The 144,179-nt window shown below is 45.4% G+C and overlaps 1 protein-coding gene across 1 annotated transcript; it reads right to left on the bottom strand.

The window, feature by feature from the left end:
• Nucleotides 1-24,693: 24,693 nt before the first annotated feature.
• Nucleotides 24,694-122,315, bottom strand: Mb21d2 (Mab-21 domain containing 2). The gene is made up of 2 exons (XM_038345585.1): nt 122,067-122,315; nt 24,694-27,510 (listed from the first exon to the last, which is right to left on the bottom strand). The coding sequence occupies exons 1-2, from the start codon at nt 122,275-122,277 to the stop codon at nt 26,246-26,248; spliced, it is 1,476 nt and encodes a 491-aa protein (XP_038201513.1). The 5' UTR covers nt 122,278-122,315; the 3' UTR covers nt 24,694-26,245.
• Between the last annotated feature and the right edge of the window lie 21,864 nt (nt 122,316-144,179).

The following is a 144,179-nucleotide window of genomic DNA, read 5'->3' as shown; positions in this document are numbered from 1 at the left end:
ACTCTCAGATCTTCAGGTAGTCTTTATTAAAATACAATTCAAATACCACTACACACAGTGAAACCCTGTCTTGAAAAAAGAAATCAATCTCAATGATGGTTATCTGGGGATGAAAAGTTACCTGTTAACCATCATCAATTGTTCCAGTAGAACAAAGGTTTCACTTCAGTGGTACTGGTCTCTTTTTAATAATATCTGACTCAACAACCATTATCTGACCAGAAACCACAACTTCTCAATTCAAAGTATTGTATGAACAGTCCTGGTCGTCTTTGCTTCCCTCTGAAACTTCATGGGCTGCCCTTGTTCTTGCCACTGTCTTGAAAACATTTGCTATGAGAGAGTTTGCCTTGAGTACGAACCTCAGTGACCATCACACAGATTTCTTGTTTTGAGATTGTTGCTTTATTTAGTGCTCAAAATAAAAGGTTTCAGTGTGATATCCTTCATAAGCATGTATGCATTATTGTACTTTGCTCCTGTGTTGCCTGCATTACTCTCCCCTGTCTATGCTCTGACCATCTAGCTGGCCCCTTCTCCCTCTCAGACCCCCTCATTCTGTTTTCACACCATATGCATGCAGAGACACAGCACACACACACACCTTTAAATCGAGATTCTCTACATGAGAGGAAAAGTTTTCTCGTTCTTCTTCCTCTTTCCCTCTCTGCTCTCCTTGCCCTCCCTTTAGACCCTCCCTCCATCTTATTACCCCGTTTATTTTCATGTTCTCTGGCATTTAAATGTTTAAATATTGATTCTGTGGTAAGGGAGAGAGTGAGAGCAAGAAATTGTTCTTTAATACTGATAACTTATTTCCTCACTATGAACACATTAGAGCATCTTTTCTATGCCAAAGAGCCCATGTTTAGTTGTATATAAAATCTCTGTCACTATAACTGGTAAAATAAAACATAGCCTTCTGTTAAACAGAAAAAAATGTATCTATTCTGTTTATGAGAGAACGGTAACAGTTTTCATTCTGGGTCTGGTTCTCTTCACTTAGCATGTGATCTCTGCTTCTACCCAATTTTCTTCAAAGAATAGGACTTTTTGCTTAGATCAAGTAATAACCTCCTGATTTTCTGCAAACCAAACAAGTCTTCATTTTCTTTAAAAAAAAAAAAAGGTCCAGGGTTGGGAGCCTGAAGGGATGGAATGCTTATTGTGCAAGCATATGGACCCCAGTTCAGATCCCCAGGACCCACATTAAAAACAAACACACAAAACTGGGCATGATGCTTCACCAAGAGTCATACAATTCTAGTAAAATGGCATTGCCAGGCAAGGAAAAACTCTTTTGAGTTGTGGGCCACAGGGTCCAAGAGACTCCTAGAGCAAATAAGCTATTGCTATAGCCTTGGGTTGTCCCCTAGAACTTAAGAGAAACCCCTATTGTTGAAGACACGACACATCTGGACATAGGACGTAAAGGAACTGAGTGTGAACTGACCTTGAAACCTCCTCCCTAAAGAATAGCTGTCATGCTATTAGATGGCTCTATACAAGCTGCCAAAGGAGAACAGCAACCAGTAGTCCTATCCAGCTACAAAGCCTACCAACCACATCACTGACTAGCTTGGCAAGATATGCCCTATGGTGCAATAGTGGCATATATAACAGAGGTAACCACAGATGTCTAATGGACTTAAGACCCACTCAATAAGGGCAGCGGAGGGGGGTATGCCTACTACTAACCAAGTGCGAGTGGCTGGAGAGACCATAGACACTAGAAAAGAACCCATTATTTCCACTTTCCTAAATAAATACAGTTTCTGACTGCATTCTAAATGCTTACCATTCTGCACAGGTCAGTTCTCACCTCTCATCTAAGAAGCTTTTTTCATGTGGCCGAGAATCACAATTGGTCAAAATGCAGATGACAAGTGATTGTGGTGCCCAGGCCCTATTGGTACATCTACAATGCAATCCCCACACCCATGACTGGGGAACATCTCAGAAGACAGAGCAGAAAGATTATAGATCCAGAGACCCAAGATACCTGCTGTGAGAAAGTCTTCTAGGTATGACAGTGAAATCACAGTAATATATACATATGTATGTTTATAGAAAAAGGGAAGAGTAGACAAGATGTAAATAGAGTACTCATGTGTGAAATTCACAAAACAAAATGTAGAATGGCTTCTCCTTGTCATTTTTCTCAATGCTGGGAGGCCAAGATGGAGAGTTCTTTGTAGGCCAGTCAATTGGTGACCTCTGGGTTCAGTGAGAGAGACCTTGTCTCAAAAAGCTGGAGAGAGAGAGAGAGAGAGAGAGAGAGAGAGAGAGAGAGAGAGAGAGAGAGAGAGACCCACACACAGAGAGACAACACAGAAAAGAAGGGAGGGAGGGAGGGAGGGAGGGAGGGAGGGAGGGGTAAAAGGAAAGAAGAAAAGGAAGTTAAGAAATGAGTGGGTCACATCACGATGTATAATGTGAAAGAAGACACATTGAATAAATAAAAAATAGTTTAAAAAAGGAGAGAGAGAGAAAGAAAGAAATCCTCCCCCACCCCCAACCTTATCCTCTGTGTGCTCTAACAGAGACTCTCGCCGGATGAGAAACTCAGGTGTTCCTCTGCATCCTCCTAACTTCTAACAGCTCAACTGAAGGGCAGCACGTACTGGAGCCTCTCCCTTTCTTCCTTTACAACTCTGTATGGAAACCAGGATACAAAGTCACCCCAAATTGCTGCTGACCTCATGGCCACCTCCCACCCTCCTGAATTCCCATGGCACCTTCTGCGTTTACCAAACACAGTGCTATTTGTTTCTATGTCTTAATTTGCCCATTGAGCAGATAACTTCTCATTAGATGCTCCTCAAGTGTCTGCCCCACATCAGGTAAGAAGTAAATATTTGATGAAAGAGTAGTTGTTCCTAGTCGGGAGTAGTGTGCACGCCTTTAATTTCAGCCCTGGGGAAGCAGAAGCAGGCAGATTTGTGGGTTCGAGACCAGGTTGGTCTACAAAGAGAGTTCCAGGAGAGTCAAGGCTTCATAGAGAATCACTATCTCAAAAAGAAAAAAACAGAGAGGAGGAAGGAGAAGGAGAAGGAGAGGAAGAGAGAGAAAGGAAAGAAAGGAAGGGAGGAAGAAAGGGAAAATAAAAGATAAAGGGACAAAAAGAAAATTTTCTGTTCATTTGCCATAAATCTCTATCTTCCTGGCAAAGCTGCAATTCGGTCTCCAGAACACAAAGTTTGCATTTTTCTATTTTCTTGATCTTGACTCTTTTCCACTCTGCCTTCCTATTTTCATCTAGGATTGGAGTGTCGAGGACCTCAAAACGCCTTCAGACTCAGTAAGCAGGAGATCGACTGCTACTCTGCTGCCCCCTAGAGGACCGTGGGCAACTCCAGCAGGCTTTGTGCTAGGGTATCATCCAGGAAACCTTCAAGGGTCTGGGTCTGGAAAAACAGTGATTCTTGTCTCTGGAAGCTGTTGTAGGCGATGGTTACAACAGCAGATTAATCCCCAAGGCTGAAACACTCCCTGTGTATGGAGATAATCTCCCACTTGTTACTTGTTACTTGTTACTTGTTACTTGCAAGGTGTTGCAGTAAGTTCATACTGCTCTTTGTCACTCTCTGGCCAGTTCCTTTCTGGCTAATCATCAGCATCTTTAAAATGATGCTTGATCCCAGAAGAAATACAACTGAAATTACATAAGATATAAATTAGTCTTTTGTCTTTCTAAACTTGTGCTTTTTCTCCCAGCACAGACAGTCATGATGAAGTTATATAGATGTTTATAGCCGCTCGACTCTCTAATAATATTCCCCGCTAGATAACACCTATAGAGAATTCTAAAGTTCTGTACCGAAAGGGTCTGTTGCTGCAAAGGCCTTGAGTATTACTATCACTGGAGCTATATGATTTAAATAAATGTGTTCCAATATGTATTACAGAAAAACAGAAGTCACAGTCTATATATAAAGTAGAGACATTTTTATGCCAGAGATTCCCAATAAAGCCTCGGAGAAGCCGGTTCGTAATGCTAACACTCCAAAACGAAGAAAGAAAATTCAACCCAAAGTTTGATGTCATCTAAATTTTGAATTAGTGTAGGTGGCGTTCATATATATATATATATATATATATATATATATATATATGGAAAGAATGTTCTTAAATCATAGGTCAGATCTAAGATTATGTTTCGTTTTACTCAAATGAGAATGTCACAAATTTAGAAGTCATGCTAATACATGTCCTACCCCAAAGGGTGTCGGGTATTAATAAAGCAACACTGAAGAGATTGAAGGGAGCACATTTGGAATAAGACACTTTGTTCACCCCGGGATAACCCACATACATCCTTCATACAACCCCTTGTCATGTATAAAAGAAACAACTCCTAAGCAAACAGGTTCATTAGTCTTCTTATTGCCGTGATCAAATCCCTGATAAAAAGCCATTTTCAGGAGGGTTTACCACATGTCATGATGACAGGCCATCTGAAGGCAAGGCATAGCATGGCAGAAGTTGCAGTGTGAGGCGCTGGCAGTGAAGTGAGAGGCTGCTGGTTCACATCTCTGGGACATGAAGGGGAATGTGAGCTCTCTGCTCCTTCTCTCTCCTTTCTCTGTTCTTCCAGCCTGGAGCCACAGCTCATAGGATGGTTCCATGCATTCTGGGTGGGTTCCCACTCCTCCCTGGAAAATCCTTCACAATCAAACTGTCCCTCCTTAATGTCCTAGGTTTCTCGTAATCCAATCAAGTTGGCAATAAAGATCGGTTATTACATTTAAAGATAAACAGATTGGCACAGCACTAACAAAGCCTGGGGTGCGGGGGCATGAACTAAGAATCAGCAGACTCAGCAAGTGAAAAGCACCGCTCAAACAAGCACAAGACAGAGGAAGCTGTAACCAACAATCCTACGGGAATTCAAAATAGCCACATACACATTTTCAGATAGAAAAGAAGAGTTCAAGTGGGAAATTTTAAAGCCCATGACAAAGGCAAACACGGAAAAAGAGAACAGTGAACTAAACATGGATGAAACCTAAGAAAGATTGGAAAATAGAAACTATCTCAGAGAAAACTGTATTTGATCTATCTATCTATCTATCTATCTATCTATCTATCTATCTATCTATCTATTTGTTTTGTTTTTTGAGACAGAGTTTTTCTGTAGCTTTGGAGCCTGTCCTGGAACTAGCTCTTGTAGACCAGGCTAGCATCAAACTCACAGAGATCCACCTGCCTCTGCCTCCCAAGTGCTGGGATTAAAGGTGTACGCCACCACCGCCCATCAAGAGAACTGTATTTTAAGGTGCTCAAAATTACAAATTTTGTTGTTTTGTAGCCCTGACTGGCCTGGATCTTGCTCTGTAGACCACACTGGCCTTGAACATACAGAGATCTGCCTACCTCATTTTCCTCAGTGCTGGCATTAAAGGCATGTGCCACCATACCCAGCTCAAAATAGTAAGTTGAACTGAAAACTAAAATCACAATTTGACAATTAAATTGAAAATATTATTTATAGTGCCATAAGATTCTAGTACAGAAATAACTCTAACGAATTTATCTTAGCTTACTTTCCATTGTCATGATTAAACACTAGCCAAAGTCAACTCAGACAGGGAGGGTTAATTTCAGCACACAGGCAAAAGCCATCATCAAAGAAAGGCAGGGCAGGAACTCAAGGCAGGAACCTGGAGATAGGGACTGAAGCAGAGGCCATGGAGAAATCTTGCCTACTGCCTTGCTTCCTCTGGCTTGCTCAGATACTTCTCTTACACAACTCAATCACACCTGCCTAGATGCCATCAACCATAGTGGGTAGGTTCCTTTTCCATCAAATAGAAATTAAGAAAAGGCACCAATAAACATACCAAAGGTCAATGGAGGAAAAGCCCCAAATGAGATTTTCCTTCTCCCAGCTGACTCTAGTTTGTGGTAAGCTGACAAAAATCTAATTAATTTACTCTCTGACTTAACTTCAAACTGCAAATCTAGCTGCCAGAAATCTAAGGTCCTGCAAATGAAGAACAACATCATGCCTGTAGGTTGGAAAAATACAATGTTTAATTGTAAGCCTTTCACAGATTATTAAATATTCTTTTCAAATTACTTTAAAGTCTTACCAATTTTCAAATCCCAATCAATTCAAGGAAACTTTTATATATTGTGATAAATGATATTAGATCACTTCAAGTAAGTTTTGTGTATGGGTGAGAATCAGCAATCAGTTCTAAAACTTACATGAAAATGAAAGAAAACCGAGAAAAGTCAAGGACATTTTAGGATGGGTTATATGTCTAGAGTTCAAGCCTTACTTTTTGTTTTGTTTTGTTCTTTCAATATTTGAAACAGGGCTTTCCCCTAGAGGGAGTGGCTCACTGAATCCCAGCCCTATCTGAGGAACTATTGGCAGTAAAAGGATTCTAGGGGAGGGTGGGTCATTTTTTTAGGTTGTGGTCTCTGGTGGATTACCCTTGCTTTAGAGGATGGTCCCACGCCCATACACACACTGGTAGCGCTAACTGAACTTGGTGGGATATGTTAAAACCACAACGCCATAGTGACGAAGCCTGGACCACTAGTACATGGGGAGAAAAAGCAATCGCATACATAATAAAGTGTGTGGGTGTGTGTATGTGTGTGTGTATGTCTGTCTGTCTCTGTGTCTGTGTGTATGTCTTCCAGGGTGATTGTTTGTGTGTAACTGTGTGTCTGTCTGCATGTCTGCGTATTTGAGTGTGTGTGTCTATTTGTGTGTTTGCCCCTGTGTGTTTGTGTGTGTGTACAGTGATCATTTCAAAAGTACCCATGCAGTACAGAGGAACTACATATAAAAACAAAGAAATAAGAAGCACTTAACTCCCCCTCCCATTCAGAAACCCTGACTGGTCATATCTTATTCAGATCTTGTACAAGCAACTACAGCTTCTGAGAGTTCGAGAGTGCAATTGCCCTGTAATAGCCCAGGACTTACAGCGGTCTTCACAACCTCAACCTCTCCTGTTCTTCCCACAGCCTCTTCCGCGACATTCCCTCAGCCTTGGCAGGGGACATGTGAGACAGATATCGTTAGGACTGAGAACTCCACAGTCACTTATTCTCTGCACTCTAATCAGATTTGAATCTTTATAGCAACTGCAGGGGGAAAAAGGCTGCTGAGATAACTTATTGGGGAAGGGAACTTGAGTGCAGCCAAATCTGATGACCTTGTGTTTAATCCTTGAAATCCATGTAACAGAAGGAGAGAGTTGTCTGGTACAAGTTTACCTCTGACCTCCACACACATCTGTGGCAGATGCGTGAACTCAAACACACATGCACACACACGGATGGATGGATGGATGGATGGATGGATGGATGGATGGATGAATGGAAGGATGCAAAATCCATATAACATGATGAGGTTATAAAACAAACAGAGGTCTCATTTCTCACTGGCAGAGCATAAATCAGTGCCACACTAAAGATCACTGTTTGGGACTATTTAGTGTGCACTGACTCACACATTCTATTTCTAGATATACACCGAAGAGGAGCAAGTGCATATGTCCAATCAATGCATGTACAAAATGTACACAGCAGCTTTATTTTTAGCCATAAAGAACTGTTGAAGTAGGTTAAGGCTACAAACAACCCTAATGTTCCCAGATGGACCACAGCTGCCAAGCTTGTAAAAACATCATGGTGCTTTTACAAGGTAATATATGTAAAAGACCGGTTTCAGCTATGAGTTCAGGAAGCCATTTCCAAGTGGAGTGAAAAGATGTGTGTACTTTATATTAAAATAGAAGCAAGAATGTCTACTTAGTAAAACACATCCTTGAGAGACTAGAAAGGGAAGACACAGAGTAGAGACACTTAAAACACACGACTGAGAAAAACCTACTGGCCATGGCCTGCTTCCATGCCCAGGCAGTGAAACTCAAGTATACTTTGGCACAGAAATGTTAAAGGTAAGCCACAGGGTCACACTTTGTGCTTGTTTGAGAATGGTTTACACACACACACACATATTTATTAATTAAATATATACATTAAGCTTTATTTATTAAAACATAAATTAAATATCATTATATTTCCCCTTTTTGTCTAAAATAAAAAAGAAGGCTATAACTAATATAAGAAAAACTATATATAATATATATAGGCAATAAGTACATATAGGCAATGTATGTGTATATTTTAATTTTATGTACATCGGTATCTTGCCTATTTGTACATCTGTGTGAGGGAGCCAGACTCCTGGAACTGGAGTTACAGGCTGCCTGTGGGTGCTGGGAATTGAACCCAGGCTCTCCTGAAGAGGAGGTAAAAGATGAAGATGGCTAAAGCCATCTCTCTAGCGCCCCTGCTTGCTTTCTGAATGGTTTGCTTCACAGGAAAGACAGCATGACAATCCCAATTTCAGCAACTGCAGAGGAAGCAAACAGTTTTTGCTTTGTGTATAAACCTGAATAGTCTGAGAAGCAAATGAAAAATAACTGTGACTTCATGTTACATACAACCAGAAGACAGCCGTGAGCATGATTTGTGTGAGGTTCTACCTTCTAGAAATGTAACCTGTACAGAACATGCATGGTGTGAGCCGGGAATCAGAGCGGGCCATCCACACACTAACCACATGCTACCCCACCGTACCAACCGCTGCTAGAGATACTGCATCAGCTCCTGGGGTCGACTGGGTGGGGAGGAAGAGTGAAAAAATGCTTATGTAGAAACTCTCTTGGAGACTCACATGTAAAGCTAATTAATGATCCATTTGAAGATTACAGCATTCAGCCCACCAGGATTAGTGGTTTCTAGCTCAAAGGAAAGTTTGTCAAAAGAGCTTAAACCTGGCTTACTTCGCCATTTTCATCGTTTAGGCAAGCGTATTTGCCAACTTAACCAGTTGAAATAAGTTTCCGAGAAGCTGCGAAGCAAAGAACAGCTCTCCACATTAGCACTGCCCCGTGCTGGCGTAAAATGCTCATTAAACGGCTGAAGCAAGGAGATGGTTTTTGTCTCTCTGATTCCTTAAAAATCTATTTAAAAAACGTTCTCTAAAAATTCTAATGTAGCCCTCCTACAACATGGCATCCGTCCTGTTGGCTCTAATGAAAATTCCTGTAAGTATTCAAGGAACAGATCATTCTTAATATTTAAAGCTTTGAAAATGAATTTTTAATGGCCATCCAATTAATTTCACAAGGCCGGACTTACACCCTATTACACGCCTCTCCACAGCTGTCATAACTAGCAGAGAATGCATAATAGAAAGAGAACGAAAGCCATATTTGCAGTGATAAAAACTACAAAGGAAAATGGAAAATTTTACTGAAATCCTGACAGAGAGGAAAGCTGCTCCATGTTTCTGTGAAGGACCAGGAGATATAAAAATATCAATTAATTCATTTGAAAAAGTAGATTTTAAATATCTGGGGTAGTCAAGATGAGGTTTATAGAAATAAAGCGATGGCCTAATAAGTTTCTTCATATACTAAAATGTATATGTATATATATTCAAAATACAATAACTAACTGCTAATCCATAAACCAACTGAAACAAAGCAGAAGGAAGAGTACATTGAGCTATATGATGTGTCCCTCAGAGTGTAACACTACACAGTAGTGGGGGAAAGGCAGACATAACAAGTACTGGGAGAAAAAAAACCGATAAAGTAGCTACAAAATCAGTAATCATCCATGAAAAGACCGGTAGGCTTCAGCAAAAGCATCAATGACTCTGTCTATGCTGAGACACAGCGGGCACCAGATGAGGTACAGAGCCGAAGGGTGACCCATTCTTAGTCACTCCATTGTCCTTTAGGTGGTCAGCGGGGCAACAGCAACCAAGGACATGTGAGAAGACTAAAAATACTCCTTCTGACAAAGGTAGGAAACGCCATGACCTAAAGTCGTGTATATACAGAGAAGAGCTGCCAAGTCTGCTAAAAGAGGGGGGGGGGGGGATGTGAAGTACAGCCAGTCAACTGTCAAGTAGAAGCAACTGACCACAAAAGCCTCCGAACATGAGGATCACTGGGAAGGGCAAAGACAATCAGCGGTTTTTGAAGTCACGAGGCAGCCTCGGAGAAGCAGCTCCGTGGGTCGGTCCTGCCTAACCAGGTTTTAGTGGTGAGACCAATAAAATGTCACTGAGTTCTGAAGCTCAGAAAGATGCCGAGTCATCGTACCTGTCCTGCCTTCCAGTAAGGAACTCTAACAGCCAGCTTTAAAAGGGGGGCACAAAATAAAGGGAGGGTGGCTGGCGCATGATTAATAAAAACTCGGGGTCAGAAATTGGGGTTCAACCTGAAGATCCAAAAAGCAAAACAGCCGGCCACTGGCTCTTACCTCGACCTCAGTCGGAAATGGTGATCCTGCCTCCTGGAATCTCAAAGGGAAACTGTGTGTCTGAGAGCTGTCTCCTCCACAATCCCCCATTCTATATTCCTCTCTAGGGCTGGGATTAAAGACGTGCACCACCGGGATTAAAGGTGCGTGTCACTGTGGATACTGGGATTAAAGGTGTGTGTCACTGTGACTACCGGGATTAAAGGTGCATGTCACTGTGGATACTGGGATTAAAGGTGTGTGTCACTGTGACTACCGGGATTAAAGGTGCATGTCACTGTGGATACTGGGATTAAAGGTGCGTGTTACCATAACCTGGTCTGTAAACCTGACCAGTGGGACTGTTTTACTCTCAGATCTTCAGGCGGTCATTATTTATTAAAATACATTTGAAATGCCACTACAGGTGATGATAAAATTTAACACTACAAAATATAAACTACAAGAAAAACTGTTAAAAATAAAATATTTTTATTGTATCTTAATAGTTGTACACAGCAAGGTTCTTCACAAGCTTCTGGGGAACAATAGACACCAGTGGTCTCAGCCCGCACTGTTTCCTGCACGAATACCGACCTGCCAGGGAAGACAGGCCTGATATTACCATGAGTGAGAATGGACCACAAGATATACAACAACACCCATTTCAAGAGTTTTATTAATAAATAGAGGGGAAGTGGAAAGAGAGTCTGCACAGGTCTGTCTGAAAGCAACGTGGTAAGAGAGATGGGAGCGGGCATGTCTGACTTTATTTAAAGGCCGTTTAGCACATGTGCAAAGGATCTTTCGTAGCCACGTCACACATAGATTATGTGACCACACTGTACGTACATTACACAGGGCATAAGGCCATAGGGTGACTCGGCAGTTTGCCTGAATGCTGATAGCACATGTGCGGCCATGGAACCCGGAAATGCAAATGCCTGGGGTGACTAAGATTCTGCCTGAATGCTGGCGGCCGTGGGACTCCAGATGTGATGGAAATAACAACAGTGCCCCCTGGTACAATAGTGGCACGATTGATAAGGAAGTAACCAGTCACTTTCTGATTGTGTTTCCAGCCTTCTCCATAGGAGAGATTTCATTCCTGGTACTGTAAATGCAGTAAAAATTCAAGGATGAGAAGGTTATGGGCTGGGTGTAGGGGGAAGCTACTGTGTTTTGCTAGTGGTAGTGCTGTCAAAATGCCCTCTAAATCAATCTATCTATCTATCTATCTATCTATCTATCTATCTATCTATCTATCTATCTATCTATCTATGTATCCGACTCATTTGGGTATCTACTATCTGTAGTCAGAGAAGCTTCATTATGCACCGGGTAGTGGCTATTGCAGAGGTTCAGTCAAAGCACTGACAGTTAACTCTCAGGGTTCAACCACAGATGGGCCATCTCTTTCAACCTCCTCTATCCGAGGCTTCCAGAACATTGTCAAAGACGAGGAAGAAAGAATGTGAGAGCTAGAAAATCCCTATGTGTGTGAAATTCTATCTTCTAGACGAGACATGGCCGCAGGACCCATGACCTCACACGCACCCTATCAAAGAAGCTATTTTGGGGTTCATGATTACCGAGGGAGGGGAAGTCGTTTTTCTTTGGGGGTATGACCACAAGAAGACTGCTTAATGCCATAATTGAATTTTAGAAGTCAAATTCTCTCGATGAGAGTAATAGCTCTTGATCCCACAATGTGGACCGGAGACATCTTAGGCTTGAAAGTAAAAAAGTCTGGAAGAGGAGCAAGATCAGCTCAAGAGAACACAGAAGCTATCTTTGAAGAACCCCTACTGCACATGATAGGAAGGACTTGATCACCAACCTAAAGAAGGGTCGTGGCCTTCATTAAATCCATCCTGAAATAATGCATGGAGGAACTGAGAGGGTGTTGAAGAGCAGGGCAGGCACACACTTTGAAAATAGCTCATTACCAAACAGGCAGGGAAGGAAAGTAAGCCTCCCAGTGGAGAGAGATGAACAAAATCTTAGGTGAAAAAAATCTAAAAAGTGCAATTACTTTTTTAAAAGTCAGTGTAGATACTAGGTTTGTGCTTAATAAGATGCATAAACCAACTCAGACTTACAGAAAAACATCAACTAAACCAAATGGAGTAGCATTCTGTAAAAGAATCTTCAATGCTGTCAGGGTCTAAAAAAACCACAGAAGGACCGGTGAATTGCAGCAGACAGCAAGAGGCTGAAGCAGCATGACCATCCACATCAGTCTGATTGGGCCTCTGTTGTCAACAGACGTGTACAAATCTGAGTGCAGTGTGAGTATAAGCGAGTCACACACACAAGCAGACATCCTTTGATTTTGATAGAAAACATAATACGAAGAAATTAAGAAAGAAAATAATTTAAAGAAAGAACAGAAATAAAAGCCTGTCAATGGAAATAAAGTATGATATATAATAAATAATAAAGTTTCAGAAAATAAAAACTGACACAAAACCCTCCACAAATAAAAATTATATATATTGAAATGATATTAAAACAAATATCACCCTTTCTCTTACCTGTAGAATTTAATGGCAGACATAATGATCTATGCTATGATATGAAAGTAGAGAGGAACATACTGGGGAGAGGGAATTCCCATTACCTAACATGCTCTAGTATGGAATTTTAAGGTTAAAGAACACCAAAACATGTGGGAAAGGGTTAAAAAAAATGAAAACTTTTAAAATGGCACTCAGAGAAAAATCAATGATCAATTTCAACAAATGGTTTTAAGTTTCTGTTCTTGACTGTTTTTTTTTTTTTTTCTAGCTTGCTTCCTACGACTGTTGTAAACTCTGTGACCAAAAGTAACTTAGTGCATCACTGACAGGAACCTGGGCAGAGACTGAAGGTGGGAGCTGGAATGGAAACCAGGAGGAACCCTGCTTCCTGGTTTGCTTCCCCAGGCCTTTCTTCTACATTGCAGACGTACTGGCCAGGAATGGACTACTCACAGTGGCCACAGTGAGTCCACCCTCAGAGTTTAATTAACCATCAAGAAGAGACTCCCAAAGACAGAACAACAAGCCAATATGATGGAGGCGATTCCTTAACCAACATTCCCTCATTCCCTCTTCCCAGGTCTACCCTTGTGAGAGATGACAAAGAAAGAAAGGAAGGAAGGAAGGAAGGAAGGAAGGAAGAAAGGAAGGAGGGAGGGAGGGAGGGAGGGAGGGAGGGAGGGAGGGAGGGAGGGAAGGAAGGAAGGAAGGAAGGAAGGAAGGAAGGAAGGAAGGAAGGAAGGAAGGAAGAAAGGAAGGAAGGAAGGAAGGAAAGAAAAAAATCAGCTCAGCTGCTGCGAGATGGACAAGTGCTATCAACTGCTACCAACACTGTTCAGTTGTGGATTTGAGGAACTGACGCTGGTGTGACTGACTCTACAGGTGTGTGCACACAAGCGTAAATTTTCTAAACTCTTGAGGAAAATTCTATCTGTACCATCTAAGGTAGATTCTGCCCAAATGTGAAGTGACTGATAGTGTGTGTATATGGGCATATGTGATGTGTATATGTTTATGTGTGGTGGTGGTGGTGGTGTGTGTAGTATGTATAGTGTGTATGTGTACATTTGTGCAGTGTGTGTGTGTGTGTGTGTGTGTGTGTGTGTGTAAGTGCACGTATGCATGTACGGAGGTGCACTTACCTATGCATGAACTTGTAGGGGCCAGAGTAAACTTCATATGTGTTCCTCCACTGTGCTCTACTTTCTCTTGTGGAACAGCCTCTCGCTAACCCAAGAACTCACCACTTCCTCTATACTGGCTAGCCAGCAAGCCTCAAGGATTCTCCTATGTCTAGTCCTGATCCCCCAGCTCTGGGGTTACAGATACAAGTGACCAGGTGTAGCTTTTGTATGGATACTTGCACGTCAGCACTTTATCCACTGATCCCCATCTCATCATTGTATATGTCAAGCTGTGTTGGTTGTGTTGTATTGTACTGAGTTGTGTTGTATTGAGTTATGTTAACTTTTGTTTATTTGTGTTGTTTTGAGTTGTGCTATGTTGTATTGAGTTGCACTGTGTTGTTTTGTATTGAGTTGTGTTTGCACTGTGTTGTTTTGTATTGAGTTGTGTTGTATTGAGTTGCACTATGCTGTTTTGTATTGAGTTGTGTTGTATTGTATTGAGTTGCACTGTGTTGTTTTATATTGAGTTGTGGTGTGTTCTATTGAGTTGTACTGTGCTGTTTTGTATTGTGTTGTGTTGTATTTTATTGAGTTGCACTGTGTTGTTTTGTATTGAGTTGTGTTGTTTTGTATTGAGTTGCACTGTGTTGTTTTGTATTGAGTTGTGTTGTGTTGAGTTGTGTTGTATAGAGTAGTGCTATGTTGTGTTGTATTTAATTTGAGACAGAGTATCACTAAGTTGCTTAGGCTGGCTTTCACACTCTAGTGGATGTTTTTAATTTCACAACCACACAGAAGACTGATAAGACAGTAACTGTAAAAATATTTTTGTTTCTGTAATGTTTTGACATAGGCTAAGAAAATTTTCTGAATGAGAATTGCCCTCTGTGACTATTATTAGACCTTGAATGGCTTTGGAAAATCACCCTTTCTATAGATTTGATTTTTTAAAAAATAAATCCCACCAAAAATAATACAGCAAAATAACTCTCACATGTGCACCTGACTCATCAGTAAGGTCATTTGGGTGACAACAAACATCTCAAATACAGCCAAGTTGCTTTATAAATGTCCCATTCATTAAAAGCTAAGCTAAGGGAGGCTCCATCTCTACATGCTGCCCCAGCTGTATTTATGAAGCTGGTACTGCTGCTGAGACAGTATTCTTCAGACCTGCACCTGTAAAAGATGAGCATACCACCAGACGGTGGTGGTGCACACCTTTAATTCCAGCACTTGGGAGGCAGAGGCAGGCAGATCTCTGTGAGTTCAAGGCCAGCCTGGTCTACAGAGTGAGTTCCAGGACAGGCTCCAAAGCTACAGAGAAACCCTGTCTTGAAAAACCAAAAGAAAAAAAAGATGAGTATACCTCCATTTCCTATCCCATCCCCTCACTCCTTCATGCCCCTATAAAGTCCCCTTTCATGTACAAATCTTCCCTAACCATCTTGACAGTTCAGCCACATTAGCCTCTAAAGCCTTTCCTTCATATCTAAGCCCAATGCTAAGTTCATCTTTGATAATCACTGTTACTGATTTTTCATTTGAACTTTTCAGAATAGTTCTTTTGCTGTTTACTATATTTCCAAATTCATAATTAATACCTCTGCTTACATTCTTTAAGTTCCTTGAAGAAAACACTGCATCTTTATATGTGTCTGTATATGTGTATATACTTAAACTATATATATATATATATGGATATATATATATATAGTGTGTGTGTGTATTTGTGAGTGTGCATGTATATATGGATGTGCATATATGTGTGTGTATATATACATATACACATCATATATACAAATATATGATAAAGTGCATGTACATGTGTGAGGGTGCACATATGCCATCATGTACACATGGAGGCCAGAGGAAATCTCACCTCCTACCTCATTTGAAACAGGATCTCTTGTTCCCAGCTGCATGCCCCATGTTAGGTGGCCTACGAGCTTTTAGAGATCTCCTTTCTCTGTTGCACATCTTGTCACAGGAACACAAGGATTATAGACATGTTCTACCACACTCAGCAATATGTGGGATCTGAGAATTCAACTTCAGGTCCTCATGTTTCTGTGGCAAGCACCTCAGCCACTAAATTTGCCACCTACTTCCTGAAAAGCTACTTCTTGATGAATATAGGCCATACCCCCTATAGGTAATCAACTGTTGCTTGATTAGCTGCTGACAGTCGTTTTGGCAGCTCTAAGCATAAATATGATGAATGGGGATCTATAGAAAGGCTCAGTGGTATTTCGACACTCACAAATGCAATTCAACAAGCATTTGCTAGGCATGTGTTCACTTTTGCTTAGGCTAGACACAAAGCTAAAACTACTTCTACCCTAAGGAAAGCAAAAGTAAGTTAGAATGCTTGACTACAGTGACTTTCAACTATAGGCAACTGTATCCTCAAAGGGCAGCTGACAGTGCCTGCAGATACTTTTTTTAAATACATGTGGGATATGTAGGATGCTACTGACATGTGGTCGTCCAGACAAGAGGACTGCGGAGAGCACAATAAATACGCAGAGCCGTCATTCAGGTGAAGAGATGCTTGACTAAAAACCTCAGCTGTAGCAAACGTGAGCTACCCTAAGTTGGCATTGCAGTGTCAACTGATATGTGTCTTTCAAGTTATGAAGTGTTCACAAGACTTCTAATTTTTTTATCTGAGCATCTAAGACTAATGATTGTTTTCTACCTCCAGGAGACTGGAAACCAGTTCTCTCCTTTAAGACTCTCAGGTTTTTTTTTTTTTTTTTTTAATTGGGTGCTCCAAATATTTTTCAAGTGAATAATTAAGTATTGAAGGATTAGCATGCTCCTCATTTTCTGGTATATTAATTTGGCATTTGTATCCTAGGGCCCTCCTATCTACCAAGTAAGCACACTACCACTGAGCCTCGTCCAAAGCTCTCGTTTGATTTTTTGGAAACAAGTTACCCATTCAGTAACCTAGAATGGCCATGGACTTTTGGTCCTCCTGCATCAGCCTCCAGAGCAATTGGGATTATAGGCCAGCGCCATCTCTCCTGGCTAGAATAAATACCTTTAAAACCCATGTCGATGCATGCTTTTTAATAGTCATTGAAAGAAATGTGGCTCTTCTCAGAAAGTTCCTATGTTCTTCTGTAAGGAAAATAAATGCAGTGCTTCCCTGAACCAAAGGACACTGGCAGCACACCGTGGGGGACTCTGTCCCTCAGGACTAAAAAGGGACACACTGAAACATCCACGAGCAAAACTGGTTTAGAGACAAAGTGACAGGTGAGTTCCATGGCTAGACAGGGGTAGATGGCCGCTTTCAATTATGAAGTGCTCTGGAACACAGATACAGGACAAAGGCTCTCATTTTGCTGAAATAAGCTAGTGACACACCACCTCTTAGGAATGCGTGGCTAAAGACGTCTGTGTGGTGGTCTATTTCTCAGGACTGATTTCTTCCCCCACGTTCTTACCCCTTTCCACAGGCTAAATGTTCCACAAGGCTCCAATCCTTTTCAATCTTGTGGGAAATCCATTCAAGCCTGGCACAGACTATATGTGTCAACTAAACGGACCTTTCTTTTTGAATCGTTTCCTTCCAAGGCATTCTGTTCGGAGAACCACTTAGGCCAGTGGTTTAAGCGGTTCAACCTCCCTACTGCGGTGACCTGTTAATACAGTTCCTCACATTGTGGTGAACCCAAACCGTAAAATTATGTTGTTGCTACTTCATAACTGCAATTTCTCTGCTGTTATGAATCATACTGTAAATAGCTGGTGTGACCCCAGTGAAAGGGGTTATTCTGCCTCAAAGGGGATCGCAACCCCCACATTGGGAAACACGGATAGAATGAGGAAATTCAGACATTCCCTTCAGTGTTGGCTTGCCCTTCCGTACAGGTGACTGATTGCTGATGGCATGGACTGCGGCAGAAGGGCGATTGGAAGCAGGAGGACAGAGGGGGAGAACGCAGTCTGTAACTCACTGAAAACCCCAGCACCCGTAGTTTTCTTATATAAACTCCAGAGGGCTTGTCAAGATAATTTTGGCGGGATAATGGGCATGCTTAGAAGACAAATTTTTTTAAGAGGTCATGGGAAACTTGGGGGGGGGCGGTGGTGGTTGGGAGTGTGTGAAAGAATGAAGAAGCTGAAACATGAGGGTGTAAGATCTATCAAAAGATTGCAGGGAAAAAAGGAAACAGGCAATTTCCTGGACAGATTTGAGAGGGACCTCCTAATTCACCCATGTCCCAAATGGCTATTACCTGAAAAGACTATGAAGATTGAGACTGGGCATAGATATAGGGAGGGAAGCAGTGGGCAACTGGGGCCCAATTCATCCAGGCTGAGATCATGCTTATAAAGACAAGGGAGTCATTCTCAGACCTGCCCAGCTCTCTATTCCTCTGCCACACTTTGTAGGTTTCCTCCCGAAGACATTAGCATAGAGGAGAAGGCCAGAAGGTGAGTGTGACCCAGAGGAAGGTTTGTCCTGGCTGGACTCACGCTGTGATCCTGTCAGAGTCACAGGGTTTTGATGGGAGACATTGTCCCCAAAGGTCTCCACCGCAAGGTGAGCACATGGGAGGTAAAGATCAAATTTAAGTCAATTATATATACAATCTAGCCACTGTCACGTGATCCCAAATGTGACTTTTTTTTTCTTTTAGAATTCCTATATAGAACTCAACAAAGGTGATGTGTGAATTTGTCAAGATCAATGCGTTAGCTATATTTTAATGACTCCAGAGCTGCAAAGCCTTCAGTTTTTCAGTAAAAGAATCCTTTTGTAAGCAATGACTTTTAAAATGTCACAAACAGCTAGGTGGAAAATACAGAGGGATCTTGTTGTACTTGTGACAATGGGCCTGACTCTGGGGAAGCTCTCTACACCATATGTCACCAAAGAGCAAAGGCTGGATCAAGGTCTCATGGCTAGATCCTATCCAAGGGATGCCTGCCACCTCCTTCCTTCTCAATTCACCTAGAGCCATGGCCTGAGTCTGCAGATTCCACCAATCAGCCCAACAAAGACTGCTATTGTTTAATCTTCTCTGTGCCCACCTTCCGTCCAGGGAACAAGTTTCCCTCTGCAGCCAAAAGTTACCCACGGGAAGGGGATTTTTAAAGGTCCACAAATCTCACCCCTCGGTTTTCCCATGCAAGTGAGTGGTAGAGAGGGGAAACAGTTGCCTCAAAGTCGTAGAGCAGATGAAGGGACAACCCGTGCTCCAGGTGGCCCAGCTCATCTGCACTGTGGTGTGCACAGGGCCATCTTCCTGACCTTCCCAGCTACTGAAGAACTCTTTTTCTAAAGCTTCCCATTCTCAGAGCTCTGGTCAGAAAAATGTAAGAAAATATTTTGGAAGTATCTGCCCATCAACCACAAAGGATCTGATGTTCAATTTTACTTTCCATAGTGAAATGGGAAGTCTCTGCAGTGTAATCCCTTAAGCAAGGACAAGTTTGGTTCACACCAACAAGTATTTGCATAAATCTTCCAAGAAGGGCTGTGTGGAGAATCAAAGAACAAAAGTTAAAAACAAAATTGTTCTACAAGCTAGCAATGCTTAGCACAAGGAAGGCCAGCTCTCCCGAGGACCAGGCACTTATGCTGCCATTGAAACTGTATCTCACAGTCTTTAATTTGAATTAGGATCCCAATTCTTAAAGCCATGAATGTAAAAACATAGATTACAGAGTGTAGAGGCAAAGAATTTAAAGTGTGAAGTGTCTCTCAATGTTTTCAAGAAATGCTTGAAATTTGTTAAGCATCCTATCTTTAAGCCTTATGATAAATACACCATTTTAAGACTGCAAGGTGGTATATTCACGTCTTTCATTTTTATATCAAGTTGCTGGCTGCCTCCAGCTGTACTGAATCCTTAAATGCAACTCAGACCCTTACCTACACACCTTTTCTTCAAAAACACTTGTCCCCTTACATCTTGAAAGGAGGAATGCTTTGTTGATAGGAACCTCTTTTTTATTTCACTTCCTTTGTCTACACTGACAGTAGAGTCATTTTGACCATTTCCCTTCCATCAACCAAAAGTTTCATGCAAGTGGTTATTTTTCTCCTCCTTGGATCATTCAGTGATACATTTCTCCAGAGACCCATCTGTTCTGCTGATGAAAACACTCTGAAAGTTTACCCAAGACTTATGCTATCCGGATGCAGGTCCCTATGAATTATATTAAGCAAGTGTGTGTTAAATAGTAAGACTAGATTCAAACCTTAGAGACATCATACATAGGAAGTTTTAAATTTCTTTTTTAGAAAGATTTATTATTTTCAGTTATGTCTATGTGTGTGTGGAGGGGTACGTATGTGTTCGTAGTGAAGACACCGGAGGCATCCAGAGGTACTGATTCCCTAGAGCTGGAATTACAAGCAGTCATGAACTGCCCAATGTTGGTAGCAGACACTGAATTCTGGTCCTCTATAAGAGCAGTACATGCTCTTAAGCACTGAGCCTTCTCCTTGGCCCCAAAACTTTTAAATTTATGAAAAAGACAAGTAAGTCTAAGCCCTGACTCTTCCATGTACTTATCTGTTAACTTGAATAAGCTACCTAATTTGACTTAATATTGGGATGTGCAGTGTTCAGATTTTGGGATGAAGAAACAGGCTCATGCATGCAAAGGATAAGGCAAGAGCTGCTGTGGGAGAATGCTCTTTGTACACTGTAAAGATTTGTTACTTGTGTTGGCTTAATAAAACCCTGATTGGCCAGTAGCCAGGCAGGAACATAGGCAGGGCAACCAGACTAGGAAAATTCTGGGAAGAGGAATTGCAGAGTTGGTCACCAGTCAGATGCAGAGCAAGCAAGATGAGAATGCCTCACTGAGAAAAGGTAACAAGCCATGAGGCTAAACATAGACAAGAATTATGGGTTAAGTTGTTAAGAGCTAGTTAATAAGCCTGAGCTAATAACCAAACAGTTTATAATTAACATAAGCCTGTGTGTTTCTTTGGGACTGAACGGCTGTGGGACCTGGCAGGGCAGAAACTTTTATCTACAAAGAACTTCCATAACAGGTATGCCTGAGGTGCCAGTGCTGCCCACTGGACATATCGCTCCAACTCAATGAGATTCTTAATTTTAAAAAAAATGCTGGGAACATGAAGACTTCAAGCTTTTAAAGAAGTGGGTTTATAGATCTAAAATTGAGATTTTTTGGAGACTGAGGCAATTTAAGCTTGCTAGTAAAAGTGAGGAGGAAAATAAAATCTCAAATCCTCTGTTTTACAGACATGAAAGCAAAATGAAATCTTATGGCTTATTTTATGCTCTCACATTTAACCCTCTTCCTTAATTATGTGATAGAGTTGACATCAAGGGAAACTGAATCCTTACTAAAGCCCCAATAACAGGCTATGGATTCTAGGCAGAGAGGGGTGACCCAGATAACAAATGCTAAATCTGAGGTGCTGTACCAGGTTACAGATGAATTATGTCCTTAAGGGTCTCTGTGTAATAATGGGTCCTTTGTTGTGTAGTTCTAGTTGAGAAAGGGCCTCATACAGAAAAAGCTGGCCTCTAACTTGCTATAGGGACTATAAGATACCTTATTTTTTAATAATGATCACACTGAGTGGATGCAAGAACACCAAACAGCTAGACCATCGCCCTTCCAGGTGACTGGCTGTTGGGCTGTGCTACTCTACAGTATGGTGTAAAATGCTGCTTGATCAGGCTGCACCTTGCCCTAGGTGCTAGGTGGCTCCATTTTAAGTGCATATGCAGAGGCAGGGTGACTCTGCACCATCTATACACGAACAACCTCCAGCACTACCCAAGAGGCACAGGATAGTAAAAAAACAAATCAAAACAAAAAAAAACTTATTTTTAAGAGTGAAAGGGGTGCAACTATAAACTTCTCCCAGCGCACTGGAGGGGTGTATGGGCACACTAAAACTCCATCAGGGAAACCAGGCCTGAGAACGTATTGAAAACACTAGACAAAGGAAAAGGCTCCACCTCTCTCATCCGGACCCCCAAGGATATTGCACACCGTGATGGTCAAGGACCCAACTGATCTGTCAACACTTGGTATGTGCTTCAAGGGGCTGACAGATCTCCCACCTGTCCCAGCTTCCGCCCTGCTCAGCCCCACTACTGATACAGCCTACTCAAGTTGCCACATGTCCACCCTCAAATTCATCCAATTGGACCCAGCCCTGTCTTTCACCTTTATAACCTCCGTGGAAGCTCTCTTCTGTAGCCTAAACTCAAGTCTGAGACTCAGCTCAGTTCTGGCTCCATGGCTGGATTTGACAGCATTGGCAGCAGCTCCCCCACCAGGGTTAATGATCTGATCTCCCCTTATTCCCATGAAGTCTGTCTTACATCCCTATCAGGATCCTGTTTCTGCTTCTTGGTGAGGCGTTTTTGGGAGTCTCTGAACTCTGTGGCCTCTTTTTAACTCTAACAATTTTCGAACACACACACACACACACACACACACACACACACACACCTTACACGTTGGGAGTGTAGAGAGCTGGTCCAGTGGTGAAGGGCACTTCCTGCTCTTTCTGAAGAGTAGAGTTTGGTCTTGTTCTCTTCCTGCTGTCTCAGATGTAGAACTCTCAGCTACCTCTCCAGCATTATGTCTGCCTGTGTGCTGCCATGCTTCCTGCCATGACAGTAATGGACTAAACCTCTGAATTGTAAGCCACCCCCAATTAAATGTGTTCCTTTGTAAGAGTTGCCATGGTCATGGTGTCTCTTCATAGCAATAAAAAACCGTAACTAAGACACAAGGTCAGACCCCAGCAGCCACATCAAGTGACCCACACCTACATGTTTGTTATCTTCAGCTCCAGGATAACCAATGCCTCTGGCCTCCATAGACATCTGCACTTGCATGTACAAACACATACATAAATGCATAATGTAACATTTTAATATTTTAAAAAACTGAACTTATTTTAAAAAACAGGAGGGGGACATGTCTCTCTGCAATGTAAGTATCTGAACCAAATAGCCAACAATGGAGAAGAAGGTGTTACAAAGTCAGTGTGAAGAAATGTCCTGTTGGTGACAGAAAAGAATGCATGAGTATGCCCAGGGTGACATAGGAGTGTTGGCTCTCACACTAGTCCTGGACACCTCCTCCCTGCTCCTCATTACCTCTACCCCAAAGCAAATTCAGCCATGTAGTTCCATGTTTTTTATTAACTTCAAGAATAGACTGCCTTTAAAGGGTGTAAACTTGAGTGGCCCCACTACCTCTGAAACCAACTTTTACTTGTATCTGTAGCTCATCCTCTTCAGAGGCAAAAGGCAGAGGGCAGAGAGAAATCTACTCTTGATATAAGCAAGACTCTGCCCAATTAAAGAGCTAAAAGTCTGTTGAGTAATAACTTGTAAATGTCTCCAATTAAAAATAAAATCAGCCACATGTAATAAAAGTATGGCTCCAGCCTTAAGGACTTCCTATTTCATTTGAAATATAAATGAGATAAAGCAATCGTCCAGGCTGCAGAAAGGCAGCCCGGTGGGAACTCAATGGAATATGTTTAAGGGAACAGTATTAAGCAACATTCCATACATTTACCCTTGACCTCAGTGTCTCCGGTTTGGGGCCTGAACAGGAACTCTGGAGATTAAACAAAGGGTGCTGAGATTACCAACACCCAGAGGTCTTTGCTCTTTTCTGTGTGAAATTTAAATACTGTGATCTCCACTAAGAGTAGATGTGGCGAAGGGGGAAAACATCAGAATTAATGTGCTAAAACATTATGATGCCTGTAATGAGTATTCTGAAAGCCTTTATGTAAAAGCATTTAAGATGAAGCTAACTGTACTTGAGATGTTGGTTCTGGACAGTACAATAGACTTTAGAGCAATGGTTTGGGACTGTATTTGCCCATGTCAACTGTATACCTGACTTTTGTTTGAACCTATCCGATATAACAATGGCTAAAGTAGATAACATAGACTATGATAGGAATCAATGAAATCGGCACATGCCCGCTCTAAATACACGGATAAAAGGGTACGAATCCTTCAAAGCTATCCCAGAAAGAAAGGGACACACACCATCCAATACAGCTCAGCTTGGTGTATTTGACTAAATATGGTGATGAAATGAACCTAGCTCAAAATTGACTAAAATACTGGCAATGAGGAAGACCACGTAAGAGAAGAAGCCTTGGGTTCAAGGTTCTGATCCATTTCCTACAGTGCTATCCGACGTCAGCTGCCATGACAGGGTGATACCTGTCCGTACCAACATAAATCAAATGCTTCCTCCTCCGTATCTGGGAGGAATATGTGCTTCTGTCCTGACTCTCCACAGGGTATGTCCGCAGATGGAAGAAATGGGATTGGATGGCACGCCTTCACATTTGAGACTAAAGAAATGTTGGTTTGTATCCACTGGCTTTTCCAATCAGGAGGCACATCTGGATCCGGGAACCAACTCTTTAATGAGGTTTAATGAGCTGTTTAGTATCTGTGTGGAAGTGTACATCACCCGGAACATGGGAGGAAAGAACACAGGCGTCTCACTATGTAGACGTCTAGACTAAGGCAGGGGCTGTACTTCCTGACCTCTACTGCACTGCTAAGACGAAAGCCATTTCAAGCTGGGTGTGGGGATATATAATTGATATGCCAGCACTCAGAGCTCAGGCTGAAAGATCTAGTGTTCCAGGCTAAAAAGAAGGGGCTTCTTAGTGCAAACGGGAAGGGAAACGTGGAGGGAGAGAAGAGGGAGAGAAACTTTGAGATTGCAAAAGAATAATGACAGCAAAATTCCAAGGCCAGTTGTTTCTTTTTTATTTTTGTGTTTGTCTTGAGATTGTTGATTTATAAGCATATTACATTAATTCCCATGCAAAACTCCAAGACCACGTATGTCTGATTCCAACTGGCCAAAAATCCAACCTATGAGTCTGAACGTTCAAGACCAAAGCCACGGTGTTGCCTGACTTTTCTGTTAGCAGACATCATGGGCCATCTCGGTCAGCAGGCCCGTCAATGATTCAAGCGCCACCACCTGCCTTCCGTTTACATGAAAACAGGGGCCAATGCCCCACAGCACCTAAATCTGGTAAATCGTTTCAGTCAGAAAATAGGACTCCTTTATTCCAACACAGCCACTTAGGTATTTCCTGGTTCCTGCTCTACAGGGGAACCTGCTTTGAACAGGCATGGTATCTTTAATTCGGGGCTAATTCGGCCTGTCAGTTTCCAGCAAGGTCTCAGGAGAAATAAAGAGACTTTTAAAAAGGTGAGGGGAAGAGAAAAATCTCTAGAACCCCAGAAGAAATAAATACAAAGACACCCACTTTGTCAAGTATTATCTTCCCAAGCTCTAGCTAGACAGTGAACAGGTATAAAGCATCAAAAACTTCCCTTGGTAAGGCAGGAACCAGAACTACCAAAGAGGGCAAAAACGGGACCCACAATTAAAGGAGAACTAGACAAACGCAGAGACCCATTCTATCGACCCAGAGAACTGGACTAAATGAAAAGCGACAAAGCTTCCAGAAAGGATGTTAATGTACACTGAAACACACATTGCAGCTATGACAGTGGCGAAGACTTCATTAGTGCAAATAACAATTAGAATGGTGTGCTCCTTAATAGGATTTAAATAAGGCTTCAAATAATTACAAACACTAAAACTAACATTTGGAAACCTTAATTCTGTTTGGAAAGCTATCAAATCCTCCCTCCAAACCATCCAATGTTTGCTGATTCGAGGACAGTTACATTCAATGAGGTTGCTCGGAAACACAATGTGCATCGTTCTCTCTTGAAAGTTTCCGATCCGGTAGAAACGGGAAACTCTTCTGATCAAAGAAAGAAACGCAGCCAGCATGCACAGGGCCTCCAGGTTCTTAGGACTCGCAGATACCCATCTCAGTGAAAACTCAGGAGGTCAAAAAGAGAACAAAAGCAGAGAAAGGGTTTGAATATGCAAGAAGGAAATGTGTTCCCCCAAATCCGCCAACAGATCCACACGGAGTGTGAGGCAGAAAGCAAGAACGAGGATTCATGGGCAGTGTTGTCTATATGGCTCAAGTTCTCCTTAAAAATGACACCATAAAAAACAACAACAACAAAAACCATGTGACATTAACTAGAAAACAAACAGCAAAATCAGGCAGAATATGAAATAGTAATAATACTGTTTCAGAGCCTGCACCATCCTGCAGAACCAGGAAACTTAAAAACATGTCCTTAACAAATCCAATGTAAGCTGGATATGTAAAAACAGAATGACAATATCACAAACCACACTACACGTTACGGAAGTCTTAGAACCAAGAGGAAGAAGAAAAAAATGTCAACAAGTCACTCAGAAAAATTTATCATCGATTCTGAAATGGGGCCTCGTGACGTCATCGGGGTTAATAAAGACCGAGATGGACTTCCCCGGATTCTCAGTCACTAGCTGCTGCAGTTTTTTTGCCAGGCGGTCATCAGGCTGATTGGGGTCCCCTCCATCTGACTGCGGGGAGGGGATGCTGGTGGTGCTGCCCCGCCGCTGCAGCTTCAGGGTCAGCCGGTTGGCTGCCTTCACGTGCTCAATGGCGGTGCGCAGGTGCTCGGCGGGATCTGAGCGCACGGAGGACAGCTTCCGGGCATGGAGCATGACCGTCTCCTCCGACAGGTGCTCCAGCATGTTGCACTGTGGGATGAAATAATTAGGGCACATCTTGTTGACCAGACAGTGCTGCAGGTCGTCAATGAGACCCAGCAGAAAGTGGGCTGCATAGTCTTCCTGAGCCAGGTAGCTGGCTGGGAGTCGGTCACAGGCCCATAGCATCATGCTCCGCAGGTGATAGGGGCTGATAGCCTTGGGCCTTGACAGGAGTTTGATGATGATGGCTTTGCAGGCCTGGTAGGCTTGCATGAGACTACCCGAGATGCATTTCTTCAGCTGTACCTCGCTCCTGGCAAAGGACAGACGCCACTCATTGTCCTTCTTACCCTTGTAGGAGCAAGCTGGCACCAAATAGAAGCCACTGATAACCTCTTCCTCAGTAATCTTCCCATCCCAGAAGTGATTCTCCATAAGCCAGCTCTGGGCCACTGCGGGCCAGCCTTTGAAGGACACCACAGGGACGATATCGTACAACATGCGACTGCTCCCCACGCCCAGAATGATGGAGATGATGGTCCCGTTTTTTTCCACCTTCTCCACCTTTGGCATCCCTCGCTGGGGTTTCTTCTGTATCTCTGAGAGGACAATGCTGATGGAGTCATAGAACCAGTCAGCCACTTTGGTGGGAGAGAAGAAGTAGTTGGTGGCACCGTTGATGTGATCGGCGATTGTGCAGCAATCTTTCCACTTACTGATCGTGCCCTCATCAAAGAGCCGGAGGCTCAGCCAGGAGTGACACAGGGCTGAGTGGCGCATATCAAGGGTCACAGGCTGATTGCGGTCATGCAGCTTAAGGGCTGGCACCAGGAGGGTAAAGTCCATGTCGTAGTCAGTGCCCCGGGCATAGACATTCAGCTCATCCAGGTCCAGGTCCACCACACCTTCTCGGACTCCTCCGGAGAGCAACAGGTACTCGTTAGCCACCGGAAGTTTCTGATCTAGCTTCTGCACCATTCCTAGGAACAAAAAGAGAAAAAGACTATTACAGGAAGCACACGGTCAAGGTGCGTCAATAGGAAAAGCTCCAACCTCCATGAAACACACGGGCACAAAACCAGACCTCAGGCGCTGCACAGACCCAGCTAACAACACTGCTGAGGGTCTGCCCTTTCCCAGGTGCAAGGCTCTGTGGGATCATCAGCATGAGCAGGAATACCACTTGGGCATCACCCAGGCTCCTCTTCCCCAGCCATCCCCCTGAGGAAGGGACTTTCCACACGCTCAGTCGTTCGGGCTGAGAGCTACCATACGCTCCAATCCTCTTGACCTTGCACAGCCAAAACTCAACCCCATCTCATCTCATCCTGTGTGTTTCTCGCCGCTGTCCCTGTTCCCCATGCTGACACCATCACGTGACGTCAGCCTCAGGTTTTGACAAGGCAGTCTCGTTCACCCCGTCCTTCCCCCAGCGTGGACAGTTCTCAGTGTGACTGCAGAGACTTTCAAAGGACAACGTGTTCCTACCTCTAGCACATCGTCTGACCTTTCCTCATGGCACCTGCCCAGAGTTTACAAAAGCCACGGAGCGCGTGGCTACAGTGACTTTGTGGGTAAGTCAAGGCAGTGTTCTGAAACAGCACCGGGGGCAACAGTTCTTTCTCACTGGCATGTGTGATTTCTACTGACAGTAATAAACTGAAGGCTGGGAATGCAGATCGGGGGAAAGGGCTTTGGCTAAGCATGTGCAAGAAGGCCCTGGGTTTGGGTCCCAGCATTACAAGCACATGCATAAAGTAATAAACAGGCAAAAAATGTAATTTCACTTAAGAAAATCCTTCATGATTTTGGAAATTGGTCAGAGGAAGAAGGGAAAGAAGGGAAAAGGAGAGCAAGAAGAGCAATTAATATATATATATATATACACACACACGTGTGTGTATATATATATTAGTATGCTATATATGTATGAGTGTGTGTATGGAAAGATCATAATGAAACCCACTCTTTCATACAGTAAATACACTAGCATTTTTTAAGAAACAAGAATCACTGATGAAGAAAATGGGTGGTTTTATTAAATCTCACTCTGTCAATGACCAGAAAGATTTTGATTCCCATCGTTGGTGTGGCGGGTGGACTCAGTCATTGACTTCCTCTGCCTCACACTCAAGTCAGGAGGCTGATGTCAGGAAAAGCACTCTGGGACTGAGCTGTGTCTCCCCTTCTACCTGCCCTTCCTAGGCTCCCTCCCAGGGGTCTATGCTGGAATGTTCTTCAGTAAATATCCCTAACTCTACCACAGAGGTTACTTCTGAGGTCCCCCAGCTGTGACACTGCCCCTACCCAGGCAAGCACAGGTTGAGGACCCCCAATTGTGACACCTCATCCTACCCAGGCAAGCAGGGGCTTCACTAGAAACCTCATAGAGGAAGTTTATCTTCCTTTCAATATGATTGACGAAAGCCAAATTAGCAACATGTAGATAAATACCCACATCGCAGTTGTTACTGTGTTTTAATATCAACCTCTTTTTGTAATGCAAAAGCACTAACCCAGGATTTAATAATAAAAGGATCAGACTGAGCCCTCTGATTTCCAAGTATGTTACGAACTCTGCTTTGGAGTCTAACAGCTTTTTTCTCTTTTTCAAAGTAGGCTTGCGTGAAATATAACTAAAAGTTCCCTTCGCCTGCTGGCCACTTGTACTTAATGTACATATCCCTAGGGGTTAGGAAGTGGGAGTGTGGTAAGCTAAAAACTTGCTTTTGCCCTCTGCTGGACTGGGGAAGTCGCGGCGTTTACCAGCTGCATACACCCTGCCTGCCACATAGGAGGCAATATAAAGTGTTGGCTAAACTCTAGAATTCAGGAGTTAGGCTGGTTTTGAACACCGCTTCTCTCAAAAGATGCAGAACTTCAACAGCCCAGGGAGCGAGCTTGGGGCTTCGTTTCCTATACTCTCAGAAGCTGGGAACTCACTTGCTAAGGCAACATTCATCTTGTGATGCCTGCACTTCCATCTGGCCTTTTTGAACCTGCTAGCCTGCAGTTCTATAAAACTGTGGTTACAAACCACAGCACTATCCACTCCCAGCAATCCTCTTCGCAAACTTGTCCAGCTTACGTTTAAGCCAAGCTGAACTGGTATTGGCTATCATATCAGACAGACTGCCTGGGGCTGGGAATGGACACAGAGGGCGGGGTAGGGGGAGTTCACTGCTCCAGTGGATGGGAGGTTGGTTACACAAAAAGTGCACCTCTGAACGGATTCACTTTTGCTATTAGTCACATCTGACCTCAGAGCAGAGCACCAGAGGAGGCGCCAGCTTTCCCGAGTTGGCCCTCCAGAGAAGCACTGGCTGCTATTTATTCCTAAGAAACTCTACAGTAAGGCCATCTTCCCACAGCCCTTCAGGTCAGTGATTCTCAGCTTTCCCAATGTTGCAACCCTTTAACACAGTTCCTCCAGTCGTGGTAATCCCAACCATAAAATTGTTTTTGTTGCTACATCATGACTGTAATTTTGCTGTAATATTTCTTGGAGATAGAAGTTTGCTCTATGCTTTGGCTTCTTCTTACTGTGTAGTTTCTACTGAAGAAGACGTTAATGTTACTCTTGACAGACAAGAAGCCCTTAAGTTTAGGGAGTGAGCTCCATGCCACCTTCAGAACATCAAGTTAAAGAAGAGAGGTAAGCCCACCTCCCTAAGTCCCAGTGGATAAAATCTGCCACACCACACTGCTTTAGGAAGTGATTCAGTTCAGAACGGCCCCTGTTGAAACGGAGACCTTAAACCAAATTAACTCCATCATTTGCATACAGAGTGCTAGACTGTTAGCATCATAGCATTAAGACACACCGTCCTATCTTCAAAGCCGCCATTTAATAAATACTACGTAGGTAAGTGGTATCAGTGTCTAGATAGAGGGTCCTTTAAACACACACACATACACACACATGTGTGTGCACAGACACACATGCACACACAATGCTGGAAAACAGTTGTAAAGTTTTAATGTCTTGTAACTATAGTTACACGAGATACATTTATCCTTGGTTAGGTACATAAGTATCTTGTATGATCTCAGAATATTGCTGGTTTGGGATAGGTGTGCTACCACTTTCTTGTCTTCAACTCCTGTGATGCACACACAATTAAACAAACAGAGCCTTCTCCGATCAGTGACTCTTAATGATGGGGACAGTGTGGGATGGCAGTGACAAAGCCCTCTGAGACTCTGAGACACCCCCTAGGGTGACAGTGGCCTGGGCTGATAGACAATGAGGACATGCCTGTGAGGCTATCACAGCTTCAACTCTACAGGAAGACACACCGTTGTCAAGCTTATTCGAGATCCCAAGCGGCATCCTTAGAGGTGGGCGGGGCTATCTTTTTCTAAGAGCATCACCATCTACAGAATTCTTAATGGTACAGTATGTAGGTTTTGGCATCTCTCATTCATATCCAGAAAATCATCTGTCTGGGGTCTCTGTCTGCCTGTCTTTCTGTCTGTCTGCCTGCCTGCCTGTCTGTCTGGGGGAGGTACATGGGTGGAGGGGAATATAAAAAAACCAAACACCCAGGATTCTGAGAAATAACTCACCGAAGGCTTAAGTGACACAAGGGAGAGCACTGCCCTCTTCTCGTACACACTACAGAGGTCAGAGGTCACATGCATACTGGTCTCTCCGTGACAAGGACCCAGCTTGACTCGAATGCAAAGTGCCTGGGGGAGGAAGCAGCCCAGCTTTCCTGACAAAGCACTGGCTCTGTACTTTTGCTGCTGGAAGCTTTACTGTGACCTTGGACCACTAACAACAGATCATATCTAGCCATATCAAGAAAGAATGGACCCAACTGGCCTTGAAAATGCCATTACTATTCCCCCAATCCATAGACTGCACAATGCTGAAAACACAGAGGGCCCTGGTGGGGCCACCCAGCTCTCCAGCCATCTCCTAGTCACCGCTAACACTCTCATTATGGTAAAATTGTATAAGCCAATGCGTCGGTTTTATTTTGCACAATTGCTTAGACAACTGCCCGCAGCTTCACTTAACACTTTAAAACTCTGATTAAAACTCCAGGCAGGGCTAGGGTCATGACTATTCAGTAGTGTATATCTAAGAGAAGGAATACCGAAAAGATGTCCCCTCAAGGAACTTCCTTGGTCTTTGTCCATTTTGACCCTGGTCAATAAACATGAGTGCTGGGACCAGAATGAGAGGCCTGGGAGGATGTCCTGGGATTGTCATTTACAATTTAGATGAGCCTGATAAGATATTTAACCTTCCTGAGCTTCCAATTCCTTATTTAAGCAAAGACGCAAACCATCATTATAGAGCGGATGCCAAGTATCTAAGCGTACAGCCGACGTAATTCATTTTACTCGTATGTGCTCCCGTTTCCACCACCTATAAGCACAGCAAACCAGACTCACTCCATCGAGTGGTTTTGAACATCTCATTAAAGATATCTAAACAGAAGCCTCAAGCACATTCAAGGCACACAAAAGATTAGATGAAGTGAAATGAATCGTGTAGCCTCGCCTGTGGATATAACAAGACTTCTGCTGGCCCAGGGACGTGTCCTTGGGTGGCACCATGCTGGTGGACACGTAGTTTGGCAAACAGAGGGCGAGCTGGATTTAGCAGTCCGCCTGTGATCTGTGGACTTGGAAGCTAACGATAGCCTTTCAGCACCTATGATAGTGACGGGCCGGCTCTGAGGTGTCCTCTCGTTCCTAAATCAGGTAGTAACAAAGCACACCTGGCATGCAAATTAGCGGAGCCAATGAAAGCTAAGCCATCTCTAAGTCCAGCAACTCCTGGTAGTCAAAGTTTTATTTTCCCATGTCTATGACAGACTTCGGAATCGGAAGACAACCGCTTGCGCAATGTATCATGTCTTTCAGTCAGTTTTAAAACCTCATTAATTACACCACGGCTCCCAGAAGGGCTGGCAGCATGCATGTATAAAACGGTGTACTGTTGTCAAAAAGTCAAGTAGGGTAAAGGGAACAAAAAGCTTCGCTATTTCATTATTTTCCTTTCAAATTGAAGTTCCGAAAGTCGGTGGCCTTTTCAAAGACTTCTAAGCTATTGTAGAGAGCAGGAGGGTTTCAAGTATGTAGGTGTACCATGAGCATGATTAAGCTCGCTTTTCTTAAAATTGCAAAATAACGATTCTAAGTCTGTAAGGTACCCACGGTGAAACACAAAGCACACAGCTTGCAATTAGCGGTCGGTTGCTCAGTTATCAGTCAGCCAGTACCCCAGGAGTCCAAACTTGTACAGGGACACACGTCAGCAGCACATTCCCCGCTTAGGAACACTGAGCTCAGTTTGGAGGAAACCCAAAAAGCACAGCTTCTGTAACTCAGAACTTACAGGCGAGACTCGCGAGTCTTGGCTTCACACAGCCATGTTCGAGAATGAAGAACACTCATTCCCCAGCAGCAAAGACAGCAGAAGAAAAAGCCAGTGTCAGCGTGGTGCCAGTGACTACGTTAGAACAGGAAGATGGGGCGAAGACCACACGCAACACGGTCAAAAACCTCATCACAGAGACCTTCAGACTTAAGTTAGCCGGTCCAGCCACCTCTGCATAAGAACCAGGAGGCCACTTTCCACTGCTTTCTCTTGGGGTTGTGTGTGCAAACTAGTTAGTCACTCTGAAATGGGAAAGTTGAGCTTAGTGGGGAAGGAAAAGGACTCAAGACTTGTTTAATTTAATCATGCATGGGACATAAGTATTACACCCACAGACACTGAGGATGGCTGGGTCAAGAGAAATGGTCTCCCATGCATAATGCTTGAGGTTTTGCAAGGAAGCCAGATGCTGGTTGTATCCATCAGGAGAGCTGAGAATGTACTGGGTAGTAAACGCAGCATCTCAGAGACTTGAACAACAGTGTTCTGATTTCCAGTCCTAATAGGATTGCCAAGGGTAAACTGGGGACTCTCCTACCCTAACGCAGGACAAGAGTGGATGAAGCAAGCCTACCCAGAACTGTCCCTCTACTGTGAAGGAAACCGAGCCACACAAACACTAGGAGGAGATGGAGGAGTAAGGAACGGGAAAGCCCGCTATACGATATCCCATGCTGCCTATGCAAAGTGGTCACTGCTCATCAGAGAGGCACCCAGGTGTAGCTGTGGCCCAGGAGAGGCTCAGGTCAGCAGACTTTTAAGTTCCAGGTCACATGAAGTGGGGGGGGGGGTACGCTAAAAAAATTAAAACTACTATTGGCTAGTCAAATAACCTTACCTTAATATCAATTTACTTAGGAACATTTTCAAATATATGCAATGGCGAAGAATGTTCAAAGAATTCTATTTGCCAATATCACTTACTATCCTATTTTTCTTCTACAATAGCTAAACATCATATAATTTCACCCAGAACACTTCAAGACATCTAGTGGATAATGACCAGAGAATCCCATATCCTGTGTTGTCAAACTAGACAAACTGAACGGGGATCTTGATGCCTTGCTGTGCCCCCAGTATGCTCCCCAGTCCTTCTGCAGCTGTGACAGGCAATTCCTGCCCTGTGACAGTTTCCCCGCTTCTGGTGCCTCCTGCTGATCCAACCACACCAGAACGTTCAGGAGCCCATGCCCACAACACAGCCTGGGAGGCGTCCTCTCCCCATGTGGGAGAGGATGGGAATCTCTGTGATTCTAGGATGAGTTCTCACAGCTTCCTAGAGAGTTCAGAAGGTAGCTCCCGCCCTCCTCAGCTTACCCATCACCTGGCTGGCTTTTCTTCCTTCTCAGCTGCTTCCTGCCCTGGTCCCAGTACTGCCACAAGGAACTGACACCTCTCAGAGGCCCAACTGACTACAACAGCAGTCATACAGGCCAGCAGTGATGAGCTACTTATTGTATCCACTTAGCACAGGGAATGTCTCCCTGCTGTAAGCCTTACCAAATGAGACCTGAGAAAAACTGCCCCCAAAGGTCACTGGGCTCTCGGATCAGCATGTGTGTGTTCAATATGTTTTAGTTAGCATCTTGTCTGTTTATTACTACCTTGTGAATGATCTCATTCTGCTGACCAGTCAACAGCATTGGATTTTCTGGATCGTTTTCAGAGCATGAGGAGTTCATGTCCTCCTTAGGTAAGGGTTTCACGTCCTCCTTAGGTATGGGTTTCATGTACACCTTAGCCATGGGCCATTCTTATTTAAGTATGGAATGAACTGTGGAGAGTAAGCCTTGCAGGGTGTGTGTGTGAGGGGGGGGAGTGAGGGAGGGAGGGAAGGAGAGACAGACAGACAGACAGACAGACAGACAGACAAAGGGGGCAGCTTTCAGCTTGGATCGGCTGTCCCCGTTCCTCTGAATTCTGTGAACGAATTCCAAACGCACATTCCACCTCTCCATTTTCTCTCACGCCAATTATTAACTATTCAGTGACCCACTGGGTCCCCTCTGTCTGTTAACCGATGCATCTGCTAAAACAATGTAAGTCCTGCAGATATAAACTGCACAGATGAACAGATCATATACCCTGGAGTGAGCTGCCTTTGCAGAGGATGATATTGGTGGGTAAAATGCTCCAGAATGACAGTGTCAGTCTGTTTCACCATACTGTCATTTTCCCACGTCATAATCAATTGTATCTCATCCATATCCCCAAGCAAAGGCATCAGACGGACAAGAGAAGCCCATTAACAGAGCGACTTTGAAACAGTCTAAAGCCACAGCCCGTTAATGGGATGACTAGGGAATAGTCAGAAGTCACGGAAGCACCACCTCTCGTTCTCCGATGGCTTCCACTCTAAGTCATTCCAAAGCACCAATTCCCAACCATCAGTCCCAGAAAGTGCTAAATGATTACGGTGTGATCAAAATTCGAATTTCCAGTAACCACCAATAGGTGGCATCCGTGCTCCATCCATTTACTAAGCAGTATCGCTGGCTCCCAAATCATCAAATCCTAAAAGAAAAGCTGGAGGCAACCAGAAACTTACTAGAAGGAGATGCCCCTGTAGGGGTCAGTTTAAAACCATCACCCTCGATCTCGTAGCTTCAGAGAATCTAGATCAGTGTTTCTCAATCTGTGGGTGGTGACCCTCTTAGAGGTCAAATGACCCTTTTGCCTCGGTGGCCTTAAGACCATGAGAAAACACAGATATTTTACATTATGTTTCATAACAGTAGCAAGATTACAGTGATGAAGTAGCAATAAAAGTAATTTTATGGTTGGGGGCCACCACATCATGGGGGGTCACAGTGTCAGGAAGGCTGAGAACTGCTGTTAGAGATGCCGAGGTCAAGGGAAACTCTCTGTCCAGAAAGGCAGCAAGCTAGGCTCGGATTCCTGAGGTGTAAGAACACAGGTTGTTGGCTCCCATTTGCTGAAACTACACTTTCAAAAGCAAAAGGGACCAAATAAAGTCTCCCGCGCCAGCCAGGAAGAATGAGATTATGAGAGAGGAGAAGCAGCAGCCCATGATGCTGAGACTTCAGAAGCCCGGATGACTTTAAGGGGGAGACGGTTTTCTAAGCAGGCTTCAGTCCAGCTTAGTAAGAGCACTACTGTCCGACACGACTGGCTGGGGCCTTTTCCACTTGTGCTGTGGATAGGCCTATGGAAAACGGTGTTTCTCACCCAGCAAGTGAAGACACAGGCTCCTGGATGCTGAGCAGCAAGCCAGGGCACGCTCACCTAGCTCTTTGACCTCAGTTAGACTGAAACTAATGTGTCCTCCCCATCATTATTTTGAAAGAAGGAAGGAAGGATATGTCATCTGGGTATCTCACCAAGGTGCCAATGTGTTTTACAACAATGAGTTCAAAGATCAAACAGAGAGTGAGCATCTATGGATGGTATTCCTGTTATGTCTATACTAACTCTATCCAGAGGGCCAACGAGTCCCTATTATCCAGGGAAATAAACACACATCACTCCTGGGGGGTGGGAGCTGCTTTTAAGTGTTAATAATCATATATTTAACAGTTATTAACCAGTTTTCTATATGATTTATTAATAAATACCCTGCCTTTACTTTTAGCTCAAATACAAATATTCCCTACTTGTTTCTAAGCAAAACGATATCCTAAGTTCCTCCAAATTAAAACAAAACTGATGAAGTTAATGTGCTTTAAGACTTTCCACAGCGTAAGGCTGGAATGCTGAAGCTCAGACTAGGACATGCACGCCCACATCTACAAGCTAAGTGGGAGACGGCCAGACAAGCTCCCAGGGCAAGCGGTCCCAGGAAAAGGTGCCTGCGTAACAAAGAACAGAATCGTTTTCAAGACAGAATGGGCCACCTGATAATTATGTTCACTATCAGGAACAAAACATACTCCATTGTTTGAGTTTGAAGATGCTTGCATCAAAGGAAGTTAGACTACGGAAAAGAACCAGCGAGGCCCCCGATGGAGGTGCACTGGTGCAGGTTAGAGGCACAGGCGATCCTGGAAGATCTCAAACCCGCATCTGCCGCACGAAAGCAAAGGCCAACCCGAAGGCCACCCTTCTGATGCTCCCTTCTGATGGGAAGTGGTATGAGAGCCCAGCTTCTCTGCACTGTGCTCCCCAACGGATGAAGAGCGGTGGCCACCATTCCAGCCAGATGCCAACAGTGATTCTGAGAGGAGCATATACCCACGGGTCTTCGACACTCCTGTCATCTGAGCCGGCAACAAGCTGGAGATCCCAGATTCCAGGGAGTGGCGCTTAATACAAACGTGCGTTGCCGACACAAAGAATGGATGAGTCTGTTACTGGAGCCAAATCTGACTCCCGGTATTATTACCAACGGCCATGGTATATATCATAGTGCAGGAGCACACAGCCAAAGGTTCTGGGAGCAGAATGCCAGTCTAGGACTGGCAACTCAGGGCTCTTTCTCTCAGCAGCCATAAGGCACTTTTAAGCTCTCTCTCTCTCTCTCTCTCTCTCTCTCTCTCTCTCTCTCTCTCTCTCTCTCTCCCCCTTTCTCTCTCTCTCCCTCCCCCCTCCCCCCCTCTCTCTGTCTCTCTCCCTGTCTCTCTCTCTGTCTCTCTATCTCCCTGTCTCTGTCTCTCCGTCCCTCCCTCCCTCCCTCCCTCTCCTCCTCCCCCTCTCTCTCTGTCTCTCTCTCTCTCCCTCTCTCTGTCTCTCTGTCTCTGTCTGTCTCTGTCTGTCTCTCTGTCTCTCTCTGTCTCTCTCTGTCTCCCTGTCTCTGTCTGTCTCTCTCTCTGTCTCTCTCTGTGTGTGTAAAACTTTTGAGTCTCTATGTTTTACCTCAAAGGGCTGAAACACAACCTTTCAGGAGATGTGTGTTTCAAGCTGTCAAATACAGAGGTTTCTCCCCCAATTTTTAACCAAAGTTTAACTGCACAGAATCAGGACTGTGAGAGCAGAGAGGCTACTCTCTGAATTATGGAGAATATAAGAGAGACGTTTGGAAGCACAGGGAAAAACAGAAGCCGCTTCATTTGTCGCAACTGCGAACTCACTCCCACCTCTAACTTCCCAGGTGTCCATTTTCCTTTAGAAGGGAACAAAGCCATGTGCTTTGCCAGGGTTTCCCCGGTGGTTATGTTTGCCCTCATCTTCATCTCCTTCACTGGCCAGACAGGGGCCAATCCATCGTCAGCCTGCACAGAGTGCTCTGCTGAGAGTCCTCCAGGAGAACTGGCGGAACACTCTACCCTGAAGATGGGTCAAGGAGTATCAAGTGTGTGGATTGGCAGCACAGCGATAGCCTGTGGGGATGGCACAATTACAGCACCAACCTTGACACCAAAGACGCCACGGTTTGAATCGTCCAGCTCCAGCCAGGTCTAGAATTTCCAAGGCCATCAGCAGCCCAGGAGCTGAATTCTGACCCAAAGGAGTAAATACAGACATGCACCACATTCACACTGGGCATGTTTCAATGCAGTTAAGTAGAAAAATGAGTACAGGCTTGAGAAAAGTCACTGAAGGAGATAAACCCTGCTGTGGTCTAATTGTGATGCAGAAATCCAAGATGGTGGCCAAAGCACCCAGATCCATTTTTTTCTCATATAAACGTAACAGCTTCCAACTTTGAGATAAAAACTCGCTCTTGAAATTCTAAATCTTGAAAGGGAGAGGAAAGGGCCTGGGGAGAAATCCTCCAGCAAAAAATACTGACAGTTTTTGTTCTAGCCACTGGAGGATGCATTTTCCTCAGTCTCCACTGGAGGGCGCCCCTTCCTAACTTTTCCTTACAATTGGACAGGCTCAGGCCCAACAAAGAGCCTGAAAAACTCCTAAAGGTTTGACATAATTTTGTATAATTCATACGTGATTTTACTGATATGCTTTGATAAATGTGTCAGGATACTGTGCTTCGTGCTGGTGAACCTGACACCTGCATGCAGTTTGCAGCAAACCCCCTTTAATGGGCTGTTGCCGATTCAGGATGAAAAGAGGCCGAGGGAAGATGCCCAACAGATAATGTAGATGGCGTCAGCCACATGTTCTGAATCCGGGAGCACAGACAAGCCTCAAATTCACGTGCTTAGCAGGGTTTGGATAAACTATTTAACTGCAGTGTGTGGGGGCTACTGTGTGCAGGTGCACATGTGTGGAGGCTGCTGTGTGTGGGGGTGCACATGTGTGTGTGTGGGACTGCTGTGTGTGCAGGTGCACAAGTGTGTGTGTGGAGGCTGTGTGTGTGGGGGTGCACATGTGTGTGTGGGGGGCTGCTGTGTGTGCAGGTGCACATGTGTGTGTGGAAGCCGCTGTGTGCAGGTGCACGTGTGTGTGTGGCGGCTGCTGTGTGCTGGCACACGTGTGTGGAGGCTAGCGGCTGATGTCAGGTGTCCTCTCCAGTCACCCCCACCTTAAATAAGTTAAGACAAGGTCTCCTGCTGTCCATGGACTTAACCAATCCTCTGGCTGGTGAGCTCCCGAGACCTCCCTGTGTCCAGCTCCCCAGTCCTGGAGTTGGAGATGGGCAGTCACACCTGGCTCTCTATGTGGGTACAAGGGCTCTGGACTCCGCTCGGTGGGTGCGAAGCACGTTACTGGTTCCTCCCCAGCCCCCACTGACTTTTCTCTAACTTCAGTTTCATCATTTCTAAAAATATGGAGTTAATACTATCGATGTCACATGGCTTCTGTCAGACTTGATTAAAAGTTTCATAAAGCTTCTTGTACCATTTCTGGAGCTTGGAGGATGCTGGGAAAATAAGGAATTTCTTTGTTGAATATGATTCTATTCGTACTACTCAGGCCAATTAACAACACTAACTTTTAGCATTAACTGAACATGCGGGTTTTTCCTGTGTGTGTGTGTGTGTGCGTGTGTGTATTAGCTTATTTTCTACCTATTCAGTCAATTCCCTTCTCTTCTGTGCTGCATGGGCTCTGGCTTGTGCCACATGCATGGTTGTGCTACAGAATTTGTTAGGATCCAACTTTCTGGGCCTGCCCCTAGACTATCTGCTTTGGCGGGTCTGCATTTCTAGTAATTTCCCAGGTAGCAGAGGCTGCCAGTCAAGGACCACACTCCAAGGAACCCCGGATGAGCATGGCCGCAGAATTTAGCATCAACTGTGGGACAGAATGGAAACCAGAACAATGACCTCAGACCGCAGCCCTAACCTTCCAGCGATTCACTGTGACAAGGGCAGGCCTGGCCATCCATTTCCTCCTTTGCTCCGTACGGAGGAGTAATATCTAGGGATGACGTCAAAACAGAGTCGAAGAAGGAGAGGGATAAAGCAAGACATAAGAATAAAATCGCTGGGCCTGCTGTGCTGACACGGGACAGCACAGTTCTGGGAAGAGGGGGACAGGAGATCCAGGAGTTCAAGGTCATCCTCTCAGGTAGGCTAAAGTTGCCCTATCTCAGAAGATGAAGGGGAGGAGGAGAAGGAAAAGAAGGAGAGGGAGAGAGAAAGGAGGGAGGGGAAAGAGAAGGGGGAGTGGAAACAGATGGGAGAGGAGGAAGAGAAAGCAGCCATTACATTGCTGTTCTTAGTGTATCTTGCCCACTATATGTCATCAAAACACTGCACCTAACCACCTACCTAAAACACGTGCCCTGGTCCTTAAACCAGCGCTTGAGCAGGGACTGGAGCTCCTGACACCATGGTCAACACCATCGCCCCACCTGGGGCCAAGAACAAGGCACTTCCACTCCACTCCAGAGAGCACCCAACAGTGCCCTGAGAAGCGCCTGTCTCGCCCATTACCAGTCGCAGGCATCAAGAGCGCCCAGCTTCTGCCTCCTGCGCAATCGTATTTAAACCCAGGTCACTGCGCAGTACCATTACCGCTGAAGGTGACATACCTGTCATCATGAGACGGGTACACCCGAGTCGGGCATCATCGATTCAGCTGTCAAACATCTGACATCCTGTCTCTGAAGTGTCTGGTCTTCTCTACAGACGCCAGTGCTGTTGGATGTCCCTGTCACCCGCCAGCTAGAACCTCACAACTCATCAGGGACGGTGGCAACGCCCCCAACTGGCCTCTTCTCCCATCGCCAGCACACAGCATCATCCCCAACAGGGCTTCTGAAGGACAGGCTCCAGTCAGAACACAGCCTGCCCACGCCTTCTGGCTGTGCCCCATCCGCGCAGCCTAGACCTCCCACGCTCGTGCCCATCTCATTCCATTCCTTGTCTAGACTGCCCCTTATGTGCCCCCTGAGCTGCTGTCCCAGAATGGATTCCCCCAAAATATGCCGTCCAATCAAGCACTAGCTTGGGTATTCAACCTCCCAACTTTTTTTTCACACTCTCTTTTGTTTTTAGTCTTTGTTTTGCCCTGTATCCTTGGCTACTGAAATCATGCTAACTCTACCTCCTGTAGAAGCCTTTTTCTCCTAGCAATCTACCACCTTTCTTCTCTGCACAGCACTGCGTAGGATAATATCTTACAAGATTTACAGTGTGACAAAACCATGCATTTCGTCAGGATGGAGACTGCTGCTCTTGTGTTCTTAGCTGTTGGTCCTTGCGTCCTACGAACAGCCTGTCATATAACACGAACTGACGGGGACAGGATGGGAGAACTGGGCAGTTACGTTAACACGCTTCAAGTACTGCCACTTCATATCCAACTTTCTCAAGAATGCTAAGGTTTTGTACAACCAAGGAATAAGAGTAAACAGAATGCACTCAAACACAACAGAACACAGCCCCCCCACCCCCCCGAGAGTGATGCCCATGGTCTCCCTAGCCAGGCTGCACCCAATGTTCAGGGAACTGGTTCCCTTTTCTATTCCTTCTATCCTTGTCCCCAAATTCCAACATCCAAGTCTTTTTTCAACAGGCCATAGTGTACGGATATTTTGTGTGTCTGTGTGTGCACGGGTGGGTGTCTGTGTACTAGAGCAGGATCACAGTATGTAGTTCTGATTGGGCTGGAAACTCAATGATACATAGACCAGGTTGGCCTTAAACTTACAGATATCCATCTGGATCTGCTTCCTGAACCTTCAACCAACTTTTAAAGGTAAAGCCCTATGTTGGCGTGATATTTATTTGTTAGTATTTGCTAATTGCTTTCGCTAGTTTTCTAGCTGTAAATTTGATCGCCGATGACCCAATCTTTCCAACAAGCTACATTAGTTTGAGAATGCAAGCTTGCAGAACATGCAGACGTCAGGACATTGCCCACTGTAGTTTTTGCATAAATGCCTGGACCACACTCCACACAGCCAGGGAGAGAAGGCACATCAGCTTTCTTCACAGCCCCTCGATGAAATTTCCTTGCCTGTGGGGTGTGCAGGGCAGCTAAGGTTGGGGGGGGGGGTGAGCCTCTCTGCTAGAAGCTGTAGCTTCCAGAAGGAATGATCTTGATTCAGACCGACTAACCCAAGCTAACAGGGGCACAGAGTGGCCCTGAGTTTTCCTAGAGAGCTGAGAGTTGGCAGAATGCTGATGCCAGAGCCAATCCTGGCCCTCCCCCACCCGGGCTCCTGAAGACGGAATGAGAGTGGACAGAGACAAAGAAAGGGAAAAGGGAAAAAAGTGTGGAGGAGCTTTTTGTGGGGGTGGGGGTGAGACAGGGTTTCTCTGTGTAGCCCTGGCTGTTTTAAAACTCACAGAGATCTGCCTGCCTCTGCTGCCTGAGTACTGGGATTAGAGGTGTGTGTGCCACCACCTGGCCATGGAGGGAATTACAGTACTTTACATGACTGGAGCATATTACATGCCATCTGAGGTAGCACATACAAAAGTCTCCTGTTTGACATTAGCTTAAAGAACGTCAGGCTTGGTGGTTACCAAGTTTGCCTCAGGTGACTATTGGAATTCTGAGTCTAGAACACGGGCTTTACACTGTAATAATTTCCAAACAGTGCCCAGAGCTAGGCCTCCCTCGGAGCAAGCTGAGCAACAGTGGATGTAGAAGATGATATGGAAGGGAAGAATCTGTATAAGCATGGCAGCGTGGATGGAGAGTCCTGGCGGTGGTGATAATGTTGCCTCCTTCTAACCCCCCACTATTTATTAATAAACAAAAAAGGGGGATATAGGGCAAAAGGGGGCCAAGGAAAAACATTAACCCTGATGACCCCAAGACCAGAGATTGAAACCCACCAATCCCTGAGCTTGCCCCAGAGTCAGATTGCAGAATCTCACCAATCCCTGAGCACAGAATCCCACCAATCCCTGAACTCCCCGAGCTCAAAATGTCACCAATCCCCGACCCTGCCCCAGAATCAGGCCACAGAAATCCACCAATCCCAAGCCACCATGGAAAGCTCTGCCCCTCCCCCAAGAAATCCTATATAAGGGTCTATCTATACCCTGTTTGTTTGCTGCTGTTTCTCGCCCTAGGCAGCCACCCTCCTGGATTCTTCCTTCCCAATAAATCTCTTGTGAGGAGTGTTGTGGAGTGTGACATTTTCACCCGAGCAGAGCCCACGGTAGCAACTAGGCTGCGGCAACGTTCCACTAGGGGAGCAGAGCTGTAACACTTGCACTGGGGAAACCTCTCCCTGGAGCAGGGCTGTATGTAGACTGTGATGGTTATGGTGACTCTGTGGTATTTCTTGGCAACCAACTGCCGGATCCCTTTCCTTACAGTCTGGGCACTTCAACCACTCCTAGCTGCCTCGTGACACCAGCTTCCTCTTAGGTGTCCATTTGAAGTGCGAGCCCCACAGCTGACTTCCTTCTTACCTCCCTCCTTCCTTTTTCTTTCACAGAGGTATCAGCTTGCAAACCACTGCACTGTATCAAGCTACCCACCTCCCAGTTCTGCCTGAGGCTGCAGAAAACTTCAGGAGAAAACTCCATCGGTGCTCACCAAAGATCTTCCCTATACGGAGCACTGTGGGAGGAGGGGCCCCAATTCCCTACCTCTAATCACTTCAGGGCTCTCTAAAAGACTTCCTTTTGGCCAACTTTCCTCCCTTGTTCAACTAATTCTACCCATAGGCAGACACGCCAAAGCAGAGCACAGTATCTGAGACAGCAGGCCCTTTAGCCAGTGCTCTACAGACAAGCCCTGGTAAGCCCTTGGTCCAAAGCAGGACACCTGGGGCCCAGCCGCACAGACCAGGAGTGATGTCAATTCTACACACTCCTCTGCTTCTTTAACTGCCAATTAACTTCCCAAACAAAATGGCCTGTCATTTTCTGACTTTCAAAAGTCTCTGAATAAAACATATGCTTAGTTTTCGGTGTTAGAACAGGAGAGAGATGCTATGTTTAAAACATATAATCCTCTGAGGCTGGAGAGAGAGTTAGCTGCTCAAAGCCAACACCACTCTTCCAGAGTGACCCAACTTCACATTCCAGCAACCACGGGGGCAGCTCACAATCAACAATAATGACAGTGTATGTAAAAAGGCCGGCAAGTGGCTAAGGTGGAGTCCTTAAAAGGAAGTTGCTGTTGGTTCCCGAGAAGTGGTGTAGAAAAGTATTACAGCTGAGACCCCAGGAAAAGGACACAAGGGAAAGGGTGAGGAGCAGTGAGAAGAAAGTGGGTGTGACCCAGCTGGCATGGGGGGCCACCCAGGAAGCCACTCTCAGAATTAAATGCCTGAGCACAAAGATGATTTAGAAAGAGAGTGGCTAACGACTGGATGATATAAAAAGCTGGCTCTTTGTGTCTGGGACATATTGGGTACACATTCGGTAGTTATGATTAGCTGATATAGTCATGATGGTTTAAAGTCACCTCCAAGATAAATATGTATGATAGCTTTTCATATATAAGTGTATATGACAACCTACCCAGTGTGTCAGTATATTAAAATAAATGCATTATTTCCTTTTCATATATAAGTATATTATTACCTATCTAGTGAGTCAGTATATTAAAATAAACACATTATTTCCTTTTCATATAAGTATATTATAACCTATCTAGTGTGTCAGTATATTAAAATAAATATATTAATTAACTATTTCCTTTTCATATATATTATAACCTACCCAGTGTGCCAGTATATTAAAATAAATACATTTATCAATTATATTTTGATGGCATTAGAGATTGAACCTAAGGTCTTGAAGATGCCAGGCAAGTGTTCTACCATCCAGCCATATCCCCAGCTCTAAGTGGACACAAGAACAACAGTTAGATAAAAACATGAGACTCTCACCAAAGTTCAAGTGGTTGAATACAATCCACACTTTCATTTCTTTCCTAGGACTAATTTTGTTGCATTTTCTATTTTAAAAAACAATGAAAATGTATTGGTAGAAGTCAGACCCACAGACTGAAGCTCAGACTCTTCCAACAGATAATTTCTCAAAAATTCAAGGGTGCCAGGGAAGTCATTGTCAAATGGAAAGCAAGGTCATCTAAATGCCGCCGTGTATGTAACTGATGCAGTATGAACCGGAGCCAACCCCATGGCGCTGTGACTCCTGAGCACGGAAATAGTGATTTCAGACCTCTCAAAAAGGCATTCAAAACCCAAAGACCCCGTGCTGCAAGGGCAGGGCACATGGAAAGTTTCTTTGGAGTGGTTAGAAAGGAAAATGATGGGCATTAGATTTACAGCCACCTGCAGGCGATGAAGGACATGTCACCTCTGCCAGAGGATGCACAACTGCTGATGAAAGTGTGCATGTCTGACAGCAGCATGCATCCCACCAGCATCCCGCGGCCGCCATGCAAAGCCCACCATGATTCAAGGAGCTCCTTTGGCTTCGTTTGCACACACAGAGAGAGCCACAGTCAAACTCCACGACCCGCTGCCCACGCCCACCAACCCGCCAGTCGAAGGGTAAGTCTCCCAGCAGGTTTCCTTCAAACAACCACGCACACACGTCTCTCTGAACGATGCTGCAGCCCCCAGATATTCCTGCCCACCCAATCCTGAACTCTTAATGACGGTCCACTTAGGGCCTGAAGGGTATTTTTATATTACTACTGTCTTCGGGATGTCTCTGTTGATATGAAGCAGTGGGGCAAACTTGAGGATAAATGATCACTCATGTGACACAGCCTGTGATTGGGTGTTTGAACCCAAGTGTCTTGACTCCCAAGGAAACATTGGCTCACACACAGATCACACCAGTGAGTGACACGAACCTTCTACCCTGCCCCACCCATTCCTTCCTGCCATCTTTACAGCCCCACTGCTGTCTTGGGAGACAGCAGAGCCACCCAGCCTTTCACATTCCAGGGGTCCCAAAATGAAAGATGCTGGGAAGCCACGGGCAAGCAAGGAGGGATATTAAGCCTGCAGACGGGATTTTCATTTTAATTTTTTAGCTGAATTTCCTGGCTTTACCCCCTCATTTTGCCTGGAAACACTACCAATTAAGTTCACAATTAAGAAAATGGAAGTTAAAATGCTAATTACCACTTAATCCCCCAAATGTGTTCAACTGGAGTTAACTCTCACAGCAGCAGAGAACACCTGCCCCTCGTGGGGGAGTTTATGGCATCAGAATTGAGCATCTGGGGATTAACTGATATCAAGGTGGGAGATCAGCTAAGAGGCCAGAGGATGGGAGAGGCGGCCAGGGCGCACTGACCGTCACTGAGATGTGTGGATGATTTTGTTCAGTTTCTCTCCTCTTTCTCTCCCACCCTCACAGTAGTTTCTAATTCCCCACATCCAGGTTAATATGCTATTATTATTCATTGGCAAAACAGTAGCGGCTGTGAGCCTAGGCACCACTGGAGAAGCTTTTACCCGGAAATATGTGATCTGGTTTTTAAATTTATTACCCATCACGTTTCTACGTGTAAAGTTACCAAGAAACAATTACATGTGCCAACAACCAAACAGTACTGGTCCGGGGGAAAGTGGGTGGTGGCTATGCCTCGGCTCCTTGCTCCTAACAGAAGCAGGTTCTGAATTTGGTTGAAAAGAAAAGTTCAGGACATCCTGGAGTCATTTACTTTTTGTTTTAAAAATGATTTTGTTTTATTTTATGTGTGTATGCGTGGGGGCTCCATGTATGTATGCGCACCATTTGCACGGAAGAGCCCGTGGAGGGCACCAGATCTCATCACAGATGGTTGTGAGACACCAGGTGGTTGTTGGGAATTGAACTCAGAACCTCTGGAAGAACAGCCAGTGTTCTCAGCCTCTAAGCCATCTCTTCATCAGTCTTTCCAGCCCCCTAGTCAGTCAGTCTTTCTTTCTTTCTTTCTTTCTTTCTTTCTTTCTTTCTTTCTTTCTTTTTTGGACAGGGATTATAGTTCAGACTGGCCTAAAACTCACTATGTAACCCAGACGAGCCTCAAACTCACAGCTTTAGCCTCCAAGTGAGCAGTTCTCAACCTATGGGTTGAGGCCTCCTGGGGGGGGTCCACACTTGGGTTGGGGGGGAGGCTTTCACAGGACTCACATACGAGACAGCCTGCCTAAGAGTAGTCACACAATACGATTCCTAACAGTAGCAAAATTACAGTTATGAAGTAGCAAAGAAATAATTTTATTTCTATTATATTATTATTTAATTATTTTATTATTGGGGGAAGTCACCACAACACAAGTAACCGAATTAAAGGGTTGCAGCATTGGGAGGCTGAGAGCCACTGCTCCAAGTGCTGCAGTTCTGTGAGACACCACACTCAGCTCACACAGCAGCCTTGGCAGCGCGAGGGAGAATTCAGATCTAGATGGAGACTGGAGAACGGACTTCATTCCTGCTGTATCTTTTGATGCGTCATTTGAATACCTGCCTAGATGTTATCCTAACAGACTGAACAGCCAAGGCAAAGGCTTGGGTTGGTGACAATAAAGCGAGAAGGCAGTCTCAGAGTGATGGAGACCACAGAGGTCAAGAAAAAGAAAGGAGCAAAAAAAAAAAAAAAAAAAAAGGAGAAGGAGTGGCACACCCCTGATGAGCCAGCCCTTTATCTGTGGCTACGGGTGGCCCTGTACGTTCTATGGTTTTTGTTTATTTTTAAGGGCTAAATGTGAAGGCAGGAGTGCCTCAGGCCCATTTACCCACAGAGCATCTTAGCTACAGGTGAGAACACCAAAGGCCATGGGGTCTGTGGCAGAAGGTCACAGAGCTGGTGTCTGAGCCAAGAGCAGACTACGGTCCTCTCTTAACTCTTCAGCCAGGGCTCCCATACCCCAGTCAGCTGATACCGTGCTGAGAAGACAGAACGTGTGAAAATCCAAATCCTTCCCAGGGCAGTCTGGCCATCACACTGATGGCCACATCAAGCCTTCCTCTGCTTTCCACAAGTCTGCACCCAGCAGCTATGATGGGGCGTAACGGTCTGGGTCCGACAAAAGTCATAGCTGACACATTTGTTAAGTATGCATTCAAAATTAAAGTCAAATTTCATATCTGAATTTCCAAACTGAATATCCTAAGCTTTTCCAAGGGCTTTGACAAAACACATTTAAAATAAAGTCAAGATTACTTTGAAATTCTCTTTAGAACAGATTCAACTTTAATGAAAAATCACATAAACATGGATCTGGTTTACGTTCAAACCAGGAGGCAGGCGTGGTAGCCAAGTCGTATAATCCCAACTACTTAGAACTGCAGCCGGAAGATCACTGAGCCAAATTCAAGGTTATCTTGGGCAACATAACTACTACTTTATATTTCATATAAAGAAATAAATAAAATGCAATAAACGTTTTAATTATATGTTTGTAAGTGAATGCGTTGGCAGATGAAAAAAATTAAAACAAAATTATATGCCTTGTTCCTTTCACCTGAGGACATTCCATCCACAGTTGAGTAACCGTTTCTAGAAAGATCACCGAGACCCCTCTCTGTTGGAGTTCAGCAGGGATTTGTCTTCATGAGAAACGAGAGAAGAAATCTCTTGCCGGGACACATCCGGATTTATACAGAGTTTTGGAGAGTGAGAATAAACTCGGATCACAGAGGGACTTTATCCCAAGATTTCATCCTTTAAAGCGACATGAATCTTCACACTCGAGCCTTTGTGAACATAAGATTTGCTGGATTAAAAAAAAAAAGTCAAATAACTAAAGGAAGCTTAGGAGGTAAGAAGACCTCAAGTAACACGACAGAAACTCAAGGCACAAACCAGGGGCCGGCAGGAAATGAAGACGTGAGCTTCGTGTGCGCTAAACTCTCTAGAGACAGGCAGGAACCTAGAACCTCTCCCAGTGAGCCCCACCCCAGCCGGAATTAGCTCAGAGAGAAACACAACACACATCCATGGATATCAATAATCTCACGGGACAAGGATGAGAACAGAAAACCTGTTACACAGTTTTAATGATTTGGTTGAAATAGGTGGTTTTATAAAGGAGTATTTCTGCTCATTTGTGGCCCAAAGCCTCTATTTAAGAAGAAAAATACAAAATTAGATCTTTATGATTTTCTTTGCTGTTACACATTTTAAGCCTTGCATGTCAGATCCGTGTCTGTCTTGTTTCCTCCGACCTCTGTACATCACCCCTTTCCTCTCCGTGTGATCTGCTCATCTTAGCAAGCCCCATGCTTTAGGACACACTCACATTCTTTCTCAACACCGAAGAGAGCTCAGAAAGGCTGCGAAGCACACAACACAGTTCCTCGGGGTTCGTCCCAGCCCGGGGCTCTCTACCTGAAAAAGCTCCAAATTGGTTGACGGCTTTGGTCCTGCCCTGTGCTCTGCTAGCACATCCCCCAGATACCTGCCCGTCTCCCACTAGCATGGCAGCTCTTGAGAGGGGCCCGGGAGTGCTCCAGATGGCCACCTCCTTTATTTCTGGCACACCACACACGTGTTGAACGAATGAGAAGCTGAATGTTGTACCAAACAGAAGCCTGTGCGGGGGTGCAGATTGTCTCAGGCAAGTTCTTATGCCACAGAAGTGAAGGAAAAAAAAAAAAACAGGACTTGGAAGAGACCTTAAAGCCCATTTTCCAGAAGCCAAGGAATCTTGGCACAGTGCCCCATTTAACATAAAAGAACATTTCGCAGAACATATGAAAGAATACTAGGAAAAGCAATACTGTCTCCTAAGGGTAAAGCCTCCAGACCACACAGTGTGCAAGTGGAATTAATACTTCACAAGACAAATTTTATTTGGCTTTTATTAGTGGCTTCAAATATGTCCACCTATTACCTGCTGGTGTCGAGTTTCGTGGGCTCAATTACTTAGTATGCAGATGAGACGAGAGTCCCCCATCCCTCTCTGTTTCACTAGCCTTTCGATGCTCATTAGTACCTCCAACAGAAGGCAGAGGAAACACAACTCCAATTTATCAATGTCAACTGTTGAACCAGCAAATCGCATCAGTCCCGCCCCCTCATGGAAGTGTTTGGACAATTCTGAATCAACAAGATGTTGGCAGCTGTGTTCCTATGGTTCAGTAATTGCATTGTTTCCTACTGTGCTCTATGGGTTGTGAAATGAATTTATTAAATAACCCACACAAAAGAAGAGTGTGCCGGGGGCTAAGAAAAACAGCTCTGGGCTGGTGTTGGGATCTCGTCCTTATCATCTCCCACTATGACCAGTTAGTTGTCTTGGCTCCAGTTTCTGTAATTATCAGGCTCTAAAATTATTTGAGAAGATGGTAATTCTGCCTCGGGCAGCAGGGAAACAGTTATCACCTAAAACAGGGTGTGCATTTTTGCCCACACAGAGATTTGACGATTATATTCTCTGCAGACTAGAAAATAGCATGCTTACCTTCAGGCTCAAAGCACGCCCTTTAAGTTCAGGAAAATATGACAAATAGTGAACCAAGAGCCAGAGAGGACACATTAGAACCCTAACTGAGCACTTTACTACTGGAAGGTGAAGGTTAGAGCAGAAACTGGGACAAGGCACACGGGACACGTGAGCCTATGACCAAGGGATCCAAGCTCAGGTGAAACCCGAACCAATTCTATTGTCCTGGGTATGTCTGAGAGTTGACACTTGGCTGGTTGTCCAGATTAAAACTAGCTGTTGTTTTTCCACTCTGACACACGAATGTGTAATGGGAAAAAATTTCTCAAGGGAAGATAAACTTTCTCAAGTGAAAAAAAAGACTTTCTTGGAACACGGCCACCACTACAGAGTGAAGGATTTAATTCTCCTAAGACTCAACCGCAAACCTGCTGAAGTTGACACACACCCATAAGCATTTGCTACTATCTATAGGCAGAGGAATGGCTCCAGCCAGTACCCTGACTGCTGACAATGTCCCTGAGCTTTGGACCTTCACGATCCTAAAAGTACCAAGTCGAACGAAAGATATGTGACAGAGAGCCCAGTGTGGTCAAGCCAGCATCTACCCTCACTAGGCTGGAGAAACCCAGTGAGACAGGACGGTAGGAATCATGATGGATCGCTTGTCGACAAAGTGGAACGGCTCACCAAGACATGAAGGCAGCAGTGAAGAACCAGGACCTGATAACAAGTCTACCTCACGTGGACTCTCAGGTGCTTTGTGTTGCAAAAAGCCAGTGTAAAGTTTCCTCCTGACTAACAGGCGGCCACCTGCAAGGCACTCTTCTGCAAACGTGAAGGGCTCTGCTTTGTTTCCCCCAATGCCTACACAAAGGCAAAATAGCATGCGCACATGCAAATCCATGGTGGGAAGCGGTGTTTGGGGGTTATGAGCTGGATAACCAATCTGCTTCATTTTCTAATGAGGACACGCACAGCCAGTGGCAGGGTAACGGTCTGCTGGTTTGTGCCACCGAGCACAGGCTGAGAAGCAAGAGTGAACACTTGGTTTCCACCTAGACTCTGCCATGGACAGGCCGAGGCTCCAGTTACTTCAAGACTGGGCCCAGGAAGCCCGGGTCCCTGGTCACAAGGTACTTTGTCGAGTTATTTCCTCATGGAGGGGAGAGGGAAGAAGGGAGGGAAGGGCTTTCTATCATCTCTCAAGGTTTCTCTTATTGTCCGTTGTAGTCAATTGCCTTCTCGGGTCCCAGGCAATCTCTGATCTCATTTGTGGGGATAATTTTGGGATTTACTGAATAACAACGCCTGAATGGCACAGCATGCAACCTTGTGTGACTGCCTTCTCCTTCTGTTTACCATGGTGTGTTCCACGTTGGTGACTCATCATCGCTTACCTGCTTACTTCTCTTTGCGGCTGAGTAGTGGCCCACTGTGTGCACGGAAGGCAATCTAAGCACCACCTTGTGTTGCTATTCCGACTGTCATCAATGTTTGCGTGCGGGCCCTTCTGCAGCTCGAAATCCCACTTTTATAGGGTAAATACTTGGGGTGCGGCGCGGCAGTGTGTGGCGCAGTCAGGTTTTTTTTTTTTTTTTTAACAAAGTGTTACATTATCTTTTCAAAGCAGTTGTAGCATTTTTGCATTCCTACCAGACATGTACAACCTGGCTAGCGTGCCGCAGCCAGTGACTCATGTCACTGCAAGGAACCGTCCCTTCTACTGAATCTTCTACAGCAGAGCCCCTATGCTGTGCAGTGTGCAATGTCCACCTACACGGCACCAAGCGCCCATGCAAGGCAGACACTGGATTCGGTGCTAAGAGCCTTCTCCAGCCTCGTCACGTTCCTCCACAACACTGGACAGGAGAACAGAACTCCTGTGTGCTCAGGAAGAGCCCGCCATGGTTTCTGTCGGGTTCACAAGCCCGGAGTCCCCTCTCGCCACACGTATTGCTGACGTCGCTGTTCTAGCACGGACAGCTGCACGTGTGTTCACGCTTATAGATAAACAGGGTGGTACAGAGAAACAGCACTGACACGACCCCATTCGTGTTGGCACCTGGTGCATTCCCTTTAAGAGATGTGTTAAGCACACAGGAGAGAAGTTTTACCAGAGGCGAGAAGAAAAGCAGGTGCCACAGCCAGCACTCTGGCTTCTGTCTAAGCGGTTTAACAAGTAAGTAGGCGGCTCTCATGGGACCATTTCAGCTGTAATTTTATCCAGAGAAACAGTTTCTGAGTGCAGAGCTTCTCTGATTGCTAATACTTAAAAGATGTGTGTGTGTGTGTGAGTGTGTGTGTGTATGTGAGTGTGTGTGAGTGTGTGTATGTGAGTGTGTGTATGTGAGAGTGTGTGAGTGTGTGTGAGTGTGTGTGAGTGTGTGTATGTGAGTGTGTGTGTGAGTGTGTGTGTATGTGAGTGTGTGTGTGAGTGTGTGTGAGTGTGTGTAGTGTGTGTATGTGAGTGTGTGTGTGAGTGTGTGTGAGAGTGTGTGTGTGAGTGTGTGTGTGTGTGAATGTCTGTGTGTGTGTGTCTGTGTGTGTGTGTGCACGCACGTGCACGTTAAGAGGAAGAGGGTAGCCACCTGAGAAAGGAGGACTGCAGATCCAGCAGCAGGTATCTGTAGTCTGAAGAAAACACTGGCGCATCTCCTCTTAAGGCTGCTCTGGGTTCCACTCCACCCTTTCCCAGCTCTCCCCCTGCAAGCTAATTACCCTTCCATTCAGAGCACCCATCTGTCGCCACCTGAAACTTGACCTTCCTTGTGATGGAGCTCACAGCTCAGCAAGCTGCCTTCTTCCTAACTTGCAGGCTCTCCTGCACCACATACCTCCTTCACAACTAACTGGCTTCAAGAAGGAGGTGGCTCTGTTGCCCGACTTCTGTCTGGCCAAACTGTCTGCCTGTCTGCCAATTAAGGGTCACTGGAGACCAAGCTACTTGCTGGCTCTATCTGCTTTGCCACGGAGAACATCACGAACAAAACCAGAGCAAGAGAGATGCCAAATCTCAGGCCCATTCACAATCAGGAGCCCTGCTTTCACAGCTGACGCTGGCGCCTGCAGGGTCATTACAATTCCAGAACCGCTAGAATGGGGCACAAAGTCACCAAGAGTTTTCATTCTAAGAAATGGTGTAAGGGGGCGAAATGGCCTGTATGATGCAGATGAACTACTCTGGAAAGGTGCTACAGTGTGATGGAGCCGAGCCAGCCCCAGTGACCTTCACCTCCAGAAGCCCAGGCCACGTGTGATACCTCTCAGTGAGCCAGACTAGTCTGTGTGGCAAACGGGTGTATTGAAGAGCTAGCGGGAGACTTCCCTGGAATCACTGCAGAAAGCCAGTCGCTAGGCTGTGAGGATGTTTACCCTGGCAGTTGTGGGTCCTTCGGCATTTGAGTGACAGCAGTCTGGGCTTTCTGAAACCCTAGCCTTTCGGGTTATGCTAAATCAGAACCAGTTTAGCCTCCTCCTAACACTGGGTCCCAAGAACTTATGTGAGGTAATAGTCACTTATTAACCCACTGTGTTTGGGGTAACTGTTAGTAACTAACTAGTATAAAGGCAGGGAGCCAATATGGAGTTTTCTGGCTCATAGTGGTGTGCCCTGGTGATACCACCTCCTCAGCATTTCAGACGGCTGTAAATGGAGCAACCTCAGCTAACCGAACCTCTGTCTCCTAAGTTAAAAAAAAATCTCAAATGACAGACACCATCAATCCTCTAGCACTTCAATGTGAGAGATGAAAAACTGCGGGTAGACACACTCTGAATGCAAGAGAGTCCAGTTATTAACCTCTTCCTTCCCACACTGGGATGCCGTGACGATCAACACGGTCACAGATGAGCAGGCACCTGGAAGGAGACACAGGCAGCAGCCTGAAGCAGCAGAACTTGAGGAAAGGAAATGGCACTCGGGCTATCCAGGTCAGCTAATTAAAGTGGCCCTGCTGGACTCCATCTTCTCCCTTGCAATGCTATTGCTTCAAGCTCCTATCATCACCGTTTGTTCTTGAAAAGGCTGCGAGCAAGCACAGCTGAGAGAGGAAAATGGGCAAGGAAACAGCTTCCACAGTCTTTGTGCGCCTTCAACCTGTTTCAGCGCAAGAAACCACTTGGTGCGATTGTTAAGAACCCGCAGAGGCTCTGATGCATTAATGCTGGGGAAGGCGCGGGGGATCAGTATTAACCAGAGCCCCACAGATGTCTGGTGAACATACAAATTTTGAAACGCAGATCTGAGCAACATAATGACCACACTCACTGACGTTTGTTCTTTGCATCAGGTTGTCATGGAAACCTACATCTGGGACTTCATTATGTTTACTTCTCCAAGCACCTGATGTCAACACACACAGACACACACACACACACACACACACACACACACATACTTTCTTTCTAAGGACAGTTTGCCATCAACTGAAAACCTCAGCGGTGTTATGGCAGGTGGCATTATTCCACACTGATTACAAATACCACATGGTGTGCGTACTAAAGATTACGTCTACCAGCAAGTGGAACTGTCTCTCTCTTTTTTTTTCAGTCACTGGGGTAAACAGGCAGTTGCTGACATCTCCCCAGGAGAAGGCACACAAGGACACGCAAAATATCTTTAAGCCAGGCATGGTAGCTCAGTCTGTCATTTCAGAACTCAAAGGGCTGAGGCATTGAGCGTCGCGTCAAGTTCAAGACCAGCTTGGGCTGCAGAGTCAGACTCTGCTCAGAATAAATAAACAGACAAGCAAATACTAAATAACTACAGCACGGCTCTTCAAAAAAGGCTCCTGCAGCATCGTTCTCAATAAACAACGCTAAAATTCCTCTTGGTGTTTATGCACCTCTCAGTTTTCTTCAGATTTCCAACTGAAATTATCCACGGGCTGAACTTCTAAGTATCAAATAAATGGCAGTTACAGCCCAGGCCGGACCTCTGCCGTAGAAAAACATTTACTGATAGGTGGCCCACCAAACACGAGCAGGGGAATCCTCTCTACACTTCCTCGGGTATGCAGCATGTGGAGACGTGGGGCAAGGACTTCAGATCCATCCTGGGGTGCTGGAAGCTGTATATCCGCAAAGAGCGTGACTCTTTAGTGTTGAGCAGGGCCATCGTTGTCCCAGTGAGTACTTTAAGACATTGCACAACTTCTTCATAGGGTGCTTGGCTAACTGTACTTCACCCTCCAGACTTCTCCGTGGAGGTTGGTTAATCCCATCCTCCCCTGCATGCCTGCACCACTCACTGCACAGAGCCAGTTGTTCCCTGCGTCTGTTTGTCTCTACTGCTGGACCTGACTACCGGAGGCCAGGGGCCCCAGCTCATTCATCTCAGGTCTGGCGTACCGCCCTGTCTATGGTAGTGTGGAAGCAGCTAATACAAATACGGGATCGAAGAATACTCAGAGTCTCTGGCTTAAATTCAGTCATAACATAAATAAGGACCCAAGCCCAGAAGAGAGGAGTGGTTTGCCCCAGCCACAACAAAAAAGAAGAAAAAGAAATCTTTTAAAGAGACAGACAAAACCCAGACTCTTGTCACCTAGCCGTCATGCCACCTCTCTGCACGAGCTGTTCCCGGGATTGAAGTCCTTGTCTTCTGGCACTCTCTCCAATGAACTCAACTCACTCTTTCCCTTCATTCTTGCCAGGACTCGGTCCTCAGCAGATCCGTCAAGCCTAGAGCAGGTGTTTTGGTCTGCTTCCATTATCTTTAGAGTCATAGTCCTTCCTTTGGAGAATTCACTCAAAGCAGGATGCACTCAAACCCAAGTTATTTTATTAAAACCATTTGCCCCTTACTAAGGTACGAATTCCCCGAGAGTAGAAACCATGATCCTTGTTCATGTCCACTCCTTCTGCCTGGCACAGGAAACCTATCTCAAGTTTTGTTGAATAACTCACCCGTTGAAAGAGAGAATGGCTCTACAGTACAAACACACTATCTCACGATTAACACAGATACAATAAGCCCACTAACTGTTCATGCATGTTAAAAGACATCTCTTGTTTATGTATTTGGAAAACTTACTTTATAGATAACATGTAGCCAGTGCTGAGAGTCAGACCTAGGCTTCAGGTTAGGAAAAGTCTAGAATGTCATTGTCTTTTTGTGGCTTCATATGAAGTGTTCGGCCTGTGTCAGAAGAGTGAGAAAAACCGGGATGCCACAGGGCCTCTTCCCAGGAGTGGGTGGAAATCCTCGCCGGGCCGGGTGGACAGCCGCTTCCTAGCACAGGGACAAGTTTCCAGAGCATTATTCGTATCTGACTGTGACATCTGCAAATGTCACTCAATTTAGAGAAAAGCCACTCACATCTGCTGCACAGATTCCAAAAAGAAACGGTGACAAGATGATGTGACACTGTAAAACATGGCAACTGTCTGTTAGCTCTAAAGCTAGTTAGACGCAGGAGGACTCATTTCCCATCTTAATTCCAAATTAAACACATCATCGGATCACTTCAGCTACTGTCTCTTGCCTAACCCAATTCTGTTACAGAACTGACTCAGCAGCCTTGATCCTCAACTCGTGGTGAGAAATCCAACCTCCTTTAGGACATCAAAAAGAAGAAAGCATTTTTTAAAAAAGTACTCTTTTGGACAAAAGCCTTTGATTACACAATGTTCTTAGCACATTCCTGGTGAGGTATTCATCACAGGCTCCATCCTCGGAGCTTGAAAAGAATAGCACAGCGCTCATATTGGAGCATCTCTGGGATGTTGGGCTAAGGCCAGAGCGAAGTCAAAGCGTTTTGCTTTCTGTCCTCATTTGTGTTAGAGTGGGTGGAACTGGGTTGTAAACCAAAGGACGTCATTATAAACCTTGCTAAATCCATCCCTGGCCCTCAGCTTCTTTAACAGTAAATAAGGACGTCATTCAAAGGGCCCTTTATCACTGTTGGCATTCTGTGTTTCTAACTTTAACTCCATGGAACCCACAGAGAGAATCTCAGAACTCATTTCCAAAATAGCCAAGAAGGGACCCAGTGTCCTTAGAGGTCACCCTATTTTACCACGGCCATAGGGACTTAAAGCCTGCCTCACAAGGACTTCTAACACCTAAGGGGATTGGAGGGGTAGTCTGTGCCACCCTAAAACTCATACTGAAGCCCTAACTCACAGTATCTTAGGATGTGGCTATATTGGAAGACAAGGACTTCAGGCGACATGATTAAAGTCAATGTGAACTGCTTGGGTGGGCTGTAGTTCAATCTGACCTGTGTCCCTATAACAGGAATATTACGCACAACGAAACACCAGATACACACAAAGGAAAGACCATGTGCAGACACGGTGTAAAGGAGGCTGTCTGTAATCCAGCATCCCCAGTGCTCTGACTCAACACTTTCAGCCTCTACAAAGTTGAGGAAATAAATCTGTGTCACGCATGTCACCTTGTCTGTGTTTTATTATGACAGCCTTGACAAATAAATATAATACTGAAAAGGGACTGCCTATTTGGATAAGAATGTGTCATGCTCGGCAATCTCGCCCAGGTCTCTCCTTTCTCAGACGGCTCCATTCTAAAGCTGCCACAGCATGTTCCCAAAGTGTCTTACACAGGGGTACTATCTGTGATGGACACCATGACGTAAGCAACTTGGGGAGGAAAGGATTGCTTGGCTTACAATTCCACATCATTGCTCATCACTGAAGGAAGTCAGGACAGGAACTCAAACAGGGCAGAAAACTGGAGGCAGAGGCTGATGCAGAGGCCATGGAGGGGTGCTGCTTACTGGCTTGTTCATACCTTGCTCAGCCTGCTTTCTTATTGAACCCAGGACAACCAGCCTACCATGGGCTAAACCCTTCCCTACCAATCACTAATTAAAAAAATGCCCTTCCAGCTTGCCTACAGCTTGCCCCATCTTATGGGGGCAGCTTCTCAACTGACGCCCCTCCTCTCTGATGATCTAGGTTGTGTCAAGTCAACATAAAACTAGACAGCACAGGTGACAGTGTTACTTAGCAACTAAGAATGGTGACATTGAGCTCACCAGGTCCATAAGCCCTTAGCCACCTAGACCTTTTCCCCTTAAGCAAATGCAGATCATACAACACACACACACACACACACACACACACACACACACACACTCACTGATAACACTTGGTTGGAACAGACATCCTAGGATGTGTTTGGATGAGAATGTATCACACTCATCTTGCCCAGGTCACACTCAATATAGTTACGAGGCTTGCAGAACCCATTTTAAATTAGGATGACAGCATTTCATTGGCAAACTGAAAGCACATTGAAAATGTGCGTTGTCTGTACCGGAAACTCAGTCTGCATTTGTTAAACAAAGAAGTTACAGACTCGCTGCTCCTTCATTCTAGCCGGTCAACAAGGTTTCTCCTGAGAGTGTTCTCTATAGCTACTACTCTCTTAAGGATTCTTTTCTACGCAAAGAGACGTCTGAAGTCTGTGTACACGGAAAGACTCTCGTACGTAAACATGCCTGTTTTTCAGAATAACACTAGGCAATAGCCCAAATGTTGGCTTTTCAGCCTGTCTCCATTCTTGACTCATGATCACACTCAACGCTGAGCCCTTGGACGATGTCTTGGAAGGTGGGCTCAAAGGCAAGAACAAAATAGTTCACTGAGCTGAAATACCCCAGGCATAAAAAGCATGAAGAGAGCCCCCCAAAAAACACCTGAAGCAAACCTTGATGATCAGACCCGAGGACCTTACCTGGGTGATTCTCAACACTATTCCAAGAATAAGTTCCCATTGCCTGTTACTGCCGCTCTGACTTGATTCTCTATGTGTCAATGACCCCTTAGTTATTATCTAATTTAAGAAGCCTGCTGAACATTTTCAGAGTTAAAAGAAAACATCGGAGTGGTAGCAGGTATCTACAAATCCCAGTCCCTATCACTGAGCCCTTGCTTTGAACCACTAGCGCAATGAGAAACTGCAGCATTCCAAGGCACTATTCAGTCGTTCTTGTGGCAGCTCCCTACCACTGCACAACACAAAGCTCCCAGCTTTGAAACGTGTTAACCATAAATATTTCTTATTTTTCAATTTCTCTAAATTGAAATTTTAGGAGATCAGGCTAAAGGGAGTAGGCAATTGGGAGGGGGTGTTTTCTCCTGACAGGTTTCTCTGTGTAGTCTTGACTGTCCCGGAACTCACTCTATAGACTCAGCTGGCTTAGAACTCAAGAGCTCTGCCTACCTTTGCCTCCTCAGCACTAGGATTAAAGACGTGTGCCACCAATGACTGGCTTGAGACATTTTTTATTTGTACTTTCTCAGTAGACTACAATAGAGTCCCTGTCTGGGGCGTCCATCATCTGAAGGCCCGGCTGGGGCAGAAAGAGCCATTTACAAATCTTTGAATGAAGAGCCAAGTTTACTGCTGTTGCTGGCTGATGTCTTTGTTCTTCACTTTGGGCTTCTGTGTGACTTGCTCACTTGCCTCAGGATGACAGCTGTCTTCCCACAGAGTAAGCCATCGAAGAGCACCAAGGCGAAAACCATGGTCTGTTAGGACCGACTTTCCCAAGTCACACACTGTCACTTTCAATTCTTCTGCTCATTATAAACAAGCCAGAAAGTCTCATCTAAATGAAGAACAGGTTGTCTTTTGAAAGCAGAGTCAGAATCTGCATATATATGTATGTATGTATTTATGTATGTATATATGTAATATATTATATATATAAAACACAATAATGTTCAGTGTCTGTTATATACAAAGAAGAAAATAAAATAGCAAAATATATACACCACACACGTCCCCCCACCCAACACAAATAAACCACTACTTGTCTCTTTTGAGAGGGATACAGTGCTGTGGGGGGGGCAGATGGGACAAGGATTCTGAGGGACAATGCCGGGAGGATCCACAGCGGTGCTGGACGAAGCTGACTGCTCCACAGTTCTGATTATCAGCCTACTGTTAGAACACACTTCTCAGGAGGACAAGAGGCAAGGGAAACAGGTGATCCCTCCAGTCCTTCAGCACATACACGCTTCTGGATCAGTGTGCCTTCTGTCTGGATGCGAAATGGCACTTGACCATATGGGAAGGAAGTTCCATCCACAGGACATTGGTCTGTCTAGCTCCCTCTTCCTAACCCTGTTTCCTTTCTGGTAGACACATACCTTTGGTGTTCCTGGCTTTAAGATGGACCTCCGTTTCTCCCTGAATGTCTATTCATATTGAATGTGACAGTGTGACTGAGAAGGCACTGAAAACAAATATGGAAGTTTCTAGAAGCATTTTGTATATGCGGGTATAATACACAAGTATTATTCATTCAGATACAGGCGCAACATGAAAACATTCTCGTGTTCTAGGATTCCAGCATCAGGAGGGAGTGTCCCCAAATCACTGGAGGAAAGAACGTGCCTCAGAGGGGACCAGCTAAAGTATCACTCTACACAGGAAACCTCCATCACCTCCCAGGAGCAGGAGAGCATCCGAAAAGCCCATTCTCAATTCTTTATCACATTCCCCTCCCCTGCTTCCCCTTTCTACTTGTCTACACATGTATGTATATACACAAGCACATTCATCACATACATACACACGCACAATAAGAGCATAAAAACCAATTCCATAAACCTCTAATCATGCAGGAAACAGAGACAAAAAAATTCTCATTCTTGAGAAATCTTTTTTAATGTTATCTTGAGCCCTGTTGAGTTTTTCAAAACCCCAACAAGCACTGCGAGAACAAGTATCAAAGTCCCCCGCAGGCACAAAAGTCATGATGGGAAGGTAGGCAGAGTCACTGCCTGGGGTTTTAGAGAGCCACCTGCAGCGTCCCCCTTTTTAAAGAGTAAAAAGGAGAAAGGCTGAAATTAGAAACACAGACTCATCCGACACTTTCAAAGCCAAACACGGGGCCCAGAAGAACTTTGTTCAAAAGGAAAAAGGAAACCAAAGCGCCTTTATTAAATTCAACCAGCAGAACTTTGTGCTTGCGTGAAAAGCAAAGGCCTTTTCCTCCCTCTGCGGCTAAGGCTCAGTCTCTGGAACCCTTTACTGGGGAGATTTGGTTTACAGCCCAACACCACCAAGCTGGAGCCTACAGCCATCAGCCAGGTGTTTTAGCAGAAAGTTTCTCATAAGGGCAGGAGACAGGTGAATCCCCACAGAAGGACGAAGGGCCTGCTGAAATTCGTACACAGGTAGACCTGTTGTAGAATATTATTTTAAGGGGTGTTACTTAATTCATGCTGCATTTGTTCAACTCTGTGAAGCTGTGCTACTGAGCCTGATGGCCTAATAAGGGAGAGACAGGAGAGAGAAATGGGAGGGATTAGAAGGCAGGGAGAATAAGCAGGAGGAGAACTCTGGGAGGAGAGAGGTGGGGAGTGAGAGGAAGCAGCCAGAGAAGGAGGAGAAAGACGACAGCACGGGTCAGAACCCAGCTAGCTACACAGCAAGCCGCGGAATAAGTCACTCCTAGGTCTTTCTGATGTAAAACCTGCGTTCTTTTTTGGATAGAAGTGATGTGCTGATTTTTATCTTATAAGCTACTTTCGACAGTGTGTTTCTGTCAGTTTTGTTGATAATTAAGAAGATCAGCATTATGGCAGCCAGTCATTATTAGATCCAGATATGCAGTATTCACATTTAATAATTCCAAGACAGGAGGTATTGTACAATGTTCTAACCACCTAAGGCCTTTGCCTGTTCAGTTGAGGATGTTCATCTGTTCAGTGGCTGCCTCTCCGAGACCTGAGTGTTGTACTGGAAACGATACTCAGGAGGTCTGTGTTTCAGCTGTTTTACTCTTTAGGCTTTTTCAGGGGGCCCACTACCCAGCTCCCAAATAAATCACACATGGAGGCTTATTATTACTTATAAATACTTCTAGCCAACCTTTCTTAACTTAAATTTATCCCATTTTTATAGTTTTGAGTGTAAAATGTCCCCCCACAGGCTCGTGTGTTTGAACACTTGTTCCCAAGCTAGCAATGCTGTTCTGGGAGGTTGTGAAACATTTTGAACACAGCATGGAGCTGGGGAAGGCCGTCAGGGCCGGGTCACTCACAGGTATAACATGGCCCTATTTCTGTTCCGTTCTCTCTGCTCCCTGTTCAGTCAAGATGTAAAGAGTTGGTGCTCCACACTCCTGCTGACACAGACTGACCTGTTCTCTATCACCACAATCCCTTTCCTGCTGTGATGACCTGCCAGGCCTTAAACCATGGATGGGGCTGGAGAGATGGCTCAGAGGTTAAGAGCACTGACTGCTCTTTCAGAGGACCGGGGTTCAATTCCCAGCACCCACATGACAGCTCACAACTGTCTGTAACTCCAAAAACTGACACCTTCACACAAATATACATGCAAGCAAAACACCAATGCACATAAAAACAAACAGATAAGAACACGGGCCAGAATAAATCTTTCCTCCTAAAATCATTTCTGTATGGAGAGATAGGATAGACAGTGGAGGATACAGAAAGGCCCTTGATACACAGTGGAGGATACTAGAAGGCCCCTGAGCAAGGAAGAAGGCTGAGCAAGGAAGAGGACTGGGTTATGACCTCGGGTGGCTGAGACTGCCCCTAGGGAGCACATAGGTGCTACCTGCATCACACCAGAAGCAAATTCAAACAGAAGCCTTATGTAAGCAGGAGAGAGGTGTCTGAAGTGGAGCTGGGCCAAGTAGAGGCAGATAACACGAATGAGAGGCATTCCATGGCCCCGGATCTACACAGCGAGCATCAACCTCCTCATTCCCAGCTGCCTATCGAACCGGAGGCCTAGAAGCCCACTAACTCATTTAATCTGTGCATATTTAGTTACATGCCGAAGGATAGTGTCACCATGGGACACATTTTTTCAGTCAAATCACTGCTATCATGTACACAGCATGCTGTTCTGGTACCCAGCGCAGTGTGCTACAAAATTAATGCCATAAATATGGTGGGCTTTATAGACAGAAAATCATAGCAGATATGTAAACTTTGTGTCTTCTTAAATGGCCGTAACCAAAAGAACTGAGCTCAGACCTCACTGTTATCTTTAATAAAACAAAATCAAATCATGGTAATAATAAAAGGGGATATGCTGCAGAACGCAGGTGATTCTGAGCCCCATCCAGAAGAACCGTGGCAGGGTGGAGGAGGGGAGCCCTGAGGATGGTATTAGCAGTATCAATCTCATTCAGTAATCCTATGACAGGGAAAAGCCAATGCAAATCAAAAGCCATTTGGGCCCTGGAACCTCCCTTCGGGGTTCTTTGGCAAATGCTCACTGTCCAGGTTTCAGAGGCTGTGGGATTCACTGCTCATGTTTAGTTCAAGTAAGGCCCTTCTGGGAATCAGGACAGGACAACTGACAAAAGGCCCCTACCCTTGGGCACCCTGTCTTTGCCTAACAGAAGCCTTACAGGTACTGGAAGGAGCTTTATGCCACCAGGGTACAAGAACACATGTGGCCATTCTTTCCTATATACAGAAGGCCAGTGCCCATCTGGTCTAACCTGCAGTACTCCTTTTATAGTTAGGGAAACTGAGGCTGGGAAGGTTGAAGGTGCTCACTCAAGTAACAGTCAGGAGAGTCAATAAAGACTAGCATTTGTCTGAGTAAAAGAATAGCATGACTCAATCTTAGAAAGTCAAAGGCTCATTCCACACCTCCGAAGCTGTTAAAGAAGTCTATCTGTTAGAACTGTTGAAGGCTCTACAAACCACACTAGGGAAAGAAAGCACCTCACTGCTATTGACAAGTCCTGCAAGGAGGCCGATCAATCCCCCAGTGATGGGCAAGTGACAGTTGGGCATGGAGGCTTGTACCTGTCATCCTAGTACTCGGAGAGTAGGAGCAAGAGGATCCATGGTTCAATGTCATCTTTATTAGTTAAATTCAAAGACAGCTTAGGCTAAATGTGACCCGGTCTCAGGAAACACGAAACAAACAGACAGACTGGCAGGCAGAAAGACAGACAGACAGACAGACACAGACACACACACACACACACACACACACACACACACACACACACACACCAAATTACCATCTTTCCTTCTGCCATAGTGAAACAAAGGATTTGACACAGCTCTGCCATTACCATCTGTTTCGGCCCACAGAACAACGAAGAGTCCTAGAATTCCCAAATAATGCAAGAAGGAACATTTGCTGATAAAATCTGAATAGAATAAAACTCGCAGAAATATAAACATTTCTATCTGGGCAACAGTAAAGTCTACCAAAGGAAGTGTGCACACATACACACAAACAAGAAAGCTAGGCCGGACTCTCTTAGGCTAGAGGCTGTGATAGAAACCCTGGATTCACCTCCCGGCTCTGTCAGTTACCAGTTATGGCGCCTAGACATCACCTTGCTGAGCCTTGCTTTCAGCAACTGTGAAACAGAAATGACCGTTTCTTTTCTTATCTACAAGAGAGAAGAGTCTCCAGTCCTGGGTGCAGGCTTGGAAGCAGCCAAGGCCTCCCTCCATGCACCAGGAACTTCCTGAAACTCAGATGTGTTTGTGTACTGAGACCCCCAAGACCAACATGGATTAAGCCCCTATCCTCCCCACTCTGGTACCCATTCCTCTCCTGCCATACCATTTTACCTGCTGATTATAAAATATGCTATTACTGCCCTGGTTTCGATTTCTGCTCAACTTTCTTCTTCCTAGTTCGACTGCCTTAGCCAGAAAGCTACCCGGAAACAGCCAGCCCTAAGGGACATGACCAGGCTTTCTCATTTACTTTGCCCCTGCCTCTATAATAGGGCCTTACATAGCACCCATCAATACTCAAATTTATTCTTACCTTCAAAGGTTGGATATCTGAAGAGAATGCTCTTGGTTTCTGTTGTCCTAAATGTTAGCCTGTGATTTACTCTTCCTAGCTAATCACCCTGCTTTGGTAGTGTGGCTCTCTCTGCCATGGCTGTTTCAGATGCTGAGTGCCCTCCCCTGAGTCCTACACCAGGCTCCCAGTGTCTCCTCTGCTGCAGTTCCTACAGCCACTTCCACAGGTTGATGAATCTATCAGCAGATACAGCTCAACGGACATTGTGCACCCTCTGTACCTTTGTCTACCAGCACAGCTGCCCACAGAGCCAGTGAGAAGCCCCTAGAGAGCAGGTGGATGCAGGTAACATTTCTGTGACACAGAACCCAGATTTGATGGCCAGGGGATCCAGTGGGAGAGGAAATGCCTTGGTGAACCCTGGCTGTGTGTGACTTCCCCGTATGCACTCAAGCTCATTCCAAACTCTCCCTTCACATTCAGCCATGCTTCAGCCAAGCAAAAGCTGAAAACAACACAGGAGCCCTTTGATGTGAAGGCAATAGTCCCTGTCCAGGCTCCCATCTCTCTCAGCCAGGGCTGGCAGCCTCTTTACCGCTTTTTCCTCCAAAGGAGGCCAAGAATAAAGCTCAGCCCCTCTCGCTGCCATTTGGCACTTGTACAACTGGTGATTAACAGCCTCTTAAACAAGACCACTCCTCGACTCATTGCAGATAGCTAAGCGAAGTTGATTCAAATGTAAAAGAAACACGTCTTCACTGTCCCATTTCCTTGGTATTGCACTCAGTGACAGAAAAAAAAAACCAAATAATAAATAATAAAGAGTAAAGGGAGGATTATCAGGTGACTAGTGCACGCTCTTCCCATGAATCATCTGCTGAGTCAGGCTTTTTTCCCTGAGTTAAGAGTTGGGGTACAGGAACTTAAACAACGTTCATCAGTTATAGTCATGAGGACAATGTACACTCCAAACCCAGACAAGACCCTGAATATCCAGAGGCTCTCACTTCCACCTCTCACAAAGCATTTTCTGCAGGAGATGGCTTGTGACCGTGCATCAGCACCACCAAATTACACCATGTCTTCCTGCCACCCAGTATCCTTGCCTAAGCCTCACCGTGAACCCCTGTCTCCAGAGGGTTGCAGGTGACGAAACCCCCAGCCAATGCCTCTTCAATCCTGCATCAGCTTCACCTGCTAATGACCTTTTGGCTTGAAGGCCTCTGCCTTCCCACAAAGCACTCTAAAGGGACTCCAAGAAAGGACAACACAGAGACAGAAACGCCAAGTACCACACTGGCCCCTCTACTACGGCAGAGGCTAAGAAGAAGCAATATATAGGAGCCCACACCCATTTTGTTCTCTAGAACAATGCTTTCCCTCAAATCATCCTAATATTTCGATTAGATGATCAACCCTGTAACCTGTCTGCTTTACACGTTATCATATTTGCTGCATAATTCTGTGATTTATGAATGTCATAAAACTGACACATTATCTCTTACAAATTCACATAAGTCTTTATCCTATGCATGCCTCATGTATATATAACAACAATAACAAAGATGTAGTAATAACACAAAACAGTATTTATCGAGTACTTGTGAAGCTTAAGGCACTTCATATATATTATTTCAACAAATCTTCATAAAAATTATACGATAGAGGCGAGCAGTTTCGGCGTTCAGTTTGTTTTTATATCTAAGTGCCTGCTCTATTCCTCTTTTCTTTGTCCAAACTACAGACCACTACACACAAGTCTTCATCATGGGACTACCCACTGCAATCCCTAAGCCAAATTCACAACATCACATCTCCTAAAAGTGTGGTTTTGGAGTAACTGTGTTTTCTATTAGAAACATACCAATATTGTCCTAAGTAAAGCCATGTTCAGAGCATGAAGTGTTCAGAGCCCAGAGTACAGGCACACACATTGGTGCCCCCAGAATCCAAAGCCAGGGGCCACCTTCCCTTCCTGCTCCTCACATCACAAACTGAGGCTGTGGGCTTTCTTGGGATTTCCCATCGTTTTTCTCTTCTATCTGTTCCAAGCCTAAGGTAAACATACTGATTCCTGTGAACACTTCAGTAACACCAATGTGTACGGGCACACTGACTCCTATGAATGCCTCACTAATGCCAGGATGCTGGAGCACACTGGTTCCCAAGAACACTAACACCAGTCTGCACAGGGACACTGATTCTTGTGAATATTTTTACTAACACCCGAGTGCATGGGCACACCAATCTCTGGGAACACTCCATGAAGATCAACTAATCTGAAACACTACAGACCAGGCTGGCCTCGAACTCGCTGAAATCTGCCTGCCTCTGCCTCCCGAATGCTAGGATTAAAAAAGTGTGCACTATCACTGTTTGGCGTTCATCAAATGATTTTTAAGAATCCCCTGACGGACTCCAGTTGGGCAAAACTTATCACCACATTGGAGCAGAGGATCTGGAAACACCCTAGAAGCAGCTGCTCTGAGACTTCCTTGGTCTAACTCAAGGGAGTTGAGAAGGACCTACACCCCCGTTAAGTCTTCAAGTAATCACACGATCATTTGGCAAAGTAAGATCTGTTCTCAGAGATCAGCACCAATTTCCTGAGCATATGTGTGTGTGTGTCTGACACCCCCCACTACAGACAGACAGACAGACACACACACACACACACACACACACACACACACACACACATACACACAGTGACCTTTATGTAAGCTGCCGCGTCTCAGCGATGTTGTCGGTGCACACACAGCTACAGTAACGTAACGCCATTCACCACAGCATCCAGAGTCGATGGCACCCTTGCAGGATCAACAATCCCCAACTCAATACAGGTGACCAGATTCTTCAGAGCCATAGCAACCCCTGAACCTGGCTGACAGCTTCCTTTAGGATGCATAGAACACCCCAAGCTGTTTGCGCAGTACTTTCCCCTGGGGGACCGGAGGTGAAAACGACTTCTGAGAAACTATCTGAAAAATGTAAACAGTTGCATTCATCTAACACGAGCTTTGGAAATGACAGCCAATAAGGGCAGGAAATGATAATACCCAAAAGAGAATTCAAACATAAACTCAATTTAAGCTGAACTTGGAAATTCTACCATGCTCAAAAATAAAATAAAATCAACCAAAATATGGCCATGTCTATAGCTGCAGCATTAATGCTGGTGGCAGTGTTTACTTTCGTCAGCCAAGAAGTGTGCTCTTCCATCTGGTCACATACCCAGCATTACACACATATTTTAAAGTTATTCAAATATTTCACTTGTGAAAACAGAGAGGTTATTCCATGTAGGCAAGTTTGGGAGCGGTGGAGTGTTAAATATGCTACAGAGCTCCTGCTTAACCCGGGAAAGTGACGTTTTTTCTTCCAGCCTGCCAGTTAAATGCCTACTTCGCTTCCTAATGCATTCATACTCTTCCACAAAGCCATGTGCTGACATTTTGTGAAAAACACTATCTTACAAGTCCCTAGCAGGGAGGGGGAGCGGGAAGCACAACCCCTCACTTTCAAGGCAGGGCACAGAGAAATCAACTTGGCTCAGCAGCGAACTCTCCCTGATGTCTAGTTTACAGGGTGTGAGAAGGTGCCACGCAGACAGCTCGGGAAGAAAAATGTCAATGTCCCACCCACCGCTATACCCTGCATGCCATCATTCCAATCCGTCTGCCAAGGCGGACCCACAGGTCTAATAGCGTAACTTACGAGGGAAACCAACCATACCTGCTTCACAGGAGGAGTTCACGCCTGTTACCACTGCAAACCTGGTCAAAAGACTACGGTTGGGGAGAGTACAGGCCCTAGGGTGGGGTAAACCAACTGCTGTCGTCATGCTAAATGGTCATGCTGTCCAACTGCCCACTAAATATTTCTGTTTATACCCACAGGTTTGCACTGCCCTCAGTTTTGGTCATATTAGTTCCTTTTACCTAGGGGAGCAGTTACTGCAGAGACTGATGTGTGATCAGAGACGAGTATAAGTAACTGTACTAACTGTACGTGCTGGCTGGGGCCGGGCCGTCTCTATTAGCCTCTCCCCAGCCAAGGCTGGGTAACAGCGGAGAAGAGTGGACAGACAGAACACGTTGGGAGAGCGGGAGGAGAGCTATAAAATGCTGATTTCTGGACATGCGATGGCAACTGTGCGCATCAACTCACGCAGCCGCTGGTTACCTGCACAAGATGAAACCCGTCACAGTTCCAGTGTAAATGGTGAGGCGGGGCACCCTTGGCAGGGGAACTATTATCAAGAATGGCTGCTGAGGGAAGGAGAGTCTTTCTCCTTTGGGGTCATGGTTGTTGGCAGGTTGCACACACCTCAATGGATGGTTCCAAACCTGTACACATATGAGCAGCAGTAACCGGGCTCCAGGGGTTATTAATAAGAAGGAACACAAAGAGAGCATGAGCTTGGGATGGTCCTAGAGTAGGAAGCACTAGGGGGACCGGAGGGGGGTAACAGTGGGGAGATATGATCATACATTGTATAAATGCATGATATTTTCAAAGAATAAAACTTACTTTAAAATTCCAACCATGTTATAGTCCTGTTGCCATTTTTCCTTTTATTCATAATATTATATGACCTATTTTTAAATCATAATTTATTTATGCTTATTGTTTCTTATTTTCCCCTCTTCTAGAATGACTGAGAGTCAAGGCAACAAAAGGTCTCTTATTCTAAGGTGTAGAAAACAATTCCTGGCACAGGTTGGAGCTAGCTCAGTCAGGACAGAAAGTGCTTGTGCTGCAAACCTAAGGCGTTGGGCTCAATTATGTGGATCAAGCCAGGCACAGTGACACACGCCTGTAATTCCAGCCTTGGGGAGGAGGACTGCTGACCAGCTGTTGTAGCCTGATCCCTGGGACCCAGCCAGTGAGAAACCCTGTCAAGAGAAACATAGTAACCAAAAAACAAAGACTCCTGATGAACAAGCAAGCTGACCTCAGGCCTCCATGAGGAATGATAACAGCGGCTGTTCTCTGACCTCCACAAACATGCGTACACACATATCTATGCACACAGCACAAAGCAGCTCTTTAAATATTTGCTGAATGAAAAACTAAACTGACACAAACAGAACTAGTGCATCACAGAGTAACTTCTCAGACTCCACTAAAACAAAGACTGGGTGTGGAGATGCCATCTCCCAGAGGCAGACGTCACACTACCTGAAAGTGCTAGGATGTCCCCAAACAGGTAAACAAAACAACAGAGACACAAGGAGACTTGGGCAGGGTGTATTACAAGGCAGACTGCAAGGGAATCCTCCTGCGGACTCTTCAGATGGATGTGCAAAGCACCCAAACACGGCACCCACCAATCACACCGCTCAGTTACTTATGCTGTATCATGTACGTGATGACCTGGGCACTTTCTATGATGGGTGTGGAACTCCTCTATATCCCAGAAAACAGAGCTGCCTTCTCTCAAGTCTCTACTTGCCTCATCCCACCCAGGGACACACGTCTGGAAACCTTTGGCCCGAGGCACAGCCCTTCCCAGTGTTGAGTCAGCTAAGCAACCACAAAGGAGTGGGAGCCCCACCCGGTTCTACAGCACTCCTGTAGCCCTAAATCTACAGCTATTTTCAGCAATCCACGGGTGGTAAAAACGATTCACGTGGAACAGAGCACAACACCAGGGTATCTAATTCACAGGTCTGTGCTAAGGAAGCCCACAGTGGTTTCCTTAAGGAGCACCGTAACTTTGTCCCCAGGAGGCATATAAACATATCTTGTCCACTCTGGCTTGTGGCGTCATGGTGGAAAAGAGCACAGTCTGCAGTTAAACCAAGCTTGTCAATCCACTGGGAGCTGTACAACCTTTGCACACTTTCTCCCGTATCCCAGGAGAGTGATAACGATTGTGTCTACACAGCAGGGTAATTATGAAAACCAATGAACTCCAGGTAAATCTCATGGGACTATGAACACAGAGAACTCTCCAAACACCGCTCCTAGAAAGAAAATGTAGTCTGTTACCAGATGAACCTGGAATCCTAGGCCAAGCGAAAGAAGGCAGACAGACACACGGAAGACTGTGCACAGCGTGAGTCATGAGTCTCCTAGACAAGAAGTTCAGAACAGACAGATTCTGTCTTAGACGACTAGAAACTTCCAATTGTTGGTGCCAAAGACTGTTGTGGGGAGGAAGGAAGAGGGGGTGGTGTTAATAAGAGTGGGGTGTTCACAACAGTCAATAGACACTTTTATGGATACGCTAGAACTACCGTTCGACACTTTAGCATAAAGAAAGAAATGTTTTCAAAGGTAATATTCTTCTGTGAGCTACGAGAAGGCAATACTCAAATCTCCTCCCAATGCGCCCTGAAGTGTCCAAGACAAAGTAAGACAAACTAAATGTCAAATAAATCAAGTATCCAATGACAGATGTGGAGCCAAAGTTTTCTAGGAAATATCAACAGACTTGAACTGAGGAGCAGCTCAGAAGAACGTATGGCCAGCACGGGCAAAGTTTTATCCCCCGGGCATTTGGAGTAACGCCAGCCCACACTTGATTCACTGTGGCTGGGGTCAGAGGCAAGTTCTGCCAACAGTGGGAATGATCAAAGCAGAACAAGGTTAAACTCATTCAGGGAGAGAAAAGACGAGAAACCTCCCTCACTGTTCCCCCAGTTCACAGTAAGGGACAGCAGTGGCTCACACGGCATCCGTGCCATGCAATCAATGTTCCAGCTATGAATCTGAATGAACCGGAAGGAGGACTGTGCAGAGAGAGCCATTAGAAACAAACAGGCTTTTATTTCAAAGCAACAGTTTCTTTGCTTGGACTGGCAGTGAACAAAAAAATTCTTAAATACATCCCAGTGCTTGGCTGAGCCGTCCTTGAAACCCGTCCCATATACGTGTTCTCAGGGTCATTCTCTCAGCTGAAAATTTTGATGGGGGAGAAAGCAGGCGAGGAAGAAATGAGGTAGAGTTTCCAAATAATGAGAAGGGTCTCTTTTGATAGGAAAGAGGAAGCATTAGATTGTTCCCTCCCACATTTTCTAGACTCTGCAAACTATCGACACAGAAAAGTTAAACCAAGGAGAACAAGGCAAAAGCCAATGCCCACTTGTCAGGAAAGATGACAGAACACAGGGTAAGTAAGAAAGCTCACAGCAAAATCCTGAAATTGTGCCTCGACTTTCCAGCACGAGCCCCGGCAGGTCCCTGTACAATCTTTCCGCCATTTTTCCTGCAGCGCCCACTGCCCTGGGTCTGCAGAGGTCTGGATGCCTGAGGGAACTACTCTGGGTTTGCCCATTCTAACTTCATGATGACCTGAAAAATCTCAACTCTGAAGAGTACTCCCCCTGCTCCTCCACTGCTAGAGTTTGGGGTGGGGGGGCTCCAGATCATCTCTGATTTCTTTTGACTACTTATCCTTCCCATTATCACTGTCCTGAACACAGTTCTCATCTCTTTCCCACAAGACCATTGTCATCACCTGTGACCCTGGTCTCTCTTCTACCCAGGCCCAGCATTGTAAATATACAAATTATGAACAAAGCCCACTCTCTTTAGCCTCGCCTTCACATCACCAAACCCACCTCCCTGCTTCCGGGCTCCCCATACCCTCTCACTAAGTCCCACGTGCTCAGCAGCATTCTCTTCCGGGATGGCTGGTAGAACTCCGGGCACTCCCCCGATAAGCACTGTTCTACATTAAGGTAGTATTCAACAATGTGACTTTAATCATCATACACGTCAGAGGTTCACAGCAGACATAACCACATCTTATCTGCCACACCCTCCCAAAAGCCTATGATGGGCCAAATAGCAATTACCACAGTGTTAGAGATTTCCCTCTGAGTTCTCCTCAGTAAGTGCACAAAATGGTGCAAGAGTCAATGATTCTAAGAGGAAACAGTACCTGCAAATGTTTGTTTTTCAGCTATGCTAAATGATTTACACACATTTGTGAGTTGTTATTATTTTTTAACCTTCAAAATAAACTTTCAAGTGAGCATCTTCATTTTATAATAAGGAAACTAATGTTCCCATTCCTGTCTCAGAGTTAAAAAAAAAAAAAGGAGGGGGGCACCAGGATTAAAACTTAGATCTGTTGACTCTGGAATACACTCTTCAATATTCAAGTCTTCCCACTACTCCTCCCCTTCCCCGCCTCCTGCTCTACCATTCCATTTAAAAGCCAGAAAATAATGTGCCAGAGAACTTGTACAGCAAGACAAAGGCCCAGAGATAATGTCATGTTTCCAGCGACCTAAGCAAGTCAGTCAGGAGAAGTTTGCACCCAGAGGTGGGGCCATGCCACTCGTGACACCCATCGCTACCTAGGCAAACAGGTCAGCCACCTGCAGTGGGTCCTTTCATCCCGCAGACCTCATGGGGCTGGGAAGAGAAAGCCCAGCAAACGGGAGACTCAGCAGAGGAGAGTCACGAGCACAAACAGTTATGGCTGAGGTCGGCCAGGTGTTTTGTTTTTCTGACAACTGTCCCTCTAATCAGGAATAAGCGTGGGAACTGGGTCAACATGAGACAGAGTAAGCTGGGTGTGGTGGTGGGTCGGGATACAGACCAAGAACAGAGATGTCTGAGAATTCTGAGTGCTTGTGGGAAAAAAAAGAGTCTTGTGACCTCGGTTTCTTCAAAACATGGAATTTTTCTTGGAATGTGTTTTCATGCTCCTCCCAGGTGTAGCAGCTAGGAGTGAGTTTAGTTCAGCCGTTGTTAGTCATGTGCCTCTATGGGAAAACATGTTTGTTGCCGTGGCGTGGCTTGTCCTTGTGACTGAACACCTCACTTATGCGATTCTTCTTAACTCTGGGGGTTTAAACTGCCAGATGCTCTGAGTGAAGTTAGCTATGGCATGAGACTTTAGTCGGCCTCATTGCCAGATGTCGCTCTTGCAAACTCACGCTGCCAACAAGGGCAGTAAACAGTGGTTCACAACTGTAACCACAGGACTCCAGGCTGAGGTGGGAGGACTGCAGGTTCAAGGCCAGGAGTTACACAGTGACGGGGTGGGGTGGGGTGGTTATTAGTATCGTTGTAGAACATATGCCAATAATGATGCTAACAGATCACAACCTATAGAGTAAACAGACAAGAAAATGAAGTACAAGCATTGATTTCGTTGCAGCCGCCATGACAGCATGTTAGTGAGAGAGATTTAAGGGAAGACAAAGGAAACACAAATGGCCACGTGAGTGACTGGATCAGGAGACCTAACTGATGCCCTACATGTCTAACCAAATGGAGCCGCTTTTGCGGTATAAACCGAAAGGCCTGCTCAAAGCGAAGGAATTTAAGGCCCAAACTGAACAGCCTCGGAAATCTCTGGGAGAAGAGATACTTAGAAAAGATGCCATGGGGGAACAAAGAACAAAGCATTTTTATCTGAATCCCAGACAATTAAATGAACCTGCCAATTCTATGGGCAAGATGGGCTTTAAAGGACCACCATCATGTTGGGGTGCATTCAGCCAGTCAGTCAGTACTCATTAGATGCCAGAGGAGAAGTCGCTACAGATTTCGGAACAGGTGTCTCCAACCCAAGCCAAAAGGAGCCAATGGCTGCTCAGCTGCTGAAAACCCAAGGGAAAACACTCTTTACTTAACCCTTCCAGTATGTCCCTCTTGCCTAGCTTCTGGCCTTGGTTCCTCTTGCATAAACCCATGGCATTAGTGAAAGGCCACAGGAAAGTAGATGACCAAACCTTACTCCTCCCCTCCAAAGACAGAAATTCCTCCTCATCTGTCACTCAAACAGGAAGGGGGAGGGGGACACATCCTGTGGGAATTCGGCCCTTCTAGTAATGGATCAAGCAAAATCTTACAAAGTAAGGTTTGTAAAACCATAAAATCGTGTAAAGGTAGGACCAATCTGTACACTATGAAGATGTGTCTTTGCCAAGGTGACTTCTGATTGGTTTAATAAAAAAAGCTGACTTCCAGACAGGGACACTGGAAGGAAGAAGGACAGAGTCTTGGGAGCTGTGAGAGATGCAGACAGAAGCAAGTGAACGTGCCGTGATGAAGGAAGGTACAGCCACATGACAGAGTAGATAAGAAATACGGGTTAATTTAAAATCTAAGAGTTAGCTAGTAACCAGTCTGAGCTATCAGCTAAACATTTATAGCTAACAGCAAATCTCTGAATGGTTATTTTGGAGCAGGTTGCAGAGACTCAAAGAAACTCCGCTCACAGAGAGAAGGTAAAGGAGACATTCCCTGTATTTTTGGACACCCTGGAAATGTTCCTGACCTCATAGCCACATTACAGTCTCCCACCTTAAGGTTACCAAATCAAACCAAGTGTTATGAGTCCTATCTTAGCCCTGGGGGTATCTGAGGACTAACACAACGTGCAAACAAAGCACTCACAAATCACACCATGCCTGCAACACCCAGGTCAGAGTTCACTTCGTTCTCCGCAGGATTCCCACCATCTAACATACAACCTCTCTTGCTTTCCAGGCACTAGACAAATGCTGGAGAAAGACAGGGATGACATTATGAGTCAATTAGCCCTAAGGTGTCTTCAACTGTAACTTATCAAGGCAACAAGGAGGTCCCCAGGCCTGTCTTGCTACTGCTGACACCTGTGTGGAGATTTTCTCCACGAATGCTTAGTGCAGAATACAACACACCTGGAATTGTTATTCATAGTGCACAGAGCCCAAGTCTGGACAGAGGAACAATTGGTGAGCTGGAATCATAAGTACAGGCTTCTACCTGAGGTGGGGAGATCAGAATACACATGGAGGCCTCAAAAGAGGAAGAAGAACCTTTTGGAGTCATTCATGAAACCCTTTATTTAAGGTCAATTAAATACATGGGGGGGGTGTTCTGAGGGCTCCTAATCTCAATAGGCAATGCCTGTCAGCAGACCCCAGCACCATCACAATGAAGAACAGGGTCCCAGAGGGATTCTGGATTGATCCTTGAGCAACACTATACAATTAAGAATAAATCTATCTTCAGCTCACTAGGAATAGCAGTAAAACAAGCCTGGAGAACAAAACTCACTTTCCAAACACAAATTAAAGACAGAAAAACCACAAGCCATCCTCCCTCTGTGCCAGCCTGTTTTAAGTTACAACACGTTCCTTGCTCCAGCATCTGACATTCTGCATATACACACCAACACACACACACACACACACACACACACACACACACACACACACACACATCATACCCTAGTAGAATGTGAAAACGACAGGCACATCAGGAACTCGAGGAAAAAGGCTGGTGAAAAAAGAACGAATAAAGGAGAAAAGAGAGAAAGTTATAAGAAGACATTTATTCTTAGATGATGGATGGTACTCAAGAAAAACATATAGATGAGAGGTGGAACCAGAATGAGACATTGAAGATGTAGGGGACAATGTTAAAAAAAATTAGGGGCTAAAATACGCCAGCTAAAGACTGCCTGCAAAAAGACATTTAAGTAAGATTGAAGCAGAAAATGCAGAACAGAGCCTAACACTTCTGGCAGACTCTGTGAACCTTGGACTGCATAAATGGGGGGTAAAGAAGCATCCCAGATTCTGGAGAATCAAGCTGGGGATCCCCTAATCTATGCAAGTCCTGATAGCAAGTAAGTCTGCTGGAGATTTGGAATGATTCCTGGAAGCCAATGAATGGCGCTACCCCTTCCAAGCCGTTCCTCCCACAGCACAATGGTTCTCTGAGCCAAAACCCTGCCTCTCTTTCACTCTTGACTCTGCCTTGACAGGCCAAGAGGGCAGCAGGGGCTCCCCAGCACAGCAAACCAGGACTTTCCACCTCAGGCTCAGACATGCTACCAACCTCTGGACAGACATTCACCCTGATGTGGAAGACTTTTCTTTTTCTTACGTCATTTCTTTTTTTTAATATCATAAAGACTGATCTAGGAAACAAATACATTTCAAAAAGAGTAAAGTCATTACTATGCATAACAAATAAAGGCCGGAGGTTATTGATTGTGGCAATTTGGGAGCACTTGGCATGGGGTGCCGCTCCAGTTCACGGAAACTGAGAGAAAACACAGTCCGCATGGCATATTAAATGCAGATGGCATGGTTTCAGCATGCAGGCAGTTGCTGACTGTGCACAGCTAGGCCTTGTGTGGTGCCAGCCTGCCCAGGAGCCAGCTCAGAAAGCACCACCCAGCAGAAGTGGGGAGACTGGACAAAGTTTGGAGAGGAAGGGACAGGGCAGTCTCTCCACTCAGGTCTCTTGGTTGGAGGGCAGCAGAATCTCCCAGGCAACACGACACATCTGAGATAAATCCACAGACACGACAGAGGGACTCAATCAATATTCTAGTGAGAAAGACCGAAAGGCCAATTCTATTTCTTTCTCTTCCTTTATTCTGCTAACAAAAGCAGACTGGTAAACAAATGGCAGAAGCTAATGATTTCTAAAGTGCTAAACGGTTCACAAAAAAGAGCATTGGGGGAGATGCCGAACGGCTGAATGTAGCTCCTACTTGGAGTGGGCAAACAAACGACTTGGAGCAAACAGCTTGACGTCCTTCAGCTTCCCCTCTGAAATGTACCTGAGCAAGCAGCGCAAGGACAATCCACTTCAGAGCTCGACATCCATGCACCTGTTAGCCTCACTTGGCAAAGTAATTTGTCCCAAGTCATAAGCAGGCCAGAAGTTCCTGAGCTTGGAAGAAAGCAAACTCCAGGTGACCTGTAACTGGAAATCTAGTGAAGAGGCTGGAAGTGGCATCATCAGAAACATGACATTTTCTCTCCCCCCTCCATCAAAGGAACAAGATTTATATAAGATTGTTATTTCATACTCATGCATGCTAACTGGAATGATGCGGGGAGACTTAAGCCTACGACTGTAGAGAGCAAGGAAAGTCCTAAGTGAATATGTATTGTTTGGTATTAACTGCCCGTGTCAAAGTCCAAGGACCCAAACCAACGGGAAATTAGTAAGGTATTCCCCATATGGATCTGATTTGGAATTGGCAAGGCCTTCTTCTGGTCCAAGTGCAAATATTGATAGTGTGTGCAAGAAAAAGTATTGAAAAATGATCAATCAGTGTGTGCAAAACCTACGAACTTCAGTTTCCTCTTCCCAGATGGTTATAGCCTGAGTCTGCTACCTACAGAGACTATCTAACTCCTCTCTGTATGGCACAAAATAAACCCGCTGAGGCTCTGGGCTGCTGCACAGTTGAAGGCACTCCATCAGTGTGTGCATGACAAACCAGACCCCAGGTTGTCTGTGCAAGTGTCTGCCCTTTCTTCAGACCCTGGACACTCCAGTCAAATTTCCAGGCCCAAGTCCTGCACGATACAATATACAAATTTTTTTTTTTTGATTTTTCAAAAAATTTCCCAAAGGTGCTATCTAGTTATACAATGTGCCTCTGAGAAAGCAACCCTAGAGATGCTTCTCAAAGATGAAGTAGCTATTTGGAGGAAAGACTGAGAGTTAAGGAGTCAGGTTCAAAATAGTACAGTGGTTGAGTTGTGTCCAGCAACAAAGCTGCATCCAAGCCTTAACCCCTCCTCTCCATTCTAGAAGTGTGAAAAGTGTGACAGTCTTCATAGAAATCAATCCACGAAGATTCAATAAAAGTTAAAAGAATTTTTAAAAATAAGAAAGGAAGGAGGGAGGGAGGGAGGGAGGGAGGGAGGGAGGGAGGGAGGGAGGGAAGAAAGAAGAGAAAGCTAAAAAGAGAAAAAGGAAGAAAGAAAAAAGAAAAGAAAGAAACAATGTAAGATGCAGGCATACTAAACTAAGGAAGGCTGAAAATCCAATGATTTGCAACATAAAGAAGGGGATTTGTAGACAGAGGACTGCCTTGGTCCATCTGGAATAATATCACAAAATACACAACCACAAAAATGCTTTATAAACAGGCATGCACTGCTTACAGCTCTGGAAGCCGGAAAGCTCAATTCCAAGGCATTGGCAGATTTGTGAGAGCAGTCTGGGGAGGGCTCACTGCTTCAAAACCAGTGCCTTTTTGCTGGGTTGCCACACAATGGGAAGGAAGACAGTTTCCCTGGGGTCCCTTTTATACAGATCCTCATTCCACTCACAAAAATGGAGTTCTCAAGATTCGAGCATCACCAAAGCATCTCTTTAAGATGCATTGGGCTTGAAATTTCAACATATGAACACAGAAGGAGCCAGAAACACTGAGGTTACACGAAGTTCATGTTAGGATAGAAGAAAGGCTAAGGAGATGCAGCTGTGAGGTGACAACTGTCATGGGCTGCCACAGACTGACTGTCTGTGACCACGGACTGACTGTGACCATAAACTCACTGTGGCCACGGACTGACTGTCTGAAACCACAACTGTCTGTGACCATGAACTGACTGGTTGTGACCACGGACTGACTGGCTGTGACCACGGACTGACTGACTGTGACCACGGACTGACTGGCTGTGACCAAGCCAGAAAAGGAAGCAAGAACTCTAAGGTCTTCAGAAGAATAAGCTTGCCATTCATTCCTTGACTTCAAACTTCTAGTTTCCAAATATGTGAAAGAAAAAAAGCATTTGTTAGTTTTTCCAGCAGCTGGGGGAAATTAACGCACATGAAGGCCTGGACTGGCAAGCGTTTCCTGAGCAGGAACGGGGAAGCACGAAAACTAACCTTGAATCTGAGGTGAAGTTAGAAAGCGGTTCAGTTTTTTACCATTTTAATTCATTCATAACATCATTAAGCATGCACTGGGTGCTAAATATTTTCAAAAGTTGTTCTAGGCCATAAGGAGGTAGGGATAAAGAGGACATGCATAGTTTGTGTATGTCATGGCCCCACCAAAAAGCCCTGGATTAAGATTTTAATCCTAATGGGGATTGTATTAGGAGCCTCGGGAAGGTGACTAGGTTACAAGAATAGAGCCTTCATGGAGGGATTACAACAAGAGAGACCGAGAGAGTGCCCCTAGCCCTTAGGGCATGAAAGAACATAGCAACAGTGGTCATCGCTGAGCCAGGAAATGGGCCTTCACCTGACATAAGTCCCTTGGTGCTCTGACCTTGGATCTCTCAGCCCCAAGAACTGGGAAATAGAAGTATCTATTGTCTAGCCTACCACCCCCAACCCCCAGTGTGACACTTGGCAGCTGTGAGAGTTCTGAAATGTCACTCTCTAACCTCTCCCCTATGGAGTTCCCAGGCTGTCCAGGGCACGCTCACATGTCACCGACTTTCATTCCCATAGCAACTGAGGCAGCTGAGCAGCGTCAAGGGGGCTGAGGGCAGGCCCAGAGGTTACAGCAAGTCAGCAGCTCTGCCAAGGTTGGCTCTCCCAAACCCAGGCTGCCAAAACCCTCCCTCCAGAGTGCTGGAGTTTTCCTTGAAACCCATACAAGGCTTTCTAGGAAAATGCTCAGCAGAAATAGATAAAACACATCCCAGTACCGAGAATGAACGTTCCACTAGACAGAGAAAAAGAGCAGGAGCTGCCTGCCTTCCCCTTAGGAACACCTCATGAAGGACTGAGACAACTGCGACCCGTGCGCTGGGCTCCCGACTTAAGGGCCACAAAAGAGCTGAAGCTGGAGGTATAAAATAGGTGTGATGGAGCTCAGGGCGCAAATATGGCCCATGAGTCTGTTCTCCACCACACCCATCCCTGCCCTTCTAGCCTTGTACTTCTTCGCTTAGTATATACAGCTGTCTGGGTCTTCCACCTTTAAAGAGTTCCTGATACGAATAGTGATAAAATCAATTTGGAGCCTGACCCTTGGTTACCAATGGACTTTTCCTCAAATATCATAATTAAGTTCATGATCATATACCCACACACAGTCACACACACAATTAACACACACACACACACACACACACACACACACAATTAAAAATAAATCTTAAAATCAAAAGCAACTGTGGAACCAAGTGTGGTAACACATGCTTCTCCTTATAGCAAGGGAGACCCAGGTACAAGGGGTATTGGTTGAGCCTAGGCTACATACACAGCAAACCCATCTCCAAATAAGGCAACTGCAAACTTAAACTGTTATTATTTTTATATTGGTGTTTTACCTGCATGCATATCTAGGGACCACCTGCATGCCTGGTGCCCAGAAATGCCAGGAGAGAGCATCAGAGACCCTAGAGCTAGGATTACAGGTTGTTTTGAGATACCATGTGGGTGCTGGGAATTGAACCTGGGTCCTGTGAAAGAGCAACAAACATTCTTAATCACTAGCCATCTTTCCAGCCCCAACTGCAAACTGAAACTGCCATATACAAGTGGAAGTAAGAACCCCCTTCTGCTGAAAACAGGGGCTGGAAAGATGGCTCATGGGTTAGGAGCTCTTACTGCTCTTGCAGAGGACCTCGATTCCATTCCCAGCAGCCACATCAGGCAGCTCACATCTGTAACTCCAGTTCCAGGGCATCTTGCGCCCTCTTCTGGCCTCCAAAGACACCTGCATGAGTGTGGTATACATAAACACACACAAGCATACACAAATAATACACATAATTAAAAAGAAACTTTTGAAAACATTACTGGCAGTCTGTTCAATTTTCTAGAATTTAAAAATAAAAATATAAGAGCAGTAATCTCTCTTTCTCCCATTAAGGAGAGAACTGATGCAGAGTACAGGAATATAAATCTCTCCCTTGAACCTGGCTCCTAACTGGTCCCTGTTGCCAGATATTCTGTGGTAAAAGCACAGCACTTCTTGGCATGCATGCACACACGAACACACACAAGCACATTTAACTCTGAATTATAGAGTAGTTTCTTTTTTCCAGGTGGCCAGGCCATCAATGAATTCTCGATTAACTAAATTGTTTTGCCTGTCCGTGAAGACTGCCTGTTTTTTTGAGGCAAAGTCACGTGAAACATAGGCTAGAAAAACAATCTGTTCTCGTGTCAGGCCTTGGGTAACTTGGGAGAGAGAGCCGTTATCTCTGGGAGAGTTAATTGGCCTGCTGCATGGCTGGGCTCTCGGGCTACTTCTTACCTCCGGCCTCAGACACTCAGAAACAGACATCAAGTCCCATGTGGGAAAAAAAAAGCTGGGGGAGAGGAAATGAAGAGGGGATGGCGAGGGCTGCTTCCCTTCCCTCTCCCTTTTGTGCAGGCGAGCACACAGATGGCCCAAATCCTCAAGTTGGAGGAAAATAATAAACCCAGAAAACACCACATAACAGGTTATAAAATAACTGACTTTCAAACATGACCTCGTGACCAGAATAAGACCGTTTAAGCAACAAACAGCAGATCTCAGCCTTTTCCCAAGTTAGAAGCACCAAGGGCAATGGGAACAGTCAGTCTCTCTCTCTCTCTCTCTCTCTCTCTCTCTCTCTCTCTCTCTCTCTCTCTCTCTCTCTCACACACACACACACACACACACACACACACTAGAGGCTGAGGCTGATAGGCAGTACTTTGCTAGTATTTTACTGGTCTGAGCAAACAGCTCACCCTGGCTCACCTGCCAGAAGGAGACTCAGGGTGGGGAAGAGTGACTCGGGGATCCAGACAAACAGGGAAATCACCAAAGGTGGAAAGACAGGACTCTGGAGATTTGGGTACTGTTGTCTTCATTTTATTTCTTGAAGGGGGAGAGGGAGGGTTCCAAAACACTGGACCAATGGCTGCTCTAGCCAGAGGACCTCAGGTTCTAGTCAGGGAACAGAAGCGTAGTCATGCAGGTAAAAGTGACAGATCACAGATTCTCCGACAATGTTCCGTTCCAGGGGAAATGCTAAGTTCTCTGTGCTCTGGGACCAGAGTAGGTTCTGTGACTGTCTGAGGGGCAGAGTAATGTGGGGGTGTCACTTGGCTGGCTCCCAGGCTCCAGACTCAAGAAACTGGCAGGTTCTACTTACCTCTCGGAGTGCCCAGATGCTAGATACAGAAATTCTGAATTAGGTTGCTGTGCTTCAAGAAAGGACAAGGCGATGGTGGGAAGGAGGGAGACTGGAACCAGTCCCACCCAACGAGAGCAATTACAGGCCGTCCATCCCTGGGTCTGGATAAATGCCTGACCCTCAGAATCACTAGGTTGTGAGCCAGTTTTTATACACTAACTTCACTGGGACTTGAATAAGACCTTTGTTACTATCTCAGTCTTCAACGACCGAAAGCCTTATGTGTTGACAGTTTGGTCCCTAGCTGCTGACACTAGCTGGACATGAGGGAAAATTCAAGAGGTGGGGTCTAGTGGGCGGAGGAAGGAAGGTGGGCCATAAGAGCTTGCCTCTCCCTGAAAGAGCTCCCAGAACCCCAGATGCTGCCTCCCTCCTCCCGCTCTCCCCTCGCATCTGTCTCCACTTCCGTGTATCTCCAAGCCGCCACGACCTTTCTTCTACCATGTGCTTCGGCCATGCTGCTTTTTATAGCAACGGGAACACGTGAGCACAGGCTGGGACATCTCTGAAGATGTGCAGGACTTTCCTCCTCGGTCTTAGGGATTCCATCCTGGGTACCACACCGTTGCAGCCCCAACAACCCTCATTCCGTGAACTCCCGCCCTTCTGTGGTTCTCCACCTCCTAGCTCATCCTCACCCAGGGAGCTGAGTTCTCAAGTTAGCTGGGCTGGACACAAGGCTTCATTGTTGAGCTATTCAGAATCTACCTTTCCTTTAGGCTTTAAAGCAGGCAAGAGGCAGCTGAGCAGGCAAAGAAAACCTCGGGAAATGGAATTAAAGGCAATGGGCACAAAACCAGGAAAGGATGGAAACCGAGGACCCGGGTCTCACCTGACTCATCTGAACAAGCCAGCTCTACCCAGGAACTGGGCACAAACCAAATACACTCAGGTTGTTCAGGTTGGGTTTTCTAGAAACATGCTGCTGCTCAAACTAATAGCCAGTTAATGGAAAGGAGTTATCAGGAGTCCTTGTTTGTTTTTTTTCCTATTCCTAATTAATCAATCATCAGTAGAAAAGAAAAGCATCCTAAGAGAGGGCTGTAGACACAAGGTGAAAATACAAGAAGGCCTGCCTGACTTTCCAGTCTTCAAAATGAAAGACTCTTCTGCGCTGTGTCTAGGGAAGGGAGGATCATCAGCACATGTGAGGCTTGTCAGTGCAGCTCCCTCAGGCTCATCCCTCCCACAGTAACACAGAAAGAAGCTGATGTAGCTGAAGGGACACATAAGTCAACTGCCATTCAAGTATCACGTGACCTGACAGAACCAATGAAATACGTTTAAGAACAATGCCACTGACTGAAACTGTATCTGGGAAAAAAAGCAAGTGACTGCCCAGGCTACAGACTCCCTGTTGAAACACATACCCCACATTTCAGAATGAAAGAAGAATGAGAAATTGTGTCGGGGCTGGATGGTGGAGGAGCAAACACAGTGTAGTGAAACGGGTCCAGAGCTTGGAGCTGCCCGATCTGAAGCAATAGAAACTCTATCCTCTACCTCCTTAGAATAGACTCTACACAAACTAGTCAGAGCCCCACTAGATGGCTGAGCCTAGCAGGTGCTAATGAAAGCTGGGGTTCCTGACTGGGCCCCAAAAGAGTGAAGGGCTTGCCAGGCATGCACAGCACTCAGGAAAACACCAGCTGCCTACACTCACACCAGTCTTTTCCTGCTTTAAGGCTGACTTGGCCTTGAACTTGAAGCTGTGCTCAGCTTCACAGGAAGCGTAGGTACTTGCAACAGAGGCCATCAGTTAGCCTATTAACGCCTGCATAGACCAAAGCAACAAGGATGCTGGCATCAAAGAGAAAAACCCCACTCTTTGGGCCCCAGTGAACACTGTCTACCACCTACTGGAGGGAGCTATGCCAGGCATGTGAACTGCAGGAGAGCGCGGAAGTCAGAGAACCTGCGGCCTTCCTGGATATTAGCGTTGCACAGGACGGTTTTCAGTGGGAAACAGATTGTACATCTACAATGTTTGGTGGGATCACGCTTACAAATGGACAAACGGACTGACAGACAGAAGGACAGACAATATGGTGAGATACTTAATGAAAGAAAAACAAAAATAGAGGCTATACAAGGGCTGGAGAGATGGCTCAGCAATAAGAGCAATGACTGCTCCTTTGGAGAACCTGGGTTCCATTCCCAGCACCCATATGGCAGCTTACTCCAGTTCCAGAGTATCTGCTGCCCCCTTTTGGCCCCTGTAGGCACTGCATGCACAATGGTACACAACCATACACGTAAGAGCAACACCCATACGCATTAAATAAAAATAAGTAAATCTTTTTTTAAAAGGAAGTAAAAATGCAAATTAGAATTACCATACAGATGTGTCAAGAAAGGATTGTAAGTCTCTACTGAGGCTGTTGTTTCAGGGAAACTGTGGGTGGGTTGTAAATTTTTAATTTTTCATTAAATTTGCTGTTTATATAGCAATAATACATAAAAAGAAAATATTTTTGTTTCACTGAAATCTGGAACAAAAATGGAAATGTTAACAAATATACATTCGTATATTTTATGGATACACAAACAGCATACTAAAATAAACTTCAAGAGACAACCAAATGATTAAACATTAAAGCTGACTTTCCCTCTGCACATCGCTATTAAAGAGTAATTAAGACTTTCCACTGAGTTAAGCAACCACTTGCCTAACAAAGTTGCCATAATCGTGCACAAACGGGGCAGATGGAACCTGATGAGATGCAAATAAGGCCCGATCCCCACACGGATTTATGGTTTGCATTCTGAATGTCAGCAATCCTTCCCCAGAGATGGACGCGCTGCTACATGCATCTATGTCTCATGTGTTTCCAGAAACCACTAAGCCTTCTAACAAGGAGGCTGGTGACATGGGACCCCGTCCTGGCTCCACCAGTGAGTGGCTACATTTCCCTAACAAGTTGTTCAACTCTCTGCTCCCCTTTCCCTCACAGGTAAACTAAAGGTCCCTTCCAAACACCTCTAGTGGCAATCAGTCCACGGGGAAAGGTGTGGGGTTGACATCACTCCCTGCTGTTCCCCAGGCATGGCCAGCTCAATACCTCCCTCTCCTCCTGAGACCTGTTCCTTGATAGCCACGCCCCTCTTCTGAGAACAGGTCCACGTGGTCTGGGGCCCAAGAGAACCTGGCTCCCATCTTTAGTTCCTGCCTCTCCTTTACCTCCCCGTTAAACACCAGCCCTGCTTCATTTTTGTCTCCTACTTATCGCCTGGATCTGCTCTATTTTCTTCAGAACTGCAGGCTCTTACTGTCTCTGTCCTGAACTAGGACAGCACGTGCCTGCCCTGTTTTCCTTGATACTGTGCTCACACTATTCCCGACCACATTCGCTGCAGTTTTCCCCCAAAACACAAGCCTTTTGCTTAAGTCTTTACGTGAACACTGCTATCAGGGTACTGCCCCATATCCCAGGTTGGTGCACACAGCTCTTGCTTCCTGTTCCTCTGTCTCACTTCCCCATGCAAACTAAAGAACAGCAGGAAACCATCATCCGTGGGCCCTGTGGCTTTTGAACGTGTCTTCTAATGAGAATGTCCTTTCTTCCAGTCTCCTTAGGTGGTCTGGCTTCGTTCTAGCATTCACTGGTCCTTCAGGCTCAGTTCCCTCTTCCTCGGGCCCCAAAATTAGAGTCACTGATTACTACGGCTTGAATATAAAATGTCCTCTGCATGCTTGTATGTGAATACTTGATTCTTAGCTAGCAGCGGTGTTTGGGGACATCGTGGGACTTTAGGGAAGGAAGCATGGTTAGTGAGGACAGCCAATGATCAGAGGCCTTAATGGTTATTTACGGCCTGGCACCTCTCCTTCCCGTTCTGCCAGGATGTAAGATGTGGTGGCTGCTGGCTCTTGACACTCCGGTTGCCATGACTTCCCCAAATGATGGGCTGTACCCTCTCCAGTCCTTCCTCCCTAAGTCACTTCTGTCAGGAATTTTGCTGCCACTAATGAAGAACCCTTCTGAGTCCTCTCAGCAGCTGGCATTTATTCCCTGAGATTCTGAATGTTGTCTGAGTGCAAACTGAGGGGAAGAGGTTAGTCCTCAATGACTCCCAGGCCCCAGAAAAACATCTGTGTGAACGGTCAGTATGGTCAGTACGTGCTTACCGATGACACCACAAAGAGAGAGAAAGGGGTAGGGGATCTGAGGTCTGCTCAAGACCCAACCCTACAAACGAATTATGTTACCAAGACCCTGAGGACTGCATATGGGCCTCTGCTAGACACGTTTTCTTAGTTTTCTAACTTAGGCGATGGAATAAATCCCCATATGTAATCATAGCTATTCTTCTGCATCAAGCATGATTACTTTCCAATCATTCCAGATGGCTATAAACATCAGTAAAGGAACATCTGTAACTATCTAGGTCATACTCTTCACCGAAAAAAGAAAAAAAAGGAATAAACTTTCAAAGCCAAGATATCTGATAGTAATCCCAAGACCAAAATCATTTCAGACTAACTAGCTGCCCTTCATGAAGAAGGTCATGCACATTCTCTAACACCTGACCAGCATCATCTGAGGGAGTTCATGCCACGCCCTCTTCCCTAAGCTCCGCCCATTCCAAAGGCCAGCTCATCTGTGAGCTGTCCCTGACCATCTATATCGGGGGCTCACTGTCTTCCCACCAGACTTCACACAGGCATCACCCCCACGGTCTGCGCAGCTCCTCAGTGAATTCTCGAACACACTCTGTGTGTGTGTGTGTGTGTGTGTGTGTGTGTGTGTGTGTGTGTGTGTGTGTGGTCACATACTGCCTACGTGCAAATCAGTCACCTGTCACAGTGACTCAGTGTTTGCTCAAGATATCTATCCCAAACTCCTAGCAGATCTGAGATGTGTCTGATTAAAAAGTAGAGTAATTAACCACTGAGTGATACCATAGCTACTCAGACTTGGGGTGGGGACAGAGGATCAGGTCAGCCCACCAGCAAGTCAACTAGACTGATGCCTGCGTTTTACACTTCTTTCTTTCCAGAAGTTGCCATGTCTAAGATCCGGAGTTTATGTTTGTTGCCAATACACTGATGGGCAAAGACACAAATGTTGAAAAGTTGGGGCTCCCAAATTACTTTCTGCTATCAGCTTGATATAAAACATGCCACACAACCCCCAAGGCCAGAATGATTTTTTTTAAAAAAAGTACCACTAAGGGAAAGAGCTGGAATCTTGTATATATGGGGCCTAGCAGAAATCACATAGAGCCGTGGAGACATGCCTTTATCTGTCTCACTTTATTTCCTGTATGCCAGGAGGGGACAGGCTCCCCACCATCCATGTGTTTCCACCCACACTAATGCCTTGCCACAGGCCCAAGTCAACAGAATCAAATGGCTGTGAACCCTATGATGGCTCTAAGCCCACGAGTAATAATAAATCTTTCTTCCCTTTGAGCTGATTACTTTGGGCATTTGGTCACAATAACAGAAAGCTAGCTAAGATAGACACAGACGACACATACACACACACACACCCTTCACATCGCACCTGGAAATAAACAGTGCATCATGGGAAGTCCTGACACAGCAGTCCTGGACAAAGTCCCGGGCTCAGTGGACTCTGACCCTACACAAAGGCCTCAAGCAGTTTCCCCTCGTTCTTTGCAACACCAGAATGAAGACCGACCGTGAACTAAATTATTTCAAAAGGCTTTTTGACTCTGTGGTGTATTGTCTATTTCTAACTCCTCTTCCCCTAGGCAAATCAGTGGCCAGACTGAGTCATTTGAAAAATGGACACAGATGAACGCCTTTATAGACCTCTCTCGCCTTAGTGAGAAAATTGGACAAGAAATAAAAAGCTTAGCGATTTCTTTGGTATCAAGGCTTTGCCTGCTGCCATCTACAGAGCAGACGAATTCAGCTACACCTTCTGCTCCAGTCTGACCTTTCATGAGAAAAAAACAAAACAAAACAAAAAACAAAAAACTTATTTATCACAGCTTTGAAAAACCTCTATTAAGTGAGGGTTTTGAAAGTCTATGTTTATAGGAGTTATGCCTATGGACCTCCCTGTGAAAATCCAATTGCTGGTTTTATGCTGGCCACGTGACGAACACTGTGCTAAACAGCAGAATTTGAAACGACCCTCCCTTCTCCCCCAAAAAAGCAGCTCTCTATCTGCAGGCTTCCTGGGTCCTTGAACTCCAGGGTGGCAGCAGGTCAAGACGAAAGGCTGCAGGTCCTGAAGTGAGTGATGCTTTGGGAGTTGGGGTGGGGGTGGGGGCAGGACACAGGAGTCTCTCTTTGCTTTCAAGCATCTAATAGAAATACTTCTATGTCCTGTTCTATACACTGAAGATTCCAAGGTTCCCTGCCCAGGCACACCTCACCGGGACACAGGGTACATGGGCTACTGTCTACGCTGAAGCCACTAACACCAGAGCTGGCCAGCACCAACAACCCTGACCAAGGTGTCCAAAGGACGAATAGATGGAGAGGGGAGAGGTGCAATGTTGCTCCTCAGTACTGGCCAAGATGGAAGGCATTTGAGCAGACAAAGCTGAAAACGAACATCTCTTAGGCCTGAGAAAGGCCGTCCTTTCTTGCTCCGTGCCTCCCTCTCCATCTATTGCCTCTGTCTGGTCCATGAACAGCATAAGCATTTCTGCTAGAAAGCCAGACTGGAGCACAGCTCAGAAGGACGTCAGTCATCACGTGGAAGGGTTGAAACAGCAGCACCAAAGGCTGTTGTTGGAAATAAAAGTAGAATTTCTAACTCATCAACCCCACGGAGCTTCCGACATTCAGAGACACCGCTCCCAGAGCAAGTAAATCTTTAATTGATTAATGTCATAAACAATTAAAACCGGTTTTCACTGTGAAGACTACCCACAACAAAAAAAGATCCAAACTTCCTCATAAATCCACAAAGCAGTCAGTGTTGACACCTGGCCCTAGGCCAAATTCTTCACATGCCAAATCTGTCACCAGAGGAGAGAGAATGGAGAAGAAATGTGGAAGCCAGAGCACCTATGTCCCACCGGTACCCAAGGCAACACCAGCAAGGGACTGCAGTAGGTAATAAAGAGAAAATACACTGCTCCATGGCTGTTTCCCAGGACCAGAGACAGATGCTGAGCTAGGGCTAGAAATCTTCAAATTAGAGGAGCTCCCCCAAATGAGGAGGAAGAAAGTCAGAAAAGGAAGCCTTCTATCTCATCTTTAACTGTCTCTACCTGTGGGTCTCCCAGGAAAAGGATGGCCCAAGGCAAAATGTCTCTGCAGCAGAGGCCCATCCCTCCCAAAGGAGCTGACAACTAGCAGAATTGTCTGTCTGTACGACCTTGTACCATCACCAAGTCCTCCTGCCAGGGGAACACTGATGGCACGTCTGTGCACTCAGCCACCCCCTTATTCCATGGGCACACCTTTCACTCTGTTTAAAATTAAGTCCTAACGAGTTAAAAGTTTAGCATCCCATTGTTGGCAATAGGCTAATATAGGAAAAATATAAGCAGGAAAATTTTCCATGTGTACTTAAAATAACTTGAAAATTGGTTACTGTATCGGAGAGCAACATTTGGGAAGAAATGCAGGGTCTTCTCATTTCCTGAGTCGTAAAGATATAAACGTGCATGTGCAACAGACAGAGGTGAGACCTGCTACGGCAGTGAGAAACACCCTAGACTAGAAAAGCCTTCAATCCAGTGATTCAGCACACGGGTGCTCTGTACCTCAGTTTCCCCATGTTAGCTGTGGGAGACAGGAGACGAGGGCTCCTAAGGCTCCTTCCAGCTGAATGTTTTATAGTTCTAACAAAACTGGCAGCTGCCACCACGCCCACTGTGGAAATAAAGAAATTAAACTTGCTAATAATACACAAAAGACCCTGACTAGATGCTCAGATTTGCAGTAGTATGAAAACTGTACTGGCCGCCATGAAGTCCGAGCCCTCTGCCAGTTTCTAGGGCTTCTGGAGGAAGAGTAGCCTCTCGGCCAGGTCTTTACACAGAAGCAGGTGAAGGTAAGGCTGCAAATTGACCCAACGAGAAATGAACACATCAGTCCTACACAGACTATTGGGGAGCATGGCTGCCACATCCATCCTGCACAGACACAGGGTGGGGATGGCGGGCGAGGCAGCACTGGCTGACTGGGATTGGCCAGCTCCAACTGCAAATACTTCTGTAAAATGCTCACTGGGGAACTTCAGAAGTCAAGGAAACACAAAGAACCAGCTTCCATCCTCGTCCTCAAAGGACTGGGTGCTGGCTGTCATCCGGTGTGACATCTACACATTCTCCTGGCTTTATGAGCCATAGGACCCAAAGGGACTGTGAGTCATAAGGAGCTTCGCCTCTTGGGGAGAACATTTACACCTACACGACTCCCTGAAAGATGCCAGGGAGCAGCCCCAGAGCTCTGACAGCCCTGTGCTCCACACCATTACGCATCTCTAGTGCCTACCTTGCCACAACACAAACTAAGTTTCCAGGTGAATGAATACATATGCTCCTAGACGAAGTCCAAGGACACAGGGGATATCAGGGTGCATTAGGCAACTTGTGAAAATAAAACAGCAGGAAGGTTCTGTGCCCTTTCAAGATCAAATTGGAGCCCTATTGTGCAGAAGCCACACACCAGCATCATTTGACTCCCAAGAACTGCTGCTGATGCTGTAGATCGTGTATAGTTACATGTCAACGTGGAGATGTGTGTTCATTAGAGGGGTGACTTTCCTGGCTGGAGATCCCTCAGTGTTGTTTTATTGCCCTGTCAGGACATGAAGCAGCCCTGCATCTGCCCTGTTCCAGGGCCCACTGCTACACGGGCCCCTCAGTACTTCCTTTCCTAGCAGTCTCCTGTCAAGGAATTAAATCTTCGATGTGTGCTTACTTTTCATTTGTAACTTTTAAAAATTATATTGGCAAACAAAATGCAAAAAAGAGATAGAAAACCTAATGTATAGCCTCTTGTGAGTAGAGACATGGACACAGACACATATTTTGTAGATGAGCAAAGCCAATATAGCTATACCGAGCTCGGGAAGAGCAAGGAATCCAAAAGCTGGCTTCAGGTCAGTTCATAGCTACATCTGGTAGTCACTGTCAGGGACAGAAATCCTTATGCATACCTCAAAAGAAAGGAGTGTAGAAGTGGACCCTCGAGTGGACTTAGAACACCCTCTGTCTCTGCCACAGGAAGGTCAGTGATTAAAATCGAAAGGTCCTGGAAAATATAATGACGGATCTACTGTCCAGACGCGAGCCTGCGGCTCTGAAGCTGAAGGATTCCTGAGCAGTCACTTGACTTGAGAGAGGTCACCCCTCACCTGGCTTCCTCCAGCCCCTTTAGCAGCATCTCCCTAAAGATGGACAGAGGAGCCTGGTGTCAGCTTTTAAAGGAACTAGGCTGCATCCAGGGTGGGCTGTTGCGAATGTGGATGGACCCCTACCACCCTAACAGACCTGGTCTCTTTCTGAGGCTGTCTCTGGACATCTGAGACTCTGACGGCAAAAGACCTGGACTTAGGAGTCACAAGGACAAAGTCTCACTCAATGAGAGCCAGGTTCAAAGTCACTGGGGATTTTAAACTGTCAGATATTTGGGATATCTCCTTGGCTGTCAAAGTCAGAGGGTACTGCCCATGCGTGCTGTTAAAATTGTGTTTTAATACTGGGTAGAGTCCCAGTACTCACATGGTCCCAGCTACTTGGAAGGCTGGAGGAACTGGACGGCCTGGTCCAAGGAGATCAAGACCAGCCTGAGCAACCTAAGATTACCCTGTGCAATAAATAAATAAAATGGAAAATAAACGGAAGACTGCATTACTGCACTGTATTGCAATTCATGGTTACTGTTTATCTTTAAACCAGTCAATTACGGGCCAGGCACTCTGCAGCTCTCCTACCATTCCCTATTAATCCTCGTTCCCTCATTGCTACACACTGCTGTGCAGTCCCAGGGAACTCCAACAGGCTTGAAAGTGGAGATAAACAGAGAAATCCACAAGTTTATAAGTCCGTCCTTATAAAAGTCAAATAACTCAGAGAAGGAATGGAGTCTCTCTCCACGTGTGTGAGCACACATTCCTCCTCCCGATGGCTCTGCCTTCCTCACAGTGCCCACCATGGTGCCCTCCAAAGGGAAGTAAGCTGGTAAGTATCCGGTGAGTATCTGAATGAGAAGACAAATGTCTGAACCATTCAGATAGGAAAAGTCCAAGTATCAGACCCATTACTGAGAGGTAAAACCTGCTTCAGAAAGATTTAGTGCTGGGTAACAGCCCAGGAAGCAATTCTCCTGCTACATCTGGCACCATCCAGACCCTTAAAAGATAATTATATATGTTTTTAGAAGACTAGAAATATTTGAGAGTTGAGATAAGAGCAATAAATATGATTCAGGGAACAAAAAACCAGTTCTAGCTGAGAAATAAAATCCTACGAGCAAGGGTTAGATTAGACCGGAGGCATCCTTGGGACTGTCTGCACATTCCTGGTGACTGCAATCGGGGGCTCCATTCCAATGCTCACAGTAAATCATCCACAACTGGAGGCCTCGATGCTGGACCAACAGCAGAGTCCTGAAGGTCCTGAAACACAGTTCATAACCATTGTTGCCGCCACAGCTTACTACCGTTATTTCTGTTCCCCATCCCAGCATGGGCACATGGGTTTGAACGCCCAAGTCTTCCCCATGGCCAGAAAAAAGAGCAGCCACAGCGATTGGCTTAATTCTACTAGCACGAATAAATGTCAAACGTGTGACCTTTATCATGCCCTCTAGGCATGGATTATTATAATACGAACACTGATCAGTCCCAGGGGCGTGCACAGCAGGCAGACTCTGAAGTAAGGAAGGACTTCCTAAAGGGAAAGGTAATTAACTAGACAAAGGTTCCTTGAAAGTCCCCAAACTCTCCGGCTTGGAGATCTCCCAAACATCCAGGTCCCCTCAAATGGCTCAGCAGAGGTCCTGTCTGGAGATGTGAAGAACAAATGGCAATGCAGTGTGTGTAACCCTGAGTCTAAGATGTTTAAAGGCCACAAGGCCACAGCAAGCTGGGATGGTGCCACACTGACTCTTTCCTGGAAGTAGCAGAGCTATGAATTCCAACGCAAATGAAACCCATCCCACCTTAGGCATCGACAGTGGTGAGGGGACCAGGGCACATGGGGAGTAAGAGAAGACTGGCTCAAACTCGAGCAATGCTCACACTTTGAAGAATTCATTTTTTTTTTAGACTTTAACTCAACCAGGAGCCCTACTAGCTAGATTATTTTCATAATGTTTTTATGTAGTCTTGACCTTTTTGTGATAAGATGGGAGTTTTTTTTTTATTTTAATCACATTTTGGCCATGTGTGATGGCATACCTATTTGATCCCAGTACTGGGGAGATAGAGGCAGGAGAATCTCTGTAAGTTTAGGACCAGCCTGATCTACATAGTGTGACATTCTCTCTCTCTCTCTCTTTCCAAAAAAAGATACTTTATTAACATTTTTTGAGAATTTGAGTTTATAAACAATTTTTTACACAAATTGATTTCTATCAGGCTTCAAAACAGAAAGGACAAAAAAGAGGTCAGAGGTATAACAAGCCCAGTGGTAGTGTATGCATTTAGCCAATATAAGACCCTGAGTTCGAACCCCAACAACACCAAAACATAAATAAAATTAAAGCAACCAATTCCAGCATTTCTCTGGTATTTCCAAGCACACATAAATAGCAGGAATAATGTCATAAATACCAAATACACACCCACAGGCTGGTGCTCACCCCGACAGTTTACCACACTTCCTCCACATATCAAAAAGATAAACACCTACAGATACAAGTATTCTCCCCCTCTCCTGTCTTCAATGAAGCAGCTCCCATCCTGAAAGGTGTAGGCCACACTCCCCACAACCTTCTCATACTTTTACTAGTGTGTATCCATAGACAACGGATACTACAGTCTCGTTAGGCAGATGAGCCAAGTATCATACAACGTGCTTTTCTGAACTTGTGCAAGACTGCATGTCTGTTACCTCCATCCAACTCAAGGTTCACGGTAAGCAGCTGCGTGAAATGATTAAGTGAACCACGGATTCTAAGAAACAAGTGACTCGGGCTTCACATTTAGTAGACGGTGCTCTTCCCACTGGAGCTCTCAGACGGACTGCTGAAGGGAGGAGACCGGAGACTACAAAATCCTCACGCAAAATCCCACTGTGCTGCCTCCGAGGACAAAAGACAACCCTCACCATCACCGCTATCTCTAGATTTTTCACTGCGCCAACAGGACCAGAAGGAGGAGGGTACTGAACTCATGAACTCAGTCCTCTGATTGCTTTAAGATAAACACCAGTCTGGGGAATGTGGCATTTCCTCATGAATCAATGTGACTTTCTTTTGAGACCGGGTCTGGAACTCACTCTGACAACCAGGCTAAGTTGTCTGTCTCCTTGGCGCTGGGACTAAAAGCATGTGCCACCAAGCCTGGTCAAGGCTTGCTATTTGTGCTATGGTCACCTTAAGAAGGGGGGAAATGCGGCTTAATGGCTAGAGAGTTAGCTGTGCAAGGTGCAAAGTGTTCTGGAGATGCACTGCACAGCAATTGCTACTATCAGACTAAACCTGTCTCCCGAACACTTCAAGCATTCTACCCAGGGTTCCACAGGGAAAAGTTAAATTTAGGAATAAACAGAGACCCACAGCTTACCTCTGAATTAGTCTCCCTATTTTTATATCTTTCCATTTCTCTAAACTAAAAGGTTTTAAATAAAAGCAGTTTAGCACAACAACAACAACAACAAAAAAATTCTATTTCATCAGTGAGTGATTGGGGCTTTTAAGTAGAAATGAAACTGTTGTTTTGTTGTTGTTGTTGTTTGTTTTGTTTTAGGTGCTAACAGTCCTCAGACCAGCTGTCCTCTGATAGTTCTAGAGCTGGCAAGGTGACGGACAAGTGCTTCTCCAACGGCAGTATGGAATAGAGTCACCTTAGTAAACTGTTGAAATGCTGACCTCAAAACACTGTATCCTAACTAGCTCCTGGGTAAAGCTGCAGGCGGACTACACATGAGGAGTGCAGGACCAGAAGGCAAGCAAACTTCTGCAAAGGGAAAAGTCAGTGAGTTTAATCAGTTTGCTCTAGAGACCAGTGGCCACAGACACTACCAGCCAGGAGGAATCTTTCACCCCTTTGCCTAAGGACCAGCTAGCACCACTCACTCAGTGGTAATCTACCAGAGAACACCGTAGCAAAAAAAGAAGAGGAGGAGGAGGAGGAGGAGGAGAAGAAAGACACTAGCATCAGGTTCATTTCTTTGGAGACAGCCTCTTATATTTAAACTCATTAAATAAAAATAAAAACTTCTCTAACCAATCGGATTCTGCTTCTAATCTAGTACACAATGGCTCTTCAGGAAAGACTTAGTCCAAAGGGTCAAAGTTCAGAGCCCTGGGCAAGTCTTGGGAATCATTAAACTGGGAGAAGACTAAAAAAAATGAAAAGGAGTTTGAAAGAACAAACCACCTCAGGAAAGGTTTGCAGTTAGAATCTAAATACCACGTGACTAGGAGCTGGTGGAGCTTTGGGGAAGACTGGACTGTGGAGAGTCTGACTTCACCAACGGAAGAATTAGTTGATTGAGATCCATTCTGATTTTATTGCTGGGAGATGATAGAGACTCAGGAAGGGAGAAGTGGGTCCGTGGGGCCATGCTTCTGGGGGACATAGCTGGTCCCTAACCCGATGCTCTCTGGCCCCTAAACAGCTTCAGTTTTCTCCACATGCCCTAGCATTATGTTTCAACTTTGCCTCCAGTCCACAGCCAGGGAGCAAGCGACCTGTGGGCTGGAGTCTCAGAAAGTGTGAGGCAAAATAACGCATGTTCCCCCCAAGTTGTTTGTACCCGGTATTTTGTCAAGGTAACAAAAAAACCAGCGTAAGACCAAACAGATTTCACAGAATGAGGAAATAGATCCATTTAAGCATGAACACTCCTACTCAACTGACCTTAAAAAGCAAAAAAATGAAGTATTTCTACTCATTAAAAAAAGAAGCCCACGCTGGGCGGTGGTGGCGCACGCCTTTAATCCCAGCACTTGGGAGGCAGAGGCAGGAGGATCTCTGTGAGTTCAAGACCAGCCTGGTCTACAAGAGCTAGCTCCAGGACAGGCTCTAAAGCTGCAGAGAAACCCTGTCTCGAAAAAAAAAAAAAAAAAAGAAGCCCACAAAACCACAAAATACGATTTTTGTCTCCTAAAGGATTACAGTCACCAGGCTGACTTAGCCAGTCTTCTGAGCAGAGATGTCTCTGTTTTATACTGAACGTGCTTACAGAACAGAGTCCAGCCAGGCGGTGGTGGCGCACGCCTTTAATCCCAGCCCTCGGGAGGCAGAGGCAGGCGGATCTCTAAGTTTGAGGCCAGGCTGGTCTACAAGAGCTAGTTCCATCACCAGGCATCCCCATTTAGTGAGCTCACTCAGGTGCAAGGCCAGCAGCTTCACTGCTCAGGAATGGTCACACGAGACCCCATCCCTATACAGTATATCACGTCTCTCTTCCAAGACGTGTACTGCTACTTTAAGCCGAGAGTGATGGACAGGTGCAGGGGAATGTCCCCAACCTCTGCATTCACACAGACCCACGTGGAGAGACAGCCAGCTGAGACCAGAAGCATGCCAGAAGATTTGCACAGAGCCCCACCTTTAGCAAACAGTTTCCACTGAAAACACTACTAGGGAGGAAATGTATAAAGATTTTTAGCATTTTATTATTTACTAAATGGACACACACAATCAATCTCCCTACACATCAACCTATCTACTATCTACCTACCTACCTATCTCAATCTGTGTATCGGTCTCATTTGTGCACACACACACACATGTGCATGCATTCACGCATACACACATTTGTGCAAGCAGAGATAATCCTTCTAGCAAGTGATGAAAAGACAGGTACTCGCAATGCATGAAGGGAAACATGAGTTAGGCAAAGAAGCATGTGAAAACCCACAGCTGAATGCATGGGGAACGGCTGGAATGCTGGGCTCCTGGGAGGAAAGAATTCAGCGCCCATTCTAAGAGGCTAGCTGGCTCAGAATCTCTTATTGATATTCAATTCTAACTTAATAAATAATATTCTTTAAGAACAATAAGTAAGTTTCATTATGATCAGCCCTGAAAGCATTTTCCTGACGCTACAGCCTGTAGGTGATTTAACAGACATGCCCTGGCCCTGGATTTTATCACAGGATGACACATATAGCTCCGTATATAATTTCCAGGGGCTTGGGTCAAGAGGCCTCAAACCCAAGGCAAACTATCTTTCCAATTATTTAACAGGGAAGTGAAAACTGCGCGTTCAAAGTACAAAGACGTTAAAAGCGTTTTGTGAACCTGCTGGAAAGCAGGAGCCATGACAGTCTTATACTGCGACAGAATTTGTCACGTGCGATTACTAAAGTCATCCTCCTAGGATTAAACTCAATCCAAAGACGTCTTTCTGAAAGAACAAAGGCCCTAAACACATGTCCGTCCAGTCCATGATAAGTCTCACAAAAGAAAGCAACAAAAATGTTGTTCAGTGAATAAGGAGCCCCTAAGAGAACACAAGGGAAGAAATCCAGAAACGTCTCTGTGAAGGATAGATTTCAAGAAATCCCAAGGCCGTTTCTGAGGCCACAGCTAACCATACAGACAATGCCTCTCATCTGTGAGTATTCCTGGAATAGACAGTTAAGTTTTTCCGACATCACCCCAAGCTAACCATACAGACAATGACTTTCACCTGTGTGTATTCCTGGACTAGACAGTTAAGTTTTTCCAATGTCATCCCACTGTTGCTGTAAAGATGCCCCCCTTGTCATCAACAGTGGACATACTCCTGTGCCCCTGGTGAGCAGGTGTAAGGAGGCCCTGAACGGAAAGCACCCGGTGCACAATGAAGCCAGGTGCCAACGGCACTCCTGTTCTTACATAGATGGTTTGTTTCCAGCTATGGTCACAGATGCCAGAGAAAATCCCAAAAGAAATCAACTAAGAAGACATGTTTTCTGGTACTTTTAACTTTGGAAGATCATTATTGAATCAATCTTCTATATTCAGGACACCAGACACACAGATAATATATACTTACCCCTGAAAGAAAACTAAGCTTTTCTAAGTTGAGAGGCTTGGCATTTATGGCCATGGGGTTTGAAGGTGAAGGAATCGGAAGAGGACAGAAGGCAGCACGGGGTCATGAGGTGGAACCCTGATCTTTGTCTGTCTCCATCCAGTGCAGCAGTCCTCAACCTGTGGGTTGTGACCCCTCTGCAGGGTAGAACAACCCTTTCATAGGGGTCACCAAAAACCACTGAAAAACACACATATTTACACCACAACTCATAACAGTAGCAAAATTACAGTTAGGAAGCAGCAGCAATGAAGTAATTTTATGGTTGGGGTCACCACAACATGAAGGACTGTATTAAAGGGTCACAGCCTTAGGAAGGTTGAGAACCATTGATCTAGTGTTTCAGACATGGTGGCATCAGTTCCCTCTATTCCCAAACAAATTTACATAACACACACACACACACACACACACCTGTGGACAGGGAGATTTGCAAGGCAAGCTATTTCTTGTGGTGGGATATTATTTTAGCTGGGCAAAGATGTGTTACATTTGTCTATGCTGTGGAATGTTACTTTGACTGTGTGAAGGTGTGTTACATTTGTTTATGCTGCATTTGTTTAACTATGAAAAGATGTGTTGCTGTTTCACCTTCCTAAGGCACCTGATTGGTCTACTAAAAAGCTAAGCTGCCAGTAGCTAGGCAATAGAGGGCTAAGCGCAGCTGGTGGGCAGAGGGAATAATAGGAGGAGAAAGCTAAGCTTGGAAGAGGAGAAAAAGGAGGAGAGACTGAGGGAGAAGAGGGAGATGCCCAGGTCCAGCCGCCAGCCAGCAAACACAGTAAGACGGACAAGCCCGAGGCAAGCATAGATAAAGAGAAACAGATGGAAATAAGAGCTAAGATAAGGCCAAGCAATCAACACTAATAAGAAGTCTCCCTGCCTTGATCTGGGAGCCGGATGGTGGCCTAAAAGAGAAAGCCTGCGACAATCCCACCAAACTGAAAACCAAAGACTGGGCTGTAGATGAACTCAGCTTTGGTGTGACTCACGGTTTAACCCCCAGCACTACAAAAACAAAACAGAAAAGCAACGCCACCAAATTGTATAGCATTATGACATGCTGCTGAATGCTTTATGCACGTCAACTCAACAGAACCTCAATAAGCTCCACATTTCTTTATGTATTCAATATAAACATTGGGCACCCACTCTCAGTCAGATCCCGGAGGAAAAGCAGGGAGGTGGCATGAGCCACATGATTACGTGTGTACAGAAAAGGCTCAGGAGGGGTAAGTGGCTTGTCAAGCCAGTGCAAAGTCACAGACAACAACAGTTCGGAAAGCCTGTCATAACAAGACACACGATGGTCTCAAAATTGTATAAACGCAATACAAGCACAGAGGGCCTTAAAGCACATGGCCCCATTTAACTCACGAGATCTCAGGCTGTGCTCTGGATAACACTGCTTCCTCCTCTCCCCAGAAGTTGGATAACACAAGTCATTTTGTCAAGAGAAGACCGGAGCATGGCATCTTTTTATTTCTGATGAGTCATGTGCCAACATGTTAGAGGGACTTCTTTCTTCTCCCCAGGCACAACAGGCTTATGCCTAACATGCCCATCTGCTAATGTCAAGAAAGCAAGACACCTCACAAGAGCAAATACCCAATTACCAAACTAAGCCTGCCTCATCAGCCGGCAGCCCCAGCTCCATCTTGCATACATTTTCTGAAACTTTCCTGTTCCAAGACTTATTTATTCTTCTGTTCTACTGGAACCCTCTGTAACCCTCCTAGGGACGCTGAATTAGGTGCGAAAGAGGAAAAGCATTTTCGATCTGTAGGAAGTCATTTGGTGTTGGAATATCAAGAAAGGCCCACACAGCCATAATTTTTCATGATAAGCCATAAATGCACATTTTCATATACGCGTGTGAATTTTTAGATGTTGCCATCACATTCAATCATGTGTTTGTATTTATTATAATGAGGGCAAAACAAGATAGATCTGCAAGCTACACTCGGGGGTACAGATGGCCAATTCACAACATGTGGACTAGAATTCCAGATGTAAAAGAAGACGAGCAAGAAAAAAAGCATCCCAAGAAACACTGACTTTTGCTGTTTCCAATCATGGGGGGGGCGGGTACATGCAAATCCCTGTGAGATGGGGAGATGATGGGCACTCCCTAGCTGCAGAACATTTTCGAATATGTCCCTACACAGGGTTAATACAATACCAACATAGCCCCAGGCACCTAATTTACAATCGAGAAATCTTCATTCTTTTGCTATTCCTATTGCTATTGAAAGAAGAAAAGTCCCAGGGTCTGTCCTTTAGACTGTGGAACCACTGGCGGGTTACATTTGGCCCTCTGTATCCTCAGGGTTTGCATACATAGATTCAACTAACAGGGACCAACACATACAGAAAACTACATATGTAATGAACTTGTACACGCTGCATTATCTATTTTTCAGATATATATGTGTGGTGGGTGTACATACGTGTATGTATATTTACAAGTGTACTGGTACAAGTGTGAGCCTGGGCAGACACATGATTGGGCATGTATGCGGACCATCCTCTGTTCTTCATCTGTTCTCTGTCTCACAGACGGCGGCAAGGTCTCTCACTCCACCCAGAGTTCACGCATTCCTTGCTCCAGGGGTCTCTGTCTCTACATCCCGAGAGCCAGCCACCCATCCCATCCACTCTGACATGATTGTCGGTAGACTGACAGCTACTCTTCACACTTGTCCAGCAAGTACCTTAGTTCCTGAGCCACCTTCCCAGCTCCAGGGTCAGCTATTGTAAGCGACCTAAGGAGAAAACATTTTGGGGTGCATTCTAGGCCAGTTGTAGGCCGTGTGATAGAAGGGGCTTGAATATCTGAAGATCTGGGTGTTCTGGGGAGTCCATGAATCCACTCTTGTGAATCATGAGGGTCACTGTGCTTAACATCTTACTTCAGCATCAGCATCTCTCCGATCTCCTGGCAAGAGACCAAGCTTCAAGACACATCAGGTCTTACTGTTGCTGCAGAGGTGATGCGAGCCCTTTCTGCGACAAACCACAGTACACGAGATGAGAAAAACCTCCTGAGCTGTAAACTCAAGCAAAAAGATTGAATGACTTGTCTTCCAATTGGACCGTAGGTATCATGCCTATGCCATCTGCACCTTCATTGCTAGTCCACAAAATGAGAAACTACAACCCCATTTATGTTACAAGATTGAGAACTGACACAACATACAGACTACCATGACACAGCCCAAACATGTATGAGACTCCTGTTTCACAGAGGCACCACTGAGACCACCAGGAGGCTCATGCAGTACCTCCTTGTTGCCCACACTGGGAATTGTGCTGAGTCCCATCCCTGCTCCCTGCTCCCTGCCAATCACCTCTGAGTACACTACCTCACCCTCCCTCTGTCATCCCTCAGCAGGTTTCCACATTCACCAGGGCCTGGGACTTGAGATGACACCCCATTTCAGGGCAGATGAGGAGTTAGTTAGTGATGGAGGAGTGTCTATGTGTTACTTTCATTATTAATAAAGATACTGCCTTGGCCCTTTAAGAGAACAGAAAATTAGGTAGGCGGAGTAGACAGAACAGAATGCTGGGTAGCAGGAGTGGGGAGACGCTTCAGGCAGTCGCCATATGCAGTTCGCCATGCTTCTCCTCTCTGAGATGGACGCAGGTTAAGATCTCTCCTGGTAAGCCACCCCTCGTGGTGCAATATAAATTACTAAATATGGGTTAAAACAAGATATGAGAATCAACCAATAAGAAGCTACAGATAACGGGCCAGGGGCCAGGAAGTATTGAAATGAATACAGTTTCTGTGTAATTATTTTGTGTAAAGCTAGCAGCGTGGTGGGACGCAGCCCCGCCATTCCATCTACAAGTTAGGTCACGGGATCTGGGAACCCATGCTGCACCCTGCTATTGGCATTACTCAGAAATCCCCAACAGAAAAAGACGAGGGCATCTTAGTTCAAGCATCTGCTGGATTCCCTTTAATTTTTAGTCACGGCTTGCTAATATGGTCAGCACAGACAGACTCAGGGCAAATATAACAGTAATCCAAAAGGCGAAACACAGCTCTGTAATTACCCTAATGTTCCTAATAGAGTTACACAATGGGCAGAGAATTATGTACAGAGAGGGAAAATTGTATTAGACACCTCTGAACCTTTGAAATTGTATTACTTAGAACCTTGGCAAAGGAGCAGTTAAGTATTTAAAGAAGATTAAGATGAATTCCCCATTTGGTGTCCTACTTAATTTGCACGACAATATTTGGCTGTCACCTTCAGTGTAAACTGCTCAGGGCTTTCCTGGTGCCTTATGCCCTGCAGTTCCACTGCCCTGAAGCACGGTCCAGAACTGTGGCAAAACCAGCAGCAGCAGAGGCCAGGGTACCAGCCTCCCAAAGAGGGCTTGCACTCTCCTGGGGCTGAGTCACCGTGCTGAAGGTCAGGGAAGTGTGTCATGTGTGATATCACAACTTCCTCAAAACGAGAACACAAACTTGCTTTCCAGAAATTCCATTAAAAAGAGATTCCATGCCTGCCAAACCACAACAAAATTCCACGCTGACTGGGAATTTCACATATGTAGCTCTTTAGCAAGCATCTTATTAACCAGACAGAAAGCACTAAATCCTAAGTATGAAATCCTAAGTCACCGAGTGGGAAGGGAGGCCCAGCTTCCTATTTCTACCGATAGTAACCTGAGAGCTGAGGAGAGGAAGTGGTTGGCTGGCAAGTGGTTTTAAGAGAAAACTCTGCTTTTCCGGGAACATCTGGGAAACATCCCTAGCAGCTCTCAGCATGGTAAAAACATCTGCACCAGATGCTACTCAAGGGTCAGCCCAGGCTTCCCCCACTGACCCCAGGGCTTGTGCTCTTTCTCTTGAAATCCCCTAGCCCCATTCTATCCTGTCAGGCTCTTCTCTCCTAACTGGACTCAAGCAGGGCCTGGCTTACCCAGCTCAAACCTCTACCTGACTTCTCCTGAAGACAAGAAGACAGCTATTTTAACTTTGACATCTTAACCCCCTCACCCTGAACGGAAGACAGGGGGTAACTAGAACAAATATACATGTTGCTAGAATCTTACAAACTTTTTACTGGTGGTGTGGCTAAAACATACAGTCTTAATTCTTTCTGAGATGAAATTTGAGCATCTACAACCATTTCTGAAACAGACGGAAGCCTCCCACGCCCACCAGACCCTTGTCCTATCCCTAAAGAAGCTTGTCTTCAGACACCCCGCACTTCATCCCCCACCTCCCACCTGAGCGGCAGGAACATGCATTTTGTTGTGGTTTGAGTGTAAATGTTCCCCACAGGCTCGTGTCTTTGACCCCTCAGTACCCAGCAGGTGGCGCTGTTTGGAAAGAATGTAGACCCTTTAGGAGGTGGAGTCTTGTTGGAGTAAGTCATCACTGAGGGGTAGGCTTTAAGGTTTTATAGCCTGGTCCCTCTTGCTATTCACGCTCTGCTTCCTGAGTGCAAATGATCAGGCCACTTCCTCCTCCCACTACCATGCCTTCCCTGGCTGTTGCATGGCCCCTATGCCTCTGGAACTGTAAGCCTAAACAATTCCTTTCTCCCTTAAAGGGTTTTCACAGGGCAATTCAACCACAGCAACAGAAAAGGAACTAATACTCACCCCAAGTAGGAGACCACTCAGTTCCGATGACAGGTACCCCTTCAAGGAGAGACTGATGTCAGGCTTCTCCTCACCTAGTTCTATACACCAGGACTAAGAATGGCAATACAATACAGAAATTACTGGTGAGAAATCCTCTTTGAGAGCTGGCAAACTTGTTCAGCAGTGAAAGGCACGTACCGGGCAAGCCTGGCAATATCAGTTCAATCTCTGTAACTCCCATAAAGGTAGAAGGAGAAAATGAACTCCATAGAGCTGTTCCTCGACTCCCTCAAGAGGATCAGGGTGGTCATGAGCATCACAGGAAGTCTGGGTGTGAGCCCCACCACCCCACCCAAAAACACCCCAATCAGGGCTAACAGAGATTACTTCTAAATCCTCCCCCTCTTCTTTGCTAGTATAAATATCAACATAAGCATCACGTTTAACATATCAGTGTCTATTAACTCCTCCAATTCAGCCAGGCTAGATGTTCTGGTGTGCACGTGGTATGCATGTGTATGTGTTCACGCATGCACACATGTATGAACACCAGTGCCTGTTTCTGTGGATGTGGAGGTTGGAGGACAGCCTTGGGTGTCTTCCTCAATCATTCTCCACCTTGGTTTCTGAGATAGCGTCTCTCTCACTGAACCTGGAGCTCATGGGGTTGACTGAAATGGCCGGCCAGCAAGCCCCAAGGATTGGAGGACCTCGGCCTCAGTGCTGAGATGATAGGCCCGTGCCACGGAGCTGGTTTCTTACATAAGGGCTGGGAATTCAAACTCAGTCTTTATGTTTGTGCTGACTGAGTCGTCTCCCCAGCCTTGGCAAGTGGGTTTTAATCCATGTAATTAGTTCAGTGAGGTGGAGAGGCACTTCTCCATCCTGTAAAGCCCCGTGGGGAGGGTTTACGCGATGACCAATAAGCACCTCATTTGGCCAATCCTATACTGTAAAACATCTGGGAAACTATTAAAGGGAAAAGAACCTTTTTTTATGTTTCCTGGAAAGTCACCTAGCTTTCTTTTATTGACAAAACCTCAAAAAGACATGAGGTGCTTCTGCCCTATGTACTCAACAATTCGTTGACAAAATGTTTTCGCAAAGAACTGCAGGAGCTCTTAAGCAGATCCCGTTCACTCTTTTGTACTCAGGCTGCCACGCCAATCTCAGCTTGGGAGAAGGGAGAATGGGGTTTGAGGAAGAGGTTTTCTGTTCTGTGTGTCTCAGGTGAGACCCACAGAGGCATGGTCAGTCTTCAGTGCAAGCCTCTGAACCTGGCTTTTCCCTTCAAAGCCTTTAGCATCTACCACAGGCTGTGCAATGGAGGCGACCACACTCTCTTGCTCCAGTTGTCCAAAGCAAGATGCTAACACTCATGACAGCTACCTGCTGTCACTTGGGGCTCCAGTCACCTGACCCCAATCCCACATCCTCCTTTCTCACTGCACCACTGTAGAACTTTCCTGTTCCTCTAGCCTTTCTCTCCAGACACAGAAGGATGGATTCAACCGCACTGTTTACCTCAGACAGCAAAACATAACAAGGGAACTACAAATTTTGCCTAAACCACAGCTAGAAACCAAACCGTCCAAGTCAGCCTCATTCCCATTAGCAGAAATTATCAACACCACAATTCTTAGTTACCAAATATCTCAAGAGGAAATAATCTAAGCAATTTGACATTTGGAGAAATTCCTCACTTTAGGGTATCTTGGGCTACTGTGAAAACACGTAGGGTCACAGATGGTCATCAGTGAGGATCTTCCAACTGCCCAAGTACAAGAACAAAAACAAAACCATCAATAACACTAGCAAGATTTGTTGAGGCCCTCTCAAATCTTCATTGAACTATGTTCCTGAAACAAAAGTCTATATATGAATGCACATCTTTGAGATGCTAAGGCGGTAAGAAACATCAGAGAACAGTTATAAATATTGACAAATTCTTAACTGACCAGACCAGCTAGGACCTGTGAGGCTAGACTATGAGGGCACGTGAGACTCGGGGAGGGGGTATAGGGGAGGCCGAAGCGAGAGGCAGGTGAGGCTGGAGCAAGGAGCTAGGCACCTGAGGCTTAAGCGCAGGGACACCTTAGACGGGAGTGTGGTGGCCTTCAAGGCTGGAGGAGGTTGCACTAACTGTCCCATCGTGAACAGTACTGGGTTTCCACCTTAGCATACAACGCAACTCATAAGGTGCCTCAGAAAGTACCTGTGCCACCCAGTCCAGCCCACATGTGTGGCACACACCTGTAGTCCCAGCGCTGGCAAGGATGAGGAAAGAGGCCAAGTGTCAGGAATTTGAGCCAGTCTGGGCGACCCAGACCCATCCCAAACAAAATTACACAGAAATAAAGAGACGAAGATTAACGAAGCTTTCCCATAAGCATCTACTTGGCCTTCAAGGCCACTTACGGTTTTTGTAGTGATTTTTATTTGGGGATGGGGCAGGTCAGAATGAGGCTTCTCTGCAGATTCTAATCCCGCCCCACTGACATCATCAGTACCAATACCTCAAAAATCAACCTCACCCCAAGGACAATGCCTTGGTTTCTTTCCCTGTGACAGAATAGTCTTCAGAGACCTATGGGACAAAGAGCTTGTCCAGCTGATGGTTTAGGTTAGTGATCAATGGCAGAGACATCACAGAAGCGGGAGCGGGGTAACACTGCATCCTAGGTCAAGAAACAGAGCAGCAAATACATGCTGCTGCTCAGCTCTCTTCCCATGCTGAATCCTGCCCAGGACTGGATCAGGAAAAGGTACCACCCACCGTGGATGGGTTTCCCCACCTCAGCTGATGGAACTGAGATAATCTGGCATGGTCATGCCCGGAGAGGTCCATCTCTCATGTGATCCTAGATTCTGTCAAACTGACAGTCAACACAGCCATCACTGGCCTGGTGGCATACACCAACATGTTCAATGCTTTACAACAAGTTCACATAATACAAACACAGGCCCATACAACATGGGGAAACTGGGCAGGCTATGTATTTCTTAACAAAGCTCTCACAAACAGTAGGGAGGCAGATTCCTTCATTTGCATGAGACCCAATTCAGGCTAATAAATTTTGCTTGCAAAATAAACTTTAAAAAGTACACTGCCATCAGCCTTTCATTGGGAAAACTGTCGGATCCCCATCACCCCAGGATAGACTACATTAACTACGCCCTCATTAAATGTGCTAAATCTGGAATGAAACCCACTGGGGTGGGAAAGGGAGCATCACAAAACTGCCCTAATTTACTCAGCGCCAGGGGCCCAGTTGACTTCTGGAGGGCTTAAATCAATCAATTAGCTGGGGCCCACCTTCTTACTTTCAAATAGAGGGGAACTGGGGACAGGATGAGGTCTCACACAAAAGACTATTAAATACACAAAACTACAGTATCAAAAGAATGCTGGTCCTGAGGGCTGCCAAGAAACAGGACGGTGCCAACCCCGAAACAGCAAGACCGCTCTGTCCTCCACTTCGTCTACTATTCCTCACTTCCGCTTGCCCATGAACGTTGTCACCAGCCCAGGTACGTCCATCGTCTACCACACGGAGCCTGGGATAGTTAGCTCTCTGATGACGGACAGAAGGGAAGAAGAAGCCATGCTGCCCAGCTGTCTCTGATGCTGATCTGAACAAGTGATTTCAAAGCATGGATTCCCTCAGCTGCGAAGCGGGGATGGCAAACAGCCAGGATCAAATGGGTGGCTGATCCAAAAGCACCCGAAACGATGGGGAAAGTGTCCCCTGATTTCATCATCAGCATCACTGCAGCCTGGCCTTGAATAAGTCACTGTCCACTATGCGAGTTAAGCATCTTCATCTATATGGTGATGCGGTGGGTAAACTGACCTCAGGACCAGCACCGTGCTCTGCTACAGAGCTCCCACTCTCCTCACCACGGGGAGGACCAGCCAGCCTTCCTTACCCCGGATTTGGATTGCTCAGAGATCAAAATAACCATCCGAGTTATGGGAACGGCTCAGGTGTAAAAGGACACACTTCAGAGGAAAGAAACCAGGGAAGAAGGGACAGGGAACAATCAAAAGGACCAAAGCAAACATGACAGACCAAAATACACTCAGCCCATGATGCTTTCTTTTGAGCATCCTGTCTCTCACAGCAAGTAAGAGAACTTCAAACTACTAGGAGGCTTTGTAGCAGAGAAATGTCCCCTACCTTGCAGCAGAGCCCTTCTGAAAGGACTTCAAAGCCAGGCAGTCTTCCCTGGGGGCAAACACAGAGCCAACTGGACTTGTGTGCAGATACCTTGTTCAGGTTCATCTATTGCCCAACATTCTGCTAATCTCTACTCTACCCAAAAAGTGAAGCTGGGGCTCAAGATAATGGAGTTCCTCCTTGGTGGCCCTCAGTTTCAGGAGGGTGAAATGGAGGAGGGAGGGAATCCAGCCATCTAATTCTCACGTTTCTTTGGAATGTTAAATAGTGAGATTCTTTCAATTGCTTCCACTTTGCATGAGATAGGTATCTTTAATTGTTTTCATTTTTTTTTTAAAAAAAAGGGGGGTTGTTTTTTTTGTTTTTTAAAAGAAGCCTTCTATCGGAGCTAAAGAGATGGTTACTCCTCCAGAGGACCTGGGTTCAATTCCCAGCATCCACGGGGCAGCTCACAACTGTCTATAACTCCAGTCCCAGGGAACCTGGTCCACCAGGCATAACGCAGAATACACAAACCTATGTGCAGGCAAAACCCCCATACACAAGATAAAAATAAATAGACGAAGAAAGGAAGAAAGAAAGAAGGTACACACTTATGTACTTTTGTCCTGGTTTGCTTTCTGTCACTAGAATAAATACCATGACCAAAAGCAACTTGGGGAGAAAGAGATTTACTTCAGCTTAGATGTGTACAGTCCCTCTCTGAGGAAAGCTAAGGCAGAAACTGAAACAAAGAAAATGGACGAATGCTGTCTACTAATGGCTGCTCCCCAGGCCTCACTCAGCTGGCATCTTCAAAAGGCCCAGAACCTCCTCCCCCAGGGGGGCCTCACCTACAGTGGACTGGGCCGTCCCACATTAATAAGGCACGCAGATTAATAGGTCTACAGGCCAAACTGAGGAAGACATTTCCTCAATTGAAGTTCCTTCTTCCCAAATCACCCCAGCTTGAGTTGACAAAAATCATAACTAGCACAACTTATTTGTTTTGTGTTTGAAACTATAGACTTCCCAGTTCCGAATCCCCACTCCACGAAGTGGCACGATGATGCCTGGCATTAGTGTTCTGAGTTCTCATCTGCAAAATAAGCATCATTGCTGCCTTCCTCACGGCACAGTTAATACTAATTTAGTTAATGAAGGACAAGGATAAAATACTTAGAATTGTGCCTGGGACAGAGTAAATATTATTTAGTGTGAGTATTGTTATTTCCAATGCTACATAGCTACATTTTCCTATTTAAAAATAAACATAGCAGGACAGCAAGCTAGGGCAGATAAATACACACACACAGAGGAAACATGAGACACACACATACACACAGGAATCATGAAATACACTCACACACACAGAGGAAACATGAGATACACAAACATACAGACAGGAATCATGAGACACTCACATATACACATACACACAAAGAGAGAGAGAGAGGAAAAATATACATATATATATACAGAGGAAACATGAGACACACTCTCTCACACACAAACATACACACACACAGAGGAAATATGACACACACACATACACACACACAGAGGAATCATGAGACACACACATACACATGAGGCCATGATTACCCCATCCCACCTCCCCCCATATAACTAGATGATCTTGAAAGAAATGCAACCTCTCTGGGCCTCAGTCTTTCTGCAGACAGCCCAAGGGCTCCCTCATGCATTCAGACCAGAAGGGATCAGCTAAGCGGTCCAGTGTTGTCTGACCTACAGCTTCAAACCCCACTGTATTTCTTTAAAGAGTTACTTTGTTCTCAATATTTAAAATTTTTTATATTTCTCCTTGAAGCCCCAAACATCTCAAAGCTATCAACTCTGGGTCTTGACGCAGTGGCTTTGAAAGTGTGATCCTGGAAACAGCAGCTACCTAATCACATGTGTTAGAACTGCGAATTCAAGACTCCATCCCACGCCTACACTTGGGAGTGAAGCCGGGGACCCCTGCTAAAAGTTTAAAACACAACACATTCGGGCTCTGAAACCACCCAGACGTCAAACGCTGGAAATGGTGGGCCTGCTTCATTGCTGTCCCCCCACACACACCTATGACTGATAATGAAGGCTGGGCTCCATTGTGAGCCAGCCACAGCATGTACCCTCACCATCCAGTCTGGCCAGGGCCTTCAGGCCACCAGCTTAGCTCTAAATGGGTGATTCTCAACCTGTGTGGGTCACGACCCCTTGGGGTCGCAGAACATTATGATTCACAACCGTCACAAAATTACCATTATGAAGTAGCAACAAAATAACTTCATGGCTGGGGGTGACCACAACATGAGGAACTGTACCCACATGCCAGCAGGACAGTGTTGCTCAAAATCAGAAACAGCCTGCATGGAAGCGGGCTATGCACACCGAGGGCACAGTTGCGAGAACAAACTGTTGAGTTTCCTTTATTAATCACAACACAAGCCGCACGCGCAGCTGCCGTGGGGAACAGCTGCAGCTGCTCTAAGGGTTGAAGCAGCCTGGAGAAGGGCTGAAAAGTTGAATGACAATCCAGGCACGGCACGTGGAGGGGGGGCCTTTGTTCTGCCTCAGATCTCTGCACCTCGCTGGGATGCAGAAGCCTGCTTCCTTCCACTCTCCAAGACAGGCAAGGCCAGAGTTGGCATCAAACACCAGGTAACTGGGCGTTTCTTTCAAAGGACTGGGGTCTGATAGCCCCCCCCCAGCCCCCCCCCCCCCCCCGTGCTGTCTGTGGCCTTCAGCAAGGCATTGGCATTCCCTAGGTCGTTCTTCTTCCCAGGTACAGTAACTGTTTCACGGGGTGAGGGAAGTCAGGAGGATACACTGCCTGTGAGGGTGCTTTGTAAACTAGAGAGGACTCCACAAAAACAAAAGGCTTACCGCCATCCCCTGAACACCACAGTGTTCACAAATCAACCCAGGATTTATTTTTTTCTAGCCCGGGGGTTATCGGAGGTGAAATCAGAGACCAGCAGGGCTACAAAGGGCCTCTCTGGCATCTGTCATCCTGCTGGGCATGATGGTGCAAGTTTGTAATCCCTACAATCAGGCTCACCACTGGGGATCCTGATGCCAGAGGTTCACAGGCAGGCGGGGCTACCCAGTGAGTTCAAGTCTGGCTTGGGCCACACAGTAAGCTTCCATCTCCAAAATAATAATACTAGATGATCATAAAGGTTTTGCGATCTAATTTTTTATGTTCCCCTCATCTCCATCCCTCTCCCTAAAGGCCAGGGACAAGACAAGAGCACTGCCCAAGGGTGGTCCTGCCTGGAAAGCCTCCATCTGCAGGAAATGCACTACATTCTTCAGTCTGGGTCAGACTGAACACAAACCGTTCTTCCCCAGAGGGAACACTGGCGCTAATTAAGAAGCCCTGAAAGATGCTTCCACCTGTACCTACCCCCTTACACTTGCTGCTTTGTCTACCTGAATACACCGCCACCCGGGCCTCCAGCAGCTGGCTCCTTCTTCTTGCGCTGTAAGTGGATGTGCTTCAAGGAAGCCCTCTCCATCGCTTGTGCCCCAGCCAACCAGTTACCCCTCGCTGTGACAGTCTAGGCTACTTGTTTTCCTTATGCACACATCTCTATTCATTTGCGAGCTTAATCACAGTATCCATCCTCTGGAGAACAGAAGCCTCGGAGGTAGCCTTGCTGTTCTTATTCAGCACTCCGTGCTCGTACACAGTAGTCGCGTGATGGTAGCTATACTGGCACGCACTCGGCACGCCGACCATGAATGGAGGCATCAATGCCTCGTACCATTCATCCACTGTGTGTGTACGTGGCAGACATTCAAGCCCTAGTTAGAAGAAACAAAAACGTAAATACGATCTAGACCAGCTCGCGCTCTGGGCTTCATTTAATTCACAAATAGTAATCAAGTCTTCTGTACTGAGGAAAATATATTTAAAAAAAATAAGCACATTGCTGAGCAATGGCGGTGCAGGCCTTTAATTCCCAGCACTGGGAGGCAGAGGCCGGTGATCTCTTTGAGTTCGAGGCCAGCCTGGTCTACATAGCAACTTCCAGGACAATCTACAAGGTGAAACCGGGGGGGGGGGGGGTGACAAAAAACAATAAAAATACCAAATTGAGTAAGAGTTCCTTACATGGGTTTACAAACGGCAGTTCTGTCTCTGGTTCTCTTGTGCGGGGGGAATTCACAAAAAGGCACTGGCGAGGATGAGAAACAAATATCTCTTCCCTGGGGACAGGGCCTCACGGAACGGCATAATTACAAATTGTCCTTAGGTGACCACTTAGCTCACGGCAAGCAATGCCACAGACCTTAAGAACAAGCTGGGCGGGGCCAAGCAATCAGGAAAATGTATGGCCACGGGGTTAAAACTGATACACCATCACTCTCAAGCTAAACTGTCTACAATGTATCCTCAGCTCAGGCAGTCAGGGGGAAACAAAAAACCCTCCGGTGAATAAAGATGCCTGCATCCCTGGCCTTGTCCGAGAAACCCGTGGAGGACATCTGGGGGTAATACACCCTATGAGTTCTTGGCAGTATCCTGCAACAAGAGACGCCTGTAGCTAGGTTGAGTCTTGCTCCACAACTCAATCTGCAAACTTGAATGAAGCGCCATGACCCATGCATAAATGGGGGTTACGGCTGCCTATACAATCTCTCACAAAGGCCCAGCCTGGCCCCATTACACAATACAAGAATGCAGACTGTAGTCTATAAAACACTTTGCTTACTGTGCAAAGACAAACTATTGTTGACTGTAAATACTCCACTTATAACAAAGAATTGCTGGAATTGGAGCCTCAGAGGAAGCATCTAACCACCCGGAGAATGACTGATAAACCTGCTGAATACCTTACTGGGCACCACGACTGGTGTAAAGCCCAGGCCTGGACAGGGGCGGTCCAGGAGATGCCCAGAGCACAAAAACCCAGGGCCACAACAAAGGACCCATGCCCAGGAGGATACAAGGTATGGTTTGCTGCTCTTGGCAGGCAGTCCCCAGCGGTCACACTGGTCACTTCTTACACTGCCCTCGGGTATGTCTTAAGGAAGACAGGAATGCCTCAAGTAGGAAAAGTCAGCTACATTCCTCTGCCACAAAAGAATGGAAGACCAAGATTCCACAGCCCCAGAAAAGATGATCAAGTGTGGCTTAACAGATGAGAAAACCATGAGACAATTTTCAGCAGAGTTCATTTCCTTTTTTAAAGATATTACCTTTTATATAGGTACTAGTATTTCGCCTACACACATACATGTGCACTGGAAACGTGCCTGGTACCTGAGGAGGCCAGAAGAGGGCGCTAGATCCCCAGAACTAGAATTACAGGCAGTTGTGGGCTGCCATGTGCGTGCTGGAAATTGAACCCAGGTCTTTTTCACAAGCAGTCAGTGCTCTTAACCACTGAACCATCTCTCCTGTCTACAGAGCTCATAAAAAGAGCTTAAAATAAGCCAGGCACACCTTTAATCCCAGCACTCGGGAGTTCAAGGCCAGCCTGGTCTACAGAGTGAGTTTCAGGACAGCCAGAATTGCTACAGAGAGAAACGCTGTTTTGAAAACCAAACCACAAAAAGGCTTAAAATAATAAAGAGTTAACTTGAGTTATCTTACATTTATTTAGTAGGCACCTACTGTATACACTTTTTTTTGAAACAGGGTCTCATTATGTAGTCTAGGCTGGCTACAAACTTGCAGTAATCCTCCTACCTCAGCCTCCCAAGCGCTGGGATTACCGGCATAAGACACCGTGCCTGCCCTGTGTACACATTTTTACTGAGTGCTAGAAACATAAGCACAGGAAAAGAATGTGCTGGGGGCGGCTAGGTATTAGGAGAACGCCAGGGAGGGACATTCTTTCTCCTCAGAGATACAGGAAAGTCACGTGGTTAAAGTGGCCTTTGAGCGGACACTATGTCCAGCTAGGACCCTTCGCCACGTCTGTGGCCTCGATCTCTGTCTACTCTAGGAACTCCCACCAGAACAGTATTGCTTGGTCAGTGGGGTTTTGAGACAGAGTCTTACGTTTAGGCCAGGCCAGCTTAAAATCACTGTACAGTGACTCCAGCTGGCCTCAAACTCAAGGTTCTCCTAATTCCCAAGTTCCGGGTGGGGGGTGTACCCCTTCGTGCCTGGCAAGACAAGGATATTGAAATGAAGAGAACAACATCATGCAGGTTTTTCAAAGAAAGTCAGCTTTAAAATACACGTTTTGTTCGTAAATCTGATAGGTCCTATACGGTTCTTTGTTAACCCAACAAATGGAAGCTATCGAGGTCAGGTGGCCGGCCGCCTCTACGTGAAACAACAGTGGTCTCTTTTGAATTTTTATGGCAAGTATCTATTTTGTGTATATGCGCACACATGTGTGCCCAGCATTGATGTGGAAGTCAGAGCACAACCTTGGGGCGCTGCTTTTCGGCTTCAACTAAGTGAGTGCCGGGGATTGCAGCAGGGTCATCAGGCTCGTGGGCAGGTACCTTCAGGAACTAAGTTATCTCACCGGCCCGGTTTCTTTTGCAATACGTGTGACACTGTATTACGAAGTGAAAGGCTGGAAAGATGGCTCAGTGGTTAAGCACTGGCTGCTCTTTCAAAAGACCGCGGTTCAATTCCCAGCACTCACATGGCAGCTAACAGCTGTCTGTAACTCCAGTCCCTAGGCGTCTGGCACCCTCACACAGACATATATGCACACAAAATACCTATGCACATAAAAAAACAAACTGAAAAGAAAGCAAGCAAAAGAAAATGCCTGTGATTTGTGCTAGGAACAAAAACCGAGCTATTACTTACTGATACTACTATAGTCTGCTACCTATATTTATAGTGGGAGGAAACGCTTTGTCTCAGAGGTTAATAAAAGTGAAGACATCCTTTCATCTCATTCAGGTTCACAGACTCCCCATTAACTGTTTCCATGGAGCGGGGTTAGGAAGCCAATTAAGAGAGCAACCCAAGGAAAAGGAGGAAAGTAAGAAACATAAGTCTTGCGTTTAGAAGTGCAAAATGGGACAGGAGAGGCACCAAAGTCATGCATGTCAGGGGTCTGTCATCCCCAATCACAGAATGAGCTCTGAGTTGAAGAACGGCATCTTCTCTTAGAGTAAAAAAGAATGAGTAAAAGAGGGGACGAGACCATCGTCCCACAGGCTCCTCGTGAGATAGATGACCCCACGTTGGAGAACCTGTAAAGACAGCATCAATCCCTTTGGATCTCTGTTATCCAAAACCATATGCATGTTAAGTACGTACCTACAGGTGTACGCACAGAATAAATATAAACACAGATGTCTAGGAAAACGTGCAGGGAGGAATTATTAGTGATTGGCATGCAGAATGCTTTGACTTCTCTGTGTTTCCAGTCATGGAAAATGCACAGAAAAGAAGCCTGGCAGAGGTGAGGAGACACAGGGTCACACGAACGCCACAGACTACAAAACAGAACTCCACAAGGCCCTTCTTTGGGGATGCACAAAAGAGTTCGGATTCAGAACCAGATGTAATCAAACACAGGAAGTAGGTACTGTTATTAACCCCAACTGGCATGTTTTTACGTAACCGGAAACGGAGACTCATTTTCCAAAAATGACTTGCCAAAAATCACATAGCAGGAAGTCTTGAGGTAGAATCTGAGTGTCCTAGGCCATTTGAGTAGAGAATACAGTTCTGGCTGAAATCAAAGGTGTGTGCCGGCCTGACCCTGGTTAAATTTCAGCTATGCTATACTTGCTGGTAGTAAACTTGGGAAATTTTCTGAGGTTTTCCAAAACTCACTGGACTCAGCAGCAAGGATCAGGTCTCCAATGACGCAGGATGACACCCACTGCCCTTAGGAAGGGCTCTAGCAGAGAAAGAATGCACAGCCTCAGGCGTAAGGCAGGCAGGCAGGCAGAAGTGCTGAAGGCTCAGACTGGAGATCTCTGGGGATTCTCAATCAATAGCTCTGAAATGGGACCAGAAAGTCTGAATTTTCCTAACGCTCCCCAGGAGAATTGAAAGGACTTAACATTTAATGGCAAGTTCTTCGTTAGACAAGAGGGGCTCAATAGGCTGTGAGAACACCAAAGACGCTCAGCCAGGGCTGTGTCCAATGAGGACATTAGTGCCACAGACCCAGCACTCACTGCGGCTCCAACAGGCCTCCACAGAGGATGCACGGCCCAACCGCTGAGAATCAAATGAACTTAGCACAAGGAAAAATGTGTACGGGGACCCTACTGCCCACCACGTATAATGTCGTCAGAGACACAGCAAACTAGAATTCATCTTGGAATCTGTAAGAGAAAAAACACAGTAGTAAGCGCAACTCTAAGGAAGCTACCAAGCGATGGGGGAGGGGGCGACGCAGTCACATGTGCAATGATGTGGCTGGGTGAACTGGCATTCATAGATCAGAAAGTCACTGCTTCCAAATGGCCTCCTCAGGAGGTATGAGGATTGCCTAGAAACATGGTAGACCCAGGAGCAGTACTTTGAAGGGGCCAGATGGTGCTGACTGGGCTAGCTAGGGACGGCCAGCAACCTATTCTTAGAGTGAGTGTACAAGCCAGAGCGCAGTGCCGGGGCAGGGGTGGCAGGAGGTCACGACAGACCCAGGTGGATTGCTCAGCTTTTACTCCCTATTTTAGACTCAGATTCCTGCTAAGGGTTTTTAAGAAACTGTTGGTAGGTTTTAAAGACAACACAAACAAACAAGGGGGTTTGAGAGATGGCTTCGTGATTAAGAGCAGTGTGGCTATTCTTCCAGGAGACCCAGGTTCAATTCCCAGCACCCCCAAGGCAGCTCACAACTGTCTGTAACTCCAGTTCCAAGGGATCACCTTCACGAAGACATATATACAGGTGAAATACAGATGCAAATAAAATAAAAATAAATTATTTTTTTTAAAAAAGAGGTTCAGAAAAAAAAAGCAGATAGCAATGAATGGGCAAAGAGAATCACCCCTGCTCTTACAGGCAGAGCAAGCCAGTAAGCGGACTATTCCCCGGGATATAGGTCCAGCTGTCTGAGCAAAACATGAAAGGGATGAAAGCTTTTACAGCTGAGACACCAGGGTCTAAGGGATGGATCAGCAAACAACAGCAGGTTTAAACTCGCACTGTGTGATCGTCTTAGACGAACTCGACCTCTCTGCACCTCTGTGCTCCATCTCTAAGATGGCATCTGCTTTATCTTGAAAACAGATGGACGGAACATGTCCTTAAGGTTGTCGGATTACAGGAGCTGACAGATTTAGGCAATGGAGCTAACCAGAGCAGGTACACGCTACACACTTAACAAATATGGAGTTAACCGTGCTCCCTTTGGACACGGCCTGTATGCTCGGGGATACTGCAAACTGTACTCCAGGTTTCTTTCTGGAGCGAGGCTGTGGGAGTCATTCCAGTGGAAGTTCACCGAGTTTTTCTAATACAGCACGTTCCTCCGAATAAATAATAAAATCGTGTCTGTTTCTTTTCTGGGTACCAAAGTAGTTTTCCGTGTAGATATCATGCAGGAAGGGTGTGCTACTGCTATCCGTGTATAACAGGTTATACAAACGAAGAGCACACAGCCACAAGCAGCAGGGTGAGGCTGGAACTACAGACTGTATGACAGCTTCTCTGTGATTTCCCCAATCAAGAATTCAAATAGGTGATCTTGTCACGGAATAAACACTTGAGCTCTAAGGGCTTCAGCAATCACTCACCGAGGCTGCTTGGGCTGCTTGCGGGACGTGAAGACTCTCAGCACAGATGCTAAATCCCGAAACAAGTGATTTGTTAAAAAACAAGCCCTCCTCCCTGGATCTCATGCTCCTAGTTTTAATGGACACGAGGAGGAGAGGCCCGTGTCTTCGGTAACTATCACTAAAGTCTACTACCCGCTCTTCTTTGTTCCTTTATCCCACAAACTGTCAGTTTCCTCACCTGTGATATGGGAACAAGGCTCCTGCCCAAAAAGTCCCGTGGAGCTCCTGCCCTGAGAAGGTTTGGTCAGCAAATGAAAGCTACTCTCTTGACCAGACCAAGACACCAAACCCTTGTCTGGGGGTGACTACATTTGTCTGGCTGCCTCTTCCATCTCCCGCAACCTTCCCTTGCACGTTATGTTCCATGGAAACACCACCAGTCCCCATCCAACCTCACCAGGGGATGCAGGCAACAAAGGTCCAGCAGAGACCATATGCAAATACCAAATATTATTAAAACATTGATGAACTCTGGCCATTTCTCTGAATTTAGATAAACGGTATTTATTATGTACTGCCAACCCCCTCACACAATCTGCGCTCCCAAACATGAACTAGATAATAACAGCAATCATTCTCTGAAAAGAAGAAGGTGTAGAGAAATGGAAATCACTCTTGATAACACCTGCCTCCAAAGGAACCGCAATGTCCCCACAAAGGACAGATTCCAGACTCTCCCGTGACCCCGCAGTGGGTGGCCGAGCCTGTGCGGATCCCTGCTTTGAGAGACACGGGCATCCTAGTGCTGAAGGGTCACTGATTACAGCCGTCTGTCTACCTCCTTCACTGGACTGCAGGACAGATGCAAAGACTGGAAGCTCCCGGGACCTCAAGCTTGTTAGAGATAGGGGCTTGCCTGGCCATCATCCCAGGCCCACAACTGCCTGCTACAGAGGAAGCACTACCCACACTCCCACTAAAGAGGTTTAGACAAATACCTTTCCGCTTCATCCTGAGAGGATAACATTTTTTAAGCTGCAGACAATCCTCAGGTGCAGCTCAGACAGAGGCAGAACAGAGCCCAGAACTAACCCCGCCCCCATAACTCCCTGAAATGAACGCCTGATGCTGCCCACCCAGTGACACCTTAACAAGCTGAGGTCATTAAGACACCTCATCCGCATATTCATGAAGGATTCGGCAAGTGAAATAAGGTGTACAAAAGGAGATTTCTGTTTCTTAAGTCCAGAGGAGGAAAAAAAAGCCTGCTTTAGAAAAAGTGAATCCACACTGGGGACCCTTGCTGTCGCCAAACCTTCACTTGTCCAGAACAGCCTCATTAAAGGAAACCAAGGGATTCGAAAATGAATGCAGCACCACACACAGGCGAGCTCATTTCGCCATCTGCCTGGTAGTATCCAGAGGGGCAAAGGGCTTAAATGACACTCCTGAATTCTCTCTCCTGCAGGTGGAAATGCCAAAGTCCCGGGGGGCGGGGGGGGGGGGGGTGTATCCCTTACAAGGTCAACAGACTGAAAGGGAAGAGAAGACAATCTTGTTTCCCTGTCAGCACGACGCCACTGGTGACATTAAACACGTGCATAAATTAAGCACCCTGGAATAACTTACCCTTTGTACAGGGCTTCAGACCTCACGAAGTCACTGTGTCAGGTGAAGGAACCACGCAGAAGTTCCTACTGAGCCAGGCATTTAATCTTACCCTCCCCATCATCTCCCTCTTCCTGACCCATGACTACCCACCCTCACCTCTTTCCAGTGAAGGTCTCCTAGGGAAGGGCTGGGGGTGGGAGCTATAATGACAGGCGGTGGTTAGTAATGGCAAAGAGAAAAGCCATGAGTAAGCAACTTAAATAACAGCCCTGAGCTTTCTGTGTCCCATCCTGTGTGTCGTCCCCCCCACCCCACCCCACCGGGCACCCAAGTCTTCCTGACAATCACTGGTTTGGTTTTTGGATGTCCCAGCTTTGTAAAGGGTTTAACCTCCTTTGTGAACGCTGACTCCCACCACATGTGATAGTTGAACAGTCAAAACACCTCAATAAAGATCTTTTCAACCACATTCACCTTCTAGAATACCTAGCATACACTTGTGGGGTGAGCAGCAACAGGAAAACATAGTCCTGTGTTTAGCATGGCCCGTCCAACTTGCCTAATTCTTCATAGTACTTGTGGGTCACATTCATTCTGTATCTCTTCGACTTGGGCAAGGAAGGAAGAGAATCTGGAGGGAATAAGGAACCTCGGGAGAGAAACAGCAACAGTGGGCGGGCTGGTATCTCATTAGATCGCAAGGAAATGCAAAGACTTCGTCCTATGGCCAAAAGGCTTTTGCCAATGACATTTACCACTATCTGAAAAATTGACCGTGGAAACGTTCGTAGAGCACGGCTCCTTCAGTCCAGTTCTGCTGAATTTTGTAAACCACGGGGCCACCACTGCTGCATGACAGCGCTACACTCGAGGTTCCCAGCAGCGGATGCTCATTCTACAACTCAAAAGCAATAATCCCACAGCAGGACGCCAGGGATGGGGTTGATGCCCCCGGAACCCATAATTTGTCTTTACCTTTCAGGGCCGGTAGGTGAGGGACTGGGGGATGCAGTGGGAGGGGGGATTTTTTAACACAAGGCTGCACGGAGTGGGAAAGTCTGTGTACCTCCTGGCCAGCATTAGGACAAAACACAAAGACCAGGGGGGGCACAACGATCCTCTGCGGCCAGAGCTCTGAGCGTGGACATATTCGAGCAAGGAATTAGGAATTCCAAGCTCAGCAACAACCCGGAGAAGCACCGGAAATGCTTCGGACCCTTTCAAAGGGAAGTCGATTTGCAAATCAAAGTTGCGGCAACTCCGGGCACCCGGACTACTTCCGCGGGTTACTCTGGAACACCCAACAAGTTTGGCCACCCAGGGCTCCGCGTGATAGTGCCGCGCCGCAACCACGACAGAAGCAACTTGTCGCTCAGGCGCGGGTCGGCCTCCGCACGCTGCTAGGGCCGCCCGGGCTTGCAGGGGACTCGGTATCAGCCGGCCCGTGCCGTTTCAGGGGCTCCCCCAGCCGGGAAGTGTCTCCCGTCGCCGCCTCACCTGCCTGGCGGCCCCGCGGTCGAGGAATCAACAAAAGAGAGGACAATCGAGAAGGAGAGGGGCACCCGGCGCCGAGCGCAGGCAGGAGTGGAGGGGGCGGCTGGGCTGGCGGTGGAAAGGAAAGAGAACCTCGCGGAGCCAGGGGTGACACCCCGGGCAAGCGCCAGAGAGGGGACCAGGGCTCCCACCCGCTCCATCACACCCGCGCGCACACACGCACAGTCACACACCTCTCCTCCCCACCCCACCCCCCGCCCGCCTCATCCCTCTCCTTACCCAGCATGGAAAAGATGAAATCCTTGGCAGTGTGGATCTCCAGCGCTCTCTGGTCGTCGTATTCCCGCTGGTCGTGCCTGGTGAATTCCTGGATGAGTTTGTTCAGTTCCTCCACCCGAGCTCCAGACCTGAAATCCAGCTCCGGGAAGGCAGGCTTGTTGTTGCAGCCCAAGGAGGCTGCCTTGCTGGCGGTGGGAGCCGCCATCTTCATGCAAAACGCGCCGAGCGCTGGCTCGGCGGCGGCCGCGGCACCCACCCCCGCCCCCCACCCCGCCCCGGCCTCCCGGCGCGGCTGGGCAGCCCGGCCCGTGGGCGGGAGGGTTGGCTTCTGGGCGGGCCCCGCGTCGCGCTGCGCTCCGGGCGGCCGCGCTCCTTCGCGGGAGGAGCCCCGACTGCGGCGAGGTGCGCGTGTGGCCCCGGTCTCCGGTCCCCGCCCGCTGCACCGCTGCGGGGCCCCTACCCTCCCCGAGCCGCGCTGGTAGCGGTGGCTGCGGCGGCGGCGTCCAAAGAGCGGAGCCGAGCCGAGCCTCCCCCGGGGCAAGGAAAGTGAAGTGGAAACAATGTGAAATTCACCAGCGCCGAAATCAACAAGCTGCCGGCTCCCGTGTTACGGAGCCAGTACCAGCATTCCCATTTAAAGGGACAGCGCACCCGGTGGGAAGAAAAAATAAATAAATAAATGGCAGAGGTTCGCGCGCCCAGATCACTTGCCAGTCTGTACTCCGGCTGACGCGCGTGGTGTGGACGCTTTTCTTTCTCCACCACCACCCCCTTTAGGGGCAGGGCTTGCCCAGCGCAGCCAAGGAGAAAGGAGTCTTCCTACACTGATCTTAGGGCGGTGTCCCGGGCGAGAACGTTTCTGTGGGCGCGTTTCTAATCTCCAGCCCACTAACTTTAATACCTTTAGATGGTGGGGAAATGTAAAACGTATCTTCTGCCTTTTTTCGCCTAGATTGCCGAGAATGATAAAATTAGCGAATCAGAAAAGAGAGCCCATCCCGCCGCGTATAGACACTTCCAATTAACCACTCAAGTATCTCTTTACCTTTGCCCTAGGTAATTAGTTTTCCTGGATAACAACTCATTCAACTTAATATATAGTGCCTTAATGAGAGCCAACCTGCTCGAGCATATAGAAGGAGATCCAAATGCGGGGGTGGGGGGAGGGGGGAAGGGAAAACAATGAACTGCCCCAGGGTATAAAGAAGATTGGAAAAAGAGAAACTCTCCCATTTGACTAATAGAATTTGAGCACTCTCTGTTTGCCAGACCGGAATGACAGGCAGTGGGTGGACAGGGATCAGCCAGAGGACTTGCGCCCCCACCCCACGCCCCTGGAACTTAGGGCTGTCATGACAAGGCTGGTGCAGTCCAGTCCTAGTCCTCTAGAAAGCATGGCAGATGTGGCTTCAGTGTTCATGTGAGTCACACACTAAGGAGGCCTGTTGACTCCTAGAAACAAAGGTGAATTGTTCTCTTGTCTCCATCCGGGTCTGTGATCCCCACCGGAGTTCTCATCACTGAAAAGTTCACAGTCTTGTAAAACCTGGAAAGGACGTCTGGGCTTTGCCCTACTTTCCCATGTGAAATGGGATAATAATAACGACATCGTCATAGGCTGCTTTAAGAATTAGGGAAATAAGACTGGATGACCAGAACTTAGTATAAGGAATGACATGTTCAGGAGCCATTAGCTGCATCTGCTTCTGCTGTTGATAAAACTGTCGAGTGTGTGTGTGTGTGTGTGTGTGTGTGTGTGTGTGTGTCTGTCTGTCTGTCTGTCTGTCTGTCTGTCTGTCAAGTTTTCCAGCATGCACGAGGACTGCATTCTTGCCTGGTACCTGTAGAGGTCACAAGAGGGCATCAGATCCCCTGGAACTGGAGTTCCAGATAGCTGTGCCATGCCACATGGATGCTGGGAGCTGAACCCTGGTCCTCTACAAGAGCAAGTGCTCTTAATTGCTGAGCCATCTATCTCTCCAGCCCCTTGCATGGGATCTTTACAAAAGTCATTGCTCCGCACTTGTTTCTGCCTTTTCTTGTAATATTTGCATCATGGAGGCTTGCATCAGTTTTCCAGCGAAAATTACTTTGATTCTAAGTTAGCACTGGACTTGGTAGTTTTGAATGGCAGAGTTAGTGAATAAGATCTTCCTTGTCAACACTTTTTTCTTGTCTGCCAGATCAGAATCCTATGAATCATTGACAGACTATTTATATTGACAATATTACTGAATTGTAAATATCTTACAGGTCTGCGTTAAGATGGCAGGCATATCTATCTCTCTGAATTGCGAGAGAGAGAGAGACGATAAAGACATACTCCTCAACAGACTGTTGGAAGATGTTTTGCCCTCTGTCCTACTACACGGCAGCTTACCATCACTTTTCCAGACACCTGTTTTTAATAGTTCCTGCCCCGTCTTAGGTCCTATTTTTTTCCTTGTTTTTTTTTTAAAGACCAAATCTCACTATGCTGCTCTGGCTGACCCTGAACTCACTATGTAGTGAGGTTGACATAGAACTTCCTGAGTAGTCTAAACTAGCCTGGAACTCAGAACCCTCCTGCCTCTGCCTCCTGAATGCTGAGATTACAGGCATGTAACACTATGCTTAACCACATTGTGGTTTTAATTAATGAATGTGAATGAACAGATATCCCTCAAAGTCCCAGAGATCATTGTTCAGGTGAAAGCAACCACACAGGACAAGGTCAGCTACCTATGGCTTTCCATCATCACTGTTATAAATGAAATGGGCAGTGGTGGTTGAAGCCAGTAATCCCAGCAGAGGAGGCAGAGGAAGGCAGATCTCTGTAAGTTCAAGGCCAGCCAGGGCTACAAAGCAAGTTCTGGAACAGCCAGGAATATCACAAAGAAACCCTGTCTAGAAAATCCAAAAAGAAAAATGATAATAATAAAAAGTTGGTATAAGTGAAGAGATTGCTCTTTGAGTCAATTAAAGTAAATGCTGGTCTTTCAGTCCCTTTTTACCTCCTCTACTTGCTACGGATGTCAGAGAAGAAACAGGGCTGGAGAAGATAAAGAGCAAGAGCAGCTTCTGCAGAGTCACTGTAGGAGCCTCGCGATAGGTCTGTGGACATGACTGAAGGATCCATTGTCTAAGTAAACACTCAACCAGGCTTTCTTCACTTGTAACTCCAGCTGCAAAGCAACCAGAAGAGCTCCGTGTTTCCCACTGGGGAAGGGACCTTATCCTTCTTCCTGGTGCCACGAGTACCTTGAGAGAGAGAGGTCTCTGTGTTTGCCTCTCTAGAGCTGTTTGTTTTTAAACACAACTCTGAAAGTTCATGGCAAACCCTCAGCCATGAATAGCTAGTCTGTGCGGAGTGTGTATTAAAAATAGCAGGCTCCACATCCACATGATGAAGGAACAGAACATAATTTTAGCCAAAGTTTGTCTGGCCTGACAGGGATTTAAATAGCAGTTTAGGCTACAAGACGTGGCCTTCTTGGCCAGGCGGATGTTCAATAAAAGTCTAATAAGCAGAAATGACAAAGGTTTCTTATGATTTCCAGAGATACACAGAAAAACAAAAAGCAAATATCGCAAGCCTGTTGATGGCAGAAGGGACACGGGAGGTAAAGCCCATCTACCATCTTTATAGTGCAGATAGGAAAATCAGAACATGGAAGAGGAAAAGAACCTCGCATGATGCGTGAAAATAGCACTGTTCCTATCTTCATACTAGCTTCGAATTTAGTAAGTAATTATTGTATTTCCATATTGCCAGAGGGAAGAGATGTCCCCATAAAATTACATAACCATGATTAAGGGAGATGTGGAAGGAAGGAAGGGAGGGAAGAAGAAAGGAAAGAAGGAAGGAAAAGAAAAGAGAAAGGAGAAGAAACAGCCTTTGGGCAAAATGCACTTACTTCACTTGAGACTGAAATATTAATAAACCAGGAATTACTGACATTTGGCATCATCTGTCTTATGTTTTCATATCATAGATACAAAATTAGGACTAGAGCTAAATCAACCTGTGGGGTTTGCATGGAAGATGTCCCCACATAGACTCAGGTATTTGAACACTTGGTTCCCAAGTGACGGCACTGTGTGGAGAGGCTTGGGTGGTGCAGCCTTGCTGGAAGAAATGCTTCACTAGAAACCATCCTTGAGAGTATATAACTATGCTAACCTTTCAATTCTCTTAAAGATTGGACCTCTCAGCTTCCTGCACTTGGTCTGTGCCTGTTGACCACCATTCCATCTCTGCCATTATGGATTTTATCCCTCTGAAACCATAAGCAAAATCGTTCTTCTTTTTTCTTTCTTTCTTTTTTTTCCCCTGAGACAGGGTTTCTCTGTGGCTTTGGAGCCTGTCCTGGAACTAGCTCTTCTAGACTACGCTGGCCTCGAACTCACAGAGATCCACCTGCCTCTGCCTCCTGAGTGCTGGGATTAAAGGCGTGCGCTACCACCATCCGGCTCACGAAATCTTTCTTCTATAAATTGCCTCGGTCATGTATTTTGTAGCAGTAACCGAAAAAGAACTACGACATAATCCCCTCATCTCTTTCTCTCTCATATGTGAGAAGGAGTTGAACTCAGTGCCTTACCCAAAGGTAGGAATAGTCTCAGTCCCAAGACAAGCTTGTGATCCTCCTGCCTCACCCCTGGAGTACTTGGGATTATAAGACTGTGCCACCAGCCACAGTGAAATCTCTTGAATTTCCAAACTCCTTTGATGACGATCGTGAAGAAACCAAGTCACAGGAAATGCTAGTGAGTGGTGTGGGGAAGGGAAACCGTATTCACTGTGGGAAAGTGAGCTGAAGTAGCCACTGTGGAAGTCAGTGTGGAGGTTTCCTAAAAGCCTAAAGATAGAACTACAGTATGTTGCAGCAATAGCACTCTGGGGTATAAATGCAAAGAACACTTTATGCTAGCACAGAGATACCTCCAAACCCATATTTATTGCTATTCTAGTCACAATAGGTAGGAAATAGACTCGGCATAGATGTCTGCCCATCAGCTGATGAGTGGATAATAGAAGTGTGGGACACACAGACAATGGAATTACATTCCGCCATAAAAAAAGAATTGAAGGCACTGGTAAAATGGCCCAGAAGTTAAGAATATACTGTGTGTGGGACTGGAGAGATGACTCCGTGGTTAAGAGCACTGACAGGTCTTCCAGAGGACCTGGGTTCAGTTCCCAGCATCCACATAGCAGCTCACAACTGTCTGTGACTCTAGTTCCGGGGTTTCTGATACCCTCACCTCCACATAAAATAAAAATAAATAATATTTTTAAGTGCATACTACTCTTGCAGAAGACCCAATTTCAGTCCTAACACCCACATGAGGTGGCTCACAACTTCCTGTAACTCCAGTTCCTGGTGATCCTGTGCCCTCTTCTGGCCTCCGCAGATAGTGCACAAAATACACATACACACACACACACACAAGCACACACACACATAAATTCTTAAAAACAAATAAAATATTAATTTTTTAAAAAAAAGAAATAAATTTTTCAGAAGATGGATGGAATTGGACAATATTGAGTGGTTAATGGAGGCTAAGATAATGTTCTTTCATGTGTAGATTCTAGCTTCTAGTTTTCATATGTGTGTTTACATAGGGGTGATTGTGTTTAGAGGCCAGGAAACTAGAAAGGAGCCCATGAGAGGATAAGGAAGAGGTTGTATAAGAGAGTGATGTGTGATTCCCCTCTGTATGCTGTGAATATGTTTTATTATTATTATTATTATTATTATTATTATCATCATCATTATTATTATTATTATTATTATTATTATTATTATTATTATTAGTCAATGAATAAAGCTGTTTTGACCAATGACTTAGCAGAGAAAAGCTAGGTGAGAAATACAAACAGAGATATAGAGAGAAAGTGGCTGGAGGAAAGGAGAGGCCATGTACCTGCCCAAGGAGATGAACGCCTGGACCTTACTGGTAGGCCACAGCCTTGTGATGACACACAAATTAATAAAAATGGGTTACTTTAAAATATAAGATCTAGCTAGAAATATGCCTGAGTCACTGGCCAAGCAGTGTTGTCATTAATATAGTTTCTGTGTGATTATGTGGGTCTGGGCAGCTGGGAAATGAAAGAGCACTCTCCATTTACTGGAGAGGAGCAGGGAGAGCGCATGAATTTACATGTGATATGAAAATGAACGGGGGAAGTGCTAAGGAGAAAAGGGTCAAGAAGAGGGAGTGAGGTGAGGGGGAGAGGAAGGCCCACTGAAGCTAAGCATGAATGAGAATATTATAAGGGAACCTGGTACAGAGTAAGCCCATTTAAAACAAAACAAAAGAACCTTTCTCAAAACATTCAAGTCTCTGCTTCGGACAAACTGGGCAAGCTTGTCTCTGTGAAAACAGGCAATTGGCCATTGCTATGTCAGGGAAACCCCTGCCCACCAAAAATATGGCTACAGGTCTTCCCTAATACTTGAGCTCCACCCCTTTGGATATGCTCATGTTCCCATGATTCTGAGAACTTCGCCCAATCCCTTCCAGTTCTCTACCGAAACCACGCTATGGGCCCAGAGAGTCTAGCCATGAAGAAAATCCGACAGCTGTGAAGTCTCAGCCTAGCCTTTTGCTTCAGTCTCTCTTTCTGCTGTCCTGTGGTTGGAGGAAGGGAAGGGAGAAGCTGTAACTGTGGAGAAAGAAACAGAAATTGGAAATGTGTATGACAAGATCAGAAAACATTGATTAACACTCCTTCCATGGTGGAGGACATGACAGGTCAGCAAAACGCTGCTGTGGAAGCTGCCTCAGTTTCCCTTCACCTCCTGCTACAGCAGGTCATGATGGGTTTCTGACACTATTCTCCTTTCTGAGATAAGATGCGCTCAGCAAGATGGCGTTAGAACTGTCATCCTTCCATTTCCTAATGGCCCTCCAACTCCACTCCCTCAGTGCTCAGTCTTGGAGACCTGTATCACCTCTCTTTGCCTTTATACTTTCTACCGCAGCCTTGTTGCTCAGGCTTCATGGAAGCTGCCTGGTGTCTTTTGTGTCTCCCTTAATGTCTGTTTTATATGCGTGGTAACTGTGTATATATATATATATATATATATATATATATATATATATATATGTTCGCCGATATACTCACAGTTCCTACTAGTGGATCTCAAGTGCAAGACAGTGGTCAGTAAATGCTGAGAGATTTCTAAAAAATAAATAAAGGAATGAGTGGCCTGCTTGCCCCCTTCCTAATACGTGTTCTTTCCTTCAAATTTCACTGGCTCTATTGGAGGCAGCTACTAAGCATAGAGAAAAACACCAGTAATCTCTCACAGTTTGGAACGTGGAAACCCTTCACCCAGCATTTGACGCTTACCACCTGGGTCAAGCCTTCTCTGAAAGCCACTGTGAAAGTGGTTTTCTTCTCCACCATCAACACTTTAAAATCTAAGCATAGGCCTTTTGCTCAATGAATTTATGACACAGTAATTCGGGAAAAAAAATTACATCTGAAGTTTCCTTTCTTCCTCCTCCTAGAGGCACCTGCTTGACGTTGTTTCTACACATCAGGTGAGAAAGGCAGGGTGATTGATTGCCAGCAAATATAAATAACTTTAGGTATACACTCTGTACATGAACTCTGTGCCACTGACTTTCATGGCACCGTCTCAGAATGCCTGACAGAACAATTAACAGGAGGAAAAGTGGATTTGGGCTCATGGTTTAAAGGCGTCTCTGCCTGTGGCCATGGGAGGGTGGAGTGGCATGCCATCACATGCAGGCAGGCTAGAAGTGGGACCAGCCCTTGTGGCTTGGTATCTATCTTGCGTTCATCACTCACTCCCACCTCTTAACGATTCCCCGGTTTATCTTCAGTTCCCTAACTCCTCCACTTCCCAGATAACACGAGTCAGAGAATGACTATTGAACCAACGAGTTTATTGGGCTTACTTACAGGGAACATGAATGAGGAATTGCCCACAAAGCCATGGGTGTCTCAAAGGCCATGTTGGTATGGGGGATGACTCCCCTGGAGCTTTCTGGCCAGCTTGCAGGTAGCCTCTCCCCAACCGGTGTTTCCTATATGGGGCTTGGGGTAGGGGGACAATTAAGAAACAAACCTTGACAAATGTCCCTAACCCATTAGCCTTCCTGTGAAAACTGGGGAGGAGTCGTGACCAGCAAATCCCGACACTGTCACATATGTCCTCTTCTAGGCCATGAGAGAACTCGAAGACCCAGTTCTAGGTCCTCTGTGGTGAACCAAGTCTTCCTTCCTTTGAGTGTTTGCTCATATGTCCTCAGTGGAGCATGATACCTTGCCACAAGAAGAGTGGGAATATGTGGTCTCTTCTACTATGTATGGCTAACAAAATAAGAGGAAACTAATTTGGAATGTGCACACATGTGCATGTGTGTGTGTGTGTGCATGCGTGTGTGTGTGTGTGTGTAAATAGAGGTCAGAAGCCAGAGAGATGAGCAGAGAGTACAGAAATGTGCTTCAGAGACAAAGCCCAGGGAATGGAGAGATTTATTAACATAAGAACCGCTTTGCCACAGTGTGCTGCCTGATGGAAGAATGACTGCCCTACAACACGTGTTCAGAACGGTGCTACCTCTCCAGCAGGCTCAGGGGATGGAGGAATACCTTCCTGAGAGGACACACCCCACACAGACGATGCCCAGCACTAGACACCACGAGGCACAGCATACTCATTTTCGCTAGAACCTCATTTGTTTATTTTCTTTTTTTGGTTTTACATACACATATACATGCATGCACACACACACAGACATACACACATACACAGAAACACAGAGATAGACACACATATAGACATATAATATACGCACATACACAGTTTAAAACAGACACAGACATATACATGCACACAGCTGCGTGTGCAAACACATTTCCTTCCCTTTGGCTTTCCTAATGCTCACTTCTAGTAAGTTCTTCCATTTTGCCTTAACCAAAGAAATTTTGTAGTACAGAAACATGCCATAGACATCACACACACACACACACACACACACACACACCTCTCACATCATTTTGTATTCAGAAAGGATCTCAGGAAAAAGGAAGTTTCTTCCCTCAGCGCATTAATTTCCCCACTTTCTGACAGAGATGGTCAGTCCGCTGAACAGATCTATTCCATTGACAAGAGAATCATAGCAATACCTGATTTGTTTTCTGGCCCTTGTCAAAAGGAGTGTCTCTAAACCCCACACTGTAACAAGTTTCTTGTAAGCCTTGGCTTCCTCCTACCCCAACAATGAATGTCCAGGGTAGTTGTGAATAGAAGGGGCTGTCTCGCCTCATCTGAGACCTGGTGTGTTGCATGATGGTCCAAAGCTCATTTTCAATTCCAAGTTGCAGAACCTGGAGTGAGAGCATTTGAGGAACTGCTGATATCCCTTTAGCTCTGACAATATTATTGCATACAGCCATAAATATAGTTCCTGGACCATGCCTTCTGATTCTGAGTTCTCTCCTAGCACTGTCTAAGCAGAAAAAAACAAACAAACAAAATGAAAATCCCACTCTCGAATGCTTTGTATTTCTCCATGTTCCTTGCATAGTCTAATGCAGAAAAAGAGAAAACATTAATAGGAGACAATAAAAGGAGTGAAAATATGGAAAAGAAGAAAGCAAGCCGTAATTGTGATTTTGTGCATTTTACTGAAGCTTGCCTTAATTTTTTAAGAGGTAGGGTAAAGCAGGAGGAGGCGGGAGACATGCAGTGAGTGAGTAAATTCAAACAAAGAGTGATCTGCATGTCGGGAATGCTGATTTGAGGTCGGTGCTACCCATTAGTTAGCTCCACGAGTAGAAGAACCCCCACATCTCGCTTTCCTTCTGTAAATGAAATAGAATAAAATGTCATCCAGGCATGACACTCCGAGACTGTATCTCTAACATGCGAAGATAGATAAAGCAATATTGTGCCCCTACACACTTTTAACACACTTCATCTGTTTATTTCCCTCAGTCTATCCTTGTCAGGGTTTTCCACTCCAGTTAGACTCCCCTCCCTGCCTCACCGCCCTCCAGATCTTTGCTCTAAAAGAATCAGCCTGAAACCAAAGCAAAGAGGATCAACAGTGCATTAAGGCCCCAACCTTGGCATATCCTGGCCAATTGCCTCTTACTCCTGCTGGGGTGGGAAGTACATTGCTGATAGCCACTCTGCAGATCTACCCTGGGACTTGATTCTGCAGCCTCGGGTCCTTGGGACTCTTCAAGGCACAGCAGGTGTGTTAGACTCCGCTCCGTAAAATGAGAGTAATCTGAAGGTATCCAAAGAAAGAACTCAGGGAGCATTTACAAGAGGCTACAAAACAGCAAAGCAATGGTCAATGTTTGCTCCTCGATTTCAGAGCAAAGGTAAGTGGTTTGAGGACCAAATACAGGGCGACCAAGGCACAAAGAAATGTGACTCCTTTAAGAGTAAAACTTGTTCCAGGACAGGCTCCAAAGCTACAGAGAAACCCTGTCTCGAAAAACCAAAAAAAAAAAAAAAAAAAAAAAAAAAAAAAAAAAAAACTTAAAAGACTATTTTATTTCTTCACCAACTGGATAGGGCAGAAATTCAGTCCTGCAAATTGCAGCTGTGGTTTGTGTATTTTGAGAAGAGCAATTTAAAAAAATCTGAGGAACTAATTGATAGTTGTCTGGTTTCCTTTAAAGAACGGAAAACCATTGTACAGTAAATAATACCTGAATGGATCAGTTTGTCAACGATCAAAAATAGATGCAAAATTAAGGCTGCAGCTCTGAACAAAAATGACACATATTAAGGAAGAGAGGAAGACATCCTGAACAGTCACAGCATGGCTGTCATCTTACTGATGCAGATGTGAGGGCAGCAGAATTGCCTGTGAGGCCTCTGGGAACCAACTGTGGGCTTTATGCATTTTGGTTTTTGTTTTCAATAAGAGCCTGTTGTGCAACTTTTTGGGTTGTGGGGAGCAGAGATATCTCTCCACTATAGATAGGGCACCAACAACTGACTACCCAATTCTCACTTGGTGAACCAATGAGTTTATTTGGATGACTCAAACATAAATGAGGGGTTGCACACAAAGCCATGAGTGTCTCAAAAGCAGCTACATTGCCAGAAAACGCACCTTGATAAGGTGGGCTTATGAAAACTACATCCATATGTTGGCGTAAGCTGCTCATTTGTTCCTGGCCACCCAGACCAATTAAATCACTGCTTGGCCTATTAGCTTATGCATATTTCTAGGTAACTCTTAGGTCTTAAATCAACCCAACTCTATTAATCTGTGTATCACTATGAGGTTGTGACCTACTGGCAAGGTTCCAGTGTCTATCTCCTCTGGTGGCTACATGGCATCTCTCTCCTCTCTCTGCTTAGAATTCCCACCTTGCCCTATTCTGCACTGCAATAGGCCCAAAGCAGCTTCTTTATTAACCAGTAATATTCACAGCATCCAGAGGGGAATCACACATCATCCATAGAGATTCCTGATCAACTTGAAGGTGTTCTCTCCCCCAGCATGTTTCCTGCATTTGTAATGTGTAGTGATGAGGCAAACAGGCCTGCTATTCATCCCACCCAGCTCCCACATGACTAGCTTTACACCCAAAATAACAACACACAAATTGTATTCATTTAAGCACTGCCTGGCCCATTAGCTCTAGCCTCTTACTGGCTAACTCTCACATCTTGATTAACCCATTTCTATTAATGTGTGTAGCACCACAAGGTGGTGGCTTACCGGGAAGATTCTAACCTATGTCCATCTTGGGCTGGAGCTTCTGGCAACTGCCTGACTCTGCTTTCTTTGTCCCAGCATTCTGTTCAGTCTACTCCGCCTATCTAAATTCTGTCCTATCAAAAGGCCAATGCAGTTTCTTTATTAACCAATGAAAGTAACACATAGACAGATGACCCACCTACATCAGTGATGTTAGGAGGGAATCCTCTGAATCGTGTAGTTTTCAGAGCATCCTGAAATCTCAGGAGCCTTCATTTTCCATTTTGGAAAAAAATGTTTTCTTTTGGAAGCAGTAGCTACACAAGAGAACCAAATAATGTGAGATCCTATACACCAGCTATCCATCACTCAGTCAATGCATGCTTCAAATTTATAAGTACCCTATTGCAAAATCTGTGTAGTCATAGCTAGCCTGGAACTTGATATGTAGACCCAACTAGCCTGGAACTCATAGAAATACATCTGCCTCTGCCTCCTGAGTACTAAGTTAAAGCCATGGGCTACCATGTCTGGCTAAATATGGCTTTTTTATTCCTTCTTCATTGCAGCAAATGCTTACTGAGCCTGTTTCATTCACAAGGTCTTTCCTTGACCCTGAAGACCCAAAGGTGAACAAAACAAAAATTCTTGTCTTCCCAGATTTACAAAATGTAATGCCAGGTCAATTACATTTCAATAACCACCTGGATATATTTTGCCAGGAGCATATCTCTGTTACAGAGTTCTCTAGAAAAGCCAGACCAATAACGCAGATCTACATGAAGAGGTTTACTTCAAGAAACTGGTCCATCGGTTGTGAGACCTGACAGGTCCAACCTGCTGTGCAGGCAAGTCTGGAACTACTGGGGCAGAGGCAGACTAGAAGCTCAAATCAGACTTGATGCTGTGAGAACCCTTCTACAAGCCACAGGCTTTGTCCTAGGGACATCTCCGCTGGCTGGATATGACCCGTCTACACTGTGTGGGCTCCTCGTGCTGTGAGCCATACTCTTGAGTGGAGCTCCATAACTAAATAGGGTGTCATAGAAGTTTTGACAATAAAAGGTTTCTGAGTACGCAGCAAGCAAAAATGAGTTCAAATCAAACACGTACGGGACGCCAGGTGTTTTTGATAGTGTTCGCCTGGATTTTCAAGCAGCTTCCTTTCAGCCTTGGTTCTGAGCACACAGAAGCACTTTATACTCAGCTCGCCCTAGTAACACAAACCACCTGGACACACTGGCTCACATCTAAAACTGTTGCCTAGGTGGCCATCAACAGGTGAATAGAGAATAGATACATGATAGTTAACGACAGGATTTTATCTGACTTAAAAAATATTAAATAATAAAACTTGCAGGAAAAATGGATGGATCTGGGTTGTATCATATTACATGAGATAACCCAGACTCTGTTGGAAAGATAAAATCTCATCTGCTCTTTCATACGCAGATCACAGTTTATTGTGTTTATATGTTCGGATGCAATGGGTGGGGGTTGGGTGTAGTCTGTGAAACTAGAAAGGGGGCTGTAAGAGACTACCAGAGGCAAAAAAATGGGGCCTCTGCAAGGGGTGGGAACGTAGGCAGACCTTGCTGTAACACCTGGACTCAGATTTGCAACCATTGCATATTATGAATTGTGGTGTTTTTACTGCACACTCAATTATTTGCTCTTATGGGAACACAATGGCTTTGTTACAGAAAATAAAGACTTTTTAATATTTTTTCAGTCATTATTTCTCAGCAAGTAAATGTCAAATTCATGTATCTTTGGATTGGGTTGTACTAAAATGTTTAATTTTAAAAATTGCTGTCCGAGTTGCTGATTTGAGTTTTATAAAAAGAATCTTGAAATGAATCTCGCCTTGGGATTAAGGCACAATTTCCAACAATCTCTGAAATATCCCTAAACACACTTCTGCTATTTTTTTTTTATGCAAAGCAGCATTCTCAGCATTGATGAGTATCAAATCAAACTATCAGCCAACCCTGATAAAGAACCTGCAGGATCAAATAGTCAGCCGGAGCCGGGCGGTGGTGGCGCACGCCTTCAATCCCAGCACTCGGGAGGCAGAGGCAGGCGGATCTCTGTGAGTTCGAGGCCAGCCTGGTCTACAAGAGCTAGTTCCAGGACAGGCTCTAAAAAAGCTGCAGAGAAACCCTGTCTCGAAAAACCAAAAAAAAAAAAAAAAAATAGTCAGCCGGGATTTAATTCTTATATAGAAATCAACAATCACAGCCAACTCATTAGTATGTAAGTTTGCTCTCATTTTCTTTATAAATGGTAAAATTATATGGATACTAAAGTGTTGCCTTAGAGTAACTTTCTTGGTAATTTATTGTCAATTAATGTTTGACTTATATACCCATTTTATAGACCCGAGCTCATGTAAAAATGTCTTGAGTGAAGTGGCATCATGGTAGAAATGCTTGAGGAAGCCTTCTTCTAGAATAATTGACTTCAACTCAATTTATTGTAGATGTTAACCATATTTACAAAATGCTTTTGAAACAAACACCTACATTAATCTTTGACCAAATATCTGGGCCAAGATTAGTCAAGCTGGTACTGGAAGTTTACCATCACACCATTGACTCAAGAACATTTATTGAATATTTGTCTTATACCAAGCACTGAGATGCTCATGCACACTCGCTGTCCCTTAAAGGAAAGGTGGACCTACGTCATTTACCAAAACACATGACTCTGCAGTCATAACAGAGAGAGCACCTGCTCTCTGCAGATTAGGGAGACTGTACAATCCTTTCAGGTGAAGAAAAGAAAAAGCTGAAGTTGCACACGTGCGTGCGCGCGCGCCCACACACACACACACACACACACATCGACCTTGGCCTTGAAAATGGGTAAAATTAGAGCAAAGGAAACGGGAGAGTGGCTGGTGTTCCTAAGGGGAGTGGGTGGTACAAGAAGAAGTGTGGAGTCAGGGAAATGTGTGGCAAATTTAGGAACACTGAATGGCACAGTGTGTCTGGAAATACAAAGCATTCATCAAAATTGTGTTTCTTTAGCCACTGATTACTCCATCGTTAATCAAGTAGTCAGTCCAAATGCAACAGCACATTTGCGGATGAAACAGAGAGAGCCTGGGATTATTCCAAAGTCACACAGAAATGCTTGAGGGTGTGCCTCACACAGGCTTCCCTCATGGCTTTTCAAGCTGAGCTTTGCCACCCCTGAGGAGGGAGCAAGCTGGTTTCTGTTTTGTTACTACTGTTTTTGGACTTTTAAATTTTATTTTATGTGTATTAGTGTTTTTGTTCTTTCCTACATATATGTGTGTGTGTGACATTCCATAAGAAGGTATTAGGTCTGCTAGAACTGGAATGACCGATGCTTTTGAACCACCATGGAGGTGCTGGGAATCAAACCCAGGTCTTCTGCAAGAGCAAAAAATGCTCTTAGCCACTGGGCTATCTCTCCAGCTCCCATTTCATCTTTGAAAAAAAGATCCTTTCATAAAGGAAAGAAATTGATGAGGTCTTGACATTCAGTGAACAGTGGGCTATTGATTCTTCAAACAAGATGTTCTGTGATTTGTGTGCCACAAAATTAAAACCTTGCTGCTTTTACCACCCAACAGGGAGTGTATTCTGTGTTTTAGTGTGTAGAATATGCATGTGCAATGATTACATGGCTATGCTCAGGGGAATTTGTGTGCAGAGAAAATATAGGAACATCATCTTGGTAAAACTCACGTAGACACCCGTGATTTTGTAGTACTCTGTTTTGTATATTCTTTCTCAACAATCTTGTCTAAATGCCTCATGTCACACTGCAATTTCACAGAGTAGCTGTTGCTTAGCAAATGGTTAGAAATGGACTAGTTCTGCTTACTCTGTGACCAGCTCTTGCCATGCTTGCCTTAAACTCAATCATCCTTTTGTCTTACATTTGTATGTGAGACAAAACAAGGAATAAAACAGTTGTGAGTTTTCATTGAGACCCAACGCTTTTATGACATTCTAAACAAGGAGCCTGGCTTTGAGCTTGGTGTAACTAAAAAATAAAGACGACAATATTAGAGCTGTCAGACAATTTCCAGAAAGATGGTTTTGTTTTGTTTTCAGGTTTACAGCAGCATGAATTGAACAGAACAGAAGCAACTAGCCCCCCTCTTTTCTCATCCCCATCCCACTTTCACTGAATGGAAGGGAAGCTGAGGCCGCAACCAGGAAGTGATGTCATCAATTGCCTGGCTTCATATCGCCCCATAAAATGCATTACCTTAATTAAATCTATCAAAGAGGTTAATAAAAGACAGGCTGGGGAGAAATGATGCTATTGATCAGAGGTATTACATAAGTGGTTCTCACTAGGGGTGAGCATTAACAGGCATGTGGGGCACTTAGGGGTTGCCAGAGTTCAACTTCCTCCGTGACGAGCTCCATATTTGTCTCATGGTGGTGCTCTTCAATCCTCTTCCAAAGATGAGTGCGTCCCGAGGCTCGTAATCAGCTTACCTCACATTTACACAGTGCTTTAGATTAATTGGGCACCGTCCCATTTTAGTGCTAAGCCCTGCTACAATTTTGTAAGACAGGGAACCTATTCACTTGGAGACTTCTGGGACCACATTTCAGAGATCAGAGTTCATCCACACCACTGTAGATCAGGATACAGGTGTTAGTTGCTGCTTTGTCGACTTGACCCACGCTGCAGTCATCCAAGAAGAGAAAATCTCAGTTGAAAAAAAAATGCCTATATAAAAATGGCTGTGGGAAGACTGTGGGTCATTTTCTTGATTAATGATTAGCTTGGGAGTGCACAGCCCAGCGAGGGTGGTACCATCCCCAAACAGGTCAGCCTAGAGAGTCTAGAAAAGAAAGAGAAGCAAGCCAGGGAGAGCAAGCCAGGAAGTCATTTTTCTCCAAGGTTATTGTATCTGTCCCTGCTGGAGTTCCTGCCTTGACTTCTCTCCCTGATGGACTGTGGCCTGAGGTGGTGGTGTGAAATGAACCCCCCCCCAAATCAATTTTGGTTATGGTGTTTATCCCAGCAATCAAAGCAATCTAGAGCAAGATCTGAACAGGAAGAGGCGCTGGAGGATGCCTGCGAACATCTCGGAAGGGCAGCTAGAGAGACGGTTGTGATGAAGATAGTTGCACAGTAAGGCTAACAGCCTTTTAAAACAAAGGTGTGGTCCAAGAAGGTATGATAGTCTATCCTAACAAGGAACAAGAGTCATCCTACCATCTTCTACCCTATTCTTATGTCTTATGTGAGGGAGCCTGCCTGACAGTCCCAAGGAAGACAGCTGCAGTGCTGGGATTCCAGGGTCAAGCTGGTTTAATTGTCCTCATGTCATCTGAGATTTCCTATCACCGGAATAATTTTTTTTTTTTTTTGCTAAGTACCTATTGCATTCTTTCCACATGCCAGTTACAGCATCATTTAAGGACCAAGAGATGCCTGTAACTTTTCCAGTTCACTTTGTGTTACAACTCCACCTCGGAAGGTGAGATACCTAGGTCCCGTGTCTTTGCCCTGCCCACCCCACACTGGCCTCCCAGGGAGCAAGGCCTTCCTTCTGCAGGTGATATCCTTCCCTCTTACACCTCAAGCTCCCACCAGGCATAAGCTGCTTCTTTACTCCGTGTCTCAGACTTGTCTTAGGTTGTCTCTGACATCCTGATGCTTGTATCTGAGGATGTCCACTTGCTTTTAGAGGAAAGCCTACTCTATCCAAAGAGTAAGCACCAGACCTGAGCTTTGGCCTCTGTCCGTTTGAGTAGAGGTCTGTGGTCTTCACCACCACACCGTGTGCACTGCTCTCCTGTTCATCTTCTAGAGAGTCTGATGACACAGAGGCTGGGTCACATGGTAGAGATAGGACTGCATTAGAGGAAAGCCCTCGGGTTTTGCCATGTGATGGTTGTATGAGTTAGAAGTTCCTTGGCTTCTCTGAGTCTCACTTTCTCTCCTCTGCAAAGTGGGCATTACCTTTCCTGCATAGCTACAGAGTTATTGTAGAAGACATAGACAATGATGGAAATATAAGACAAAACTTAAAAGAATGAGAGATTGACAGCTTTTTAAATTCAATATCTTTTTCAAATTTTGTTTTTGAAAGATTATTTATGTGTGTGTGTGTGTGTGTGTCTTTCTATGTATGCCTATGGGTGTATGTCTGTTTTTGTGTGTCCGTGTGTGTGCATGTTTGTGTTCTGTGTCTAAGTATCATGCGTCTTTGTGTGTACACCATTAGCACATCTGTGGAGGTCTGGGACAATTTCGTGAAGTTGATTCTTGCTTTCCACATTTATCTTGGTTCCAGGAATGAATCAGGCCATCAAGCTTATGTGTGTCTCACTGGCCTATCAGGTATTTTTAATGTGATCATTAAAAAAAATAGAATTGATGAGTTGGAGGCAATAACTTAATGGAAGACAGGAAAGATGTATTCATTCCTTTCTCAAGTACTCCATACGATTGTGTGTCTGTAGTAGGGAAGAACAGGGATCCAACAGTATCCGGATAGCTGATATGTAAAGACTTTGCAAATGAGATCACCATTTTGGTCAGTTACTGGGAACTTCCAGGGAAACATTGCTTATGGGAAGACCTCTCTGAGTTGCTTCCTGAGTTATAACACCCTTGAAAACAAAATAAAGAAAAAAGTGACCTTATTGTTGGCCTCCAAAAAGACTTTGGTCAATTCAACACCTTTTGCAAGCAATAAATTCACTCCTCAAACTGTTGACTTAGTTTATTTTCTCTCTCAAAAGGAAAAAAAAATGTAACCTTTTCAAAATTAAACGTTTACTTACCATAGAAATATCACTGTGGAAATGCAATTCAGCAGGCATTTGTCCGGTGTTTTATGGGGCCAGTATTCCGGTATGTACTGAACTGTTGTAAGCTACAGGGTGCAGATGCTGTTGTTTTATCAGTGCCTGGGAGACACAGTCCTTGCTGGCAGAGTGATAATAATTCCCACAGGAATGGTGCTAACACAGGTAGATTTTTCAGAGATAGAAAACGCTTAAGACAAATGGACCAAAACTAGATGTCTATATAAAAAAATCAGTTGTAATCTTTATGTGTTTGGATTAAGAAAGGTGGATCCTTTCTGGGAAGGCTTTGGAAGGGAAGCAGGGTGCTGTAATTTTTAGGAGTCGTCAACGCTTTAGTGAACACAGAATTGTAATGTGATAGAAGATGAGACATTCAAACCCAGAGCCACGGTAGGGTTCTTTTAATTCGGAAAATTTTTACCTGAAAATTATTATCAGCGTCTACTCAAATTAAAATAACTGAAACCAAAGTTGTTAGTGGAAAAGCTTATTGCCGCATTTAGCAGGAAAGTTTGTGTAGTGACTTTGCTCTTGGGCACCCAGGTTTGCAAACAGGATTGTCAGCTGCTTCACTGGCTCTGTATCTATGGAGCAGTAAGATGCCTGCCAACAGATTGAGGCTTGCATGGGCTCCAGAGACTATGGGCCCAAGGAAAGAGCCCTGAGAAGGGCACCACAGGGAGCTGTGACAGGTCCAGCTTAGCTTATGTGCTCATTCCCAAAAATTCCATGTGTCTGCAGCAGTGAAGGACAGGGATCCTGTAGCATCATCCGGGTAGCTGATATGTAAAGAGTTTGGTCAGGTTCTCTGCAAAACTGCAACTCATGACAAAACCTTTTTTATCCACATGAACGGGTGAGCTACATCATAAGGATGGTGCGGTTTCTCAATGTAAGAGACACTGGGCAGGCTCCAGCGCACACGTAGGCGTATGCACATGCACACAAGCAAACACTCACACACATGCGTGCACACACACTCACACGCACAGACCCCAAAGAACTTGATGGCACACTTGCAATTTGAGATATGATGCTCTTCTTTTCTTGTACTTTGTTTCTTTGAATTTGCTTTTGTTCATTTATTTTAAAGGGCAATTGATGCATGAGTCAGGACTCCTACTGTATAGTGCCTTCCATAGATGCCCCTCCATTTCTCAACAAGGAAACAGGCTACTTTCTGCAAAATAAGTCACAGGGCTTTTTGTCTATAACAGAAATAAGGAGGGATTTGATCTTATTGTCTATAGCCTCATTTGCATCACGTAGAATTGTGTTAGTCTAATCAGGCATTGTGGCACACAACTTTAATCTCAGCATTCAGGATACAGAGGCAGGCAGATCTCTGTGAGTTTATACAATGTAACCCTGTCTCAAAATAAAAAACAAAGTGTTAGTGATCTTCAAAGCTTTGAAACCAAGCATTCATTTTTTCTTGCTACTATCCTGTAACATGTATCCAACAATAACCCACTCATTTCCTATGCAGAAAACTGTGGAGACAGGCCAACTTTCTTTCTTCACAATTTCTGCCCACACTCTAAAGACAATGTAGCAGTTACTGTGTCTTTACTGAGTGTCTCTTCACTTAGATCCCGAGACCCACAGACTACCTATGACTTCTCACATTCCACCTTCAGGAACACCGAGCTTCACCCTCACATCCCTTAGCAAACGCAGAGTCTCCTGAATAAACACACTGCTGATGCTGTAGTCCCTGACTCAAGTGCCCTGCAGGCTCACCAGCCACGTTTCCTCTGCTCTGGGTGAGTACTGCTGATGGCAAAGGTATAGACAGGTCCTTGCATTTTGCTTCTGGAACAGTTCTTTATCCAGAGATCTTCTTGCAGTCAAGTGTACTGTAAGTTTTTAAATAATCCCTACCCTGTTTACATGTTTACATCTTAAATACCTTTCTTGCTTTTGCATTCATTGAGTATTGCGGATTAATGATTGTTGCTTAGCAGCTGAAAACCTGGCACACATAGCATAGACATATATATGTATATATTCTACTGTAAATATATATATATATATATATATATATATATATACACACACCCAAATATATATACACACACAGTAGAATATCAAAAAATAATAAATATTTGTTTTGTGTTGGTTCTACAATCAAATAAAACAGCCAGTGTCCTCTGTTGATGGTGGTTCCAGTTGACATAGTTTTGTAACATGAGGGCCTGCTTGTTGGGGTTTCTGTCCTGCCTGGCTCCCACAGTCGTTAGGTCCCAAAAAATTATATAGAAGGTCTACGTAAGTTATAAACTGATTGGCCCATAAGCTCAGGCTTCTTATTAACTTATAACTAACATTAGCCCATTATTATTATCTGTGTTAGCCACATGGCTCAATACCTTTTTTCAGCGGGGCAGGTCACATCTTCCTTCTTTGGTGTCTGGACAGGACTGCGGAGGAATGGACTTCCTCCTTCCCAGCATTCTCCTGTTCTCCTTGCTCCACCTCTACTTCCTGTCTGGCTACTGGCCAATCAGCATTTATTTAAAACGTAATTGACAGAGTACAGAATCGTCCTACACCATAGTTTTATATTGTTTTTCGCTTAGAAAACGTGTATGGATGCCCTTGAGTGGTAGCATGTTAGAGGGCTGGGAGAGTTTTGTCATCCAGTTCAGTGCCTATGCCTTTCGGGAGGGAAACCTGAGACCAAGAGACGAATTTGACAGGTAAAAACTCCATGAGAATGTGAATATTAATAACATATGAGAATTTTTCAGGTTTTTTTTTAAAGCTGCCTTGTCAATCAATATTTTAAATATACACAGATGTAATTTTCTCTGGCACATAATAATTGTATACACTTACGGGTGAGGCATGATGTCTCAGTACATGAACATTGTGGAATGATCAGGTCCAAAGAATGGGAGGTTCACCAACGCGAAAGCCCACCAACTTTAAATTCACATCCTATTCTCAACAGCACAACTTCTCCTCTAAGCCCCTGTGGTAGTTTGAAAGCAAGTGACTCCCCCATAATGGGGAGTGTCACTATTAGGAGAGGTGGCTTTTTGTTGGAGTAGGTATGACCTTGTTGTAAGAAGTGTGTAACTGTGGGGGTGGGCTTTGAATCTCATGGATGCTCAAGTGATGTTCAGTGTCTCAGTTCACTTCCTGTTGCCTTCAGAGCAAGATGTAGAACTCTCAGCTCCTTCTCCACCACTATGTCTGCCTGCACACTGCTGTGTCCCACAATGATGATAATGGACTAAACCTCTGAGCTGTAAACCAGCTCCAATTAAATGTTTTCTTTTATAAGTGTTGCTGTGAACATGGTGTCTCTTCACAGCAATAGAAACCCTAATTAAGACAGCCCCTTAAGAAAGCCAATCTTGAGTAATTCCTGGGAGCTAGAGTAGAAAGTCACTCAGGGATATAGGAGGTGGTATGGTTTCTTGAGGGTTCTTTTAATTCTTAGGCTCTGGATATAAGCCTAGGAAAAACAAAAGATCTGAAGAGACCAACAGCTGGGAAAGGGAAGAGGGGAGACATTTGGTACAGGGTGAGAAGTTTAAGGGTCCTGAAAGTGCTGATACTGTGAGAATTCAAAAGAATGAGACAA

The sequence above is a fragment of the Arvicola amphibius genome, chromosome 10 (genome assembly GCF_903992535.2).
Source record: "Arvicola amphibius chromosome 10, mArvAmp1.2, whole genome shotgun sequence".
Taxonomy (NCBI): Eukaryota; Metazoa; Chordata; class Mammalia; order Rodentia; family Cricetidae; genus Arvicola; species Arvicola amphibius.
The sequence above is the reverse complement of the archived record's forward strand: the minus strand, read 5'-3'. Positions and strand labels throughout refer to the sequence as shown.

What these genes read in the sequence shown, in the direction of transcription:
- Mb21d2 (XM_038345585.1), bottom strand. Translation starts at nt 122,277, where the DNA reads ATGAAGATGGCGGCTCCCACCGCCAGCAAGGCAGCCTCCTTGGGCTGC. An exon ending in TTTCATCTTTTCCATGCTGG is followed by an intron (nt 27,511 to 122,066) that starts GTAAGGAGAGGG and finishes TTTTGTTCCTAG; the next exon opens with GAATGGTGCAGAAGCTAGAT.